The sequence below is a fragment of the Castor canadensis genome, chromosome 6 (genome assembly GCF_047511655.1).
Source record: "Castor canadensis chromosome 6, mCasCan1.hap1v2, whole genome shotgun sequence".
Classification (NCBI taxonomy): Eukaryota; Metazoa; Chordata; class Mammalia; order Rodentia; family Castoridae; genus Castor; species Castor canadensis.
Genome location: NC_133391.1, coordinates 176,610,228 through 176,728,203, shown reverse-complemented (window position 1 = coordinate 176,728,203; position 117,976 = coordinate 176,610,228). Strand labels below are relative to the sequence as shown.

The following is a 117,976-nucleotide window of genomic DNA, read 5'->3' as shown; positions in this document are numbered from 1 at the left end:
CTTGCCTAGCATGTGCATGGTCCTAAATCTGTCCCCAACACCACAAAGAGAAAAGAAAGTGAAAGAGAGAGAGAGAGAGAGAGAGAGAGAGAGAGAGAGAGAATAGCAAATATATTAAAGTGATATATCTTGTTAGTGAAAGTACAAGGACCATATCGTACTGGAGGGAGCATAACAACTTCTTATGTGGCAATTTGGTGACGTATGTCCACTCTACAGCACAGCTGTGACCAGGTCACCCCCTCATGGCAATGCACCCAATGCACATTCCTGGGATTGTGGATGGCGTCAGATGGTGCAGGCACAGAAATTAAAAACCCTAAATTGATTTGTGGTAAACTGAATCCATGGCATAAAAATTGTGCACCCTGCCCTAGAATATTCTAGGAACATAAGGTTGACTTAATATTTAAACATCGAGCTGTGTAATCACCACATTAAGAGAATAAAGGAAAACAGTCTCTAGTCATCTGCAGAATATCATAAAATTTTTCACAAGCTCAGAATGAAAAAAGAAACTCAATTTTGGGCTTAGGATGATGGCTAAAGGGTGGAGGGTTTTCTGGGGTAAAAATGTCCTAAAATTGCTTGCAGTGAGGGTTTGAGCAACTGAGTGAGGTCTTGATTATAGACCTCAAGACTCCTTACGGAGCCATGGGGAGAGCAAGGGTGTGAAGCAAACAGAAGACCAGTGGGCCAGAACAAAGTGAGGAACTGACCACCAGACAGAGCCGCACAGCAAGGGAAAGGGCCAGAGAACTCAGCCTGTGACCTTGAAGGACAAACTCATATAAGAGCCTCTGTTCATCAAAGAGAAGGCTGAGTGGGCAAAGAGGTGTGGAGATAGCCAGTTCCAGAAGATGTTAAACCACCCTGGGAACAGGTGTGGAAGGGTCAGCAGCCCACAGGAAGGGTAACAGGCAGCACCTGACGGGAGGAGAGCTGAGCTCCAAGCGCACAGACCAATGTTCCACATCACGGACCATCAGGGAAATGCAAACCAAACTCACAACTTTCTGTGGCAGGACACCAGGCATGCGAGGCATGAACAAGGGGACCCCGAGGACCGCCTGGGCTGGCCGGGGGGTGTGGAGGGGTGCCGGCTCGACTGTTCTTAGAAACTCTTCAGCAGCATCTTCTATGTTGGGCACCTGCTTGCCCTAGGAGGCAGGGACCCCCTCTGTGTGCAGAGGGGCGCAGCCAAAGAAACACAGACACGTGCCAGGAGATGATGGTGGCTTTTGGTATAATGGACGCTCACCGTGCAGCAATAGGACAGTGGACAACTCATGGCACATCCTCCCAGGGACACAGTAGCCATGACAGCACTCGCTGGGCCTCACCACCGCGGGAGCCAAAGGCAGAGACTGGATGTTCCAGAGTCTGCAAAGTGAAGCTATGGTCTCGGCAGGTGAGGGGTGTGCCTGGGAGGGGACAGGGGGTACCAGGATGAGGACTGAGCGAAGTTCCAGCCCAGGCAAAAAAGTTTGTGCAACCCTGTTTTGACAGCCAAAAGCTGGGTTTGGTGGTGCATGCCTGTCATCCCTGTGACAGTGGGAAACATAAAATGGGAGGAACTCAGTCCAGGCTGACCTGGGTAAAAAGGGAGACCCTATCTCCAAAATAAGCAAAGGGCTGGGGAGTGGCTCAAGCAGTAGGGCAGTTCAAACTCCTGTGCTGCCTAAATAAATAAACAAATCACACACAGACCTTGGGATGGAAGGAGGTAGTGTGTGTCTCACACATCTGTAAGCAGTGGTCAAATAGAAACTGTTGGGCGTCTTTCTTCGGCCACTGGCTGGAAATGCCACTCCTCTCTGGAGCACACATTGTGTGTAGTAAAAGCGTCATCGCGACCATGATGGAGCAAACTACGTCCTATTGTGGGCTTGGGGCATCCCAGACCATTGGGCAGACAGGTTGTACAGCTATGAATGCATCGGTGGGCACGGACCCTAGTGGAGACCCTTCCTGTGTGTTCATCACACACAATTGGGACCCTCACTGTTCCCCAGTCCCTCTCCTGCCTCAGGGAGGAGCTGCAACAGGCTCAGGGTTGGGGATGCCCAGTTTTTAAGGCCGTCAGGATTTGAAGATGGGGCTCAGATGAGGGGGTGACAGTTTTCTTTTGCAGGTATTAGTCTTCCTGATTATTCTCAAGTAAATTCTAGAAAGAGCAAAAGGCCAAGCCAGTAGTTCACCTGTTCCCTTGAGCTGCCCCACATTTGGGAAGGGAACTTGATTGTCCAGAAGGCCCCGTACGGCCAGCCCTGCTGAACTGGCCCAGAAGGGAGGAGCAGAGGCAGGACAGGTATGGCCACCTGGGAAGGTCTATGCTGAAAGTTGAGTTTGGGGGACAAGCAGAGAGGGGACACCATGGCACAGTTGCTCTGGCTAAGGACCCCTGCTGTAGTGGGACTGCTTTCACAGAAGGCCACCTCCAGGCGCCTAGGAACCAGTGATGCCATGAGACACTGTGAGGTGCCACTGAAGCAGACCTTGCCCGAGGTTTACTTCACACCTGGCTAAGAGGTCAGAACTGCAGATTGAGAATGGTTCTGCCCCAGTCAGCTGCCCCTTGTCCTTAGGCAAGCAGTGTCCAGGTTCTGGGGCAGCAGGGACAACCTGAAATCTCACCTGGACCCTCCACTCAGCATGCAATGGGTAGAGCCTGTCCAAGGTCATGGGGGCTTCAGAAAATGTGAGTGGTGTTGCTGACCCCACGGGGCTTGTGGGAAAGTTCCTATCTGAGTAGGGCCTGGCTCTGGTGGGGACTCCACCCTCCTGCCGGCCCACAGCACCAGTCTTTCTGCCAGAACCATCCCGGGATGTTCTGAGGATGCAACCTGGAGTTAGCATGTGCAGGGTGACAGCCTCTGCACGCTGAGGGCGGCAGGGCGGCTGCTCCAGGGGCTGTGGGTCCCGCCAAGCTCCACTGCCCCCTGCTTCTAGACAGTTTGAAGAGAGAAGAAAGCCCCAGAGGTCACTGACTGGGCCATGCAGTGGTACTTGCATGGGCAGAGGTCCTCACATTGTATGTCCAGAACCCCCACCCTCTTGCCCTCTTCACTGGTCCTACAGGTCAGTCAGGTCACATCTCCTCCCACCCCCACACTGCCCTGCCCTCCTGCCTCCAGGTCCCACCACCCAGCCTGGGTGTCCTGTCCTTTCTTCCTCTTTCTGTCTGTCTCTCTTGTTTCTGTCTGTCTCTGTGGGTGTCTATTTCTGTGACTGTCTCTGTCTTCCTCTGTTTCTGTCTGTGGCTTTCTCTCTATCTCTGTTTTCCCGTTTCTATCTCGTGTCTCTGTCTGCCTGTCTCCATCTCTGTCTGTCTGTCTTCTCTGTGTCTGTGTATCCTCTCTGTCTCTATCAGTATCTCTGTCCGAGGCAGCCTCTTCTTCAGGCCCCACCCTCCCCTCCACTCTCTGCTCCTCTCCCAAGCTAGATGTTCTAAATGCAAACCTCATCTTCCCTCTGGTCTCCACCCTTTCTGAGTTTCCCAGTATGGGGGGGGGGGCGAAGGTCAGGCTCCTGAACTTGCTCCTCCCCAAGCCTTTTCCCGCTTTAGCTGGTCATGGAGCCATATGGGATTGGTGTGAGCCAGCAAAGCGGGGGACAGACGGTTGAGCGATTGGGGCGTTGTCACACCATGGTGCCGAGCACTGATGAGATAAAATAAGTAGCGACTTAATTAAAAAGCAAAGGTCCCGTGTCAGTTCTGGGAAGGCCAGGGTGGTGGAACACAGTGTGGGGAGGGGGTGGGTCAGTTCAGTCCAGAGCTCCTAGAGAGCTGGCCCTGGCGGCTGGACCAAGGCAGGCGGGAAGGGCATGGGAAGTGGAGGGCAGTACGGTCCTCGCCCTCAGGAGGCTAGGTGGGGGTCTTGGAGATCAGGAGGATCCCACAGGGGAAAATACAGGGGAGGCTTGAAAGTCAGAGGGGCAGAGCCCAGCACAGAAGGCATGCCCCGTTCCTGCCCCTGTCATGAAGCCCTCACGTGAAATGGATGCCTATTTGCCTTAGGTCTTGGCTTAGACTTAACTCTGGGGGTGGGGTCCTCTCCTTGGACCCCAGCCTCAAATGCCAGGCCAGGCCCTCTGTCCCCCAGCCCCTCCTGGCACGCAGTGGTCATGATCATCTTCCCGTCTGAACACTCTGTGGTAGGGCACAGACCAGATCCCCGTCTCCATGCAATCCGGACAGCAATTTTAGTAGTACCCATCTCCCCCCCGTCCCCAGTGCACCCTGGAAGGACAGAAACCCTGCAGGGACCAGATGCTAGTGGGAGCCCCAAGCCCTCTGAGGAGTATTAGAGCCCAGAGCCTGGCCAGGAGGGACCCAGGTCGCACCGGGCTCCATGTGAATAGGCCACAGGCTGCTCTCAGGTGGTAGGGCTTCACCTGTCCCCCCTGGCCTGGTGGGCACGCTGCCTGTACTTGGAGAAAGCTAGGAGAGCGGTCCCATCCCAGCTTCCTGTTACAGGTGGGCATGTGTGCGACTGGATTCTGGGCACTCTGAGGGTCTGGGGAAAAGCAGTGTCCTGCTGGGCTGGGCAGAGTCAATAGATACCATCCATCTGCCTTGAGTCCCTCCTCCTTGGGGAGTGGACCTAGCCCTGGCCCTCTGTAGCTATAGGAGAACACACCCACACACCCACCAGGGGCTCACCTGTGCTGTGTCTGCATTTGTCCAGGGGGCGGGGTGGAGCAGCCCGCCCTGCAAAGGGACCTCCTGTCTGCAGCAGGGGGTGGCTCCACCGGCCCCAGGCAGGGCGCCTCTGTAGATAAGGCATTAACAGTGCTGCCTCAGAAGGACAGACGCGCCCTGAAGATCTGCTGACGCCTCACCTCCTTTCAGCCCAGGTGCACAGGGTGAAGTGCCAAAGGTTCTCTATAAAGCACTGGGGCTGCCGGCCACTGCCATTTGCCCTCCAACTCCTGTTCAGCCCGCACGTGCCAGGCTTGCCCAGTGACCACCATGGTGAGGCTCGTGCTGCCCAACCCTGACCTGGAGGACCGGATCCTGACCTTGGATGAGCTGGAAACCATTGAGGAAAAGGAGGCTAGTTCCCGGCCCAAGTGGGACAACAAGACCCAGTACATGCTCACCTGCGTGGGCTTCTGCGTGGGGCTTGGCAACGTGTGGCGCTTCCCCTACCTCTGCCAGAGCCACGGAGGAGGTAGGAGCTGAGTGGGACCTGTGGAGGGGCTCAGGATGAAGCTGAGGCTGAGGCCAGGAGTAAACAACTTGGACATGCAGAGGTCACAGAAAGATGTTCCCCTCTATGGGACTCTCACCATCCCGCTCACACAACAGGAGGAGGAAGAGGAGGAGGAGGAGGAGGAGGAGGAGGGAGATGGTCACCCACATCCAACCTCCACTCGTGGGTCTCAGGAGAGGGATATGTGCCCTGCTAGGGCTGGTGTGGAGCAGGTGCTTTGTCAGGGGTTCAAGGAAAATCTCCTCTGTTGGGGGGGGGAGAAGGGGAGAGGAACAGTCAGCTCCTCCAGGCCAGAGTCCTCCCCTAGGTCAAAGGCTCAGAAGGGTCCACCCTGCAGGCAGGTACCATACGACTCCCGCTGGACAGAGGAGGGACTGGGCTGGGGGACCCTCAGAGAAAAGAGGTAGGTGGAGCCTGTGCTGCTGGACTCCAGGCCTGGCTCTGGACCAACATGTACACAGGCCCATAGCGGAGCTGCCGCTCTCACCAACTCACAAGCCTCGACCTGTGCAGCCAGCTTCACAGAGGATGGTGGCTTTCATAACCCTCCCCAACCTCTCCCCAGCTGCAAATCCCCCCGCGAAGCTGAGCCCCTTCCCTGCTCCCACCTCCTGGTGGTCCATGGCTGCTGCACTTCTAGAGGCTCAGGTTGGCTCCACTGCGGGCATGGTGGTCACAGGCGAGACCCTGACCAGTAGCCTTCTGCATCTGTGTGGGTGGTTCCTGCTCCTCTCAGCCACAGACCCACAGAGACAGCTGCACCCCACTCTGGTCAGGGACAGCCTTGGGCTCCTGGGGAAACTTCCATGGCTATTTCTGAACCCCAGAACCCAGGCTCTCCTTCATCAATGTGCACTCTGTCAGAGGGAGGTTTGAGCAGACCCAGAACAGGCTCTGCGGGGCCCTGGGTGTGCCATGTGGGTGGGGTTGTGTAGGTTCCAAGTATGCTCCATGTCAATGCGATTCTCTCTGACTCAGTGTCCCCTAAGTAGGAGAAAGACCAGTCCCTCACTTGGGCATCGTGATATCAAAGTTCCCCAAGCAAAGTTGAGATGGTCGTCAGGGTCAGTTATGCCCTGGACATGGTTGGGAAGCTGTGCAGGTCAGTGGTTTTTGTCTCTGGTCCAGCCAGCAATTCCCATTGAGAATTGGTGGGGGGCCCTGGGGCTCAGGGGTCAGGTCTCACAGCAAGTGAAGGGTCTGATAGTCCCTAAATCCTGTTGCTCAGGTGGCCTTAGCAGAGCTGCGCTGAGGCCTCCCCAAGGACTCGCCAGCGGGGGGTTGCACTCAGCTAATGGGATCCCAAGCCTGCAGTGAGTAGACCTGGGATCTTCTTCCCTACGTCTAGATAGAAGGGGAGAAGAGGCCGCGGAGCTCCCCTGCATTCAGGACCATGGCCACTCTGGGTGCCACATAGGGTAGACCATCATGCAGATGGACACATGGACTCTCGTGTGTCTGGAGAGAAGGAGGCTAGCCTGAGCCTGCCTCACACACAGTTATTCAACCTTTCCACAAAAGAGTCATCTGTAAGAGTCAGGCTTTGGTAGCATCTAATGAGGGCTCCCACATCCCATAGTCTCTGCTCCAAGCCCGTGATGCATGAAGCCTGGGGACTGTAGGACCCAGCACATGGGAGCTGTGGAGTGGGCAGCATGGCAGGCTTTTGCAGACCCTCAGAGGACAGGTGGGGAAGGAGCCATGCAAGCTCCAGATACAGGCTTGGTTCATTGGGCAGAGTGTTCTGGGCCCTGACTCCCTGAGTGGACCTGGAAAGGCCTGGGCCTGAGTTCCAGGCAGGCGGGCTGGGGTGAGGCAGGCAGAGAAGGGTCCTGGGATGCCCAGGGTCTCAGAATAGCCCTGCTTGTCAGGTGGACATCAGCAGGCCACTCTCCCCTAATACCTGGACAATTGCTCTTGCCTCTCATGGGGATACCAGGTCACTTACTAGGCTTTGGAGACCCCTCCTCTCTTAGGTCCCCATCAGCTTCAATGGAACACAGGGATCTGGTTCTCCCTTCGGGAGCCACATGTCTTTTGATCACTCTGCTCTGGACTGGCTTTGTCCCTCACAAACCAACAACGAGCCTAAAGGAAGTGAAGCCCAGATTTCAACTGGATGGACTCAGGATAGCAGGACCTCATGGCTCTTTCTCCCTGAAGAGGGCTTCTTGTGATGTGTTATCATCACAAGCTTCATGGCAAATTTATTCTGGGCTGTGGCACTGGGCTGGCAGAGAAGACCTGCTGTCCAGGCTGCTCTCCTCATTTGGTCTTCAGAGAAACAGTTAGATGGACTTTGGTGACACAGCTCCCCCAGGCTCCTAGGGAACATGAGACTATGGCAGGCACAGACAAGGGGACAGTGGAGTTGGGCACCGGGGACCCAGGGGAGGCAGCGCCCAGACTGCACACTCTGCTCTCCACGTCTCTTGAGCACTCTGCAGACAAACCCACGTCAGCCAAGCTTCCCGAGCAATGTGGTTCCTGGTGTCACCCCGATAGGGAGACACGGGCAGCCAAGCTCCCAGATGGCTTCAGTTCCGGAAGCTCAGACTGTCCACCCCAATCTGAGAATTTCACACTTGGCGTCTAATGAGTACTTGCTTCTGAGGTGAACGTGTCAGATGGGCAGGTTCTGAGGCCCTTTCTTGGGGACAGGAGCTCAAAAAGGCAGCCTGGATACAAGCAGCCCTGGGTCAAGTCCACCGACTTACCTGGGCAACCCCAAGCAAGCTGCTGTGTCTGCATCCTGGTGTTCTCACCTGTGAAATGTATGACAAATGTGATGGGGGAGAGGGTCAGCAGAGTGGGTCCACACCATGCTTTGCACAAGGGAGAAGGGGGAGCAGGTGCCCACAGCTCCTGCCTCCTCCTTGCCCCGCCTCATCCTTCCCCTGCTCTTCCTCCCCCCTCTGCCTCTCCTCTTCCTCTTCTTCCCCTCCCCCCTTGTGTCTCAAAGTCATACAGGAGAACTGTGTCTCTGTGTCTGTGTATTCCCTGTGACCCTTTCTTTTTCCTCACATTCCCCACTCTGCCTTGACTCCTCGATCTCTGCTGTGCACTTCCATCTGTGTCAGGAGCAAATACCAATGACTCCTGGCAGCCCAAGGAAGTTCCGGTCTCTGGGGACCTTTGGACGTCTGTGCTGCCCCATCCTGCAGGAGGAACTCCAGCATCCCCATGGCTGAGGCCCCCTCCTTCCTCTGCATATTTCCTCTCACCCCTGAGCCTGGGTTTCAAGAACACTTGGTTCTGGAGTCTCTGAGAGACCCTCCTAGCCTCCCACAGGTGCCCAGGGCAGCTCCAAGCTGGTGCCCAGAGCTGAGGGTCACCCCAGGATCCCCCAGCCAAGTCAGCAGGAAGGCCTCCCCACATGGAGTGTATGGAGGCCAGGGATGGGCTCACCACCCCAGCTCACTCGCTCAGCCTGGCCCGGTGGAGGGTCCTAAGGGCCTCTGTGCAAGGAAGGTGCCTCTCTGTCTCTCCTTGTCTGTCTTTCTGACTCTCCGTATCGCTCTGTCTCTGTCTCTCTGTCTCTCCTCGTCCCTTTCTGTCTCTTCAGTCTGAGGATAGAGCCCCTCCCTGGCAGAGTCCTGCTTGTGCCCAGAGGTCCATTGCTGAGAGACTGCAAAGAGTCCTAGAGGACAGAGTCCCAGGTCAGAAGCTGGTGGCCTCCCCGTGTCCAGGGAAGCCACCACCCAGCCCTTTTTGCTTTAGTTATTTTTTTCAAGTAGGGTTTTGTGTTTTGCCCAGGCTAGCCTCAGACCTCAATCCTTTCACCTACGCCTCAGTATAGCTGGGATTATAGCCACACACCACCATGGCCTCAGGCTGAGCACACCAGGTCCCTGGCAACCCTTGAGTGTGGATTGATTCTTATTTTGTGGCTTCAGCCATGAGCTTTGTCCTCACTGAGTGGTTGGTAGACACAGCAGTGCTAATCTCTGCCCATTTGTCCTGCAGGATGGCTGACCCATGCCTGGATGCACAGGCACCACCCTCTGTACTAAGGACAGAGGACCCTAGGGTGGGGAGCGTCCCATACACCCGGCCTGGGGGAGTGGGGTACCATGGTGCACATCTGTATTTTTCATCTGCGTGGAGGTGGTTTGTACAAGGAAAATAGCTTTCCCATTCACTCGGGAGCTGGCTCTGACCGCACAGTGCCCACTTCTCCACTGGCTGGTGTTCATGAAGATCCTTCTTGGTTAGTCCTGGGCTGGGCCTACAGGACTGCAAGAAGCACCCAGAGCCACCTGCTCCCCCATACCCCACACAGGGTCCCTGAGTCTTGAGCTGAAGACCCCACTATTCATACCACCCAAGCATCTCTGAAGCCTGGGCCCTGTGGCCTACGGCTGCTCTCACCGTCCCCTCTGACCCTTTTCCCGCTATACCTTTGACTGAGGGCACTGCATGCTGTCTGTGCCTTCCAGGTCAGACTGGGGACCCACTTGGGACACCTTCACTGACTCCCAATTGCGGCTGTGAGCTTACCTGTTGTGCAGGTCAGCAGAGGGGGCATGACAGGGACACCTGCTGTCAAGCAAGGTAGCCTTCCTTATCTTCCCAGTGCAGACACTCCTTCAGGCACTGAGCTAAAAACCATGGCCTTTTTGGAGCTTCTCACTGCAGGTGTTGGGACTATAGGCCTGGGAGTGTGAGGCCTGCACTTCTCAGTTTGGGTTTTTCTAAAGGGACTGAGAACTAGAGCAAGCTGGGAGTAAATGTGAGTTCAGACTTCTAAATGCTGTCACCTCCCCAAATCTCTTGCCTCCTCTCACCAGAGTCAGCAGCACCCTGGCACTGTCTTCCCATGGGAAGACCTCCACAGACACAGCATTTTTCCTCTGGCTAGCACAACTCTTATTTGTTTTATTTATCTTTTTGGTTGGGGCTGGGGTTTGAACACAGGGTTTGGCACTTGCAAAGCAGGTACTCTACTGCTTGAGCCATACCTGCAGTCCATTTTGCTCTGGTTAATATGGAGATGGGGGTCTTGCGAACTATATACTCAGGCTGGCCTCAAACCTTGATCCTTCTGATCTCAGCCTCCCAAGTAGCTGGGATTACAGTGTGGGCCTCAGTGTCTTGCCTCTGTTGGAGTCTGGTTGGGGACGCAGTGGTGTCATATTTTGTAGTTCTGACAAAGCTCTGGGGAAGTCTCTGTCCGTGCCTGTCCCTAAGGCAGAACGGTGACATTCTAATTCTCCCCATCCCAGGGGCCTTTATGATCCCGTTTCTCATCCTGCTGGTCCTGGAAGGCATCCCTTTGCTGTACCTGGAGTTCGCCATCGGCCAACGGTTGCGGAAGGGCAGCGTGGGTGTGTGGAGTACCATTCACCCGGCCCTGAAGGGCGTAGGTACGTGTCAGCTGGGCTCCCCCCCTGGGCCTGGGGTTTGCAACACAGCCTAGCCCTTTGTCTGCTTTCCCCAACAGTTCTGGGCAGAGGAAATGGCAGGCTTGTCCCTCCCTCCCTGGGGTCTTGGGAAACACTTGGTTAGAATCTATGGGAGTATAGGTTGCAGTGTTCAGGCCAGAACACTCCTGGTCATCAGGAACCAGCCAGGACAGCAGAGGCCACTTGAGTCCCCACAGCCCAGGACAGTGGATGGTTGAGACACTGGAGGAGAGCAGAATGACTCCCACCTGCCCAGATCAGGATCTGAAAGGGCCCAAGGAGCCAGGAGAAGCTGCTGGCCACCTGCACTCACAGCCTCTGTCCTCGAGGAGGCCCTCTGCACCCACTCAGACCCGGGTGTGGTCACTCATTTACAAACTCTGACCAGGGTTGGCCCCCATACCAGGGAACACGGCTCACTGTGACCTCAGAATATGGGTAGATGCTGAAGGAGCTGGAGGGAGGGGAGGAGAGGGCAAGGTCCATGGCAGAAAGGGATTCTGAGTCCAGAGGTATCTGAGCCTGGAACCCAAGGGCCAGAAGTCCACACCCACATGGATGCCTCTCCCTGCCCTCTCCCATTCCCTCTTCTCCCATTTCTCTCTTTTCTGTCTCCTCCCTCTTCTGTCTCTCCTCTCTTTCTTCTTCTCTTCCTATCTCTCCCTTTTTCCTCTCCATCTTGCATTCGCACACACACACACACACACACACACACACACACACACTTGGGTTTTGTGTTAACTTTCAGAGAAGCATGTACACGAAATGCCTTCACAGTCCTGTCTAGCTGCTCCCGAACATTGAGACCATTGCATTGCCACTGTGACTTCTGTTCCTACCTCCCCTCGTGAGTTCTCAGTAGAGAAAGCTTTCCTGAGCACACCCATCTGTCCCTGGTTGGGGCTGGCCAGGTGGGCAGCCCCACAGGCAGGGCCAACCTACTTAGCTCCTCAAAGGCTCTTTGCAAGGGCCCAGTGGCCACCTGCTTGGACATAGGATGCTGGGGGCTATAGGTGGAGAGCAAAGGGACCATGACCGCACTCTGGGTGAGCCAGGTGACGTGTGCAAGTGGGACCACACTTCCGGATTTCAGCCCAGGCTGCCCTTGCTCCTGAGGCTGGGGTACAGCCTCCACCAGGAAGGCCCCTTCCCTGGTATCCAGCTGCCCCTTCCTGATCACTTGCTTCCGGGAGTGGGTGGGCAACACAGACGGCAGGCTCACCTGCCCTGCTGGTGGGATGCGCCCTCCACAGTGACACGGCCCCCTCCCCGGCCACAGGCGTTGCCTCCATGTTCGTGTCCTTCATGGTCAGCCTGTACTACAACACCATCATCGCCTGGGTCATGTGGTACTTCTTCAACTCCTTCCAGGACCCTCTGCCGTGGAATGAGTGTCCGATCAATGAGAACCACACAGGTAAGCCCTCGGCCAGAGCCAACAGGCTGGAACAAGCCATCCCCAACGTTCGTCCTGTCTCGTGATGCAGCTGTGCAGGGCGCTGCCAGCACCTTCTTAGGCAGATGGTCACTTCATGAACAGTCTCCCTCTAGTTTTCTAAGATTTGGGTGCTCATAGATAGATGAGCGTTGTGGAAAAGTAGAGCACCTTTGAGGCAATGGGACATTAAAAAAATCCACTGTGTAGGAAGAAAGCCTTCCTATGTCATGGTGGACGAGGCCATTAGAAGAGGAGCCATGGGCACTTGCAGGGGGTCCTTGTCACCTTCTGGTCTTTGAGGGACTTTCTGGAGAACGTCGCTCCTGGCATCCTCTTACTCTGTGACATCAGGACCCCTGTCCCCTCCCCACCACGTTTCCCTGGGTCTCTGCACAGAGGGGCCACTCTGCTGCAAGTGTCCCATTCCCCCCCACCCCGGCCCTTCCAGGCCTCTTCCTGTGTCCTGTGGGGACGTGTGCTCAACTCATAGGGATTCACACAGCTACAGAGGGGTGTGAGTGGCCTGTCTGGTAACCTCTGGTCCATCCAGCACAGAATGGCTGTGAGGGTTACACGAGTCCTTCACACACACAGGGCCATCAGGATGGGCCCACTGGAGTCAGAGAAGGACAGGTTCTTCCCCACAGTATCCCTGCTCTCCCTGGGGTTTCAGTCTTCCTCTTAGTTGGGCTCGGGGTAAAGCTATAAGCTCAGAGAGTTCCAGTGCCTGCACATAAATGTGGGCATGTGCGTACATGATGTGTGTACACAGGTGTGCTCACAGGCGTGAACCTCGTACATGCGTGCATGCACATGGCTGTGTTTGTTGTCATGAGCGTGTCTGTCCCTGCTGTGGATGCCTGGGGGGTCTCTGCAGCTCAGGACCCCATGTTGCCGGTTCTCCCTGTGTTTCTTTTGTGATGACCCACACCCTGAAATGTAGGTGTGGCTGTCTCCCTCAGGCTACGTGGAAGAGTGTGCCAAGAGCTCCCCTGTGGACTACTTCTGGTACCGAGAGACCCTCAACATCTCCACCTCCATCAACGACTCAGGCTCCATCCAGTGGTGGATTCTGCTCTGCCTGACTTGCGCCTGGAGTGTGCTGTATGTTTGCATCATCCGTGGCATTGAGACCACAGGGAAGGTGTGATGTGGTCGGAGGGGAGGGGGGCTCATGGGTGGGGCTGGAGGGCAGAGGAACCCCGCTCTTGAGCCAGCTGCCCTACTACACCAGGTTCTGAAGGACCTCTGCCCTGGGGCTTGCACACACCACTATTGGAGGGGCCTCTGCTCACCCAGGTTTTCAGATGGTTTAATTTTTTAATTAAAAAAATTTTTTTGCACTTCTGAGGTTTGAACTCAGGGCCACACACTTACTTACTAGGCAGGCAGTCTGCCACTTGAGCCACACCCTCAGTGATCAAAGACTTTAAAAGCTGCATGCAAGAGCTATCCAAAACTTCTCTCTAGTTGAGTCACTTAATCACAATGAGGGAGACTGGAGGAGTGGTGTTGTTCGTGGTAGAGAAGGAATGGCTGACTCCTTCTGCTCTCCTGAGCCCGGGCCCCATCCCCACGGCGTCCCTGCTCCACACGATGTCCCATGTCCATGCAAGTGTTCCCCACAGGCTGTGTACATCACCTCCACACTACCCTACATCGTGCTGACCATCTTCCTCATCCGCGGCTTGACGCTGAAGGGTGCCACCAATGGCATTGTGTTCCTTTTCACACCAAATGTGAGTCTCTGTGGTCACCTGTTGTCCACCCGAGGGCTCCAGACCCTATGGGAGAGGCCCATGCTGGGGACAGGGCCTCGTTAGCTCAGTGCCCTGCTAGTCTCAAAACAAGCTCCCATCTATAGGGTGGCAGCCAGCTGGCTGCTGCCCAGGACAGTCCCATGGAACCCGATGAGGGGGTGGCCCTTGACACATGCATGCCTGTGTGGGGACTGCTGATACCAGTCACAGCCAAGGTCTCTGTCTGGAGCAGATCACGGAGCTGGCCAACCCCAACACCTGGCTGGATGCAGGCGCACAGGTCTTCTACTCCTTCTCACTGGCCTTTGGGGGCCTCATCTCCTTCTCCAGCTACAACTCTGTGCAGTGAGTATGGGGTAGGAGGGTCCCTTCCTGATTCTACCTAGAAGGGCCCAGGCCTTGAAGAGCCCCCAGTGGTCTGCAGAAAGGATGCAGGCGGACCCAGTTCCTTCCACAAATGGAGCATCTAGTGGTGGGTCAAGCAAAGGAATCAGCAAAGGATCTACAGGTGAAAAACACTAGGGAGGGAAATGTCTGGACCAAGCCCACTAGCACAGGTTCAGCCAGGGAAGGCCTTCTGTGCAGGGAGAGGCCTGCAGACAGCAGGGGGCAGAGCTGGAGGAGAGGGCGGGGCCAAAGCAGGGGCGGAGCCAATGTGACAGTGAGGGTGGGGCTGTTCCTGAAGGGTGAGTCTTTGGTGGGCCCGGGTGGGGAGGGCAGGCACTCCAGAGGAGTGCTGGCTTTCCGTGGGTGGGGGTCGTAGCAGGGATTGGGGATAAAGTGGACATCGAATGGAATCAAGGTCCTTGCTGTCACTGAGCTGGATCCTAGGCTTCAGACAGAAGGCCTCCTTTGCCCCTCAGGGAGAAGGTGCTGGAAATTATTTTTATAACAGCTTTATTCAAACACTATATATGCTATGCCGTTCATCCACGTGGAGCTGCAGTCAGTGGCTTTGGCAGAGTGGCTTCCATCTCTGTGATCTGTGCACTGGACTGTCCTGGAAGCAAGCCTGCAGCATGTAGCCTTCTGTGTTTGGCTGTGGCATGTGTCAGTGCTTCCTTCCTCTGTGGACACCTGTAATGTGCTTAACCCCCGACCTACTGGTGGACACTGGTCACTTCCACTTTTTACCGTCGTGAACAGTGCTGCGTGAACATTCTTGCACGGCTGCATTTTCATTTTCCCTGGGTGTCCACCTGGGTGAGGACAGGCAGGTCGTGCACTCTGAGGACCCGCCAGGCTACAGTGCTGCACCACTCCCAGCTTCCACTGGAAGGTGCGAGGGCCTAGGTTTCCCCACATCCTCACTAACTCTTGTGATTGCCTGCATTGGTGTGTAGTGGTCCTCCACGGGGACAGGGTGGCGTCCCCGTTGCATTTCCCCGATGGCTCTCACATCTGGAGAGCAGGTGGAAGAGAGCTGGGTTGGTGTGTTCAGGGTGCACATCCAGGTGGAGTCGGTGTCCTCCACCCAAGCAGATGGAACCCCCAAGGGTTGTGGAGTTGGTGGAGGGTTACCCCAGGCTGAATATGGAGAGGGGAGGGACCACAACCCTGAGAGACCCTGAGCTGAGGCCCAGAGGGGACCACGTCTTCTTGACCCCCTTGAGGGTCAGGAGCACATGTGCGTTTGACAGCAGGAAAGCTACCTGAGGTGGCACAAACCCTGGATCCCTGAGCTGGTTGGGAATCCACCCTGTGGCTGAGCGTCTGTCCTGCTCAGGAGGCCCAGGAGCTCAAAGGGCAACACTGAATGCACAGCCCTGCCTGCCTGCCAGGATGAGCAGGCTCAGTGAGAACATTCCAGGCCTATTTTCCTCCTTTTTACCCTGGGGAGGTGGCTCTCCCAACCCCAGGGTAAGTCCCGAGGACATTCAGGGCTTCTCCTAAGTAAGCACCTATAACAGAAACAAAGAAAGTCCCATTTGTCAGAGAGATGGGTAGGAGAGAGGGGCGTGGGCAGAGGAGGGCCTGGCCTGGCCTCCTTAAGCCTCTGGGGGCCTCTGAGGTTGGTGGCTAGGAGGCCCAGGCCTGACCTTTACCTATAAGGCCCAGGTTGGGAGTTGAGCACATGGCTCTTCGCCCCAGTCCTGGTAACACTGGACTTTTAGAGGGTCTTCACCTGTGGCAGGTGACGAGGGGGATTGTAAAGGTAAGAAGGGTAGTAGCAAGGTCACTGGCAGTCAACTCAGGGTTTCTACATGGCCATCCGGTTGCCTTGAGTCCTCAGTGCCCACATGTGGACAATGGCCTCTGGCCCTCTTCCCACACCACAGCAGAGGCTCAGTCTCTTGTTCATTGCTGGGCTGGGGTTAGGGACACAGCACTGGTCCTGGACTCTGTGGTGTTGCCATGTCCCGACTCTGGGCCGGGGACACAGCGTCCTTGCCTGTGAAAGCAGTCACATGGGCCAGTTTTGGTGCCTTCTCATCCACAGCAACAACTGTGAGATGGACTCTTTGATTGTGTCCATCATCAATGGCTTCACCTCTGTGTACGCGGCCACCGTGGTCTACTCCATCATCGGCTTCCGTGCTACCGAGAGCTACGATGACTGCTTCAATACGTGAGTGGCTGTCCTGGCACCTTGGGCTATGACCCTGCAGGTGGGGTCCAGGCAAGCGTCAGCCCCCTCTCACTGCTTCTAGGAACATCCTGACCCTCATCAACGGGTTTGACCTGCCCGAGGGCAATGTGACCCAGGAGAACTTCGAGGCCATGCAACAGTGGTGCAATGCCACTGACCCTGTGGCCTACTCACAGCTCCAGTTCCAGACCTGCGACATAAACACTTTCCTTTCCCAGGTAGGTCCTGTGGGGCAGTGCAGTCCAACGCCAAGAGTCAGGGCAAAAGAGGGCGGACACCCTTTGCCAGCCCCTGGGAGTCATGCACCTGGGTTTGCATGATCAGTGTCTTGGCCTCCAGAGGAGGAGGACGCCAGGCATCAGCCAAGAGACCAGTTTGCTGTCCACCCATCTGTGACCCTTCTGCCCCTCGCTCTCAACCCCGGGGCCTGGCCCTACCAGTCTCTTATATCAAATACAGGAACATAACCCCTGTGTTCCATTTTTAACATAATTCCTTGTATAAAAATGGAAAAAAATTTACAACTTTGTTTTTGTACTTACTGGGCAATCAGCACCAGGCTCGCTTAAGGACTGGCTAATTTTCTCATTCCACAGTGCCAAGAAAACCTATGAATTTTGTCTCAGAAATGAACAATTTTCAACCCTGCTCTCATGAATAATGAGGTTGACATACTGTTACGTTTTACAGGCCAACATTTAGTCTAATTGCACAGTTTCTTCAGTTGGAAGCCAGCCCATATTTTGGAGGACGTTGGCCATTTTCAGGATATCTGAAAATATATAGACACTCTCTGTGTCTATCTGTAGTGGTCGCCTGTAAAATAGTGGTGAGAGATTCCCAGAGCAGTTGGAGGCAGCAGAGCAGAGAGCTCCTGAGTGTCTCTCGCACTGGTTTTCCCACTGACTTCCAGAGGATAGCTCCTCATGGAGTCTAGGTTTCTCTCTTGAGAGTCTACCACCGGGACCACCAGCCACTGGGATCAGGCGTTACTGCTTCAGTGCATGTGCACGGGCAACACACCTGGCCCACTGCCACCCGAATTTGGACATCTTTAGGGCATGTATCATGGTGTCTTGCTCAAAGAATTCCTTGGCATCCCTGAGCTACTCTGAGCCCAACTGTGTGGGAAGAACTCACCCATGGGCTGGACGCCCATCTGTGGCCATGGCTATGTCTGTCCAACAACACAGGGCTCTCTGACTGCTGCTGGTCAGAACACATAGTTTAGCTTTGAGCTTGACAGACAAACTCTAGTTACTTCACCCTTGTTCAGGGTGGGCTTAGTGAGGCAAGAGCTCTTAGGTGACCAGTGTGGCACGTGTGTGTGGGAGGGGACAAAGGGCTTAGGTGACTGTGTGCCTCTGGTACAGGGTGTGGAGGGCACTGGCCTGGCTTTCATCGTCTTCACCGAAGCCATCACCAAGATGCCTGTGTCCCCGCTGTGGTCCGTGCTCTTCTTCATCATGCTGTTCTGCCTGGGCCTTTCGTCCATGTTTGGAAACACAGAGGGTGTGGTTGTGCCCCTTCAGGACCTCAGGATCTTACCCCAGAATTGGCCCAAAGAGCTGATCACAGGTGTGTGTGTAGCCGGGTGGGCTAGGGTCGCCCTCCAGAGGAGACCCGGCTTGGATTCTCACGGCGACAGCGCAGTGTGGGGCAGGTTCAGCCCTGTAACCACAGCTCTGCTCCCTCTCTGAGCACAGGTATCATCTGCTTTGGGACATATCTCATCGCCTTCATTTTCACACTGAACTCCGGCCAGTACTGGCTGTCCCTGCTGGACCAATACGCTGGTTCCATCCCCTTGCTCATCATTGCCTTCTGTGAGATGTTTGCCGTCGTCTATGTATATGGTGTGGACAGGTAGGAGGGCAGGCAGTGCGGTGGTGACAGGCCACCTCCAACACACAACACTTACCTCAATTACGTAACTGCTGCTAAGGATGAGCTGCGCCCCATTCAGGGCATAGGGGGAAGTTCTGTGTATAGGCTTGACCTTCAGGGGAGCAGGCTGGCATTGGCTTCATCCTGGCCCGTTCTCACTGTCCACTGGGGTCCCAGAGCCCTGGGTGGGCTCACATTTATATTCTGATTGTTCCATCCTGATTTCAATAGCTGTTAATCCCTTCATGCAGAACAGAGTTTGGCACAGGATGGGATTCAAGTTGTAGGACAGGGAATGGTGGGCACGGCCACCTGCTGCCCATGGCTGTCCAGCCTTAGACAGGCTGTGAGGCTGAGAGGAGGTGAGTCTGGTGGCCCTGTGTCTTTATGACCCGCTTGACATGCACCGGGATGTGGGAGAGGATACAAGGCTCTGACAAGGATGAGCTCACATGTCAAGGTGCTGGGTGGATGTGGCAGGCAGCCAGGCTGACCTGGGGCACCTCTGAGAGGAGGCACACTTTTGTAAGGATGGGAGACTTTGCGGAGGCAAGGCCAGGCTGCAGCATCCTAGGATAACACACGATCCAAGTGCAGAAGGACTGGACAGCCCTTGGCCACGGTGAGCCTAGAGTTCTTCTGGAGTCGCCATGATGTCTCTGCTGGTCTCTGCTTGCAGGTTCAACAGGGACATTGAGTTCATGATAGGGCACAAGCCCAACATCTTCTGGCAGGTCATGTGGAGAGTGGTCAGCCCACTGATCATGCTTGTCATTGTCATCTTCTACCTCGTGATCGAGGTCAACAAAGATCTCACCTACAGCATCTGGGACCCTGGCCATGTGAGCACCCAGTCAGTGGCCGGGTGGGGGAACATCCACCAGATTTTCTGAGAGAAAGGAGAGGGGAGGAGAAGTGGGGTAGGTGGACGGGGGGGACATGGGGGAGCGAGGGGAGTCTCAGGTCTTTTCCCCACCCCCATGAAGATCAGGAGGTAGCCGGGGGTTCAGAGGACCTTCTGTCCTCGAGTGTCTGCTTACCCCATATGACTCTCTCCCCAGGAGGACTTCCCCCAATCCCAGAAGATCTCGTACCCAAATTGGGTGTATGCCGTGGTGGTCATCGTGGTTGGGGTGCCCTGCCTCACCATCCCTGGCTTTGCCCTCTACAAGGTCATCAGGAACTGTTGCCAGAAGTCAGGGGACCACCAGGGGCTGGTCAGCACGCAGTCCACAGCCTCCATAAACGGGGACCTGAAGTACTGAATGGGTTCTGGGCCCTAGTGGACAGCAGATGGTGTGGGGAAGAAGAGACCGGCAAGACCCTTGGGAAGTGGCCGGGCTGCAGTGTGTGTGTGAGTGCGCTGTATGTGCACACACATATGGGGATTGTGCAAACACGAACATGCATGTGTGTGCAGGTTGTGCACGTGTGTACATGTGTGGGTGGGTGGACGTCATAATGTGTGTGTGTGGACTTTATGCGTGCACCTGTATGTACATAAGTGTGCACGTGTGTCTGTTGTTTGTGTCTACACACATGTGCATTTGTCTGTGTGTATATTTACAGTGGTGCATGCCTGTGTCATGTGTGTATACACATGTGTGTTGTCCATATGTGTGCGTGCATGAATTTGTGTACACGTGTACATGCATGTATATATGTGCATGTGTGTATGTGTGCACACAAACCTGTACGCAGACCTCTGTGTATTATGCATGTATGAGTGTGTAGACATATCTTGTGCATATAAACGTACATGTGTCCATATGTGTGATTGTATGTTGTACAGAGTGTGCACATACATGTGTGTGCACGCATGCTGCACGCTGTGTGAATATGTGTGCTTACATGTTCGGGGCACATACGCCTGCCAGCTGCCTTCTGCAGCTGTCCTCATTGTGGGTGTGGTGAGGCATGGACTGTGACCCCTGGGGCACCTGGCTCAGGGCTCACCCTTCCCCCCACCCCAAATAGAGTCAAAGTTAAGTCATGGAGTCACCTGACTGTGCTTCATCTGCCATGAGAGGCAGGAGATGGGGCGTGCATGGCTTGCTTGGCTCCTTGTCCACCTCCCACCCCATCCCTGTCCCCTTGCTGTTGATCCTTGGATGTGAGGTCCTGGGTTGTAGGTTTGGATCCTTTTCTTCTCCATAAGAAGGCCTGGAGGCCAGTGGGCCAGCAAGGCTGAGAAGCCTGGGCCTCAGGCTGCCCTGGATGAGTATCTGACCCCGCTAGACGGGGCTTGAGGAATGCTGCTCTGCTTAATCATTGCTGTGGCTACACAGGTTGGTGGGCAGCCAGGCGGACCTCGCCTCAGCCCAACTGAAGGCAGACGCCACCTCGGCGCTTCTGAGAGGACACCAGCTCTGTGAATGTTTAGCCAGATCTTGGAAAAGGAGGGTTATAAGGTAACTTGGACTTGGCCACCATTGCGGAGGACACTCTGTGAGCCCTGGGCACCTTAGTGACCATGAAGTCCGGAAGTCCTCAGCCCCTGTGCTGCTCAGTGAGGTCGGGCTGCACCTGCCCTCTCCCATCGCAGGAGAGTGGTTTATAGATTCGACATCCAGCTTCAGCCAACGGCACTTCATACTCAGAGTGTTTGCACCAACAAAGTGGTGACGTCCTCTTTTCATGGAAAAACTGAAATTTAAGCTGATCTGTATTCTGAGAATTCTCACAGGCAAGGGTGGGACATTCTAGTGAGTCCTGGAGCCATGTTCCTCCCACTCTGAGACACCCGGCCACACTGCAGCTCCCACTGTCAGACTCTCCACATATAAGTCCTTCCCAGACTCTCTTCCATGCACACCACCTCCACCTGGGCACCATGACCTACAAAACCCTACAGAGACAGAGGTGGGCGATTGGTCCCATAGATGGAGGGCCCCATCCCTGGTGGCCTCAGGGGGGTCCCACCTCCCTTTCCCCTCAGGGAAAATGTTGATCAGTGTCCATCAATACATATGCTTCCCTGTGGGGAGGCCTTGCCCAGTGTTCACCTTGAAGAGGCCCTGAGGGCTCCCCATGTGACATCCACTTGTGGTCTCCTGATCAGTGAGCTGTTCTATAGGCCTCGTGTCTGTGATAGAAGTGCAGGTTTGTGGGTGTAAATGTACCTATCGAAATAAATCACTCCTATTTAACACTCTTGGCCTGTGTGTTGTGTAGACACAGAACCGAGTGGGGCCCAAGGCAGACACGATGAACTTGGCGGGGCAGTGAGGTTGAAGGGCCTGGCCCCCATGTGTTGGCCAGGGTCTGGTTTGGGGAGATTTCTCTAAAGAAGCCCGGACACTGTGGTCTGCAGTGAGCTGTCCACTGTGAGCTGGACTAAGAATAGGATGTGGCAGGTGATAGGTGTCACCTTCCGTTGCCCACTGGCAGGTGCGTGTGGAGGACCTTTGCCCTCAGGATGTAGGGGCTGCAGGTGAGGTCAGCTGGGAGCAGGAGTGGCCGGGCCAGGGAAGCAGGAAAAGCAGAATTGTTTGAGACATGCCAGGGCACAGGTGACTTTGGAAGAGATGCCACCCTTGCACGGGACTCTCGTCTGCCTCCTCTCCCTGCCTCCTTTCCCTCAATACTTTCCTTGCTTTTTCCTCTTGCTCGTAGAAGGGTCTTCTGCCAGGCATGGTGGTACACACCTGTAGTTCTAGCTACTTGGGAGGCAGAGGAAGGAAAATGGCAGTTCAAGGTCAGCCTGAGCCATTTTCAGATGGAGTGTGAGATCCTATCTGAAAAACAAATTACAAAAGCTAAACGACTGGGACGTGACTCAGGTATGAAACATCTGCTTAACCTGAGTTCCATCTCCAAGACAGAAAAAAAAAAGAAGAAAAGAATCTTCTAAAAACATGTTCACTGTGGCCTTGGCTTCTGGAACTCACATATTTGGAGTCGCAGCTTCACAGTTGAGAGACTGGCGCCCAGCGGAATGTGAGAATTACAGATGCAGGGGCCCTCGGCCTGCTCATGGGAGAAGCGTCAGGAGGAAGGAAATCCAGAAGCCAGGGTGCCCCTTTAAACTGGACCCAGCAGGCAGACGTGGTGTCACCCTGTCCTGTCAGATGCCCGGGGCAGCAATGGAGACGTTAGCCCTGCTTGCCCACCCTCCAAGCTCCTGGAGCTGGGGTCCTCAGCTCCGTGACAAGGCCTGGAGCAGGTGCAGCCTGAGTGGGGGTGGAAGGGGGTTTCTGGACAGGTTCACAACAGGAACATTTGGAACTAGCCACAAAGGTTATAGTCAGACAACCTGAGAAGCTCGAAAATAAGTATGGGTTCAACTAAATGTGGCACAGTCAAACAGGCAGCGGTGCCCTTGCCGGCACCCATGCTGTAGGTGTGAAGACCACGTCCAAGCAGGGCCAGAGCTCAGTCCTTACGGCAGTGGCACCTGCAAAAGCCCAAATGGGACTGGCATGGTGTCCTCAGCAGGCCCTGGTTTGGACCAGTGATAAGTGTGTCCACAAGAACAGAGCACTGGTAGTGACAAGCAGAAGACCTCCTGGATGTGCTGAGCGACAGCATGGGCCCCATACCATGACTCCATTTATAGAACCTCTGTGAACCAGCGCGGTTGCAGACGGCTTCCCGGTGCCAGGGGCTCTGTGAGACCAGCAGCCAAGAAAGGGTGGTATGCAGCCTCCAGGTGATGGAGTGCTTGTATGTGGGAGCTATGAGAGATGTCACCACTACCAACTGGGACCAGGTACAGGGGTCTTCTTTCCTGTCCCTTATGGAATGTGAACCTACAAATACCTCAGAACTGCCAGCTGAGTTTCAAAGTAAATTGCTTTAAAGAGCCACAGAATGGTTCACCCTGGAGTCCTTTGAGTCCCTGGAGAGCAGGCAGCCATGCCTGAGCTGTGTGATGGCAGCAGGCCCAGGTGTTTGCATGGGACATGAAGCCTGGGAGAGGGGATGGGGCTGTGGAGACAGGCAGGAACCTGGCACCAGTTACCAATTAACTGGCTCCTTTAAATAAACGAAGCAATAGCTCTGAGGATGGACTGACTGCCCGTGGCTCCCATGTTCCAGCCTACGTTCCAGAGGACTGTCCAGGGCTGTGTGCAGTGAGGTGTCCACCTTACACCTACACCCAGGGTGACTGCTCAGCATGGCCCAGGCTGTGGGGCCAGGTCCGCTTGTGGACGACAGTGAGGATGAGAGGCCCAAGTGGAACAACAAGTTTCAGTACCTCCTCAGCTGCATTGGGTTTGCCGTGGGGCTGGGGAACATATGGAGATTTCCATACCTGTGCCAGACCTACGGAGGAGGTAAGCCCCGTCCCGGCCTGGGCTGCATCCTTGGTGGGGAGAACTGAACCTGTGTGGCTTGTCGTGTCCATAGCTCATCCCCAGTCCTTAGGTGGGAGCTAACCCTCCCTAGAAATTGTAATTCAACCATTGCCCAAGGAAGAGTCCAGTGCCTCTGAGACCCGTCCAGCCTTCCAGGATCTCCGGGAACTTCCATACTGGGGTCAGGGCACAACGTCCCCACTCCAGTCCTGAGTGTAGCTCTTTTAAGAAACCAGTGTCCAGCTGGACTTGGGGCTGATTTCCTCCAGGCTCTGTGCACATCCTGGAGTTTGTCAACATGCCACCCCCACGGCAGCTTCCCAAGAGCCCAGGGGCAGTGCAGGACATCCAGGACTTTGGTGGTAGTTTTGTTTATTTGTTTGTTTGTTTTTCGGTGATGGGGATTGAACTCAGGGTCTGGTGCTTTCTAGGCAAGCTCTCTACTATTGAACTAAAGCCCTAGCCCTTTTATTTTTTGTTTGATATAGGATCTCATTAACTTTGCCCAGGCTGGCCTTAAACTCATGGTCCGCCTACCTCTGCCTCCCAAGTAGCTAAGATTATAGGCATGAGCCACCATGCCCAGCTTGTTGGCATTGTTTTATTGGTCATTAACTCCCCGTCCACAAAGGCCCAGTAATGAAAGGACTGAGCACCCCCACCAGCAAAGCCACTCCTTGCTCTAGGCACCTGCTTCTCTTTATGTGGCCACAAACACACAGCAATCACATTGCTGTATCCAGGGAGGGGACGGACAGGTGCTGCTGCACTTGGGAGCTGATGTGGACAACCCCCAATGTTGTCCCCAGGTGCCATGGGAGAGTTGTACCTTTCTGGGGCCATGCTAAGATGCCAGATCAACCTGTCCCCAGATGACTCAGCTCCTATAAGACCCATGGTCCCCCAGGGCCACAGAACTGTCTTACTGCTCCGTCAGTTGGAATCATGGGAGTGTGTCTTCAAGGGGCCACGGTGGCCTCCACCTGGGAGACAGGCAGGGATGAGAACCTGTGGGCTCAGTTTGTCTGACTGGGGAGTATAACCCCTCCAAAGGCAAATCAGTCACCCTAGTGGCCATGAGGTAGACAGAGACCTTCATGGGTGGCAGAAAAAGAGCAGCTAATACCACTTCCCTTGTAATAAGGAACAACTGCTTTTCTGATTTAAGAAATCACGCGTAGAGCATTTGCAAACGCAGAAAGAGGGAGAGGGATTGCGTGGTTGCCACCCAGGGTGTGGGGTCCGGATGGGGTTGGGGTAGGAGGACACCCTGGCCTCTGATCTCCTCCCCACCAGGGAGGCCCTTGAGGGCATTTCGGAAAGCACCCAAGGCATGGAGTGTGGTGGTCATGTCTGTAATCCCATCATGAGTTCAAGGCCAGCCTGAGCTATACAAGACCCTGAAGAGAGAGGGAGGAAGGGAGAGGGAGGGAGAGAGAGAGAGAGAGAGAGAGAGAGAGAGAGAGAGAGAGAGAGAGAGAGAGAGAGAAGAGAGAAAAAAGGAAGAAGGGAAGGAGGGAGGGAGGGAGGAAGAGGGAGAAAAAGGAAGGAAGGAAGGAAGAAGAAAAGAATGAAAGAAAGAAAGAAAAGAAAGAGAAAGATCTGAAGCCCTAAAGTCCAAGTTAGACGTCCTGCGTCTCCCCTGGGCTTCTGCTGCCCCTGCTGTCTGTGTGGCCTTGCCCAGGAGCATGGCCACTCAAAATGTCAGGTGCACTACCAAGATGTCTGTCCATATTTCAATAACCACAGCAGAGGCCCTGACTGCTCAGGTCTGCCAAGTGCAGTCCGTGGCTGTCCACTGACCCCTTGTCCTTCCAGGGGCCTTCCTCATCCCCTACCTCATTGCCCTGGTCTTCGAGGGGATTCCACTATTCCACCTGGAGCTCGCCGTCGGCCAGCGCCTGCGGAGGGGCAGCATTGGGGTGTGGAAGACCATCTCCCCTTACCTCGGTGGAGTAGGTGTGCACACCCGACAAACTGCTCCAGGGCGGGTCGTCCTGGGTGGGCGGGGGCGCAGAAGCGTGCCTGTGAAGGCCACTCTGGAAGGACACGGAAGCTGCCATTTCAGTCGGCCTGTGTGTGGAGGATTTTATTTTATTTATTGTTTTATTCTATTCTCACTGGCTCTGGGCACGCCACCCATATCCACAGGCCTAGGCTGCTTCACAATATCCTTCCTGGTCAGCCTGTACTACAACACCGTCCTCACGTGGGTTCTGTGGTTCTTCCTCAACTCCTTCCAGCATCCACTGCCCTGGAGCACCTGCCCGATGAACCTCAACAGGACAGGTGAGGGCTGTGCGGATCTTGGTGACCCTGGTGCCCAGATGCTAGGACAAATGCTGATGAGCGCTGGGTGTCCTCCACAGTCTCCCTGGGAAGCACATCTGAAATCCAGCCCTTTACCTTCTTTGTTGATCTCTGGTTATCTGCTGGGCGCAGGGGCTACCAGGACCCCCAGTCCATTCATTAGAAGGCACTTAGCTTCTCGCAGATGCTTCTCCATCCCAGCCTCAGGCAAAGAGAAGCAAAAAGGGGCTCCTGGGCCCTAAAGGGAAGCAGTGTGGATGTCCTGAGCAGTGGCTCGGGAGCAGCTCAAGTGCAAGGCCAGCTGCAGTGGAGCCCGTGGTTCTCGGGCAGTGCTTGGGGCAGCGGGCCAGATAGCCCCAGCCTGAGGCCAGACCATGATAGTCCTCCTGGCTCCAGGGTTCGTGCAAGAGTGCCAGGGCAGCAGCACCGTGAACTACTTCTGGTACCGGAAGACGCTAAACATCACGGCTGACATCAGTGACAGTGGTAATATCCAGTGGTGGCTGCTCCTCTGCCTGGCCACCTGTTGGGCGGTTGTGTACCTGTGCGTCATCAGAGGCATTGAGAGCACAGGCAAGGTGAGCCGCAGGACCAGGACCCCTCCCCGTCCTCGGCTCTGAGGACTCTCCCCACACTGCCTCTGAGCTCTGGTGTAAGGGACCTGCTTTCATGAGGTCGCTGTGTCTTCCTGGAGAATGCTTCCTTTACCTGGTGACACTCAACTCTGGACCTGACCGCTGACCGCCAACCCAGCTTTCCTGTAACGCATTAGCATAGCATGCCTACCCTTCTCTCTGTCTTCAGATTGAAAGTGGGTCTTTTTCACCCAATCTCTGCCTCTTTCTTGGGCGTTTAGACCATTTACATTTCATGTGATTACCAGCATGGTTGGGTTTTGTTCTATCATTAGTTTGCTTTCTGTTTGTCCATCTGTTCCTTGTTCCCATTTCTCTCTTTTTCTGAGTATATTTTGTGATTCCTTGCCGTCCCCTTTGTTGGCATGGGAGCTCTGTGTGCTGGTGTGGGGCTCTGTGGGGTCATGGTGTGCACTGCTCACTTGCCTGTCTTCAAGTGATAGCTGAGCTTTTTGTGGATTTTAAGACGCTCATTATATTTTGCATTCACCTACAAATAATTTGCCAGTGTACACCCAGTGAGCAGAACCTGCCCACACCCAGCTGATGACTACCCTGCCCTGGAGGAAAGGGGTGTGGGCAGGTGCAGCCCAGGACCCTGCCCTGCGGCCAGCTGGGGGTGTCAGGGTGAAGAGAGTGGGAGAAAGAGGGTGCTGGCCACACAGCAAGGGTAAGAGAGCCCGGAGTGTGAACAGAAGCGAGTCTGGAGGTGGGGAAAGGACACAAGGTGAGAAATGAGGGTGCCCAGGAGAGATGGGCATGGAGGCCAGAGCCACTCGGGAGGGGGAGACTGCAGAAAGGGAAGCTAGAGTAGAGTGCAGGAAGGGGGAGAGGGAGGTTCAGAAAGAGGAGGACAGGGAGGGGAAGAGGAAGCTGTAGGGTTAGGGGAAGCCTGGAATAGAGGCTGCAGAAGGGGAGAAGGAGGAGGTGCACAGCCCAGGGCTCAGGCCCTCTCCTAGACAGAGGCTTGCCTCTCCGGAGGTCAATGCCTACCTTGGCTGACCCCACAGGGGCACAAATGTGAAAACAAAGTCAGGTGTGATGTTCCTGATGAGTCCAAACCAGGACCCTGACCCCAGCTTGACCCCAGCCTGCACCCCACCGCTAAAGTGCCTACAGTCCTGTCCACCTGCTTCTCCAAAGGCTTTTCTGATGACATCTGTAGTATTCCAAGCCTAACGCCCAAGTGTCCTTCCAGGTGATCTACTTCACAGCTTTGTTCCCTTACCTGGTCCTGACCATCTTCCTCATCCGAGGCCTGACCTTGCCAGGGGCAGCAGATGGCTTGGTCTACCTGTTCACTCCCAATGTAAGTGGGCCGGAGGGAACACAGCCAGGACAATGGCCCAGTGGCTCATCCCCTCCCTGGTGGTGGGAGCAGCCAGGAGGCAGGCGACAGGAAGTTGGGCTGTCCAGTGGTCAGAGTAAGCTCAGTCAGGATTGTACAGGTGAGGTGGGAGGGGTGTAGGGTCTTAGGAGGGGTTTGGAGCAAGAGGCAGCCTGCAGAGGACTTTGGCTTGGGACATGTGGGCTTTAGCAACTTTGGATGTCTGAGTGGAGATCAACATGAGGGAGGTTAGGGGAGCGGCACCTGACACAGGGGAGAGGCTGGCTGGTGACCCAAGTGTCTTATGCCTTGAGTAGGTGCTGGACTCCAGCCCTGGCTCCTGTAACAGGGAGCCACAGGACCAAGAGGGCTTGAGACCCTTTCTAGACCACCCCATACTGTCCAGGATCCTGGCGGCTGCACAGCATGCCCTCCCTAAGTGTTAGGGTATCACCCAGACACAGTGCGTATGCCCAAGGAACCAGCAGAAGCCAGAGGAGGTGTGCGAGTCTGCCCAGGACCCTGGCAGCTATCATACTAACAGTGTGCACAGATGGTCCCTACCCTAGATCCCCCCCGATGGCCTGAACCACCAGGCCTGGGATGGTTGAGTAAATAGTGCCAAAGCCCTGTGCGTGCATGCTCTCACGTGGACCCAGCGGAACCACAGGTTTGTCAGCCTCATCAAAGGATAGATGGCACTGCCCCTCTAGGCCCACTCCCTCCTGAAGTGCTAGCTAGCAAGGTTCTAGAACAGTTGAAGTGGCCGGGGGTGTGACTTGCTGCTGTGTGACAAGGCCTCCCTCATTCCAGATGCACATTCTTCAAGATCCCCGGGTGTGGCTGGATGCAGCCACCCAGATTTTCTTCTCTCTGTCCCTGGCCTTTGGCGGACACATTGCTTTTGCAAGTTACAACCCGCCCAGGTAGGCAGCCGGCTCCAGGTGTGGACTCCTTTACAGCCGTGGTGCTGAGCCAGTGAACCTGAGGGAGACACAGCAAGCACGTCTTTATCTTGGGACTAATACCCTGTGGGACGAGGACAACCTTGTGTGAACCTGGGGTGGGAGCCTTGTGCCGGGCCACGACCCCCACAGATCTCCTTGAGTCATCCCTGGAACTGACAGGTTAGGCCTCCATGCAGCTTTTAGCACCTCCCAGGGGACTCATCACTCATCATACCAGGAGCAAAGCTCCAGCCATGTCAGTCTGAAAAGGCAACCCGAGATGCTCCAGAGGGCAGTGGTGTCGGTTTGGAAATAGGAGAGCCTGAGAGTCCACGTGCCATGGTAAATGATGGGGTATTCAAAGACAGTGAGGCAAGGGGAAGTTATTAAGGCAAAAAATGAAGAGGATTACACAAGGTATTTTGACAATTACCTTTGGCCACAGTGACTAATAACCAGGGTGGCGACAGTTTGAGGTTGACCAGACAGTTGTTTGGCAGATGTCCTTGTAGAAGTGCTTCTCGTGTGAGGTTTTGGTGGCCTCCATGCAAAGTTGTGGTCAGCACACCCGCTGTGATAGTTAACACCAGGCAACCGCATGTGAATTCCCCTTGTTCACAGCCTCCTGGTGTTGGTTTTTGTTGCAGCTGACACAAGTGATTCATTTTGATTCAGACAGCGTCACAGTTCCTTCAGACTGAGCCAAAATGTGTCTGATGCAAGGGCCATAAAAGCCTAAGTACAGTGTGTTGACCTTGGTCACCTTGGTGCAGAAGTGTAGAGGCTGCTTCTTGAGGTCTGCTTGTGCACACAGCACTTCAGAGGGCCAAGGCGAGGCCACATGTGATGGACTTCAAACAAACTTCCTGTAATCAGCAGCCTTTCTGCCCACTCAGGGCTGGGTGGATGAGGTGGGGGCTGAGGCCTCTGGGTGGCTGTGCTCTCCAGCCATCTTTAAGACTTACAAGCCGGGACCCTAGGTGGCTCTGAGTACCTGTGTTTGACACACTGAACTCACTCAGAGTGCACTTGTGTGTACATCTTCTTAGAGACAGACTCCCAAGGATGCCTTGGGAGGGGTCCGGGCCTTCCACTAACTCCAGCCCTGGACTCCCTACTGTCCTGAGGCATCTTGTGTTTCAGACCCTCAGTGGCCTTGAACTGGGTTGGGTGCAGAGGGCACAAGGAGGAGCTAAGTCCCTGAGAGCACAGGAATAGCTATGAGGCTCTGGGTTCAGAGTGGGCATCATGGGATGGGGAGGGACTGAGAAGGGAAACCCATTTCCTCCTGAGCTAAGCTCAGTTGTGAACCACAAAGCCTGTGATGGGCCTGTGCTTATTTCTAGAAACAACTGTGAGAAGGACGCTGTGATCATCAGCCTGGTCAACAGCATGACCTCCCTATATGCGTCCATCACCATCTTCTCCATCATGGGGTTCAAGGCAAACAATGACTATGGGCAGTGCCTGGACAGGTGAGCACAGGTGTCATCCGAGCTTCACAGATCATGGCCCACAGGTGCACGCCAACTGGCACCCACACATGCAAAAAGAGTAGGTACCTGTCCTACCTCCTCAGGGGAATGGGTTGAACTGTGTCCCCAAAAAGTTCCTGTCTAGGGCTGGTGGAGTGGCTCAAGTGGTAGCATGCCTGCCTAACAAGCATGAAGCCCTGAGTTCAAATCCCAGTACCACCACCAAAAAAAAAAAAAGTTCCCATTTGCTGGAAACCTCAAAATGTGACCTGATTGGAAAAGGGTCTTTGCAGATGGAACTAAGGTAAAAACTGAGCTGAGGTCATCTGGGAGTAGGGCAGTCCTAAATCCAATGGCAGGTGTCCTTAGAAGAGACAGTGAAAAACACAGAAGAGACAGAGACTATGATGTGGCCATGAGCTGAGGAACATTTACTAGCTGATGCTTAAGAGGCAGGAAGACTCCTTGAACATGGGTCATTCTGCCCCCAGTGGGGACACTGGAAAGGTCTGGAGACAGTTTTGGTTGGCACACTGGCTGGGAAGGAGGGAGAGCGCTCCGGGCATCCAGTGGGTGGAGGCCAGGGATGCTGCTTTATGTGCGGTGCCCAGGCCAACCCACCCAGGCATCCATAGCACTGAGGGGGATGACTTGCTCTAACCCCATCTGCACAGAGGGGGATGCAGAAGACAGAGCTGCCACACCAGCTGAGCCTGAACCCCAAGCTCCAAAAGCTGCAAGCAGTTTGTGCAGCTTGTGGAAAGTTCCAGAGAGGGCACAGTGCCCAGACCCCCGCAAACAGCATGACTCCTGAAGGGCAGAGGACTGTTCCCTGCCTCTGTGACTGTGGGAAACATCAAGACTGAATCCAGCTAGTGCAATCTTTGCTTTCTCCATGACATAATTAAAAAGAACATCAGATGCCTGGTTGTGTTCTACCAGGGCCTTGGCTCTACCAAAGTCAGCCAGAGACTGCCACACTGGACTACAACCCAGCAGACTCTCACTAGTCACAGCGCTGTGCCCTGAAAAATCTTGCAAAGTGAATCTTGCAAACTCTGAGTCAGGGAATGCTGGGCTGCTGCTCTGGGGACATTCATGATCAGGTTCTTGCAAGCTTCTGCCACATCTTCATCACCTGCTTCTTGTGTCTCTGTTTAAGGACCCCTTACTTAACATGCAGTACTGGTGCATTGGAGCTGGACTCCAGTACCTGGAGAAGCTCAGTGACATTTGCATCTTGTCCATGAAGCTGATGACAGTTGTCTTGTGCCCAGCACACAAGGCAGCAGTTCTGCACTGGGGTTTGAACTCAGGCCCTGCTTGCTGAACTCAGGCCCGGCTTGCTAGGCACCTTCTGTACCGGGGCCTCTTTTGCTTTCGTTACTTTTCAGAAAGGGTCTTGTGTTTTTTCTGGGAGCTGACTTTGGAGCTTCCTACTTACAGCCTCCCATGTACCTGGAATGACAGGTCTGTGCCACCATACCTGACTTGTTTAGGACCATTTGAAACAGCAAGATCACCAGCAAAAACGTGAAAAACATGGCATTCAATAGGCCATTGAAAGGACATGTGTTTGCAGAATGGACTGAAACAAGGAGGTTGAGCATGGCTCACTCCACCTTGGTGGAGCCTGCATGTCAGTGACTCAAAATGTTGTCACTCTTTGAATGTCTGAATATAGCCACAAAAGTGCACAATGCGTGGCCTGGGGAGTGGCCCAGCGGCAGAGGCTTCCTATCATTCGTGAGGCTCTGGGTTTCATCCCCAGCACTGGTGTGCGTGGGGGAGGAGCATGGGGATTGCTTTGGGATACCCAGTGAACTTCGGTGAGAAGGTGGACAGTGAGATCAGGCTGCACAGTGGATGGCCACTTGGTGGAACAGCCAAGCTGACCCTGAGGTGCACATAAGCACCTCTCTGGGGAGCAGAGTCACCCCGAAAAGATGTTTGCCACGGAGATGTGTGTGACCCTTGAGGGCCAGTCCATGGTGTTGTGTTTGAACCTCCAGTTCTGAAGCCATAGGACCCTTCTAAGGGAGCGGAAGTGGGCATGGAAGCCCCCCACCCCAGCAAACCTTGAGAAGCTGATGCCCTTGCCTGAAGCTGCCCTGTCCTGAGGCAGGAAGCAGCCTCTCCTCATTTGCACCCACAGAAAACAGCCGCCTCCATGTGTGTGGCATGGACAAGTGTCTACCAAGTGCTGGCCTGACACAGGTGTCCAGGGGACCCCAAAGGGAACCAGGAGGGACTGAGCCTCACTGGGGATGCTGCATTCACTCCTGTCTTTCCCTGAACCTTTGCTGGTCGATGCCAGCACCCACATCACACCCACCAGCCTCTCTCCATCCCCACAGCAACATCCTCAGCCTCATCAATGGGTTCGACCTCCCCGAGGAGAGCATCCCCAGGGACAACTACTCAGCTGTCCTCATGCTCCTGAATGTCACCCAGCCGGAAAGGGTGGCCCAGCTGTCTCTGAAGGCTTGCCAGCTGCAAGACTTTCTGGATAAGGTACCTCAGACCAGGTGGGCCATGTACAGGACCGTGGAGGACCCCTTACTTCACTGCACATGACTGAGACCCTTTCCCACACATCTAGGCCCAGCCAGGCCTAGGGGCCATGAACCCCAGTCAAGGTTGATCCAAGGGAGCAGGCATTGCTGTGCATAGAGCCCAGGAGGGAACATTCACAGCTTGGGTCTCAGAGGCCAGTGGATGGCCGGGATCCAGGAACGCTAGGCTGGGAACGGCAGTCGGGAGGAGGCAGTCAGGTTCTGGGGGAGTGACTCATGGTGCCTGCCCTGCTCACCTGGATGCTGTCCCTTAGTCAAGGAGAAAAGTTCCCTTTCCTTCAGAGGAGCACCTGTGGCTTGTATTCCCAGAAGGGCAAGGGTCATGTCTCAGTTCCTGACGTCAAGAGAAATGTGTGTATACCTGTGTCATGGGCAGGTGTGCATGCTTGTCGTGGGTGGGTGCACACATGTATTGCAGGAGAGGTGCATGTGTGTCGATGGTGGGCGCCATGCGTGTCACGGGTGGGTGTGTTCATGTGTGCAGACATGCACATGTGTTACAGGCAAGTGTGTGCCTGTGTTGCAGATGTCACGTGGCACGGTGGGTGTACACATGTGCAGGCATGCACGTGTGTTGCAGGCAGATGTGCACACCCGTGTCCCACAGCACAGCCCTGTATTACAGAGTGCCTCAGGCCCAGGCCTGGCCTTCATCGTCTTCACAGAAGCCGTCCTGCACATGCCCGGGGCTCCGGGGTGGGCTGTGCTCTTCTTTGGGATGCTGTTCACCTTGGGCCTGTCCTCCATGTTTGGGAACATGGAGGCAGTCATCACACCACTCCTGGACATGAAGCTCTTGCCCAGAGGCACACCGAAGGAGGCCCTGACTGGTGAGTGGCTAGCTCGGACAGTTGGAAGGTTTGTCCTCCTGGTCTAGCCTCCCAGCCTGCTGTCTAAATGGCCCCTCCGAGCTCTAGGGATTGTGCCTGAGTCCCATGGGAAGCTGGGTCAGGCTGCCGCTCTCAGGGTCGGAAGTCCCAGTGGCAACGTGGGAGCCCTGGGGCAAGGGAAGCCTCCCCTCCCCCATGCCCATTGAGGCCAAAACCCCATTCTGAGCAGGTCCTTCCTTGGACACCTCATAGGGAGAGATGGAGGAGAAAGGAGCTAGGGGCTGGAAGGCAGGGAGACCTGAGCAGTGTCCTGCAGAAGCTGGGAGCCCCTTCCCCTGGATGCCCCATTCACCCCCCCCTGCTGTCCCAGGGATGGCCTGCCTAGTCTGCTTCCTCTCGTCCACCTACTTCACACTGCAGTCTGGAAGCTACTGGCTGGAGATCTTTGACAATTTTGCAGCTTCTCTGAACCTGCTGATCTTTGCCTTCTTTGAGGTGGTTGGGGTCATCTACGTCTACGGAATAAAAAGGTGAGCTGTCTTCCCCATGGAGGGGTCCTCTGGGGCCCCACCAGCGCAGAATAGGGATAGGGATGGGACTGGTGGTGCAGATCCCAGCTGCTCAGACCCCAGGAGCACTCTGATGAGGCTCCCCAGGGTCCAGGCTGAGGCTGGCTTCCCACTGCTCCTGGCCTTGAGGATGGACCACCCATGGGCCTCGCCATGAGCTGGTGTCTCACGCAGGTTCTGTGACGACATTGAGTGGATGACAGGGCGACGGCCCAACCTCTACTGGCGGCTGACATGGCGGGTAGTGAGTCCCCTGCTGCTCCTCAGCATCTTCCTGTCCTACATCGCCCTCCTGGCCCAGAGGCCGCCCAGCTACAAGGCCTGGAATCCCCAATATGTAGGTTCTTTGTATGGGAGTGTGGGATCCCTGGGCCCCTGCGCTCTGCTTACCCTCAGAGAGACACTTGGGGCTCAGATGACCCACACATGGACTTTCATGCCTTACACAGCAGCGTGCCTTGGCCAGCTGGGGATGTAAACAGATGGCTCTTCTGAAGTTTGAGGCCACTGGCACGCCAGTGTCCCTAGTGGGATCAGAGCCAACTCTGTAACCCCAGGCAACCTGGAGCAGTGGCCTCAGTGAGTGGACTGTGGAGTGAGCCCAGCGGTGTCCAGACTCTGGGGCCCTCACATGTCCCACAAACCCCCCACTTAGGGATATGGACTTCATCCCATCCTTCTTGTGTGCTGGGGTGAGGTGAGGGGGCAACAAGCAGCCCCCAATCCTCATTCTGTGACTGTGGCAGACAAGTGGCGTGAAGATGGGTCTCCTGCCAGCAGTGTGGCCCCAGGCTTTCTGCACAGCTCCAGACCCTCCCGCCGTCGGGCTGTGCTCTCAATGGCGCTGGTCCCTTCCAGCCCCATCTGCTCCAAATGCACAGCTCAAAACTTCATCTTCAAGGGTGCAACTCCTCTCCAATTCTGGCCTAGAAACAGAGCCCTGGCAGGACAGAAGGGATGGGGGAAGAGGATAATTTCCCTCTGGAGAGTTTCGTGGGCACTGTCCCTGTTAGAGCCACATGCTCCTTACCCAGCCGGCCTCTCAGGAGGCCCTTGAAGTGGGAAAGTGGTGTGATCATGTCAGAGAGGAGAAATCTGAGGACCCAGAGTGGGTCCCACGGGAGGCCCTGGACACACCTCTTCCACTTTCATCTACCTTGGAACCTGTGTGCTCTCGCTCCTGTCTCAGGAAGAGGGGGAGGTGTAGCTGCCACTCAGCTCAAGTTTGCAGTGGGCGAGGGTCAGCCTACCTCCACTTAGGCTGGAGGGACGTGACCACGGCCCAGGGCACCCATCTGAGTGTGCTCTCCTCCCTCCAGGAGCAGTTCCCCTTGCGGGAAGAGAAGTTCTACCCGGCCTGGGTGCAGGTTGTCTGCATTCTTCTGTCCTTTCTGCCCATGCTGTGGATCCCAATGACTGCACTGACTCGGCTGCTGGCCCGGCACAGACAGGGGCAGAGGGATGCACAACCAGATGCTGGTCCAAAGCTGCAGGACCACAGAGGCTGCTGAGGGACCAAGCGGGGGCAGACGGGGTGGGATGGGAGCCCCTGGCCTGTTGCCACTCAGACCCAACCTCATTACACACTGTCCACTGCTGGGACCACATGACTGTTGTTTCTGGGCTCTTTCCAGAGTTCATGCTGTCCTCCAAATGGGCGAGAGATGTCTCCACAAAATTGGGCTCCAGGCAGCCATGCAGTGTCCCATCCTTGAGTTCTGGATGTCCCCCTGATGCCATGTCCCCAAATCAGTTCCCACGGGGCATGGTCTGTTTGGCCATTTGTTAACCTGGGAATCCGTACTGACTGGGGCAGCCTTGAGCAGGCTCAGTCAGCACAGTGGTAGGTGCATCCCAACTGCCATGTAGGGGTCTACAAGCCCTTTACATGTGGGGCCTCCACGACAGCCATTATCGGCACCCACCGCAAGGCTGATCTTCCAGGAGGGGCTGAGCTCAGGAAGGGAAGCCCCCCAGCAAGCAGAGAGTCCCTGTTCTTCATTCAAATCAGCCCAGGTCACCAGATCTGTGGGAACACCTACACATGCAGATACACTGAGGACCAAGGAGTTCTCCCCACCAGTGCCAACAGGAGGTACAGGCTAAGGAAGTCCTGGTGTTATTTCTGACAAATGCCGTGTGTTGCCATTTTTATTTTCCTAGTGTCTAATTTTTGTCTAGAAGTTCCAAAAAGGTTAATCATTCAATGTTTCAGCTCTCTCTGGGGTCAGAAGCAACACTCACTCAATCATCCACTCACTCAATCCTGGTCACTTCCCTTTCCTGCTAGCCCTCTGCAGTCCTTACCCACAGCCAGATGACTCCCCAGTCCTCAACGGCTCAGACACCCAACTGCCCCCTCCCTTCCTCCCTCCCCCCAAAAGCAATGTGGAGCCAGGGTCAGCTCTAAAGTGTGCAGCTTGGACACAGAGGCTCACTTTTGACTTGGGACACAGAGAAGCACAACCATGGCTTCTGGTTGAAAGAACAGCCTGGGGGCGGGGGGAGGGGTCCCTGGTGTTTTGTTAAGTACCAATAAGATGGTGCTGTCCGTGGTGCTGAAACTCCAACCCACGCTGTATCACTAGGGATTAGGGATGTCCAGCCTGCCGGGAGCCACCTTGCCATGTCCAGCTCAGACCCCAGAGTAAACAAAGGCACATGCAGGGCTGCCCACCTGCAGAACAGATGAGTATTAAACACGGAGTTGACTCCAGGGCATACCCACCTGAAGCTCCCTGAGACCACAGATTTTGACACCTTTCCTTACCTCTCATGAGGCGGGAGGGGTGTGAAAATGAACAAAAGGAGGCTACCGTGTGAGGTGAGGCTACTTCAGAGGACAGCCCTACAGCCCTGCCCTGTGCGACCTTCCCTAAAACTTGGGGCATTGTTGCTTACTAGTCAGTCCTCTTTCTGTCATAACCAACACAAAATGAACCCAAACCACATGGCAGTCACTGGATCTGAGAACTGGCTAAGACCAAGGGTGGGTTTCAGGCCCCACCAGATCTAGAAGCCCAGAGGATTCTCTCCCCATTCTGCTCTCGGGCAACTTTCTTAGATGGGGCCTCTTCATGGATTTGCAAGGTCCTTTTGGCTTGTGATTGGGTGAGTTGCTACCTTCTCTAGAGTGTGACATCAGATGCAGGGAAGCTGATGGGGGAGCCCTGGGGAGGGCTCGGAAGTCAGCTGGCTGTGGCCAAGGACTGCAGAGAGCTGGCAGGGAAGGGAAGCAACTAGATTCTCTAGAATCTGACATCAGATGGCAGGGAGGCTGACTTGCTAAGCCTGGAGATGAGAGGGACGGAGGACAGGGGTGCCATACCTGACCTCAGGGGGGTGGGAGTCACAGGAAGATAGGGATGGTTCCCCAAAAAAAGGTGAGGAAGAAGCACTGCTAGTCAAATCCACAGCCACTGTCCAAGGCGCTGTCATCACCAACTGGCAGAAGCCAACACCCAGCCAGACACAGTGGCTCACACTAGTAATCCCCTGTTGAGATCAGGAGGATCTTGGTTAAGGCCAGCTGGGACAAAGAGTTTGCTTTGCCATCATGGAAAAAAAAAAAAAAAGCCAACACGCAAAGGGGTGTGTGGCACACAGGGCCTGTGTATCCCACCATCCACCTTCAGCAAGGACAGTGACTGCTGGCATCAGGGATGTGACAAGCAACCCAACTGCATCCGAGGTTGCATTTCACTCCTATATCATTTTGTGGGTTTTTTTTGACAGCATTGGGGTTTGAACTCGGAGCCTCACAGGCGTGACTCTTACCACTTGAGTCACTCCAGTCCTTTTTTGTGATGAGTTTTTTCGAGATAGGGTCTTGTGACCTATTTGCCCTGGGGCTGGATTTGAACCATGATCCTCCTGATCTCTGCCTCTTGAGTAGCTAGTTCTACAGGCATGAGCCACCAGGATTTGGCTCAACTATATCATTTTAAAAACGCCTAGGGTGCTGAATGGAGCCCCTGTTCCCCAGCCTGTGTGTACAGGACATCACAAAAGTGGTACTGGCTTTGCCTGGAACCTCAGGAGGGGGCACCTTCTGGGAGATGCCCCCAGCAAGCATTTGTCCCCTACCCTGGAGTCTGGTCAGCCACTGCGGGGTGGGTCAGAGCAGACGCAAGGATGCTCATCTCTCCAGAACATTCCATATTGCCCATGAGCTCAGTGCAACTGTAGAAATAACTGGACAGAAGGGAAGATGGCCAGGAGGTGGTCCAACAGGCGGATGACAGACAGATGCACAGATGGCAAAACACGGCAGAGGCACGCCCACCTCCACCACACATGCTGAGGTTCAGGGCCTCGGGAGGTGGGGGGACACCGCCCAAGCACTGTCCAGGGAAGGGGTGGACAAGGCAGAGGCTGCAGAGAGCACAGGTGAATGGACCTCAGCTGCGTGGCCACACCCACCTCAACCTGCCCCTCCCCACCCTTGTGGAAAGCATTTTGTCCCTCAGGCTAGCCGGGCTGGATCTGGGACCCCATAGGAACACCCCCTTCTCATGGGGCAGCTGTGGGGGATTGGAAGCAACATAGCTGCAACAGGCCTGTCAATTCAGAGATGGACATGGCCCTGCCACCCACATGACCTTCTCCTTCCCTCTCCCTCCCCCACCCAGCCACTTCCCTTCAAGCCAGCTCCATCCGTGGACTAAGGCCCTGATTAGTTCTGGGATGTGAACCTCTAATGTCCGGGGTCAAGGGTAACCCTATAACCTAGCCGCTCCTCTGAGCTCCCACAGCTTTAAGAAGGTAGCCTCCTCCATGAAGGGGAGACCTAGGACCCACACAGGAAAGAACCCACTTGCTGTGGCCAGGGAGTGTGAGCCTCCAGTCCAGGCTGAGCTAGGGACACTGACTGTGGATAGTAATCCAAGGACTTGGTGACTCTCAGAGAGAAGAAAGCCAGCCCCACCCAGGCCCTGCCCCATCACAGGCCGCAGCAGGGCAGACCACTGAAGCTATCATCTGATGCCATCAGGGAGGTGTGTCGTTCCTTTCCAGGACTGACACCACGCTCCACATACCTGGGAGTGCCCCACTGGCCTGGGCCCCAATCAAACTGAGTCCAGCCTGAGGGGCTCCACCCTGCCTCTCAGCATGAGGACCCCACCCAGCAGCCTCAGTCCATCTGGGAGCTTAAAGCTTCAGAAGCCCACTGCCCCCCACCTCTGAGTCAGCATCTGCGTCCCAGCGAGTCAGGTGACCGTCCCATAGGAAGGTGAGAGGTCCTGTTGAGGCACACAGTCCCCCCAGGGCAGGCCATGGGTCTCACGTGAGAGCACTGAAACTCAGCTGCTCCTCACAAACACAGTTCTGCAGGCAAAAGTCAGAAACAGGTCTCACTGGCCAGCATCACTCCCAGCAGGCTGGGCAGATTGCTCTTCTGGCCCGCGGAGTCCCCTGGTCCTGGCCCCTTCCTCCCTCTGTCAGGCAGCAGTGGATGGTGGAGTGTTTCTCGCATCCCAGCTCTCTCTTCATCCTCCCTCTTCTATTTTTAGGGACCTTGTGATGACATGGGACCCTCCCAGGTAATTCAAGATAAACTCCCTATCTTAAGGTCAGTGGATTGGCACCTTTCATTACATTTGCCACCTTGACACCCTTTGCCACGTCAGGTAGCATATTCACAGGTCCTGGGGACCGGAATGTGGGCATCTTGTGTGTGTGTGGGGGGGTTATTGTTCTGCACACCACAAGCTTCTGGGGTGATTCTGAACCCCACCGAGGTTTGGGAACCCCTCCAGCTCTAACAGCTTCCCTCCCAGGTGAGCATGCAAGTGGCCAGACAGAGCCAACACCAAGGGTGACGGCACACACAGGAAGGACAGCAATGAGAGCCTGTCAGAAGGAAATGACCCCTTTTGTTGGAGCTCCTGCTGCTTCTTCTATGTCACGCTTTTACCTCGAACCCCTTCCCCTCCTTTCCTACTGTGAATTCCTCTCACCTATGGGGCTCACACGTGAGCAAGCTTAATGAGGCTGAGATCTAGCAGAACACACACACAAAAAATAATACTTTTTCTTCCCTTTTTAAATACTGCTATTTCTGTTTGGCTCTGAGAAGATCGGAGGGCCTCCACAGTGGTTTTAAAAATCAAGAACTCAGCGCTTCTTGAGTTGAGCCCCATGAGAGCACGTCTTTTTAGGGTTTACTGCTCTGGTAGAAATTTAAGTGGTCCTGAGTAAAACTGAAGCAAAAGGCACCTAGTGAAGAGAAACAGGATCCCGGGGCCACTCAGAGATGCTTACTGGGGAATGACACGACCTGTTTTGTTATTGAAACCCCACAAACAGGTCAGGTGGTAGATTCTCTGTCCAGTGCCAACTCATGACCTCTGTTCCCAGGATCCCCACCCTGTTCTGCTCCCATCCCCCGGGTGTCCTCTGCCCTGGGGCTGGGTCAGCTCCAGCAGGCTGGCTGCCAAGACCCCCAAATGCTCATCTCTACACAGAGGCTTCAGGCACCCAGTGTGCATATGACATGTTCTCTGGACTTGGGCCTGCCATAAACACATCACATTAGTCACCCGGATCCCCTGAAGGCCACAGGGTAAACAAGGCCATACCAGCTGCCATAAATCCCTGGCACAAGGCTTACCAGGCTGCATTAGTGCAGGCCAAGGTGCACTTCTTGTGGCTCCATTGGGGACATCCCGGAAGGCTCTGGAATTGCTCACAGCTGTCTGGATGTCACTTAGGCGCCTCTACAGCCAGCTCAGCTGGTCTTGCCTAAGGTTCTTCCGGCTCTGCCTATCCAGCTCCCCTGTGAGCTGGCTTCTGCCCCAGGGAGCTGCCATGTTTGTCTACGGGGCACATGGCACCTCCTCAGCAGTGAACAAAGACAAAGGGGTCCCTGGCTGCTTGCTAGGCCTGGCGAACACCTGCACCCCAGTGGACACGTATGGGGGTGAAAGATCTAAGGACGGCCCTTTCAGCGTAGGGACCCTATAGGCTGAAGAAAGCTAGGATGGAGCCCAGGCCAGAATCTGACCAGCACAGCCCAGGGGCCTCCCTTGGGGCCACCATGGGAGGAAGCCCTCTGCTGTGGTAGGCCCAGCCTTGCTCTCTAGCAACACACAGCCTTCTTGTTCCTTGAGCTGTAAGCCCACAAATTTGACCTCCTGTGGCCCCCTACCCACGTCTAACTCCCATGTTGACCCTGGACAGAGCCAGCTGCTGCCTGATCTCTCTGGGGGGCCAGAGCACAGAAAAGCCAGCAGCCCAGGACCAAACTTACACCTGCAAGGAGGGTCACGGTGGCCCTGCTCACCCCATCAGTGGCACTGACATCACCTGGAACTTCAAGTACCGCGTCTGGCCCAGCCCAGACCTGCTCAACCTGAGGCCTGGGGCACCAACCCTCATGTGACCCAACATCTGGGATGCAGGCCTGAGACACCACCTCATCTCCCAGTTCACCCATCCTCCCCCACAAGCAGCAGCCACTGAGAGCTGGTCACTTACCTCGTCAGGAGAGGATCACATCTCACCACATCCACAAGTCCACCTCATCTCCTAGACCTCCAAAGCCCAAACCCCCAAACCCTAGCCTTTGTGGAGGGTGCCAAGCGCAGCCCCAACCTCCCTTCTGGTCCTTCCTCTCCTGCCCTATTGTTCCCCACCATGAATTTTAGGACCCCACCTGAGCCCCCATGGGTGACTCTCCTGACGCCATGTCCCTGAGGTCAGCATCCAGAGTAGGGCCTGGCACAGGCTGGACACGCCACACTGACCACTAGAAGGACAAACGAGTGCACACAGTGGTCAGCACTCAGGGCAGATGGCAGAGACAAAGGACCCCAATGGCTCACATGCCACCTGCCTAAGTTGTGTCAGAGACGTGGGATGGGGGACGGGAAGCCAGATGACAGTGGCGGGCATGGCACCAGGGCCCCATTCTCACCACCCACTGCCCACCTCACAGAACACTCTGGAAAGAGAACCACAGGGCCCACGTTGAAGATAATGAACGGCCAGAGAAAAGGGGCTTTAACCCGAGCAGGGAAAATCAACCAAAACACCAGACTTCTGCGAGGCAGCGCTGCAATGTAGCATGATGCCAGCCGCTCAGGGTCGGAACAGGGGCACAGAAACCTATTTGTACAGATGCTTCTACAGTGACACATAACGGAGTTTAAGGAGCAACCTGTAACACAAACGGGCATTTTATTTATCTTTTATTATCTATTTTTGAGACACAGTCTATGTAGCCTACGCTGGCCTCAAACTTGTGATCCTCCTGCCTCCCTGCCGGGATTACAGGCATGGTCACCATACCCAGCCAAGAGACATTTTTAAAACTGAGAATCCCAGAGGTTGTTTCCTCCCTGCAGCCAGTGTGGGCACAATGGGGACCACACGAGGAACACAGGCACCCTGGTTGCTTCTGTTCTCCAGCCCTGTGGACTTTTCAGTCTCCACTTTGATCCCGGGGGGTGAGCAGGGTATGAGGACACTCAGGCCCCAGGGAATGGGGCCCTTAGGACTGACCCAGCCATCTTTGCTCCAGAAGGTCATTAGGAGTAGGCACTGGATGTGGTCTAGGTGACAGTGGGGGATGCCCCCAGGGCAGGTAAGGGTCAACAGGAAGGAGCCCGTACCTTTGATGGCTCCCTGTCACTCCACACCAGTGTAACTGCGTGTGGAGCACGAAGACCCCGAGAGCCCTTGTGAGGCTGGGGGTGACAAGGCTTCTGACACTGTGGGCCAGGGCAGCCCCTCCTGCCACACAGATCCACATGTCACCAAATGTGGTGTCCAAACTGAGAGGCAAGTGTCAGTCCAAGATGGTCTTGAAGTCTGTGGTCAGGGCTGGGTCGGCCGCAGCCTCAAGGACAGCCAATGTTGCTTTAGGGAGCTTATGACACAGCTGTGTTTGGGCTGCAAAAGAAGAACAGACCTCAGACTCCCTCGGGAAGGGCCAGACTTCCTCAGCCCCGAGATGCGTGAGGCTTGTGGGCCAAGTACCCACGATGTGCCAGCCACGTAGGGGAAGACCCAGCTGGGAGACAGATGTCCCACACCACAGGGTCAGACATGGGTCCTCAAGAGCAGCAATGGTATAGCAGGGGAGGGGTTGGGGACAGGACAAAGCAGGCATTGGGGAGCAGCCAAGGTGGAGGCCGTGAGGGGCTGTAGGGCTGAGGTCAGGAGGCTCCTGAGCGTGGGAGGCATGGCCTTATCAGCCTCTCTCTCAACAGAAGGTGCTAAGTTGGGAAGGAATAGAAGTGGGGAGTTGTGGCCTGGACACCTGTTTCCACCCACCAGGGGCAGCCAGCATGGGTTCTTGCCCAGCCAGATGTAGGGCAGGTAGGGGGCTTGCCCAGGTACTGGGTATTGGAGAACAGAGTCTGAGGGTCATGGACAGGTAGCTCACTTTCTCCCATGCTTACCGGTTCTGAGCGGCACCAGGAGACACTTGTAGGTGGCACGGTGACAAGCCAGCTTGAGCAGGAAAGCATGGTAGCACAGCCACCGTGCAGCCTCAGAGGGAAATGGGCCGGAGGTGCTCTTAGCCCTCAGTGACACCCCTGCGGGGAGGGAATGGAGGCTGAGACCAGGGCTGGCACCTGGGCATCCCTCTCCTTCCATGTTCCTGACCTGCTAGGGGTACTTGACGGTCTGGGACCAGGAACGGGGTGGCCACACTAATTCCTGAGCATCCTTGCCCTTGCCAGCCCCACACCCCCTCCATGAGCAGGCCAGCTCAGGCCCACCTGGGCACCTGGGTTCTTGGCTCTCAGGATGGAGTAGCAGCGGGCTGCCGTGTCGGAAATGAGGCGCAGGAAGAATGAGGGGTTCCTCCGGACGTGCTGGTTAAAGGGGAGCTGCAGCACGCAGGCATGGAACCTGGCACAGAGACGTGGGAGGGAGGCCTCCGATCAGAGGTGTGCAGACGTGCGTGTCAGTGCACACAAGTGAGCTGTACACATGCGTGTGTGTGTACTGTGCGCTGTGTGTATTTAAGACACACGTGAACGCATCCATCGTGAGCACGTGTGTACATGTCCTCACACAGGCATACTGTGGTACAAGTCCTTTCCCAGGGCCTCATGCACCTGGTCTGACGGACTGCAGAGCTCCCTCTGGAACACGATGTTGTATGGAGCCAGCAATGCGGAGCCAGCCTCATCACAGCCCCGCTGAGGTGGCAAGTATCCCCTGTTTATTACTGAGAGAAGCCAGGCCCAGAAATGTTCTTATCCATACATACCCTAGCTCTCGGGCTAAGGGCCACACCACTGACCAGGGAGGTGACTGACTGAGGACCCTCTCCAAGGGGACACAGCCTTGCAATGCCATGGGTCCTGACCAAGAGCTGCCTGAAGCCCACCTGAGAAAAACACAGGCTACCTTCCTCTGGACAGGGTCTGTACAGAGCACCTTGGAGCAAGGGGTGTGAAGCACACGGCTGAGACTGAGCAGAATACGGGAGGCACAGGTGACAGGCTGCCACCAGTAGCTGCCCAGCCCCTGCCCAGGAAGAAGTGCCTGGCTGACCTCATCGCACCCCGGGAGCCCCAAGCAAGGCTGCTGACCTGGGGTTAAATTCACCAGTGCAACCTCCCCAACCTCTCTGTGTGCATCAGGGCCACAAAAGTACGCTCCTGGAAAGGCACAAGGTGGCTTACACACAAGCAACAAGGACTTGCCAGGAAGATGCAAACAACACAGGGGATCCCAACTGCAGAAGAAAGGAGTCCCAGTTGAGTCCAGGAGTGTGTCTGACTCCTGGACACAAAGGTATGATGTGGTTAGCAGCTCCGTGTTCCCCAAATACTCAGGCACAGGCACTCCACTTAAGACAGTTTCTGTGACATGATTCTATGACAAACTTCCTCCAGGAGCCCTGGCTGAATTCCTGCGACGAGCCGTGACCTTGTTTCACACCAACTGTAGGTAGCACGACACTGCCTGATACCAGTCTTTCTTGGTGCAGGCTGCCCCTCCCTGTACTTGGCCCTGTGACCGGGGAGGTTCTTAAGGAGGAAGTCAGGTCAGTGGTGGAGCCTGTGGCAAGACGCCGGTCATGGCCTCCACATAGCAAGCCTCACTCTGTGATACCCGTGGGAAGTCACTCCTGTCCCTGAGCTGCACAGGGCCACCCCTGCAGGAAATGTCAGACAGCAAGGTCTTACTGTGCCCCTGGAGAGTGACCAGGTAATAAATGACACAAAGCTATCTTGGCCTCTGGAGGGAAGAGACCCAATCTAAGCTGAAGGCATTTTCCCACCGCAGACCTGGAGATGCACGAACACAGACTCCACTAATCAGCCATCCATCCTGTTCTCAGGACCAGCCAAGGACAGGAATGTTCCAGAAGTTCTTGTGAGCCTGAGCACCAGCCAGTGTGTGGGGCACTATGATGGCTGGGCTGCTGTGAACCCCATCCCTGCCATACCTTCCTGTGGTATGGGGCCAGTAATATCATCGCTTCGATCCTCTGCTCTGGGACCCCAAATCCTCTCATAGCACCTGCACTCCGAACGCCCTGACAGGTTAGGTGTCTCCCCCTGACCTATGCCTTCTCTTCAGCCTGCTCACTGGCTCCTTACCCGCCCCCCCCACCCCCGTCCTGGGCCAAGCCGCTGCCATCAGCACACAGGGAACCAGGACACTGGGCCACGTGTGGCCCCGCACTGCCTGGGGACCGGGCGGAGGGCCTTCCACCAGGAGAATGTGGAACTGTGCAGAGATCTCACCTGCTAGGGACACAGGAAGTGCCAGCTCCTCCTGACCTGAGTGTTACTGTGAGGCCCAGGACAAAGGAGAACAGCACAAATCTGCCATAGCCTGGAGACGGGATGAAGACGCGCTCCTGGCATTTTCAGCTCTGTGCCTCCCTCTTGTGGCGGCACAGCCCCATGACCCACCTGTAGGCCTGCAGCAGGAAGATCTTGTACACGTTTATGCAGACAGTCTGCAGGCTGTTCACCTGGAGTCGAGACAGAGAACCGTCAGCAGCATCCCCAGGGTGGCACATGGGCACTTTCTCCTTCACCATCAATCAGATGGGATAAGAAAGAAGGTCACTCGGACGAGAAACCACCTGAGTCCCTAGGGAAATCCAGCCAGGTCCTCACAGGAGCAGGATGGAGTAGAGGCCAAAGACCACCATGGAGGATGGGCCAGCACAGCATCCTCAGAGCCCATGGCTCAGCCAGGGCAGGGACCCAGGGTCACTCTGTGAGGACAGGTTCTGGTGTCAGGGGTGAGTTGGGTGTGAATCAGGGGCCTTCAAAACACACACGCTCTTCATACAGGTGTGCGTACACTGGCACTCACATACAGCCATACCACTCAGAATGCACACAGAAGCACAAACCAGGGATACACCTGTGTGCACTCATGTATGTACACACAGGTGCACACAGGACAGCAAGACCTGTAGGCCACGGAGGCGCCATGATGCAGAAGCCCCCACCTGTGAGCTCTGCTATGTGCTGCTGTCACCTCACCTGCAAGTCCAGGAACAGACTGTGACACTTCAGCCGCAGGACAGCTAGGAGCTTACGACGCATGTTCCTCCCAGCATTAAAGCCACGATGGAAGGTGAGGCTGGCCCTGATCGAGGTCCGGGCGTAACTGTGGTACAAAGGGGCGTCACCTGTGCACATCCCCGCATACACACACACCATCTCCTTTCTGTGGGGCTGGCTCCAGAGCCCTCTGATCTCGGGTCCCTCCCTGTCCCCACATCTGAGGCACAGCTGCTAGGCACCAAAGTCTCCGGTGGGGCTGGGTCTTCACGTGGTGGCTGCTATATATGTCTGGCCCCTGGGTGACCAAAACCTACCAGGATTTGGCTGACAGCGTTTGTGTTATCTGAGCCCTGGATGGCTATACTTATTTGCTCATCAGTGACAGACAGCCTAGAGCCGTCAGAAACATCAGCCACACCAGAAACCACACAGCCACTGGCCCTATGCTCCCCCAGGAGAACAAGTCTGACTCAGTGCCTTCCCAGGAGGTGCTGTGAGTCCAACACAAAATCACGCTGAGCCCACGTGAAGCTGAGGCAGCTGAGGGTGAGGGAGTTCCAGTCACACGGGGCACCTGCCAGTGGTGTCCAACGGCCCGGTAAGCCGAGGAGTGGTTCTACCATGATGTTGGAATTTTTGTATTTTTTCTCATCAAAAAAAAGAAAAAAAAAAAGGTCCAAGGCTGGTGGAGTGGCTCAAGTGTTGCGCACCTGTCCAGCAAGCACGAGGCCCTTGAACTCAACCCCTAGAACCACCAAAAAAGGAAGAGGAAAGGTTTTCTGGGAGGAAGAGGGTAAATGCAGAGGGTGAAGGAGGGTGAACATGGTCGATGTGTTTTCTACACACATGTGAACACAGAATATTGAAACCTGTCGGAGTCATTTTAAGAAGAGGGAGAAGAATGGAGGGAATGAACCAAACTGGGAATATCATAATGCAAACCCCTGTACACGGTTACATGCTCATAAAATGTTAAAACAATAAAACTAAAACAAGGAGGGAGAGAGAGGGAGGAAGGAAGGCAGGAAGGAAGAGAGGAGGGAAGAAGGAAGGAGGGAGGGAGGGAGGGAGGGAAGGAGGAAGGAAGGGAAGAAGGAAGGAGGAAGGAAGGAAGGAGGGAGGGAGGGAGGAAGGAAGGGAGGAAGGAAGGAAGGAGGAAGGAAGGAAGGAGGAAGGAAGGAAGGAAGGAAGGAGGGAGGGAGGGAGGGAGGGAAGGAGGAAGGAAGGAAGAGAGGAAGAAAGGAGGAAGGAAGGAGGGAGGGAGGGAGGGAGGAAGGAAGGGAGGAAGGAAGAGAGGAAGGAAGGAGGAAGGAAGGAGGAAGGAAGGAAGGAAGGAAGGAAGGAGGAAGGAGGGAAGGAAGGAAGGAAGGGAGGAAGGAAGGAGGAAGGAAGGAAGGAGGAAGGAAGGAGGGAAGGAAGAAAGGAGGAAAGAAGGAAGGAAGGAAAGAAGGAAGGAAGGAAGGAGGAAGGAAGGAAGGAAGGAAGGAAGGAAGGAAGGAGGAAGGAAGGAAGGAAGGAAGGAGGGAAGGAAGGAAGGAGGAAGGAAAGAAGGAAGGAAGGAAGGAAGGAGGAAGGAAGGAAGGAAGGAAGGAAGGAAGGGGCCCAGCTATCTGCATCATCTCCCGTGTCCACATTGAGCCTGAGGCTGGGCTGTAAACTCCAGGGGAGGGGGGACCCCCATATCACAAGGGTCCTGATTCCCCTCAGGTTCAACCATGGCATCCAGAAAGCTGGAGACAAGGCTGAAGCGAGTCCCAGAGCTGCAGACGCGCCAGACGGTGCTAAGGCCTCAGTCCAGCCTGTGGGGACACACTGTGCTCCCCACATCCAAACGCAATGTCCTTCTGCCAAAACAGCCCAGAAGACAGCTCCCAATCAGTCTCCTCACGACATGGACCACTCATTTCCGCACACTGCTGAACAGGCACTGGTTTGGGGCCTCAAGGTCACCTATCATGCAGAAGCAGTACCAGGACTGGACCAGCCCACAGCACCGTCTGCTGCGGTGAGGCTCACAACTCCCCCACCCGTCCAGGTGTGCCTACCTGGAGTAGTCAGAGGACACTTCCAGGGTCTGGGTGTCTAGCAGCAATCCGCACCAGGGAAACAGGCAGTGAGCAGGCAGCTGGAGTGGGGCTGCGCCATCCAGGTCACCACCCTCCAAGGGGAAGTTCACCACTGTCTTCCGTGGGTTTATCACACAGCCGTACTCGGGGATGCCTTGGATCAGGGTGCTGAGGAAACAAGCAGCATTAACCACAGACAAGGACCCCAAAAGCACTTGGTACACGCCACAAAAACCACAGAGATGTCCTGGGACCAGGGAGAGGTGGGCCTACACAGGAATCCTGACCGAAGGCCAGACACAGTGTGGCGCTGGACTCCAGCACCGGTCCTATGTTACAGATGAGACGGGGAACACCACAGAACCGGAACCCAGCTCAGAAGAGTGGTCAGATGGGGAGGTAGGGTCCAAGTGACTCTCTGATGGCCATCTCAGCGTCCACATGGTGAGGCCTCTGCCCACCTCCCCCCCCGCCCAGTTGCCTGAAAAATCTAATCTGGGAGCTGCTTGGGGGCTCTGTAAATGTTCTCAGCGTCTGCCATGGGTCAGCTCTAAGTAAGATACTCTCCTCCATCCTGGTGGGCCTCCCCCAATCAGTTGAAAGAGCAGAATCATACATGGGGGCGGCATGTGACAGCCTAGCACTCAATCCAGCAGGAGCATGGCTACCCTCCTGCTGTCCACCTTCCTGTGCACTCCGGATCCATGTGATCACTCCTCACAGCTGCACCAGCCAACTCCTCGAGTCGTCCTCCTAAACATGTCCAGGTACAGCCCAGCCCAGCAGCCGACTCCTGGTAGGACCTGATTTCTGTCCAGAGCCACAGCCCTGAGGACAGTGCTGTCCTCTGAAACTGTCCACAACAGGAGCCAAGTCCCCTGTCCCCCAGTGGCCACTGGCCAAGTGACTCCTGAGCACTGCAGACACAGCAGGACTACCACAGGCCGAGGCCTGTCCTCTCACCTGATTCTAGTGCCCTTGACGTGTGTGGCCTGCTGGGCTGGAGGACACGCTGCACTGCATGGTGTAGCCCCTCTGCATGGAGCCTGGTGGGCAGACTCAGGCTGGGCAGTGTTCACTGGGTTTCCAGCAGACAGACCCGTGGCCACAAACACCCCCTCTTATGCATATCTTAGGGTTCAGTTGATCACTTTCAGGTTTCTCTTCCCTAAAACAAGCCCAGACTGCGTGTGGCCTAAGGGGCCTCGCTCTACCCTGCCCTTAGGCAGCACCCCAGGGCCTGATTCTAGTCTGAGCCACTAAAACCAAGTTTAAGATCAACCCTTGGGATGCAATGACCTTGACCTGACCCCTACACACTGCAGACACGCACTGAGATGCACACCACTCCCACTAATGTGTGACTATGTATCAGTGAAAAAGTCCCCCCCCCCAGCTGTCCCCATGCCTTGAAACACCATTCAGTAAGTCCAAATTTGCGGGTTTCTTCCCAGTAAAGAAAAGTGACTCCAGAGCCACAAACACACTTCCCCAGTGCGGCCCTATACGTAATGCAGGACGCAGCTTCAAGGCTGCCAGGCCTGGCTTTGCCCAGTGATGACACGTCTCCCAGAGGGGGCAGCGCCTCAGGTCTCTGCCAGCAGCCCTTCTGGGGCTCAGCTCATGGACACTTCCTGATCACCGGTGGTGAGTGGTCCTTACCGTGCAGGATGCTCCGTGGACCCAGCCCACGCTGCCTGTGGTGCTGGCCTCTGTCCCTCGATGCCACAAGCGTCCCAGACCTGACTGCGCAGGAGGGGTGCCCGAGCCACTCTGCGGCGATGAGGTGATGACACGAGTCCCAGGTGCACACAATTACTGATTATATGTGTGTCACAACAGAACACAGGCCCAGACACAGGGATCCTTACCTGAGGAAGGCTTTCGCCTGGGCCAGGTGAGGCGTAACCAACAGGAAGTCATCAACCAAACGTAAGAGCACCCTAGAACAAGGAGACAAGGTGAGGGTTCACCCTTAACGCTCCTTATGCAGAATCCAAGTGTTCTGCAAGGGATCCAAGGTCAAAATCTTGAACCATCTGAATTCACCTGGGGAAGAACAGTGACATTCCCGGGAGAGGTAAATGAAAATCTGGGTTTCTTTCTAACAGAAATGGCACACGCAGCTCCACGCGAGGCTGTATCATGATGCCTCTTGCAGCTTCCCGTGGAGCAGGGACAACGGCCGTGCCTGCTCTTCACCACAAAGCAACTGGGACAGCGGTGAGTCCAGGAACATCAAGGGCAAAGACACACATGGACCCACAGACTTGGCCTGGGAGTGGGGAGGAGAGACTTACCCGTCCTGCTGCACCCCAGGAAACAATTTGTTCTCCATGTCCCCATAGCACAAACTGCAGAGCAGGGGGGACAGGATGGAGCCCTGGGGGATCCCCTGGCACTGGACGTAGCACCTGGGGGGGCAGGGGACAAGGTTAGAGGCTAAGCAGGCCCCCCACATCCCCCACCCCCACACGGGAACAGTGAAAATACACTGCATTAGCGCTATCTTTACACAACACAGTCTGTTCTCCGCTCTCTCAATGTAAGCTGGGATGGTTGCGACTCCATCCGTTTCTGACACACCGTGACTCTCACTAACTTTAAAAATTTTAAGTAAGCCAGGCGCTGGTGGCTCACGCCTGTAATCCTAGCTACTCAGGAGGCTGAGATCAGGAGGACCACGGTTCGAAGCCAGTCCAGGCAAACAGTTTGCGAGACCCTACCTCAAAAAAACCCTTCACGGGAAAGGGCTGGTCAAGTAGCTCAAGATGTAAGCACTGAGTTCAAACCCCAGTACCAAAAAAAAAAAAGAAAAAAAAATTAAGCAAGAAGTGTATTCAAGCAACCAGACACTTGGACGTGTACCTGCAATTCCTTTCTTTTAGAGCAGTTTAACACACGGCCTCCAGGTGGTGGCCATGCACAAAAGACACAGAGCCACCTGCTCAGGGCACATGCCGGCACCTCGAGTCAAACAGGGTGAGGGTGCAGGGTGGGGTGGGTGTTTTCAGATGAGCAGTCATGCAAAATCACCCCTGGGGAACATGTGTGTGTGCAGAACCAGTGAGGTGCTTTGGAACCCTCTTGGCTCAGGTCCCCTCTGCAGAGGACTCTGCAGGGCATAGTATGAGGTGTTAGGAAGCTGTGTCAGGGTATGCTTTGCAAAAGAGGCTGGCTTTTAGGTGTATGTCAAACCGACCAACATGCAGTTTTCTGCCACGTAGACACAGATGCATAAATGGTAGGAAGCACTGGGCCAGCCCTGCATTGGTCAGAGCTCACTGATACACACTTAGAATTTGTGCTCTCCCACATATAGACTCTGTACTCTAATTACATTTCCAGAAACATTGTAAGTATTCATAATAAAATAGTATTAACGATTATCATGTAATGATAAGGTTACATTTTTAAATTCAAAAAGGCATCCAGGGCTGGTACAGTGGCTCAAGCAGTAGAGCACCTGCTTAGCAAGCGTGAAGTCCTGAGTTCAAACTCCAATACCACAAACAAAAGGGTGTTTAGAACCTAGTGCCCAGTGATCTATGTCTGTGGGGGATGATCCTGGAGGCACCCACATTCCAGCCTGTGGAGAGTGGATTACGAGCAGCCTAGGAGAGCTGGACATCAGCAAGGTGAGACGCAGCTCAGCTGCTTTTCCTAAGATGTTAATCTGTTGGCCGAGATTGGCACAGCCCCAGCCACAGAAGAGGAAAACGCAGCACAGCTGCTTTTCCTAAGTTGTTTACGTTCAGAGAGGCAGGACTGCAGGTTTCTCCTGTTACAACGTCTCACCCCTCCCCAAGAACCACTGCTCCACCCTGTTTACCACTGGGTAGAAGAGACTCAATGAAGGAGGATGCTTTTTTGACTTGGCTTTTTGAAGGAGAAGGTTTTTTTTTTTTTGGAGGGAAATTGCTGGAGGGAGATTGCTGAAGGGGGAAAATGAATTGCTGAAGGGAAAAGGATTGCTGAAAGGGAATTGCTAGCAAGTGTGAGGGCCGAAATTTTAAGAACACTAAAGAGAACATGAGACAATGAAAGTCTGCACCAAGAACTTCATACATAGGCTTTAGAAAAGCTAAGCTAAATAAAAGCTGAAGAGAACATGGGACAGTGCAAGTCTGAGCACCGAGACTTTAAGAAAGCTAAAGAGAGAACATGGGATGGTGCAGTTTGAAGGCAAAGACTTTAAGACAGATTATGCTAAAGAAAAGCTAAGAGAAAACATGAGACAGTGAGAGTCTAAGGAAAGAGGTTTTAAAGAATAGTGAAGCAAGTTTTTCAAGAAGACTTTAAAAGCAAGGTTTTGAGGAAAGACTTTAGAAGCAAGGTTTTAAAGAATTGTAAAGGAGTAAGTTCTTACTGGAGAACATCATTCTGAGTGAGGTTAGCCTGGCCCAAAAGACCAAAAATCGTATGTTCTCCCTCATATGTGGACATTAGATCAAGGGCAAACACAACAAGGGGACTGGACTTTGAGCACATGAAAAAAGCGAGAGCACACAAGGAAGGTATGAGGATAGGTAAGACACCTAAAAAACTAGCTAGCATTTGTTGCCCTTAACGCAGAGAAACTAAAGCAGATACCTTAAAAGCAACTGAGGCCAATAGGAGAAGGGGACCAGGAACTAGAGAAAAGGTTAGATCAAAAAGAATTAACCTAGAAGGTAACACCCACGCACAGGAAATCAATGTGAGTCAATGCCCTGTATAGCTATCCTTATCTCAACTAGCAAATACCCTTGTTCCTTCCTATTATTGCTTATACTCTCTCTACAACAAAATTAGAAATAAGGTCAAAATAGTTTCTGCTGGGTATTGAGAGGGTAGGGGGGAGAAGGAGGGGGCGGAGTGGGTGGTAAGGGAGGGGGTGGGGGCGGGGGGAGAAATGACCCAAGCCTTGTATGCACATATGAATAAAAAATAAATAAATAAATAAACAAATAAAAGGAGTAAGTCCTTAAAGAATAAAGATAGAGATAAGAAGCAGAGTAAAATGAATAATAGACAAAAGAAGCAATGAGGGTTGTGCATCTCCACCTGAGCACCCACACATCTGGCCCCAACTTTCTGTCTATCCTTTGTTCTTTCTGTATCTCCCGTCGCTGCCCAGTTAGGCCCCAGTTAGGTTCAGTAATAACAAGGGAGTGAGGAAAAAGCCTGCCTCACCAGCCTGACTACGTGGAGGTGAGCCCAGGGTTCTTCCCCATCAGTCGTTCTTATCTGGCTGCTCCCACCAGTGACCGAGCCATGGCAGTTTTCTGGGCCATCTTGGCTAGTCCCGGCCCCAGCTGTCCACCTGCCGCAGCACAGGCCTGGCGACAGGAGCCAAATGCACAGCTAGCACTTGTTTCTCCGGGTGGGAACTCCTGTGTGGCAGAGGCTGGAGCCAGAGGCCAGACTAGAGGTGACGCCACAGAGACCAGAGCGGAAGTTGGATAGAAATGCTAGTTCAGGAGTTACAAATGGAAGGAAGCCCGAGGTGCTCCACATTTGCAGCGATGTGGGCTTTATAAACTAAATGCCTGATCCCAACAGCACGTCGACAGACCCCACAACCTTGCAAGCTGGTTGCAACAAGGGAGCGCTGGCTGAGGTTAGCCTGGGCTCCCTTCTCCATGGCAGCACTTCAGAGATGCCTAGCAGTGCCAGGGCCATGCTCGGCCAGGGAACCCGGGGCCTGCTGGACAGGCAGCTCTGGAGCTTGGCCAGAAGACGGTGAGAGAAGGAGCCCCTGGTGGTTCCAAGAAGAGGGGCATGGAGAGGGCAGGGGCAGCTGGCTCCACTTACCTGCAGCCAATCCTTAGAACGCTGCTGCGCACAAAGCGCAGGAGGAAGTCGAACAGGCCGCTGCTGGCCTCGTTCAGGGAGGAGCTCTAGAAGAACAAGCAGACACGCCGGCAGACGCGTGAGGACGTGGGACGTGGAGCCGAGCCGTGACCAGACGTCACAGTAACATCAGGGCCCGTCTGCTGGCCACAGGCTGACAGCGCCTGCAGATGGCTGGATGCTAACATTGACCTATTTTGGCCACCACAGCACCAGGTCTGGGCCCCTCCAGCCCACAACACCAAGGAGCCAAAGGCAACTCTCCCATGGGGTCAGGCATCACTTAGCAAGCACAACCATCCCGACAGCGGAATTCACAGTAGAGGAAGAGACTGCAAAGAACCATGGGTCATGGGAGCAGACCCTCCCCAGTCTGAGGCTCTGGGGTCTCAGCCCCCAAGACGAATGGTCAAGCTTGTCCTCCAAAGGAAGATGACACTTTCCTGTGAACTCGAGGTCAAAACCGGGGGAGGACATCTCTACCACATCACTAATAAAGCAACTGGAGATGAGAAGACCCACAAGAAGACGTGGCTTGGAGCAGAAGTATCCAGCCTGGTGTGTCCAGCTAAGTGGCCATGGGGGACTCCCGCCAAGGAGTGCGGCCACACTTCCGCAATGCAACACTGGCTCAGTGAAGCGTCGAAGGAACCCTGCCAGGTGTGGATGGACTGCACTCGGAAGCCTGAGCCAGCACCCACTGGGCAGCACAGAGACCTGTTCAATGACAATCGCGTCCTTCAGTGCATTTGTGTCCTGCAGGTGCTCCACGAACTGACGCATGTACGGCTTGAGGTCCGAGAGGGTGGAAACCTGGAGCAGAGAGGAGAGGCGATGTGAGGGGACTTCCTGCCATGCAGTCTTCTAGCCAGGACCCAGGTAGCACGAGTCACGCCACCAAAACCTGACCTGATGACAGAACAAGGAGTGGCTGTCATGCTGAGAAGCCCCTGTCTGGGAAAGACGAGCACATGTGGCAGCACAGGAGTTGCAGAGATGGAGACTGCAGGTGGCTGCCTTAGACTGTGATTGATCACTACCAATAGCCACACACAATAAGCATCCCGACTTCTCCATGGGGGGATGGGAGACCACGTGCAGACAGGAGGGTCTAGAAGGTGCAAAGAGGGACTGGTTCCATCATCTACCTGAAGATTCTCCCATGATGCCTGCTTGCTGTCACAGCAGCCACCAGGACCCATGTCCCCAAGTCAGGACGTCGTCAAAGGGAACACAGTGCAATCTAACAATGACACAGGAACAACTCCAAGTGTGGAAGGTGTGTGGTATACCAGAGATGTGCTCACTGGCTCTGAAATGTAAAATATCCCATGGACCCTGTGGGTTTGCCCCAGTGCCATGGGTTAAAGACATATGGAGTGACTAAACAATAAAAAAAAAAAACAAAAAAAAAACTTGCATTTCTTATAATTAGGCAACAAGCAGTATGTTTCTAAATAACCCACAGGTTTACAAAAATAAGAAAATATTTTGATCTGAATGATAACAGAATGATGACGTATCAGAAAGTGTGAGTCGAAGCTGAAGTAGTCCTCAGAGGGAAATGTGTGACTTAACGTGTTATATTTGGAAAAGGAAAGTTCAAGTATGCAAAATCAAAGTCTGCACCTCAAACAGAACAAAATAAAACCAAAGGGAATAAATAATGACGAGCAGAAGCCAAACCGTGCAGGAAAATGTGCTCAAAGCCAGGTCTCAGGGAGATGGGGAACCCCCAGGCGGGTCTGACTGGAAAGAGAAACAGAGACCTCCAGCATCAAGGCTGAAAGGGACATCTCTATGGTCCATCCTATAGAAACAGAACACAAACCTTCAACTCACAGGGAGTTCCAAAACAGAACTCAGACAAGTGACATGAGGGATGACGACACCAGAGGACCAACAGGGCACAGGAAGGCTGCGCACCAGCCAACGCTTAGCATGACCTGTGGTGGAGGGGGGCACCCAGGGGAAACCCCTCACATGCCAATTTACCCCATGACGCCGTCTATTCAGTAGAGGGCGTGGTAGCAACCGTGTACCACGTCGGGGAAACGCTTATCCTGACCACGGTGTTGACCAGGACCAACAGGCACGGGGACGTCATCAGAATCAAAAGCTTCTATACACGAGGCCCCACTTTTGAGCGATACACCAGAGGCACGCTGACAAGGTGTCACGACCCAGGCGTCTGAGGACAGATCACATCCAGAACATAGAAAGCGCACCCACAGATCAAGAAAAGGCAGGCAGCCCCGTTACCAGCCACAGGGACTAACTGAACAGGCATTTCACCTAAGAAGGCAACAAACTGGAAGGTGCTCAGCCTCCCCGACACCCAGGAAGTCACCGATCACGGTGACACACGGTGGCTCTGGACACAGCGGATGGCCAGATCTGAGGAGCTGATGACTTAAGTTTGTGCAAGGCTCAGCCTCTGTGTGCAGGCACGAGTGTAAGCCACACAAGTACTTTGGAAAGTCCAGCGTTATCACTAAAACAAGGCAGTGCCAGCAATTCCACATCTGCAAGTCACCCCACAAACGCAGGCTTCTGTCCGGCAAGAAACTCCGCACCACACTCAGAACAGCCTAAAGCCAGAGCCACACAAACGTCCACCCACAGCAGAAAGGACGCACTGGGCACAGTATTAGTGCCACGCAGTCCTTCCTGCCCACGTGGGGCAGCTGTACAGCCAGGTCTCAGGACCGCTGGGATCTAGAGGCCAGACCTGACAAACCTGCCCTCTAATTTTGCGAACATGGAGACAGGTGAGTCCTGGGAGACAGAGGTCAGCACCGTGCTCACGACACGCTCGCAGCGTGGTCATCACCTGCTGTGGCCTTACGTGGCTCCTGAAGGACTTGTGGACGCGCCCCCGCGCAGCTCTCCGGACCACAGCGTACCGGCGCACACAGTATGTGTTCTTCAGGGGTCTGATGATGCCGGCCACCACCTCCATAAGCCTGTCCTGGGGGATGGCGTCGTATGCCCCAGTCACGTCTGCCTGTGGGACACACGTGAGCACCACGGAGCGTGGCCCCTTGGTCCTAGGAGCCAGGGTCCTGCTGGCTCTGCCCCCACCACTGGGCTCCAACCTGACTCTAGAATCATGCAGGGCGTGCAGGCTAGGGAGACCTGTGGCCCTGTCCACAGCCCCACCCGTCCCACTGTGGGAATCTGACAGGTCTGTGCCCCCCTCTCTGAACCTCACCACCCCAGAAGGACAAGCCTGAGGGCAGGGCAGGTCTGGGTCCCTCTCTCTGCCACTTCAGACCAAGGACCCTGAAGGTACGGCAGGCCGCTGTTCCCCTCTGCACCCTACCACCCCCAGACTGAGGCCTCTGTGTCCCTCTGAGACCCTAGACCAAGGGAAGGGCAGGCTGTGTGTGTCCCTTCTCTCTGCACCCCAGGACTTGGGGACCCAGATACTGGGGCACCACGGTCCTGCGGCTGAGCTGGGCTTGGCTCCTTCAGGGAAGGAACTATGTGCCATGGGATCCTCCCTGAGAACGGAAGCCCAAGAAGCCTGGGGTACACTGTCCAGGGAGCTCACACGAGCTCAAGGACTCTGCCCCAGGAGCTGGATGTCCCCCAGAAGTACTGGGGTCACCTGTGCACCCTGCTCCCAAGAGAATCAGGCCACAGCCTCCTTGGCCCCCATGTGGGGGGGTGGGGCAGCACCTGGCCCTGGCTGCTCGGTGGAGGCCCCCAGACCCCAATCGTGAGCAAGAGCTGATGTGGGGTGAGGCAGACGCCCACCTTGACAAAGTACAGCCTAGGCGCTGGACTCTGGGCACGCACACGCTGCACGAAGGCCCGCCAGGCTGTGTAGATGTCGTCCAAGCCCAGCACGGAGGCCCCCATGAGGCCGGGACGCTGTGCCCGCTCGTAGTTGAGCACACTGAACAGGGTCTTGACACGCAGGGTGAAGTGCTGGGCCTAGGGTCACGGGGAGGGTGGGGGGCAGTCAGAGCGCTGCCAGAAAGGGGCCCCCCCACCCAGCTTCCCCAGCACAGACCCCCACTGAGCCAGGGTCTCAGAGGGTCCATCGCAGCATCCCAGTAACTCACCTGGCTACGTGTGCCACCCTCACCTGTCCTTCTCCACCCACCAGGCCCCACCCCCATCACCTCGGTGGGGCCCCACCACCACCACCACCACCCACGAGAAAAGCACTTCCTCCCGGGGACACATCCACTGGGCTGGAGTCGGGCTTGTCACCTTCACTCACAAAGACCCAAGCGAGCTGAAGCAGCAATAGCTTCACTCTGTCCTTTGGGGCATCACTAATGACACTAGTCCACAAGCCACCCAGGTACTGGGAGGGGCAGAGCTGCCAGTGACATGCATCTGGAGGGAGCAGCCACAGGTGATGTCATGAACCTGGCAGGCTGGTGACAGCTGAGAGGCAGCTGCTCCCTACTTCTTTCTGCTTCCTACCTCTTCCCCTCCATGCAGAGCACACAGCACCTGCTACAGCACAGCAGGGTGTCACGGGTATCCTGAGCGCCTGGGTGTCCCATGCCCAAGGCAGTTGCCCCGTGGCTTCCATAGCCAGGAGCTTCCCATATGCTGGGCTGGACCCAGGAACCCCCAGGCCCCATGCTTTCTGCTCACACAGGACTCACGACGTGCCACAGACCTTCGCCTACATAGAGCACCAAGGAGCACGGTCACCTTCTTCTCTCTGCAGAAGGCTCTGGGGCCCACGATGTAATCCATATTCACGATGGGCCGGAGCCCACGAGGCTTGGGGATGAAGCGGAGTCGGGACGTCGGAAGGGCTGGCCGGGCCTCCTGGTGCTGCCGGACCTCGGCTTCTGACAGCTCCCGCAGCTGCACTCTCTGCAAGTGCTGCCTACAGTGGAAAACCTCGTGGAGCCACAGGAAGCACAGGTCCCCATCAGGGCAGCCAGGAGCTCGGGGCACATGATGCCTGGCCCGGCTGCAGGGCTGGGTCCAGGGCCAGAGTCACCCACACTGACCAGGCACCTCACAGAGCCCGTCCACTACAGGTGCCTAACACCTCGTCCAGGGCCTGAACACGGGATACCTGCCCCAAGTTAGTATGTGGGGTACCTGATCCACATCAGCACACAGACACCTGCCCCCACATTAATACTGGACACCTGTCCCCACATCAACACCTGGACACCTATCCCCACGTCAGCACCTGCATGCCTGTTCCCACATAAGCACCTGGGACCCTCGTTCCATAGTCAGCCCTCAGCAACCCCTCAGGGACCCCAGCGGCCATGACACCTTTGAAGCAACCTGCTGTTCTGATGACGCCAGGTTCAAGCACTGGGGTGGGAAGCCCATGGATCTGAAGCAAATATACTCAGGAAGCCTTGCTCTGGGCACTAACTGTCCCCAGGAGCGCTTTGAGGAAGCCTGGTGAACCACAGGCAGCAAGGGCTGACCTCAGAGAAACTAACACAGCAGTCTGTATCACGCAAGCCCCCCACTAGCCTCTCCCTCTGCCCCTCACTGGTGCAAGTCCTGCCATAACCCTTCGCAGGCAACAGCCCAGAATCTCAGAGCCCCCCACACCAGCCTGTAAGGAGAACGCCCCCACCATACCACACAGGGACCTCCTTCCTAGACACTTCCTACAGTGATGGGACGCAGAATCCTATCGTCTGACCCCAAGACAGATTCTTCACCTGTCCAGCATGATTCTTTCCACTAGAGGATTCCTGGGGATTGGTACAGCCTCAACCCTGACTTTACAGGCAAGAATGTAGGTCTCCAGGCAGTCAGCCCCCAACACACCCTTGTCCCCAGAGGTCAGGACTATGATGGGGGTCCCCACTCATAGGCGCAGGGTCCATGGACAGGCTAGCAGGTGCCGCACACACTGCTGGGGTCTGTACCTCCTTGCCTGGGGATGTGGAAAACCAGCAATGCAGCCATGTGTGATAGTACCTGACTCCAATGCTTTGCAACTTGCTCCACACACTCCGGCGGTAGAAGAAGAGCCTGTTCTTCTGGAATGTGGTCTCTGTGACGTAAAAGAAGGACCTCAGCAGCTCCACCACGTAGGTGTCCATCAGCCAGAACAGGAACTTGGCCAAGATCCTCTCCCGCAGACGGTGCTCTGCGGCCGGGACATAGCCACCCCCTGGAAGGAGAAAGACATGGAGAGCTCCGTAACTCACCCCACACCCGTGACCTCACCCAGACCCACGATGTCCAACAGAGCTGCCACAGGTCACCAGAAACATGGCAGGGCCGATCCGGGATGCGCCGTACACCTGACTCAGGTACCGAATCCCAGAGACACATCTACTGACAGCACCTAAAGAAATCCTACTTTGGATATGCCTGGCTCTAACAAAATGTATTCTTAAGCTAGTTTCACCTTTTCCTTTTTGCTTTCTAGCACGACATCCAGGTCACACTCCTGTTGAACGTGGCTGGTTTGCAAGCAGAAGGGAGAAGGCAGAAACATGTCACTCGAACCTCCCACAGTTGAGGCCGGTGCTCCACAACTGGTTTACAACAAACTCATCACCACTGAGCAGCAAGATCCAGACGCTGCCATCTTGTGCCACGTGAGAGACACCTGGCAGTGGGTTCCAGACATGATGCCAGGCCAAGGTGGCAATCCTCCTCTGGGGTTCTCTGACTTATATTCTGTGCGTCATGATGTCTAAGGCATTTCCAGACACCATGGAGGCCGGGGCCCAGATACAGCTGGATTTACCACCAATAATGAACACAAAAAAACCAGGTGCTGGTGGTTCAGGCCTGTAATCCCAGCTACTTGGGAGGCTGAGATCAGGACAATTCAAAGTCAGCCCAGGGAAACAGTTTGAGAGACCCCATCTCCAAAACAGGCAAAGCAAAACAGACTGGGAGTCCACTGAACTCAGGTGAAGCCCTGAGAAGGAAGTTCAAGGCCCGCCAACTTGGCAAGAGCCTGTCTCAAAAATCAATTAACTAAAAAAAATTTTAAAATAGCCAGGTGCAGTGGCTCACGACTATAATACCAGCTCACTAGGCAGAGGTCGGCAGGTGCAGAGAGGCAAGCCCTGCACACGGTCCTAAAAGTCGCCCCTGCTCACCTGTGCTGCTGCGCAGCCAGGTGCAGTCCTGCACTTTCATCTTCCATGTCAGCTCCAGCAGTGAGAGCTTGGAGTATTTCCCCAGCGAGAGGAACATCTTCGTGTTCCTCAGAAAGCGGCGCTGGTTGTGCCGGGAGCCCCAGAGCCCGGCGGGCACCAGCCTCTGGAGACAGGCGCGCAGGAAGGCGTACACCTGCCAGGGGCTGCTGTGCCTGCGGAGCAGCTGCACCAGGAGCCTCGAGTCTTCCTCCTCGTTGGGGGCCCCAGCTGGCGCTGCCCAAGTGGCCATGGCCCCCAGCGGGCAGTGTGTCCTGAGGAGTGCGCTGTACGGGCACTGCGCGTGGTTCGCAAGCAGCTCCTGGAATAGGGGCCGCATCCGCCAGTAGCGCGGGGACAGGCGACGCGGCCTGTGAGATGCCCCTGGACGCGCAGGAGGCAGGCCTAGAAAGATGGTCTCCACAAGCCGCCGGGCCCCAGTCAGGCTGGGGCGCAGGGCACTGAGCAGGAAAGAGGGACGCAGCCGCTCCTGGCCACTTGGGCAGGAGTAGAGGAAGCGCCTGGTCTCAGTGTAGACTTGGGTACACGGTGACCACGGTGAGGATGGTGGGCTGGCCTCATGCTTACAGCCCAGTATGGGGGAGCAGAGCTGCGTACCAGACGGCTGTCCGTTGGTGGCCATGGCTTCCACTGTAGCTCCCGTGGGACTCAACGCGCGGGACTCGCCAAGACTGGACCCCCACGCCTCGCTCGTCTGAGCCGTTGCCAACCGCTCTATGGATTCCTGCGCCAGCCTGAAGGGCACGTGGCACCTGGGCTTCTTGGCCAAAGGCGAACTTGCACCAACGCTGCCCAGGCGCCTCTTTACACCTCGGGCTGGCAAGCCCAGGGGTCCCTGGAATTCGCCACGGCTGCCGTTCCAGACCCGGCCTGTGGAGCCGAGACCCGTTCGGGTCCCGTCCGCGTGTCGCAAGAGCCAGTAGCTGGAGGGCACAGTGGGCCAGGGCTCCGAAGTGGCGCAGAGCTCATATAGGGGTGTCCCACACACTTGGTAGGCACAGCTGGGGGCCACCAGCAGGTAGAGCGCGCAGCGCGCCAACAGATGGGCCAGCACGTCGTCGCCCACGCGGTGCAGCAGCAGTCCCCACGCGCTGCTGCTACGCAGCGTCTCGGTCACGGTGTTGGGCAGGTAGCTGCGCACGCTGGTAGTAAAGGCCATGGGCGGCCCGCTGTGCGCCCCATCCAACAGGGCGAAGCCGAAGGCCAGCACGTTCCTCGCGCGGCGTTCGCAGAGTCTCTGCACGACCCTGGCCACCAGCTCCTTCAGGCTGGATACCTGGGGGCAGAGGGTCCGGTTTTGCGCGGTTCGGAGGAGGCCAGGCGCGCCGCCTGGAGTCCCAACCTCGCTTCCCGCCCCCACCCACGCGAATCCCTGGGGGCGCACACCTGGCGGAAGGAAGGGGTGGCGGGTGGTGGCTGCGCGTCCCAGGGCACGCACACCAGACAATGGGCCACCAGCGCGCGAAAGGCCTCGGGGTCCCCGGTCCGCAGGAGCCGCCGGTCCTTGGGCCCCAGGCGCTGCGCGAAGGTCGCCAGAGGCAGCACCTCGCGGTATCGGCTGTGCAGCAGGGCGCGCACGGCTGGGCACCCGGGCGCACGCTGCATGGCGTGGGAGGGTTCAGCCAGGCTCCCCACGTGCCGGCACCGTGCTGCCGGGCTCAGCGCGCGGACGCGGCTCACCTTCTCCGCCAGTGCGCGCGCGCCGCGGGGAAAGGGCCAAGCTGGGGCGGGGCGAGGGCCAAGTTGGGGCGGGGCAAGGGCCAAGAAGGGGCGGGGCTCGCGGAGGAAGGGGCGGGGTCCGCACGGGGGAGGTGGACTGGGAGAGGAAGGGGCGGGTCGCGCCCTTCCCCGTTCCCGCCCCCAGGGGGGTCCCCAGCTTTGGCAAACCCGAGGTGTCTCCGCCGCCCGGGCCCGGGAGTCTCTCAGCGCTTAGCGTACTCGGGTGACCGAGGGAGGGGCCGTAACGTTGGGTACGGGGGGAGCCAGGTGCATTCCATGCCCCCTTTGGTCCGTTTCCCAGATGGGCTGGAACCCCGGGAACGAGGACCGCCATGGAGTTCGGAAGGGACCAGATCAGCATGTCCCTGGTGCGGGGGACTTGCCGCCCCAGATCGCTGAAGGATATAGACGCAGGTCTGCCAGCGGAGCCCCAGAGCTCGGAGAGTCCCAGGGCGCAGGACGGTTCTGCACCGGCCGGACTGCTTGCCGAGCTCCTTGCAGGCATGGGCAACTGCAGTTCTTATGGCAGACATGGTCCCTCTGATCCTAGGCCAGAATTCTTTTTACTCCAAGTCAGTGCCCTAACACCCACCATCAAAGGAAGGGGGCAAGGTGGAACCATGAGTCCCAACAGACGCCATCGCTGGGCTCCTCACACCTGCCCAGCTCCTCTGATCACTGAACTGCTGGTCCCCTCTCCCTTGCACAGAGATGGACAGAAGAGAGTCCCAACCAAGAGACCTGAAAGGGCAGAAGGCCCAGTGGCCCACCACAGACCCCCCCAAACACAGCTGCCAACCCCTTCACCCCTAGGTTGGCAGCTGTGAAAGTGCTCAGCTCTGCAGACTTAGGGGTGACATCACTGACACCCATACTTGGGGCTGAAGTTTGAATGGTGGGGAAATGGGTCTCAGCAGTACCTGAGTTTGGCAAACACTAAAATGCTAACAAATGTAACCTTTCCTGCCTTAAGCTTGGTGAGGAAATTGCTTCTATTCACAGACTTAGCATTTGAACAGGCTTTGCACCCCTCCCTTGGCGGGCGATTTTTCATATTTATACCACCAGATGGGGTCTGTCTTGCCTTGTAACTGCTCAGGATTATGGGCTGCTGTGGTAGAAATCCCTCTAGTGAGTACTGTCAGCTTTAAGGCTTGTGTTTGAACGGTGCTCAATTCTGCTGGAGGGAATTTGGGACTGACTTGAGAAATTTGTTCCAACAATGTTTTGTTAGTCTGCTTCACCAGAGAAACCAACATAGAAAACACAACTAATTTCAAAAAATAAGAATAGAAGAGGGCTAGGAATATAGCTCAGAGATAGTTACCAAAAAAAAAAAAAAAAAAAGACTAGAAGAAACTGAGGCAGAAAATGACATACCCTAGTGAATACCATGTCACTGGTAAAAACTGTTAATATCCAGAATTCTCTCTCCAGAGTCACATGGACAACTGACCTGTCTCTGAAAAGGCAACAATAATATCAAACTATTGCATCATAAAATGTGAAAAATGTTCAGAGGAACAAATTTGTGTTCTTGGCTGAAAATAAAAAACATCACAATGGCATCTGGGCCTTCCCTCCCACCCAATTTCTAAGCAGGGAGGGTTCTGCAGCAAGAGCAAGCAATACTGCAACATGAGCAGGTGCTCAAGGAGCAAGAGGACCAGCTTGGTCCTGGGGAACTCCAGAGAAGCTACAAAAAGGTAAATTCTGAGTCACATGAACTAGAGACCAGTAAGCCTGCCTTGAACCCAGGGAAAGTTCTAAGTAAATGACGAGGTGTGAGTGGGGCCAGGGGTTCCTTTCTGTGCTCACACCACTGGGCTGCACACCTGGCCATCTGATCTCAGCAACCAGGCTGCCTCATGCACAGCTGAGCACCGCTCAGCACTGTAGCAGGGCTCAGGCCTCACCCACGTGAGCCTCATCCGTGGCCCCACGACGTGCTGGGCGAGCCTGGTGCTGTGAGACCTGCAGCAGACGCAGAGTCAGCACGGCGAGCCACCACCAACACCTGCTGCTTGACCGGATGCCCACGTGGTTGTCTTTGTGGAGCTAACCATAGGCGATGTGAAGCAGAACACGTGGCTCAACAGTGTGAGGTGCTGAAGAAAGCCCAACGTTCCCAGACCAGGCCTGTCCTCGTTCCTGTCCTGTCCCTCCTGTTTGGCACCTGGGCTTCAGTCCTGACCTGGGTGTGTTTTTTAAACTTCTGAAATAATGACAGGTTTCTACATGCTGGCTCGTCACAACTCCTGCAGCAAATTCCCACAAGTGACATGCCTTAAGACCTCACGTGTGCCCCCTCCCAGCGCTGGAGGCTGAAGTCCAAAGTGGCCCTATGGGCTGGCGGAGGTCTGGTCCCTCAGGAGACTCCAGGGAGAACCCCTCCTGTGTTTTCCAGCCCCTGGAAATGGCCTGGGTTCCGGCCATTCTCTGTTCTCTGGTCAGCAGCATCTTCCAGCCTCTGACTGTCACCTCTGGCTGCTTCATCATCACTGGCCTCCTCCCCTGACCTCCTGCCTTTGTTTAGGGCCCATCTGGGAAATTTCCAGATCCTTAGCACAGCCCTGTCTGCAGCAGTCCTGGTGCTGTGTCAGGTGACAGTCACAGGGTTGGGGATCAGGATGAGGCATCTTAGGCACTTTTTCTGCCAGGACAGTCAGGTGTGGCAAAGACAGTACAGCTAAGAAGGAAAGGCTCTGCCTCCAGCTCCGTAGCCATGTGCCTGGATGGCTCACGTATTGACGTCAGTACTGACCACCAGGTGCAGCCAGTCTGCAAAGCGTGCACACGGCTCCGTGTGTTCTTACCAGATTCATGTAAGCATTGATGCAGTCCAGATGTGAAAGGTGTCATAGTCACCCACCCTGCCCCCTCCCCACCAACTCAGACCACTCACTTGCTGTGGGGTTGAAATTTGGTCCACATGTGGCCTTTTGAGATTGGCAGTTTCCATGGGCGTGCGTCCTTCCAGAGGCCAGCCCGGGCTGTTGTGCACGTAAACAGCGCCTTGCTTTTTAATGCTGACTGGTGGCCCAGATGTGGATGGACCAATTTGCAAAGGACATCTGTGTTTTTCCACTTAGGAGCTATTCTCAATGGAGCTGCTTTGGACGTTCACGGACAGGACTTCTCGCACAATGTGCTCCAGGACATGAGTTTCCATGACTGGGATCAATAAAAGCCCAGGAGTGCAGTGACCCACCATATGGTACGAGTTTTGGCTGCTCTGGTGGGCAGAGGGCATGGCAGTTCTCCCCTCCCCTCCCCCGCAGTGGACGAGGGTTCCTGTCTCTGCCAGCATTCCGTGTCATGGCTCAGTGTTCACTGTGGCCACTCTGCCAGGTGAGAGGCTTCAAAACAGCTGGGCTTCCCGGAAGGGAGGCGATGACCAGATTTTAACTCAGAGCCGCACACAGCCTTCTCTGCAAGAAGCCCGCATGGGCACAGGTTTGGAGGAGCCCAACAGAGGTAGAATCTGTGAACGGTGGCAAAGATGAAGGATAAAAACCGTGTGGAGAATCGGTCATTCACTCACACCGTAACAGGCTGGGCTCAGGGAGTGAAGCTCAAGGCGAGGCAGGGGCTTCAGGGTGGGGGCAGCCCACCCTAGCAGGTCCCCCACCCCCTGGGGACAGCTGAATAACAGAAGTCAGCAGCTTCCTGTGGAAGGAGGTGGAGGAGAGGACCCAGAGCTAACCCCACAGCGCTGGAAGGGGAAGCAGCCTCTGTCCCTAGGCCATGGCAACCAAGAGGACCTTGCCTGCCAGGATAGCCTTGGGGTCCCGTCTCGGGTTCACCTGGGTTCTCCCCACCCAGAGTCAGGTGGCGCTCTGTGGCAGCGCCATTGTTGCGGTCTGTCATGCCTAAAAAGTCCCTGGGCCACTTGTTTAATCCTCAGCGGTAGAAATCACTGACGAACCCGGTCCTCATTTGTACAGCAATCTCGTGACATCACCTCATTGCACTGAACAACTGGGAAAGCAGGTGGGTTCTCACGTCACTGTGCGGTGACAATCCCTTGTGACCCACGAGGTCCTACACGGCAGCACAAGAGGGCGAGTCGGTTCAGGGATCAGGAGGTCTGGCCTCGCCCCACTTCACCTGTTTTCTTAGCGGCCAGGCCTTTAATCCCCGTCCTCCCCTGGAGCTTTGCCATCTTCATCCTCCCACCCCGTGTTTGCTTTCTCTCACACCTTAAACCACTTCAGGAAAACCAATAAAAAGTACTGCGGGCAGAAAATCCTCTGAGAAGGGTTATTTAATCCTCGGGGCTTGGCAAACACAGCTCAGTTCCTGTTTTACATCTTTGGATTTTGTACCTTTGAAAGTTGTTTGATGAAATTTACAGAAATAGTAAGATGCAATCGTCCACTCAGACGTGGAAAGGTTGAATTTGCTTGTGGACTTCAGTCTCGCCGCCGCTGGCTGTGAACACATACCACCCCGGGTCGGTGCGGAGCAAGATGGAGACTTTCTCCTGGGGATGGGTGTCCAGGAAGGCCTTCGCAGGAGGGGTCCTCTCTCCCAGCTGGGCAAGGCAGTGGACCTGGTATGAAGACAGGGAGGGGAGACAGAAATGACCGAAAGCCATCGGACTGTGGCTTCACCTGGGAAGCAAGCAGGGCGGGCGTTTACTTTTGCCTTTTGAACAAGTTACATAACTAACATGACCTTAAAGATGTCACCTGTCAGCCCGGCGCCACGGCTCACATCTGTAATCCTAGCTACTTGGAAGACTGAGATCGGGAGGATCGAGGTTTGAGGCCATCCTGGTCAAAAACAGTTTGTGAGACCCCATCTTCAAAACAACCACAGCAAAATGGACTGGGGGTGTGGCTCAAGCGGCAGGGCGCCTGCTTTGCAAGTGCAAAACGGAGTTCAAACCCTAGTCCTGCCAAAAAAAAAAAAAAAAAAAGATGCAACTTACCACTGCTCGGGGTGAAGGAAAGTCCTAAGTCACAGCCAGGTGACCTGAGCCCTCTTCTGGGAACTTCCAGAAGCTGTGTGTCTCTTGCTCAGCACAGCAACAGACTCTCAGGCTTTCTAGAGAGCGTCTAGAAGGGTCTGTGAGGCGCATCTCAGAGCACTTCACAGCCTGCTCCCCGCAGCCTGTCACTGGCTCTGGAGAGAAAGGCCAGCTTTTTCCTCTGGCTTTCTGCACCTTACACCCAGTCTTCTGTGTGTGTGTTAGGCCAGGATTCTGGAAGCAGCTCCCATCCACTGAGCCCCTGGGTCCCGCCAGGTACTCAAACCCTTCCTGCCAGTGTAAAGGTCCGGGGATTCATATGGGTTTAGTTTAATATGAACATAGAATGAAAAACCTCCAGACACAGAAGAAAAAAGTACCATGAATGTCAGAAGTAACAACCAACCCCCAGCACAACACAATCGGATATGCAAATTCTGTTCATTATAAAGCATGAGTACTACAACACGAAAGAAGGTAAAGTTTGAATAACATAAAAAGTACTTGTAATTCAAGTGAACAAAAAATTCAATGAGTGAATTAAGCATGAAACTGGATAAAATTAACTTAAAAGACCATTGTAACTGTGTAAAATAAATTTACTAAAGTTGGGCACAGTGGCTCGTGCCTGTAATCCTGGCTAGTCAAGAAGCAGAGATGGACAGATGGCAACTGGAGGCCAGCCTGGACAAAAGATAGCAAGACCCCTGTCTCAACAAATAAGCCAGGCAAGGTGGTGTGCACCTGTAATCCCAGCTATGTGAGGCCCGGGTAGGAGGATCACAGCCTAAAGCCAGTCCCTGAGGAAAAAAATGAGACCCTCCCTGAAAAAATAACCAAAAAGCACCAGAGCTGGAGGCATGGTTCAAGTAGTAGAGTCCAGTAAGGACAGGTCTTGAGCTCAAGCCCCAGTACTGCCAAAAAAAAAAAAAAAGAAAAGAAAAAAGGAAAGAAATTCGACCTCAGCCCGTGATTGGAAAGGTGACAGGTTCACTGTGAAGTTGCAGGTAGGAGCGGTGCGGACATGGCTGGCGTTTGCCATTCTGGGGGAAAGGCGTGGATGCACCATGAAGGCGAGTGCCTTACCCACCACAGAACCCAAAATGGACTACACAAAGACAGAACAAACCCTAACTGCGCAGGAAGAAAGCGGAGCGCTCCCTCCAGGAAGATGCCAGACTCACGGGGCTCCTCAGCGCTGGAAGTCATGCTGGTGGAAACGCCTCGCCCGCCTGCCCCCCGCGGGCCAGGACCTCCAGTCTGTGACCAGGCGGTCAGTGAAGGCTCTTGGTGTGAACAGAGTGCACAGAGTCTCTGAAGGATGGATCAAGAGGGGAGGGTTGCCTGGTGCTGTCCAGTCTGTGAGGTCAGCACAGAGATGGAGCTATGGGGATAGCATGGTCACTTGGAGGCTGGCCAGGGACAAGGCTGGGGCTTTTGTCAGTACTTTCCTTTCCTGTGGTATCTGGGTTTGACGGTGAGTAGCTGGCCTCAGAACAGGTGAGGCATTTCTGTTGTTCTAACCCACAGATTATTTCAAAGTATGGTATTTAAACTTAAATTGATTGACCACTTTACCCAGCATCTGAAAGGTATATATTGTTTTCAAGAGCACATGGAATATTTACCAAGGAAGACCATGTCTGGGCCTGCCTTGGACCATGGTCCTCCTACTTTCGCCTTTCAAGTAGCAGGGATTACAGGTGTGCACCACTAGTCCTGATTTCCTTTCTTTCTTTTTTTTTTTGGGTGGCACTGGGGTTTGAACTCAAGGTCTCATGCTTGCTAGGCAGGCACTCTTATCTCTTGAGTCACTCCGCTAGCCCAATTTTTGTGATGACTTTTTTCAAGATAGGGCCTCACAAACTATTTGCCCAGAACTGGCTTCAAATCGCAATCCTCCCGATCTCTGTCTCCTGAGTAGCCAGGATTACAGGTATGAGCCACTGGCGCCTGGCCTATTTTTGAGATAGGCTCTTGCTAACTGGGGCTTGGGCTGGCCTTGAACCATGCCCTATCTCTGCTTTCCCAGTGGCAGTCTCTGCCTTTTAATTGTGGTGTGCAAGCCCTTTGCACTTAGTGTAATTGTTGGCGTGACTGCGTGTAAGTTTGCTATGTTGTTGTTGGTTTCCTACTCGCCCCATCTGTTCCTTGTTCCTCTTTTCACATCTTTCTGCCTTCTCTTGGGTTGAGTTTTTTAATAACTCAATCTTATCTCCATGGCTGGCTTAATGTAAATAACTTCGTGTTTTGTTTTGGAAGTTGTTCTAGAGTTTATAAACACCCCCCTAACGTATCCCAGTCTGATTTGTACTTCATCACCCACATATCCGGTGACGTGTCCAATGCATTTCGTTTGCGAAATGTCAAAGGACATTTTGATCACCTCTGGACCCACACACGATGGTGGCCCCCTGAGATCGCATGACCTAGTGGTGCTATCGTGGGTCCACAACGTCTGCGCGGGGATGAAGTCTCCTGGTGGTCCACTCCTCAGAATGCATCCCTGTCCTGGAGTGACCACGACTCCACGGAACCTCGAACCGGAGTCCACTGCTCCTTCCCTGCTGGTGTGACCACGTTTTATTTCTATACAAGTTACAAACCTGTGACATTATTATCTAGCTTGAAGTGAGCTGCCTCTTCAAACGACTCCAGGAGGGAGAGAACGTGTTTTTACACGCCCCTGCGTGGTGGCTCCAATTTCTGGGTTCCCATCTGGGCTGTCCTGTGCCTTCTATATGTCTGCAAAAGTCCTTGTGTAGAACTACGTTCTGAACTGTTTACACTGCGTACAGAATCTTAACGTAGCAGAACTTTTTTGGTTCAGTATCTAAGGATGTCTTCTTGCTTGTTTTTCCTACAAGACACCTGCCAACTCATTTTCTTTGTCCCGTGTATGTCATCTGGCTACTGAAGGTTTTCTCTTGTTACTGTTTCAGCAATTTTTTTTTTTTTTGGTGGGACTGGGGTTTGAACCCAGGGCTTCATGCTTGCAAGGCAGGCGCTCTACCACTTGAGCCTTGCCTCCAGCCCCTTTCCATCTGGTTGTTTTTGGAGATGGGGTCTGGCTTGCTGCCCAGGCTGGCCTGGACGGTCCTCCTATTTTACACTTCCCGACACAGCTGGGATGACAGTTGCACACACCACCACTCCCAGCTTTTTCCCATTGAGATGGGGTCTCATGAACTTTTTTGCCCGGGCTGCCCAGAACCACAGTTCTCCCGAGCTCAGTCTCCTACATAGCTGGGATAACAGGCATATCACTCTGCTATTGGTTGATTCTGCGACCTGCACGAGCTCGTCCTAGAAACCTAGCTGGGAGCGATGGGAGAGCAGAAAGGACAAAAGACAAACGTGCAGAAAGCTGGGGTCAGGTGGGCTGGGTGCTCGGATGCAGACGCACAACAGCAGCATTTACTTTGTTTCTATTCCTTTACTTCTTTTCCAGTTCCTGTACAAAATCTAAAAACTGCATTAGCATCTTTGGTCTCTCCTAAAGTCTCGGTCCTTACTCCCTCTGACCCATGTTTTCTGTAGCATAGCTTTTAAAAGCCTATATACAGAGTTTCCAGTGCGCAAAGCTGGGATGGAGACACACAACAGCCGTCAGTAGCACCTGAAGCCTCGTCTGCCTCCAGTGAGTTTATTATATGGCGTGGCAAACGAGGAGGTGGAGCAACAGTTCTGGCGGGAGCCGACATTGCTGCTTCTCTGAACATAAACATTTTAGGAAAAGCAGCTGTGCTGCACTTTGCCTTCTCCCCCTTCTGCAGCTGGGGCCATGCCAAACTCAGCCTGAAGATTATTGGGCACAGCTGTGCTTATGTCAAGTTCTCATAGGCTTCTCATACTCAGCTCCCCACAGTCGAGATGGAGTCTTGAAAAATATTTGCCTGGCTGGCCTCAAACTGTAATCCTCCTGATCTCAGCCTTCCAAGTGGCTAGGATTATAGGTGTGAGCCTCCGCACCCGGCTCTGTTCCAGCAATTCAGGACGCACTGCGATGCACCTTTTGGTTTCTTCTGCAGTTTTATGTTTTTCATCATATTCCAGGCATTATTTCTTAAGTATTTCCTCTGCCTCTTCTCTTATTCAGGGTTTCCACTTATACATAGCACATAACTGGGCCATACTTGCTGGTCCTTTTTTTTTTTTTTTTTTTTAATGTGGTATTGGGCTTTGAACTCAGAGCCTACACCTTGAGCCAGTCTACCAGCCCTTTTTTGTGATAGTTTTTTTTTTTTTTGAGATAGGGTCTCTCAAACTATTTTGCCTGGGCTGGCTTTGAACCATGATCCCCCTGATCTCTAACTCCTGAGTAGCTAGGATTACAGGCGTGATCCACCAGTGCTCGGCTGGTGCTCTATTCTTGTGTTTTGAGATGAGGGTCTCATCGCGTTGCCCAGGCTGGCCTTGAACAATTGGGCTCAAGGAACCCTCCTGCCTCAGCCCTCCCAAGTGCTGGCGTTGTAGTGTACACAAAACCCAAGAATGGTACTAAAAATGTGTGCTTATGGGAAAAATGGGAAAAAAAATAGACATCACACAGAGGATATTCAAATGAGAAAGATACAAAAGGGTATTCACCAGTCACCAGGGAAACGTAAATTAAAATCTCAGCCCCCATCACACAGACTTTAAAATCACAAAGCTAGCTGGACCCAGCGTCCTGAGGCTGAGATGCAAACACAGCCCTCCGGTTTTTCTGCGAAGTGTGAATCATACAATGGATTACAGCGTTGAGGACTGAGCACATATCTTCATGGCAGTCTCTCTCCCAGGTCCATGCCCAAAAGACACACAGACATGTTCATGATGGCTCTGCTCGTAACAGCCCAAACGGAGAGAACGTTGTGTCCATCTGGGTCAGCCCTGGGGGACTCATGGCAGGGGTGCACCACACAGAAAAGGACAGCAAACCAGTGCCATGTGTGCAACTTGGATGTGCATCAGCTAGGACTTAAGAGCTGAGAAGCCAGGTCCCTGGGGCTGGCCAGTGTATTGGTGGAGATGGACATCACCCCAGGTCTCCAAGGAAGGCAGTCATGAGGAAGCTGGGAACTGCGTCATCTGCAGCAGGAGGGTGGTGCAGAGCTCAGATGTGTCCCTGAGCTGCACGCTTCTTGGCTGTCATGAGCCACGTGGAAACTGCACAGTACGGATTGCTCTATGCTCATCCGTCACCGTGCCCAACTGTAGGGCAGGAGCCTGCACCAGCCCCAGGACCCTCCCACAGTAGTGTCTCCTGGGGTTGGCATTTCTGCAGAAGCTGCCAGAGCCAGGCAGGGGCTGCACTATTGAGCCCCTAGGTTGTCCTTCAAGTTCCTGAATGTTCTTCAGGGAGGGGTACATCCCAGCATTGGCACAATCTAACCTGGCCACACCTCCCCTTGTGTGGCCACCTGTTCTTCCTGTAGGTGCTCTAAGTCCCCCATCCCCGGTTTCTGCTCTGCCTTCTGAGCCTTCAGGGACCCCTGCTCTGCATGGCTGTCCTCTGAAGACCCTTTGAGGACCTGTTCCACACTCAGAGGACTAGGGCACCATCTATTGCTTCAGCATTTTAATAGACAAAACTAAAGAGATGATTTGAAATGTCTTTCTTTCTAGTCACTAAGTGAAGCTTGTGATGTCTGTTGTATTTTGGAGTCCTTGCAGGCACCCAGATTTGGATTGCACTGGAATTGTCTCATACATGTCAGCATGGGCCAGTATGAACAACACATGTTCTACTTAGAGCAGACCCCAGGTGACCAATCTCAGAGAAGGGTTCCATGGCCATGACCTTGACGTGTGGGCACAGGGCATGTGTCAGCAAACAGCAAGCCCATGCTGACAGCCATGTCCCACACTTTCTGATGAGTCATGGACAGTTGTCCCAGACACTCCTGGTCACAACAGCGCCCTTTAAACAGTTCCTCAGAGGATAAACCACCGCGTGGGGCGTCACGTATCTGAACCTTGCCATTGTTCCCAGTCTTTGAAAGTCTACAGAGCATTATTCTAACCTGAGCATGCATCACTGCACAGTCTCTTAAACAGCAGAGATCAGGAGGATCAAGAGACCCTATCTTGAAAAACACCTATCACAAAAAAGGGCTGGTGGTGTGGCTCAAGAGGTAAGAGCACCTGCCTAGCAAGCATGAGGCCCTGAGTTCAAACCCCAGTACCACTAAAAATAAAAACCATGATTCAGAGACTAGGAAAGGCTAAGTTTGTCCTTTGAATGCATAAATAAGTCCATTGTATGTGTTAACTTCTGTGAAAAGTTAAACTTAAATATTTGAAACACTTTATTATTCCAGTTCAAGGAAAAAAAAAATCACAGCCAGAGAAATTTATTTTAAAATAGAAACACACACACATTAAGCTTAAAACAATCAATTTTAAACAAAAGGGAAAAAAGAGCCGTTTGATCCCAGAGTCCATATGGAAAGAATTTCCATATGCATTTGAAATTCACATAAGGAGCACTTAAAACAACTTGAAATGGAAACCCAACATCCTCCTGGAGGACTCCACAGCAGAGCAAACTCGTGTGTAGAGCCACACTTGGTTCCTTCCACATGGGAGGGCGCTCAGGAGGTGCTGAGGAATGTTCAGAGGGATTTGGCAATGCAGAAAGTGTGGTGTCTAGGAATTCCCAAAGCTTCCAGGAATACTCATTGTTGCCAGCTCTATTCTGTTCTGCTCTGCCTGGTGGCCAGAGCAGCCCAGGCCAAGCCATCAGTCTGCATGGGATTTCCGCTTGGGCTGCTCCTCGTAAGACTCCCCGAACTCGTTCACTCTGCTCTTATCCACAGGATAAAGCCTGCAATGACAGATAGTGACCACTAACAAGGCCAGCCTCACTGTCTTTCTGAGGGAGGACGCATATTCTGGATCATCCTCCACCAAGTGAGTGACCAGGAGGCTGGAGCACGGGCAAGTTGCTGCCTCTGTGTCAGGGGCTGCACAGGCACTTCTGGGGTTGCCTCCCCCTTTCCCTTGTGTTTGAAGGTAAGGAAATAAGAAACTGGCTAACCAAAGGACACCAGCCTCAGAGCAGGGTGTGCCCCGGCAGGTCCACTGTGGGGAACTGTGCAGGTGCCATCAAAACACCCTCTTTCTCCTCCTCAGTCCAGCTCAAAGCACTCTGTGAGCACTCACTTTCTCTGTCCTGAGACTGCTGGGGCTGTGCTGGGATTACCCTGCTTATCGCTGCTTGGAGCTGTATGCTGGAGCCCCACAGACTATGAGAGATTTCATCTGTAAAACGGACCCACCTCCCTCTACGAGCCCTGGGGCCCCAGCTGACTGGAGTCTAAAACACACAGTCTCAGGAGAATCATGAGCTTGTGGGGTTCCTGGGGCCGAGTATGAGTATTTGGGAGCCACTCCTTGCTGGACCAACACGGGACCCAATGAACAACAGTCCTGCACCACGCATGTCAGTGGTGAATTCACCATGAGCTCGTTTCCTTCCTCAGACAGTGGGGGAACCAGCTGTGGATCTGAGCACCAGTGAACTGATCTGAGCACTGTGTGGTCCACAACTGAGCTCCTATGCAAACGTGCTTCCTTCCCAGACATGCGTGGGCATGGATACACAGCCCCAGTTCTGAGAGTGCATACAGGATGTCTAGGAGGCTGTGGGAAGCACAGCTGTGTACCAGGGACAGTCCAAGAGGCGCTGTCTCCAGTGGGAGCTGGTGTACCCCAGTATGGCAGGAGGGAGATGGGAAGAAGGGATCCAGAGGAGAAAGGACACAGCCACGAAGTTCTGACCCAGCAGCATCCAAGGGGGGACTCTGGACCCAGGGTCGGCTCAAGTTTTCTCTGGTCCCTGCAGTTATCCAGGACACCTCAGACCCCAGCCCCTGCACCAGGCATATGGGCACTGTGCACGTGGCCCACTTACCACCGCTGATAAAGGTAGACCAGAAACACCACGTCATCCCTGAAGCAGGCCAGCCGGTGGGAGGTAGGCATGGTGATGATGAAGGCGAAGACATCGTCAATGAAGGTGTTGAAAGCCTGAAAAGCCAGATGGGAGGAAGCATAACTCTTGTCTGCTGGAACCCCACTCTTTGTGACAGTCAGTGAGTGGTATCACAGCAGACATGGGACGTGTGACTGTGAAGTTCAGTGACTGCACAGCAGAAAGCGAGCCAGGGGAGCAACACCCAAGAATGCAGTGACACATGGCCCCAGTCCTGGTGCACCAACTCTGTCACAAGGGTCCCCAGGCTTTCCACAGTGGGAACCCTAAGAGGACCATGAGAAACACAAGTAGAGAAAGGCCACTTGTCTGTGCTGACACTGCTGCCAAGGAGCATGGCCTTCTGTTCACAAAACCTGTCACTGTGGCTTCATGCCACTCCCTTGTGGGAGAGGCACTTACCTTGTAGGTGAAGGCCTTCCAGGGCAGGTGTGCCACCGACTTCATCTGACACAAGGAGAGACAACACAGGTCAGCTGTGGGCAGTTCAGAGAACACAGGGGCCACTGGTCAAACAGAGACAACTTGAGCCTTACCTTGTAGTTGACAAAGAGCTGGGGCAACATGAAGAGGAAGCCGAATGCATAGACTCCTGCAGAGAAGAGATGACACCCATGAAGAAGAGCCAAACATGCGGTCCTGCCGATCCATGTGCACTTGGCAGGACAGACACCTCACTTCCAAACTGGCTCAGCTGTCCTGCTGCAATGCAGTGTCCTGGATGGCAAACTCGCCAACATCCCAGAATGAGTTAGGAGAGCAAGATACTTTTTACTGGGCTGGGAGTGTGGCTCAAGTGGTAGAGCGCCTGCCTAGCAAACACAAGGCCCTGAGTATGAACCCCAGTGCTGCCAAAACAAAAACAAAAACCATAAAAAGGATACTTCTTATTGATTGCTGTTCACTTTCATCAGTGGGGACCAGGAAGTGTTGAGCACTGGGGCATTGTGGAAACTGTGAGAACCACATGGTCCTGCCTAGAAGCCCTTGCCAAACTTCATTGCTCATGGGTGTACCCTCAAGACAGCGTGAAGCTGTAACTAAGGCTAGCGTGGGAGAGGCAGAACCTCCTGCCCAACCAAGGCACACAGGGCGTGTCTCAGATGCTCAGCCATGAGACACCCAAGGCATACAGAGGCACTGGAGGTCTCTCTGGTATGTCCATATCAGATGGGGTGCCACACTCAGGGCCTGGCATTCTGGGTAATCCCAAGGAACCAGATACCCAGACAGCCTCTGAATGCTTAAGTTGCCTGTCTTTGAAGAGGACAAAAGACTATCTGCTAGAGGCTCCAAGTCCAGGGGACAAGTCTTGCTTGATTCTCAGCCACTGGGATGCTGGGCACTGCAGAGGTGCTGGAAGAGGGCAGGGGACTGGCCTCGCATCACAGGCACCTGTCATGCTGGGTCCAGAGCAGGAACAGGAAAAGCGGTCTCTGTTGTAAATACTATCACCAACAGTGAATGTGTGGACTCACCATTCACGAAGCTGTTGATAAGCCACGAATACCAACTGCAAAGGAAAGAAAGGTGTTGTAGTCGTCAAACAGCCTGACTTCCCCCATCACTGACGTTGCAAGTTGATGAAAAACTCTCCTGTAAACATCCCAGCAGTTGCAGGAAGCTGGGAAGCCAAGAGAGGCTCTGTGCCCAGCAGGGTCTCCCTGGGGCAGAATGGGGCCAGGCTGACCCAAGGAGGCCAAGCCCCTGCCCTAATTCCTTGGGATGCATGGCCTCTCCTAGGAGTCTGGTCAGACCACAGGCAATCTGGACAGGAACAGATTTCATTCCCTTAAGACTTCTGGTAAGGTGTAAAACCAACTGCCCATACCCAGCTCTCAACTTTCCATCCACCCATCCTGACCTGCAGCCTGACCAGGGCCACTCCATTAACTCAACCTGATGTCCAGACTGTCCCGCCCCACCTGACCCAAGCCCTGAGTCTTCCCAGCCCGACTGTTCCTGTTCAGCTGAAGATGTGGTTTGTATCAACCCTTTCCCTTTTCAAACTCTGTCCAACCTCTGTCTTCCAAGGCAGTAGCAGGGGAAAACCTGCACTTCTCAGATTGGAAGGTGAATCGATGCCCACTGTGTGGGGAGAAAAGCCAAGGGTAATGGGCATAATGGGACTTGGCCCTTGCAGCCCAACCTATGCCTTCAATTCCCAGATTGCTCCTCTTTGTAATGGGGCCCCTGAGGCAGAGGGGCCTGTCTTCTCCACACCCCAGAGGAGACTGTGGCCCAAGGCAAGCAGAATCTAGCCTGCAGCCTGGGCAGGTCCCTAATGCTTGGCCACTGGGTAAGCTGGTCCACCAGGCACACTTGCTCTGAGCTCAGTAACAAATCTGGGTTTTCAACTGGAGAGTGCAACGCACGGTCTGAAGCACTCACCTCTTGTACTTGATATTCAGGAGTGAGTAGACAGCACCCCCAATACAAAGAGGGTAGAGCAGGTAAGACAAGTACTTCATGGCCTGTGGGGGGAAGGGACAACTTCCAGTTAAAACACCTCAGCAGATGTGTGGCATGACAGTCTTGCAACAATGAGAATCAAGAAAAAAGCCAAGACACCTGTGACATTTAGGGCAGTGACATGGCTGTGTGCTGTAGCAACAGTGGACACACATCAGTGAACCTGCATGCAAACTGCAGACCCAACTGATCATGTATCACAGTGACCCTCAGCCATCTTAACAAGTTGGCTGCACAATCAACACAGCAGGCAAAAATTGGAAGACGCCTCAAGACTCACACTCAGGCTGCACAATGCAGCCATGTTCCTATGACTTGAGCTTTCTTAGAATCTCAGTAAGACTGAAATGCAAACTGACACACACTGAACTAAACACCAACCAGTCTGCAGAGGCACCCGGTCAGATCCAGCCAGCCCCCCAGTGGCAGTGAGGAGACCAATGCTGGCAGAGCCAGAGCCCTTCATGCAGACTGTGTATATGCTGGCTGGGACAATCACAATGAGCAGTCTGGAACTGAGCTGCCTGTCAGGTAAGATCTTATAAACAACAGAAACTGTCCCAGGTGTAGCAGTGACAGGACCTGGCTCTACTTGCAAGGGCCTCTGCGAGCCCCTCCTTCTTTGCAGGACATGTATGTCCTGTGTTCACTCTCAGGACCCTGCTCAGGCTGGCCCGCCCCCGCCCCCGCAACTGACAGGACACAAGCCTCCCGCAGCTCACCTGCGTGATACAACCCTCCTCCCTCACAGGACATGATCCTCCCCCGCCCAAGGACTCTCCCGCAGCTCACCTGAGCATCATACTCCTCGGTCTTCCTCTCAGATTCACTGCAGGTGCCAAACTGTTGTGAGATGACATGTGACAGTGTTAACAGACTCAGGAAGGAATCTCAGTGCAGCCAGGACTGGGGCAGTGAATGGTGCCACACCCACTACACAGTCAGTGTCACATCCAGCTGTTCTGCCCCAGACCCCAGCACTGCGCAAAACTTCTCGAAGATTCCTCCCAAGCTGTGCAGCACCATAGCAGGCCTTGCAGGATGGGCTCTGCTTTGCTCTGGCCCCAACCCATGCTGTTTAGAGGACACATGGCTACTGCAGTGTTTTCTCCTCACTGGGCGATTCCACTCCTCAGCTTTGAGACTCACATGGAAACACTTAGGCTGCTCTACAGTCAGCAGGTGGAGGAGCTAACACTACACACAAGTAAATGTTCCCATCTCAGCCTCAAGAGTGGGACTGCACACATACTTCTGAGGGCTAATGCAATCAAGGCCCATCACAAAAAACAAAATCTCAAATTCTGGGCCTTAACCCCCAACCCTACTCCGTCCATCAGCAGATATGGCTTGGGTCTGTTAACAGCCTGAGTGGCGCTGAACCCAGCATGAACACAGAGCCCCACAGCTCCTTCTCCCAGGTTTGAGAAGGCAGAGGTGCAGCCTCTGCTTCCAGAGAGGTCAACACTTGGTCTCCTGACTGAGGAATGCAGGTAAAGCAGCAGCCCTGCCAATGAGGCTCACAATCAGGAGCTGCAGAGCCATAGTCCATCTACCCGCATGCTGATGGTCACCTGCCTTCAGAGGGTCTGGAAGGGTCATTATACAGCTCACCTGGAACCAAGGCATCAGGCCCCTCCAGGCCACCGTCATTTTCAATGCTTTCTTCACTTTCCAAAGCTGAGGGAAAGAGAACATACCAAACATGCAAGATTCTGAGACTCACGGAGAACGAGCTGCACAGTGCGGTCAGCATCCTGTCCCCATCCACCGCCCCTCTTCCTCCACCTCTCAGTCCCTGCAAACTGTGCAGGCTCTGCATCTGTCCTCAGGGGCTGTCTACCATATAGAGTATGCAGCTTGCTATGTGTTCTAGCCAGCACTCAGGCCTGCTCCAGGTGGAGCCCATCCCATAGCCCTCTGGATCCATTCCTTCCTTGACCTCAGCCAGCATCACTTACTGAGGTCAGGCCTACCACACTGCCTCTGAGGTGGGTTATCATACAGTCACTGTAACACAGTCACTGCCTATGGTGCTTCAGTGCCATCAAAGCCCATGCCGCCACAGGCCTCAACAGTCACATGGACCAGTGCCTGTAGTGGGTCTTCACAAAGCAAGAAGGGTTGGGCTCTGAGAATAGGACCTCTAAGCTCCTCCCACGAGGCTTCCTCTGCTGAGTACCCATAGGATTGGGATGTAAAGTAGTGAGTGACTTTAGTCACTGACCAAGTGGCTGTCCTGTCTCAAATCCCACCCAAACCAGGAGCTCCTCTAAGGCCACACTGCTCAAGACACCTTACAGAGACATCAACATGGCTCTGCTGATGGGTGTAAGCTCACAAGTCTATGCAACAGAGACCACCTTCCCTAGCACTTCCCAGCCACTGCCTCCCTGTGCACCTGTGTCTCTAGAACATCAAGACTGCTCAGGTGAGCCCTCCAGTCCTCAGCACATGTGTGTAAGTCCTCACACAATCCCCAATCCACCCAGACCCAGCATAGTGCCCAGGACCCACCTCGATGGCAGCCCCAACACCTGCTGGGACCAGTACCAGCAGGCTCGTCTGCTCATCCAGCAGGAACAGGAAGATGACCACAGTGCTGAAGCAGCGCCAGAGTACTGAGGACATAAGGTGGCACAGTGAGTGATGGTGGCACTACAACATAGTCACCTGTGCATGTTTGCCTCCACTCATCTGCACACCACCCACTGCCTGTGCACATAAAGCTTCCACTATCCCTCCAGCCCATGACATCCCATTTGAAAAAGGATGGTTGGGCTGGAGGTGGTGTACAGTGGTACAGTACTTGCTTAGGGTGGGTGAGGCCCTGGGCTCCATCCTCAGCACCATGGGGGAAAGCAATCAACAATTATGTAGCTCTGCAAAATGTTTTTAGATTACTAAAGGCCACAGAACAATACAGATGGCAAAGTGCCAGCCAGGTAGCGTGTGCCTGATCGATACTGGCAAGCATACAAAGAGCACAACCAAGGTGCTGAGACTGGCCACCTGCGGACTAGGATCATCCTTACTTTGTACTCTGCTGTTCTGTACTTTCTGTGTTAACAGTTTCTTTTTTATAAAGCTGTAATTTTTTTCTTCTCAATTTGTACTTTGAAACCCATCCAGCTTGTCCTGCCTTCTGTGAGGGCCTGGTGATCCGGGGAGAAGGGAGGAGAGGCCTGCAGATGCACCGTTAGTGCCACAGCACCCAGCTCAGCAGGAGGCCCCTCCCTCCCAGGAGACTGGTGGACTGCCCAGGATTTGTCTTTATGATGTGAGACCACCTTCTGTTTGAGACTGGCTCGGGTCAAACCCAGGCAGCCAGACTCCTACCAGACATAGGGAGAACAAGGGAGGTCCCTCCCAATGGCCCCTCAGCACCCACACTGGTCCGGCCACTGCCCCTTCTGGAAGGTCAGAAGGAGCTGCTACTCTGACTTTGTATAGTCAAACTGTCCCACTGAACTTCAGTGAATCAACTATCCTGCAGAGTGACTAACTAACCTCACTGATGTGGACACTGCTTAAAGTACTGTGGAATTTCTTCTGACAACTGCCTCAAAACCAGTGGCCACAGTCCAGAACTCATCGGGCTATGGACAGCATCCTGTAGCTCCCTTTCTGGAGCTGGGAAGTAGGCAGGGGATGGGGGTTCTGGCCCTACACCTGTGCCCAAGAGCTGCCAGGCACCCTCTGCCCCCCAAGTCCGGGCCCATACTCCACACACACCCATTGAAGGGCCTGGACTAGGCCTTGGGTCCTGAAGCCTCCAGCCTCAATGGCCACAAGCTCCAGAGATATTCACACAATTGCTGAGATGGTGTCAGGTTCAAGCTGCCTGATCTAAGATGTGCCTCCCTCCTCAGCTGAGCTCAGACCCAGAGCTGCAGCAACAAGCACTATCATAGGCATAAGCTGCAGACTTCCCAAGGACCCTCAGAGAACATGAGGGCAGGCTGAACCACTCCTGGATCCCACCTGCTTTGGTGGACATTCCAATCATGCTCTTCTTCTTCTTCCAGAAACTGATGTCATTTTTAAATGCCAGGAAATCAAAAAGAAGCTGCAAAGAACAGACAGGACAGCAGTTTGCACAACCTGTCACTGGTGCCCACGGGGCGAGCCCGCAGGTGAGCACAAACCTTGGGCAAGACAGGTCCACACCCTACTCCTTAAGCCAGAGCCGTGGAACTCGGAGGGAGGCTTTGACAGGGTACTCCCCAAACATACACCCGTGACTCAAATGTTGGGGAGAGAACCCCAGGCACTGCCATGCTGCCTTTTCCACTCTGAGTGTCCACAGCACCCTGGAGTACATAGCTGGCCAGATGCCCCTGCATCACTCAGGAAAGCAGCCCCAACTCTCACTGTGCAAATACTGAATGGACTGAACCTTAGAGAAACCAACCTTCTAACAAAAGGTGACACTGGCTTTCTAACCTGGTTTAGGGAAGTTTTGGCAGGACTGGCCCCCAGCATCTCTCCATCCTCCACCCCAACCACACCCAGCACACTGCCATGCAGACAGCTCTGTAGCAGCTCTGGACTTGTGCTCATGTGACATACACAGGAATGACTTCTCAAATTTAAAATTATCACAACATTTTAAACTGCAAAATGAGTATGTTGCAAAACCATTTGCCAATCTCATTGATGTGGACACTGCTCCAAGTTGTGGAATTTCTTCTGAAAACGATCTCCAAAGACAGTGGCCAGAACCCAGAGCCCCTTGGGCTGTGGACAGAACCTTGTGGTCACCTTTTCTGAACTGGGAGAGTTCCCTGGACAGCAGCAGTCACAGGAGTGCTGTGGCTGAACAAAAGGCATTGAGGGGCCGCAGGACTGGGCAATGACCATGAACCCTGAATGCAACTGACCCCAGCTGGAGATGCTGGTGTCCAAGGAGCCACCCCAGTGCCTGTGCCTATTACCTGTCCCCCCAAGAACACAAGTGACAACTCACATGAAATGCAGCAACAAAGAAGGTCAATGCCAGGAAATACAGGTTGGTGTCTACAAAAATCCCCTTCACCTCATCCGCATCTTTTTCTGAGAAGCCTGCAAGGAAAAACATGCATCATAAAGCAGCAAGGTAAGCAGTTTCAGCCTCACCTAATAGTATAAAGGTATTTTTGGGGAATGTAGAAAACTTGAGTCTTGTCAGAAGCAGAAGTTCATTCCATGGAAGCTGTGGCATTTAAAATATTACTTCCAAGTGAAGCAAATTTTCAGGTCACTTTCAAAGAGGCAGATGAAGACAAGACACTAGTGAGCCTTCTGACTGGTAGAATGTGGATGGTCCCCACCAGGAGAGGAGGGGCTGCCGGGGTCTGTGGATAGTGGTGGGGTGCTGGCAAGTTCTCAGAAAGAGGCAGAGCACAGCATGGCTCTCATTCACCAAACCATACATCCAGCCCAGCAAAGCCCGGGGCTACTCACCGAACTGCTGCAGGGAGTACACAGCGTCCTGCATGTGGATCCAGAAGCGCAACCGCCCCAGTGAGATCTTGTCGTAGGACACGGTGAGCGGCAGCTCAGTGGTGGAGCGGTTTATGACCTGCCACCAAGAGAACCACAGATAAGGGAGGGCCTGCCACTGCATGGGGTTGAGGGCCCAGCCGTGAGGCTCCTGGGAGCCTCAATAGCCCTTGACACCCTAGTGGATCCCTGCCTGCCTCCTTATGGCCATGCCCAGGACACTGTACCACCTACTATGGCCCTATACCAGTCACAGTGGGCTCTTCAGGGGCTGGTGTCTGCTTCAGGGCTCATTCCTCATCCTGGGCCCTCATGCTCAGTCTGTAGCCTTTTCCAAGGACTGTGAGCTCTACCAGCTACCATGCCAGGGAAGTGTGGGTGCTCCCTGTACCGTCTGCTCACCATTCTCCTGAGTGAGGCGCTCCTGTCCTCTCCACCTACTCAAGTCCCATATATCCCTCCTGATCTGTGCCATCTGAGACCATCCACATGTGGAGCACTGTGCCCATTTCATGTGTGTCCCATGTTGGTCCAAGCTCGTGAGCTCCAATGCTCCAAAAGATGGGCTCACCACCAGCATTTGCTAGGAACCCACTTAGGTCTCACTAAGCTGAGGGTTAAGCAGGTGTGAGCACCTGCCGAGGTGCTGCAGCCTTGTCCTCAGAGAGCCAGAGACCGGGCTAAGGATATGACAGGCTAAGTGCCTGCAGCTGACCCTCAAAGCACAGCTGTGGAGACAGCAATTGCTTTAGGAAGTGGAGCACCTGAGCCATATCCTGCAGCACGAGGGGCCACAAGCACCCCAGTGGTACAGACACACACCTGACTGTCACATTCCACGAGCCCAGAGCACCATCGGATCCACCTGCCCAGACGCACACCCCTGAGCCCTGTGAGAAATACTGCTGGTGTCAAGGACGTGGTGGACAAGGGGCTGCTGACAAACTAGCCAAGGCATCAGGCCTGAGTGTCCTGAGCTCAGAAGCCACATGCTGGGCCCCACACAGTGCAGAGGCTAGTGCACGGAGGCACAGACCTCAGGGCCACCCTTGGTTGTCCATGCCAATCCCTACAGATGGCGTTCTTCTGAGAAATGGCTCCAGTGGCACACAGCAGGCGCTGCAGGGAAGCCAGCTGCCTCCAGACCTCCACAGATTTGAACATGACTTTTCCTAAACCACACAGCCTGTGATCACTTGAATTTAGGAAGCTGCAGACGCTTCCCTGGGGCCTTTATCTAAACAGCCTGTGGACAGACACATGGACACCCACACCACTTCACACATGAAGTTGCCAGGCACTGTTCTCAAGTGTTGTGAGGAGCCAGTATGGTCAGGCCTTGCACATGGCAGCCCCTGTACGCTTCAGCAGAGCCTGGTGTGTGCTACGTTTTCCATGTGCATTACAGCACACCCAGAAAAGGAGCAAAGGGAAACTGAGTGACAAAAAGGTGGGCTGGGAGCTGCTCATCAGCACAACTGTCATGCCCACCCTACCACATCATGGAAGCACAGACAGCACCCCAGGATGTTAGCCACTCTGGGGTTCCAGCAAAGAGCTGTCCAGAGGGCCTGTTATCCTAAGCCACAGGCAGCAGCAGAATTCAAGAGAGGGCTGAGGCAGAGACCAGCTGTGCACTTCTCCAAGCCTCAGTTTCACATCTGTATGATGGGGAAAAAGTCCAATCCAGAGTGACTGAAGTCTCAGGTGAAGAATCTAGGCTGGCTCCCAGGGAGCACTCCAAACAACAGCCACGGCCTCAGGAACTTGCTCACATACTTGGCTCACACACGACCCCAGCCAGAATTCATTTTCTGGCCCCAAGTAACTTCAGCTGGGAAACAAAGAGTGACATAGCTCTTGGTGGCAACTGTTACGACATGGAGTTCTTGGCATAGCATGTGGCACAGAGTGGGTAGCACTGAATATTAATCGTTACCATTCTCTTTAACAGCCAAAGGTCAGCGCTTGCTTCCACCCTCAAAGAAGCCCTGGTCTTTTTGGGAGACTAGCACCTCACTGCCCGTAACGATGAGGGCACTGGAGCCCAAACAACAGCTACTTCTTTTCCTCCACAGGCCCAGCAACCTTAGGCTGGGTCCTAATATTCATCTGGCTGTGCTGCAGGACCAGCCCTGGGCTACAAGGCTGCTCAGGTACTTCTGCAGTGACACAGGCCTATGCTAGGAGCAGACATGTAGCTGTCTCAGATGGAGCTAAGCATGAAATAAACGACCTCCAGTACCTTCACCAGGACAAGGGGGTATGAGGATTCTGCAGCCAGCCATTAGCAACGCCAGGTTCAGAGATCCCCATTTGGCCCTCATACACTTGAGGGGTACATCCAACCATGTGTGAAAGCTGGGCTGTGTGCAGAGACAAGCCCATTGAGTACTGCCAGAACCGACCAGACAGCCATTCCCAGGCCCTGCCTCATGGTGCACCAGACTGCTGAGGTCTAGAGCAGGTTGAGAAGAGAGCACGGCTCACCATCAAATCCTTCACGCGGTTGCTCAGCTGGTCAATGAACAGGATGGGAAGGTAGTGCACAGTCTCCCCTAGCTGGATCCTGGGGAGGGAAGCACAACATCTCAAAGTCAGGGTCAGACCTGTATCCCCGGGACACTAAATAACTCCAGAAACCAGATTTCCCCAGAGGACCTCCCGCCAGCACCACCTTGACTGCATCAGCCCCTGAAATCCCAGGACACAGCTTTCCCAAGCAGAAGCAGAACACTGTATGACCACAGTCAAAGCTACAGGCAGGAAAACCCACGTGGCCTCCATGGGTGGTGGAAGCCAAGGACCCATGTACATACTCAGATCCCAAGATACAGAAGGAAAGGGATAAAACCCTGTGCCACTGGCCCCTAGGATGAGAGGCCATCCATTGCCGAGGACAGAGACAGGGCCGAGCTCTTTACCAGATGCCTCTTTCTGTACCTCTTACACTTTGGATCATGTGCAGAAATCACGTACTTAAAAATAAGACTTAGGACTAGGGACACAGCTCAGTGGTGGAGCCTTTGTTTAGCATGTTCCAAGTCCTGAGTTTGATCCCCAGCATGGAGAAAAAATAAGATTTAGGGGGTTGAGGATATAGCTCAGTAGTGTACTTGCTAGAACTACACTCTAGGATCTATTCTTGGTATCACAAAAAAAAAAAAAAAAAAGACTTAGGTCTTAAGAAAGAAAACACCTATGGACAAGGCCTGATGCAGTGATTCATGCCTGTAATCCCAGCTACTCAGGAGGCAGAGATTGAGAGGACTGTGGTTTGTGGCAAGCCCAGACAAAGAGTTAGTAAGACCTGATCTCAACCTACAAGCCAGGTATGGTGGCACACATCTGTCATCCAAGCTACTAGGAAGGTATAGATAGGAGGACCACGGTTTGAGGCTGGCCCTGACAAAAACACAAGACTCCACCTGAAAAAAATAACCTAAAAGTAAAAAGGGTTGGGGGCACAGCTCAAGGCTCAACTGGTAGAGTACATTCCTAGAAAGTACAAGGCCCTGAGTTCAAGCCCCAATTTCTGGTGATGATGAGAGGGAAGAAAGTCACCTATGATGACATCCCAGGACTCTTACCTCAGCCACTTCCAGAAGCCATATACTGTACATCACTAGGATCCCCAAGCACTGAGACAGGATTGACCATGTAATAGTTACACTCAACTGAGGATGGCAAGCAAGACTGAAGTACTAAAGCTATCTAAAGAGGAATTTTTAATTTCAGTGAGGCAATTCATGGCTGAGGTGGCAGAGGACAGAGTAAAGTCACAGGGTGCAGAGCAGTCAGACCTAATTGCTGTTTCCATTTTTGCCCAGTGGGCACCACTGCCAAGATGATAGAAGGGTGAGAGAATCCAGCTGGAATTCCTCCCTTCTTACAGTCCTTTCAGGAAGCCTTAATCAGCACGATCTCCATGAGTGGGCAAGGAGTTGGGAGCCTGAAGGTGGCACCTGACACAGACAGGGCCCAGGAACAGGTGTGGCCCACCGTGTTAGGGTTGTAGTTGGCCACAGTTCCAGTCAGCTCCCCAACATGTGGGGTCCCCCTCTGCTCAGTTTCAGGAGCAGTGTCCCTCTCAGTTCTCATTTGACACTTACATCTTCATGTATCGGTGCACGTCAGCAGGCAGGGAGGACCCGTCGAAGACAAAGTTGTCCACCATCACGTTCAGGGTCAGCCTGGGTCTCCAGTGAGAGACAGGCTCATCCAGGGCATTTGACGGCTTCTTCTCTGCTTCAATTTGCTGCTATAAATGATAAGCAGAAGCCACACTGGAGTGGAGACCTGCGCCTGGGACAGGTCTGGGGCAGTAGGGCAATCAGTCCTCTACCTGCGAACAGACCAGTGGCCCAGATGGGCACAATGGGAAAGGAAAGCCCAGTGGAGGGGCCATGGGGACCCTGGATTGCCGGTTTCTGACCACACTCTCCCTCTTTCCCAACAATCATGTGTGTGGTCAGGGGTTCCACCAACTCTACCTTTGGGGCTCTCAGCTAAGCCCCCAAAGGGCCCACTCCTGGGATCCTGAAGGGCAGAGCCCAGGCACCTGGGGAGCAGACTGAGCAGATCTACAGCTAACAGCCCTGTGGGTTGGGAGGAGACTGCCAAGAGACACTGCTAAGCCAGAGAGAAGAGCGAAGTCTGAATGGAGATATGCCAAGATCAGGCATAATTCTAGATAAACCTAAAAACTCAGAATGAAACTGAGCAACAGGACACGGTTACTCTATCATTAAGTGCAGTAGTGCCATCTTTCTTCCTTCCTAAAATAGTTCACCCACAACAATTGTCATAGAAAGGGTCTTCCAAGTAACAGCAGTGTGCCTTTTTCTCCTACACACCAGAGGCCACACCATACTCTACACAACCATCGCTTGCCACTCCTCAAGACACCAGGAGGGAGGGCCACTGCCTCTGTGAGGGCCTCCCAAGGAGACACAATAGGAGAGAACAAACTGGAAGAGGGTTTTAAAACTGCTCTGAGCCCCAAGACCATGGCTATTTCTTGCAAAGTTGCCATCTTCCTTGTTTTGTAGTTTATTTCACCTTCTACTCAACAGAGACACAGATATCACATTCCCTTGCTTTACCCAGGGCCCCATCAATGATCACTTTTTTGATTTGCAGGGTTCCTTTGCACACGCAGTAGTACCTATACCTTTTCTGTAATTTTGAATTATAAGCTTGGAGTAAATGTCCACTTTGCAGCATCCTGTACACAATGCACCATAAGCACAACCTTAAGGATGGTCCCAGATGAGAAGGCACAGGTGAGTTCTGCAGGACAAGCTGCACCACCAGGAAGGGACATATGATCCCTGTGGAATGCAAAGGGCCCCAGGGGGAATCTGGGTAGAATGCAAAGGAATCACTACTACACCCCTGATTTTATATTTACCTGAAATTACTCAGATGAAAGGTACTTACGAATACCAGTAATACTTAAATTGCTTTACTTTCCAACAAAGACAGTACGGCCCTCCATGTGAGCTTCCATTAGAGACGTGCATGCAAACGCTGAGTGTGAGGCAAGAGCTTGCTTTGTCAGTCACCTGTGCAGACCCTCACCTGAGAAGCAGACTCCCCAGTGAGCAGGTTGATTTCTTCTGGCTTGGGGATCATGTAGGTAGTCAGAGGACTGACCAGGTGCACCTGCTTCCCATCGTGCCATGGCGGAATCCCAGCGTGATGCAGGAAAATGTATGCGTACAGCGTCCCATTGTTTCTTGTTTTCTTAGGAACCGAAACATTAACTGTCCTAAAACAAGTTATTCCAGAACATGCACATTTCATTCTGTGTTTACACACATGTAGAGCTTAGTCAAATCTCTTCAGATAGTGCTGTTTCTCTTACCTAATTTTAGCCTAGAACTACTGAAAATGAAACCCACCTGCCTATGACTCTACTGACCCCCAAACAGAGGTGCCTTGAGCATTCTGAAAACTAAGGCAGCTATAACCGATGGTGAATAAGCCAGCACTCCCCGCCTCCATATTAAGAGGTTCAGAGAGGCCAATAACTCGCTCAAGAGGCCAGATAGAAATTGGCACTGGGTCTGGTAAGAGACAGTTGGTTTCTACAGCATACTGAATAATCCAACTCACAGTCCTAGCATCAGAGGTCAGACCCTACTCTCACAAACTTTATGCAACCAACCTATACTACAAGCGCTTCTTCGGCACTACAAAGAAGTTCAGAAATATACAATGTGGGTAGATGTTTGGATTTTGCTGTATTTATTAATAAAAAGATGGCAGATTACTGGTCATGAAAGATTGGCTTTCAGCCCTACCAGAGTGGCTCAAGGGGAAGAGTGCCTGCCTAGCAAGCAAGAGGCTCTGAGTTCAAACTCCAGTACCAAAAAAAAAAATCTAAGATTGTTTTTCAGGCCTTTGGTCAGCCCTGACTGTCCACTAGGTGGAGGCCCCACTGACTGGCTCTTTGTCTGCACTTCCCAGTTGAGTTCCACATGAGATTCCTGTGAAAAACCACAAACTGCACCTGCCGATGACTAGAGAAGCGCTTCCTCCTCCTTTTCTGTAACTCTCATGGCCACAGTTCTACACAGGGACCCCTCACCATTATAGAAGTGTCTCTATTAGGATATCAAGTGGCTTGCCTTATGCCTGTGGTGTTGGGCTTTACACCAACGCTCCATGGCAGTTTCTGGAGAGTACAACACTGGTATGGAGAACTGTAGGAGTGCACTAGCACTCCTTTTTCCAGGCTCAGAAATGAAGGCCCTACTATCTGTTCTCTATAACAGTGAGAGAGCCAGCACTTCCCACCTCCATTTCACAAGGCTCAGAGGGGTCAACAACTCACCCAAAGTCATAGGCCTACATAGCTGGTGAAACTGGCACGTGAGCTAGTCAATGATGTGCTTCCCCATGGGGAGGGGCTGGCTACCTAGAGGGCCTGATTGATGCCTCTGGGGCAGTGCAGATGGGAAAAGGTAGAATCTTGACAAGAAAATCACTTTAAAAATTATACCTGAACTTTTAAATGTTAGAACCATATGTTAGGTACTAAACTATGTTAATTTAAAATAACTACTCTACATAGGTGGATACTGTCTGATCTGTTCTGATGTCAGATAATCATAACTTTCTATACACCTGTTCCTTCATCCCGTTTTTTCCCTTTACAAGTAACTTAGGCAAACTATGACATCTTTCCTTTGGAGTCTCTACTGGCTGCCGTGCACCACACTGCCGTCGGACATGAGTGTTAAGTTACTTTCTAAGTAACAAATTCATCACCTGCTACTGCTAGCTTGAATGTTTACACGTGACCTGTCACTTTCAAGACATTAGACAGACGTGTTCCTCTGCTAACCTCATTATGAAGCACACAATGCTAACACTGAAACCATGGACGCCATCACTGGCACTCTGTCCTACAGTCACACCTTTCAAATTTGGACTCCACATCAAAGTCTTCCACATTCAACACCAGGTCCACGTTGTTCTCGGCACCGAGGCTGGACCGTGTGGTGGTGTACACACTCAGCTGGAAAGGCACAGCAAGAAAGTTATTTCAAAAGGCCCCTGGCAGAAAAGGCACATCCCGGCAGCACAGGCAGGCATTCTGAGCTCTACCTCCCGGGGCAGAACTCCAGCCTGGTGAGGGTGGCGGTGCATGACACGTCAAGACTGGAAGCCCCACCAGGACAGCAGGCAGCCACGCTGCTGACAAGGGGACCTTGCCTGCAGCTTGCAGTACACAGCACGGAGGAGCCCCACCCAAGCACTGGACTACGACACCAGTGAAGACAGTACTGGAGCCGGTGTCCCCATCCCAGTTCTCCCGATGGCCAGGCAGGAAACCAGAAAGTGGCAGTGGTGACAAGTGGGCAGCATGCATACTGTCAGGGAGGAGCCCCTGCTCCAGCTCTCGCTGAGGCTCCGCTAAAACAAGAACTGGCGACAGCAGCGACACCGGGGCAACGCCTGGAGCTTGCCCTCAGCATACGGACCGCGAGATCTCACCGGCTCCGGGCACGGGGCACTGACACCGGCGACCGCGGGCAGCACGCCGGGGGGAGGAGCCCCAGCCCCGCCCGGACCCGCGGCTCTCACCTGTAGCTTGGGCCGCCGCGCTAGGTAGGGCTGGATGCAGTTGCTATCGCCGGCGCACGGGCGGGTGTAGACGATGCCGTACATGACCCAGCAGGTGTGCACCACGTACACCACGAACACGCCCACCACCAGGCTGGTGAAGGAGCTGCGGCCGCTCCACATGGCGCCGCCGCCCGCGGGCCGAGCGCGCCCCGCCCGCCCCCCCGCAGCCGGCTGCCCCGCCCTCCGCTCACGCGAGAGCCGCCGCGCGCCGCCGCCGCCACCGCTGCGGTGAAACAAACGCGCCGCGCGGGGGCCGCCGGCCGCCCCGCATACTCCCGCCGCCCACACCTGGCGCCGCGGGATTCGCCGGCCGCCGCTTCCGGACCCCCCGCGCCGCCGCCGGAAGTGGACGCGCACGCGCAGCCCCCTGGGAGCGGGACTCGGCCGCTGCTGCGCACGCGCGTCCGCGCGACGGGGGCGCGTTGCTGTCGTCATCCTCCTGTGACGTCCTTCCGGCGTGCCCCGCGGAGAGTCGGTGCTGAATCGCGGAGCGGGGCGCGGCTGGTCCAGGTTAAGGGGGGGACCTGGCGGTCCCGGGATGCAGTGACGGTCGCTGGGCCGAGCGGAGTACGTCCGGGCAGTAGACCGGGAGGTGTCCCCTGGCCGCCCGGCCTCTGGAGCCGCCCGCACCCAGGAGCGCGTTCGGGAGGGAGATCTGCGGGCGCCTGGGGCAGGGGGATCGAGGCGGGGAATGGTAGCTGGTCTCGTAGCTCTTCTGAGTCTGGGATTGTGTCAAAACATTTAAAAAGGCAGCGGACAGACCCACACCTGACGTCCTGGTGTGTATTTTGTTACAATACGTAAGCTTCATATATACGACATATCAACTGTTAACAATCTAGCAAAACAGACTAGCCGCAGCGTGTTCACCCAAGAAGGAAGGCCTGTCCCGTCCCCACGCAGGCGCGGTGTCCAGGACAGGGTCGCCAGAGGGAAGGGTTTTCCTGGGTATAAGAATCCTTAGTAACTCCATCGGAACGCTCAGGCCAGTGTGCCCCGACCTGCACGTTCTGATGGACTTGCAGATCGTCCACCACCCTGATTTGCCTGTTTCGGACCGTCCAGTTTAACTCAGTCTCGCTGGTCTTGTCCAAAGAACGCCTGTGGGTGAAAACACCTGGCTCCTGCCTAACCTCGGCAGAGGCGAGTTCTGTCTCCAGCTGATCTGTTTTCCCAATTTGCACATTTCTTCTGCATCCGACTGAAACTATCCTTTATGATTTCTTGGTTTACAGTAGAAACCCAATGTGGGGACAGGCGCTTTTTGACGAAAAAGAATACAAAATCCTTACAGTGAAAACAGCTGTGCCTAGCTAGAGCCCAGAACAGTGGTCAGCCGAGGTTCCCTCTGGGAGAGAGGCTGTTGCTCCCATTTCCCAGGACTGCTGGCACTTGATGACTTTCCATGGAGGGCGTCGGTTAGTCCATGGGCATGCAACTTCCCATCTCCTAAGGCAGGACCCTTGATTTATCAGAGCTACTGTGCCCTTTGACTGGTGTTCTTCCCTGTGTCTTTCTCTGACACATGGTCACTTTTGACACAATCAAAAGTCACCAGGCATTTGTAGAAATGGCAGGTGCTGTTAAGTTGCAGAGGGTTTTCATTTGCTTTAAGCTGAAGGACACAGGCAAGAACAGAGAGCAGTTGGCTTTCTCTGAGCAGGTGGGAGCAGGGTCTGTGGGTGCACAGACTTGCCAGGGAAGGAAAGTGAGGCAGAGACAGGACTGGGAAAGGAGCACAGGGCCACTTGAGACCCCCTGCCACTTATACCCCCACCCCACAAGTTCTCCCCACAGGGTCTACTCACTACCAGCCTTATAATGGTGTTTGATTAGACCCAAGCTTCTCACCTTTTCTCCAGTCTTCTCCCACTGCTTGTCCAAAAACCCTGTGCAGAAACCTGCTACACTGACATACATCCAGCTTCCTTAGTCTGCAGGGCTGTCTTGCCTGCCCTGCTCTCCAGCCACACTTGGAAGACCTACAGGGTGAGACTGTTCCACATCCTACAGCAGTTTCTGTTCCTGTCAGCCTGTGGATGATGCTGTGGCCTTGTGGTCTGCAAGTGACCAAGACCAACTCTAGCTGCTAGGCATGAGGGATCAGCAGGCTGTTGGAGTGGGGGTCTTGTGGCATCCAAAGGCCAGGATGCAGCCAGGTCTCAGCAAGGGGCTGGTCCGGGAGCTGTGGGGTATGGCTTCATCCCTGTCCCTCCCTTTGTTCGGCAAATGCCTCATTTTCCTCTCAGATTACAAGCCCATTCTCTGAGCTAGAATTGGATTGGTTGCCGCCATGGTCAGTGTCCACCCTGGTGTCATTAGTGGTGGCCTGTGGAGCAGGATGTTTTGCCGGGGGTGGGGGTGCTCATGGAGAGAGGAGGAGTCTGGGTGAGTGGACGTCCTGGAATCTGCTGCAATGGCAATGGCAGCAGAGTGCTCTGCACTCTTGGCCAATGTTTTCACCCCACTCCTTCCTTGTTCGGGTTCCACACAAAGCATCCTCTCGATTCCAACCCTTGAGGCTGTGCTATGCTGGGTCATATCAGCGTGTGGGAGCATTTGGAAGAAAAGTAGTTGGAAAGAATGTTAATCTCAGAAATCCCTTGAAAGTGGCAGAGCTGTCCAGCCCCCAGCAGAAGTCTATTGATTCTCCTGTCACCCTTCAGCACTCCAGGCATGGCAGTGGCTTCTGGCTCACTCCCCAGAGGCCTGTCTAGATGTAGCTCTGCCCCCATCCCACATGGCCCACTCAGGCTTGCACTTGATACCTGGGTACAATTAATGGTAGCTTTGACTGCTCAGGTGGTGGAAATTGTTTGTCCCTGTCCCCTGCACTGGTTTCACTCCCGCTGCCCAAAGAGGTAAGGACTGCTGTGTGTCTGACGTAGCTGCCACAAATCTTGCTAGGCCTAGGGGCTTCTCACGTTCATGCTCAGGGAGCCTCATGCCAGCAGGTGATATATTAACTTTTAAATGCCTTACCAGCTCCATCATTTGAGGGTCCTTAGGCTAAGGAGGCTATCTGTATGTGGAATGCTCAGAATGTTCCAGAAAACAGGTGAAATAGCCAGACCTAGCTGTCCTTGTTCTCTGTGAACTCTGACAATAATTCAGCTGGCAATTGAGGGTAACTGGGAAGTGCAGGTCCCTTTGTGAGGTCAGCGGACCATGATCAGAACATGAGGGGAGCAGGACACCTGCCCCTGCTGCCAGCCTGTCCTTGCAGCTATGGGAAGGGAAGAAACAGCAGGAGAAGAGGTAGCAGGTAGGTAGGGCCTTCCCTGGCCCAGCTAGCTGGGGACGGCTTGCCACTCTATCCAGGGGAGGAAGGTGTGGGACTCCTGCTTCCTGTTCACTCAGGTTCTAAAGACAGTCCTTGCACACCCAGCAGCATACATTTGGTTGTGTTTAGCCATAGGCTTCTCCTGCTTAGGGCACAGGCTGCTTCTATTTCTCTGACCTGTTCTGCATGGACCTGGGCATTCCCACCCAGCCACTGCTGGGAGGCAACCATTCTCATCCTAGCCAGGGAGCTGCTGTCATAGTGGGGGTGGAGGTGGTGGGCGCTGAGCAGGGGGTGGGCTCCTCAGACACCCTGATTTGGACTTCTTGATTCCACTGGTACAAACTGAGTGCAGTGTGGATGTTGCTGGTTCACCAGGGCCATTGTCCTCATCAATGGTCCAATTCTGCAGAAGGAAAAATCAATGAGATTGCAGGTTTCAGCAGTAGAACACAACCCTGTTATTATCTTTAAAAAGCCAGGCCAGCCTCCCACAGAGCTTGCATATGACTTAGTACTGGGGGTTTTGTAGTTACCTCAAGAAACCTATTTTTTTTAAAACAAATAATAGATTATATTCTCTGAAACACATAGGGAGCTAAATGGCTTTTGACAGCCAACAAGCTCATGAAAATAGCTTTCTGTGGCAGGCAGGCAGAAGCCATCTGATGGGGCTGTGTCTGCTGCCTTCCAGAGCTCCAACTCTGCTCTGGCTGTCACTGTAATTGCCCCTTTGATGAGTGTGATAATGACAGCTCTGGATCTGCCACCTCAAGACCCAGCACAAGGGCACAGAGCCCTCCTTGAGCTGGAAGAAGCCTCCATGGGCTGGGAGGGCCTGGGCCATGGGGAGGGGCTCTGTGACCTGCTCAGATGCAGGCTGCAGGTGCAGCCAAGAACACCTGCCTGCCAAGTGCATACAGGTAGCAGAGGCCTGAGTCACAGAGAGGCTGCTTAGCAAAGTACATCCCAAGAGACAGGGTGAGATGTGATGTCAGGTGGTCCAGGAAGAATAACCACCACATTGCGGCCCCTTCCTGACATGAGTTTTCAGAGTTCAGTCATTGCTCACAATCATGGTCCCCAGGGTAGGAGTGAAGGTCATGCCATTGTACAAATGAGGAAACTGGGGCAAGAAGAGCTTTCCCCAGACACGTGGGGCTGGGGTCAGGCTTAAGACCCCACTGAGCTGTCCACTTGGACAGCTGCAAGTGTGTACAAGGGCTGGACTGTAGTCCTGGGAAGGGGATCTGCTCTGTGCCTCTGGCCATTTAAAGGATGCAGGACCCAAGCCTTACTGTGCCCAAACCACCAAGAAGGTGGTGCAGTTGATTCACAGGAAGGGGTCATGAGCCCCTTTACCCCCAAGCACCAGCGGATCAGGGACACAGGAGGACCCAACAGGTGTGATTAAGATCCTGGCTGCCAGGGCAGGGAGACCCACTGTCGAAGCTGGGTTGGACCCCCATGTTCCATAGAACAGAGGGAAAAGCAGGAAGCTTTGGTACTGCCTCCTCTCCCTTGAAAACCTGGGACATGGTCATCCAAGACAAGTGGCCTAGTTGTGATCGTGTGGACCTGACTGCACCATAATTATGAGGTTGCTCTTGGTGACAAGCTCAAATAAGGGCTGGCCCATGGTGTGATGGAGAGGATCACAACTGCCATTTCTGGTCGGAGGTCAGTCAGTGTCTGCAGGGATGTGGCAGCTGAGAGGAGGCTGAGGAGGTAGGACAGCCAGGAGGTGTTTGGACAGAGGGAATAGCATGTGCAAGTGAGGCACAAGGGTGCAGCCAGCTACTAGTGCCTTGCTCCCAGTTGCCCAGGCTGGGCCCTTCCCATCTCAGAACTCACGGCGTACTCACCCTAGGCCTGGTGGGTCATGGGAGGGGCCTGGGGTTCAGACCATGCACACTTAGACTTACCAGAAGAAGGATTTCATTTTAAATCAGATTTGGGTAAACATCCCTGGATGAATTTAGCCATGGGTCCACAGAGACAAGTTGTTTACTGCCTTGATTCCATTCAAGCTAATGCCTAATCACTTAACAGCAATACAAATAAGGGAGGTAAAAAGAAAGCACCTTCAGAGAGCCTGGTTTGCTGTGGCTGTGGACCTGCAGAAGGGGTTCATGTCTCCCTGAGGTCATGTGGACAGAGCATGGACCTTGCACCACATGTAGGGATGTATCTTGGACTAGTGGAGGAGGTGCTGAGCTGGGAAGTTCTCAGGAAGGGGCTTCCTGAATGGGGAAAGATTGTGTCCTCCTCCTAGGAATTGCTCCCAGGGACCCCTGCTCTGGCAGGACAACATGGAGGTCCAGTCTGGGCCTGGTGCTGTTTACCCGGGGATTGAGCCAGGACATCCCAGACTGCTGGGAGGAGGAGCCCTAGGACAGACCTGCCTGCTCCTGGCACCCTATTGTGTCAGGAAGGGTGGGCAGCTTCCAGTGTAAGGCTAAGATGCTGCTATTTAACATCCTTTGAGCTTGAATTTTGCCAGTGAGATCTCAGGGCTGTGGAGTATGTGTGCAGAGGAGAGAGGCACAGACCTTGTGCCCACTGTGGTTTCCTGCCGCCCACTCCATGGAGCCTTCATGATGCCATATTGATAAGAGAAAATTTCTGGGCCTGAGGGCTGGGAATGGAGGGAAGGAAAGGTAAGGGAAGTTAATCAGCTAACAACTTTGAGTCAAACCAACAAGACATGGTCCAGCTTCCCAAATTTGGGTTGAAACGTAGATCAGACCCTAGGGAGTGACCACAGTCATGGCACACCTGCTTACAATCCCATCAACCTGAAGCTGTGGACTCAGCTTCTTGGGACTGCCCTCCCGTCCCAAAGCTGTCCTGCAGCAGGTGATCCTGCTACAGCCAGTGCAGAGTCACTGTAAACAGTTACGCGTTCCTTCCACGTATTTTCATTACAAAAACGCTCCTTGGTCCAGTGGACATATTTCCATCTAGCACCTAACCTGCAACTGGAGGTACAAGAACTTGTCTCAGGGCCGTCCTCTGTGCTGCTTTGTCAGGGCATTTATTTCAGAGATCCCTTGGTCTCCAACACACAGAAGCCAGGGACCCACAGTGTGTGAGACCCAAGTCAAAAAGAAGGGTAATGTCACAGCTGCAACTGGGTGATGGGGGTTTGGTGGGACCTTTCTGCACCTTGCCCTATGTCATGGTTTGGATCTTACATGTCCCCCAAAGGCCTATATGCTAAAGGCTTAGTCACCATCCTGTGGTGGTACTGGGAGGTGGTAGAATCTTTAGGAAGAGGGGTCTACAGGAAAGAAGTGAGGTCATTGGGAACGTGCCCTTCAAAGGCATGGAACCCCCGGTATTTCCTCTCTCTTTGCTTCCTGGCTGCCATGAGGGAGCAGCTTTGCTCCACCATGATGTCTGCCTTACCACGGCCCAGAGTGATGGGTCCAAGTGACCATGAACTGAAACCTCCAAAATCATGAGCCAAAATAAACCTTTCCTCCTTTTTAAATTTCCTTTAAAATTTTTTATTTTAGCGTTTTTACATTTACTTACATGTAAATATATCGTTTGGGACCCCGCCCCCACACACACTTGCGGGGAGAACCTGTTCCATCCTCTTCTCTAATTTTGTTGAAGGGAAAACATAAGTGATAATAAGAAAGACATAACATTTTGCTAGTTTGAGATAAAGATAGCTATACAGAGGTTCCTAGCATTGCTTCCATGCACATCTGTGTTACAACCCACATTGGTTCATCTCTACCAGACCTCTTCACTACTTCCTAGTCTCCTTCCTGTAGTGGCCTCTGCTATCTTAAGATTACTATATTCGCTCCTCTACAGTGGGCACATCAACCTCATTTAAGTTTTAGGTTTCCTTCCCTTTCTATATCCCTCCCATGCACAGCCTCCTCTTAGTGTGTGATCTACCAATAATATTACTGCATTTGTTTTAGGTCTATAATCCTCAAGTGAGGGAGAACATGCAATTTTTGGCCTTCTGAGCCTGGCTAGCTTCACTTATGATGACATTCTCCAGTTCCATCCATTTACTTGCGAATGACAAAATTTCATTCGTCTTTGTAGCTGAATAAAATTCCATTTTGTATAAATACCACATTTTGAAAATTCATTTGTTAGTAGTGGAGCATCTTGGCTATTTCCAAATCTTTCCTTCTTATAAGCTGGTTATCTCAGGTATTTTGTCACAGCAACAGAAAGCTGACTTAACCCTATGTACCTCTGCACCTGGATGTCCATGGTACTCATGGTGAGCTTTATAATCCAGAAAATGTAAGCAAACTATTTCTCTGAGTTCTTTGACCCAATCTAGCAAATGATTGAACTTGAGGAGGGGAGGGGGGACCACCAAGTTATAGCCAAGCTTGGCAGAAGTGTGAGTACTTGAGGACTCACCACTTGTGACTGGCATCTGAAGTGGGGGAGTCTTGCAGGACTGAGCCCTCAACCTGTGAGGTGTGCGTGGATCCCAGGTCACTGGTGTCAGAACTGAATTGAATTGTTGGATGCCCAGTTGGTGTCCACAGAGAACTGGAGGATCGCTTAAGGGAAAAGCACACATTTGGAGTGACATGCTTTGTGCAAAGAGGGTCAGTTTCATTTATGAAAGAAATTGGTTTCCATTCGTGAGCCCTGAATGAGTCATCCCAGTTTTCTCACCTAGTTCAGCCCTTGTTATCATGGCGAGGAGGTGGACATGGCTCTGGGGAAGGTCTCTCCCCCTCAGTCTTCTCTTTGTCTCTATTTCAGTTACAAAAGCCCATGTTGGTTCTGCAACCCAGGCTCTTATGGAAGCAGCGCTGTGAAATGGAAGTAGACCCAATTTGGGCATTGCAAAGAGAGCCTTTTGGAGCAATGGGCTTCTTCAGGTCTACCACCTGTTGGTGAAGATGGCTGGCAAGCTGTTCAGTCTAGGCACCATGACGGGCTGCTGGGAAACGAGGTTTGTGGGGGCTTTGACTGGTTGTCTGACACCTGGGGTGGACTGCTAGTGTTTTGGCTGCTGGAAGGCCTGAATGCTCATACACAGGGGTTTCTTATCCTCACAAGGTCTTGCCAGAGAAGAGCCTGAGTGGAGCCCTAACCTTGCCTATACACGCACAAATAGGCACGATTTTTACCACACTTTGACTTCTCTGGGAATTTGACAATAATGTATACTGAGGTGGCTGGTACTTCACTTTGCTCAGAATGTCCCTGTAGCTGGTCACCATTCCCTAGATGGCCTTGTGCTCACTTGTGGGTCATCTGCATGAGCTATTGCAAGGCCACAGGACTTCCGGGTCATGGAGAGGACTGATGCCACCTTGTCCAGTGAAGGCATATTTCAATATAAGAAGCAGTAGGTGCCCATCCATTTTGATATCAAAATTCATGTTATGTACTAGTAAAACTAATTGCCACCATTTTTTTTTCTGTTTGGCAGCCCTGGGGTTTGAGCTCAGGACCTTGTGATTGCTTAGGCAGGTGCTCTACCATGTAAGTCATGCCCTAGCCCTATCTCCACCCTTTTATGACAGGCCATTACATTAATTTTTAAAAACTGATTTGTACAAGTAGATGATATGCCTGTTAAGAGGATGTTATAAAAGTTTGTAATAAAAGGCAGGACATCACATTTCACAGAATGAGAATCATGACACCCAAGATTTGTTTTCTGACTGAAAGGATGAAATGCACCTTTCCCCAAGCCCAGGCACTGACCTCTGAGCAGAACCAGCTGTGCCCAGGTTGCCCTGAGGGCAGCACCAGGTGCCTCTGCATTCTTTACTCAAGGAGAACAGAGAAGGCAGCAGCTAAGGGCAGCTGGGTGCCCAGAGTGGCAGTGGGATGTGGCATTAGAATTCTTAGCTCTAGGATGATGGAGTGGTGCATGTGGTAAGAGCGCCTGTCTAGCAAGTGTGGAGTCCTGAGTTCAAACTCCAGTGCCTCAAAAAACTCTCTCTTCCAAGCAGCTGGTTGTGCTTCTTCCCTAGAATTAGGGGGCAGTAAACTCCAGGGGAGCCTGAGCCCCGGCTGGAGGTGGAGTACATGAGATAGATGGTCTTTGAGGATGGCTGTTGAAGGAGACATGCTCTAGCCCTGGAGACCCTTCACAAAGTAAATCAGAAAGAATAATTTCAGAGAGAAGCCTGTGGCTGTTAATGTCAAATCCTTGACTACAGATGCAGCCACCCAGGTGCATGCAGGTAGTAGAGACCTGAGTCACGGAGAGACTTGCAGTATGGTAAAACTGGGGAAAGATGAATTTTTGATGACTTTCTTGGAATAATTAGATAGGCAATTAGAGAAAGATACAACTGAATTTTTAGTTTCTCTAGGTGCCAGATTAACCCCGAAGGGTCAGAGATCTAAGTGTGAAAAGGAAGCATGTAGGTTCTGGCTGAGAACATGGGGGTGTATACCTGATCTCATGCAGCTAATAATTCAGAAGAACAAATAAAATACCAAGACATCTCACTGTTAGTCCTCAACTTGACATAATGTATGCCATCTTAAACTCTACTTGACCCTAGAGTTGTCTGGCTCCAGTAGAGATGGGCCCTCCAAGTTCCCAGCACCTGTGCCAGAACACAAGCCCTAGTTCCTTGATTACCCCCAGCAGCGTCCTGTTCTTGCTATTGGTCTGTGACTGAAATGTCCTGTTTCTCATCACCTTTACCAGAACACAAGACCTACTTCCTTGACTACCCCCAGCAATGGACAATAGACAAGCCGCAATGAAAGAAATCCCCCTACCCTTTACCAGGTCCTTCCTCTCCTGTAAATTCCCCATTCTACAAGAGGCAATGGGCTCTAGCATCTGCTGAAGACCCCATCCACACGTTTCTTCTCCTGAATAAACCTGTGCTGACATCGAGCTATCTCATTTATCTCTCTGTTTCAGTCTAACCCTCACCACTTAAAATGAGCACAACCAGCCAAACCCCAGCAAGTTATCCCATAGGTACCCACAAACTGATTCCCAAGTTGTGCAGGGAGAAAAAGAACCCGGAACAGCCAAGACAAACCTGAAGAGCAACATAGGAGGGTTGACATGGCTGACTTGAAGACTGTGAACAAAATTCCTGAGAACAACTTAAAGGGAAGAATTGTTATTTTGGCTTATGGCTTCAGAGGTGTCAGTCCATTATGGCAGGGAGGGTGGGACAGAGCAGAGAAGCTCACGTCATGGTAGGGAAGAAGCACAGAAGAAGAAGGAAAGTTCAGGGCAAAATATCATCTTCAAGGACATGCCCCCAGTGGCCTTCTTCCTCCAATTAGGCTCCACCCCCTACCTTTCACCATCTCCCTACAAAGTCACCATGTATGAATCCATCAAGGGGTTTATCCATTGGTTAGGTAGGAGTCCTCATGATCTGATCATCTCTGGAAACACCCTCACAGACACACCCACACACAGTAATCTAAGTGATTCTCAATCCAATCAGGCTGACAAGATTAACCTTCACAGAGACCTGTAATGAAGCTGCTATAGTCAAGACACTGGGTGCTGGTGAAGGAGCAGGCAAATGGGTCAGTGGTGATGGACAAGGGCCCTGGAATAGACCTGGATCTATGTGGTCCACTGGCCTTTGACACTGGAGTGAAGGCTAAGCTTTCCACAAAGGGGGTGGAAAAACCAGACATCCATATGCAAAAAATCCAAACAAATTTTGACACAGACCATATACTCTTCACAAAAACTAACTCAAAATATATTTGAGACCTAATGTGAAAAGCTACAAAACTGATGGAAGATAACATGAAAGAAAACCTAAGCCCCCTTAGGTATGGAGGTGACTTTCTAAATCCAACATCAAAGGCACAGTACAGGAAAGTTGGTAAGTTGGACTTCATTAGAATTATGCATTTCTGTAGAAGACACTGTCAAGAGAATCAGAAGACAAGCCAGAGGCTGGAAGAAAATATTTGCAAAGACCTATCTGGTAGAGGACTTTATCCACAAACACATAAAGAACACTTAAAATTCGACATGAAAACAAACAGCTTGATTAAGTATGGGCAAAAGACATGAACAGGTGCCTCACCACAGAAGACACACAGAAGACAAACAGGCCTATGAGCCGATGTTTTTCGTCATATGTCATCAGAGAACTGCAAACAGGGCAATGAAGCGATACCACCACATATCTACAAGAATGGCCAAAACCCAATGCCCTCGCAGCCCCTCCCTGGGCCCAGGGACAGGAGCTAAGCTCTGCTAGAGCATGCAAAACGTGAAAGCACCGCTCACATTAATGACAAGCCTTTATCGTTAGCACCCTTGTAATGGTTACTTTTCCTAAGTGCGCTGAGATGTTGGAGCTGGGACAATTTGCTCCCTCATTGACAGCTCTTAGACCCTTCCCTGGGGCCCTGGCTGCCTTGAGCGAAGGACCATCAGTCAAGCAGTCATCCAGATGCCCTTCTGCCAGCGCCAGCTGCTTGAACTCTCCACAGACACACTGAGGAGGCTATACCCCAAAGCACAGCTCCGGCTCCTGAAGGCGCTGTCCCAGCAAACAGCTTGCATAGGACGTTTATTGCCATTGCAAATCTCAGAGCACACTGGATGACCCTGTGTCCATTTCTACCCTGGCCAGTGAGCAAGCACTTCCCCTGGTGGTCCAGCAGAAGACTTGTGATTGGTGTAAACACAGTCCTTCATTTGCATAAGCAGCTGTGCCATGATTGGTGCAAACACAGTCCTTCATTTGCATAGGGGACCGTGCCATGATTGGTGCAAACACAGTGCTTCATTTGCATGAAGGACCTGCTGTGATTGATGTACACATCTTTGTGTCTGTCCCCTTCTGACTATACAAGCAGGCTGCTCAATTTAGTTTGTGAGCTGCTGGGGCATTTCTTCCTGTGTTGCTGTTTACCCCCGATGTTGCAGTGTTGTTGACTTTTCTTTCAAGCTGTGTTGTCTACTTTTGCTAGAATGGTAACATGAAGAAAAACAGAAGAAGCAGCAGTAGGAGGAATAGCTTGGGGCTGCCTTGGTAGCAGGGTAGCATTGATGCTATCCTGTGGTTCTTGCTGGAGCCCAGCAGCCCCTGGCAGGAGTGGCCTGTGGCCAGTCACAGCTGATTGGACTGGGGGACACTAACAGGAGAGTGTGTGTGTGTGTGGGGCACAAGTAGCCCTGGTGGCAGCAGAGTGTGTGTATGGAGGGCAGCAATGAAAGTGACAGCAGCAAAAAGTAAGCTGACATCAGTGGCAAAAGTGGAACTGACAGTGGCCAGTAGGATCGGCCAACAGAGACTGCCCCTGCTGCAGCCAGGGAACAAAAGAGCTGTAACACTTAAGGCCTCAGCCCAACCCAGAGGTCCTGAACCCTGTACCACCCCTGTCTGTTAAAGGCCCAGGGATGCCTGCTGCTGTCTGCTGCCATTCACTCTACTGCCTGCAAATATTTGCTGAGGGCCCAGAATAACTGGAGGAGCCCATTTTTCTAGTTGGATGGAGCAAATGGACCCCACCAGCTGGTTTGTAGCACACTGACTACACCAAGTACCAGTGAGGATGTGGAGCAATAAGGATTTTTATTATTGCTGGTTGGGAGGGCAGTGTGCAGCAACTTTGGAAGACAGCTTGGTTGGGTTTTTTAAACCAAACTAAACATACCTTTTCTGATTGCTGTAATCCAGCAATCACACTGAAGGGTATTTACACAAAGAAGCTGAAAACTGTCCACACAGAAAACCTGCATACAGATTTTATAGTATTTTATTCATAATTGCCAAAACTTGTAAGCAGGATGCCCTTCAGTAGGTACATGGAGAAGGTGGCCAAGGGCATCACATGGTGAGAGGCGGTGTGTATGTGTGTGTGTGTGTTTTATAAAGAGGGATCCATGTCACTGTGCATCTGTCCTCATCCACAGAATGTGCAGCTCTAAGAGTGAACCCTGATGTGGTCTTATGGAGCTCAGGTAATTACGATGTAATTAAGATGTCACAAATGCACTGCTCTGGTGAGGAGGCCAACAGTGGGGGAGCTGGACCTGTGTGGGTACAGGGTTATGTGAGAAATTTGGTCATGAATCTAAGTTTGCTCTGAAACAAAGTACATTTGCAAAAAAATAAATGTAAATTTTTGCATGAACAAAGTCATCAAGGCAAATAGCGCCCCAGGTTCAGCAGTTACTGAACAACCCAGAGAGTCCATGCGGAAGAGAAATGGCTTTTCATGGTGGCTGGGAGGTAGGGCAGGGACTGTGGACACCAGCACTGGAGGAATCCTGCTTTGTGGCTTTCTTTGTAGAGCTGTGTGTCTCCCTCAGAAGCAGAGTATAATTACAGGGGGGAGAGGCAAACACTGTGGGGACAAGGGTGGGTTCTGTACAGAAGACAGCACCTGCAGGTTGAACACAACAGGAAGTGTCTGAGGTCAAGGTGTTGTAGGGCTGTCTCCTTCCAGAGGCCCTGGGGAAGCCTCCGTTACCGACTCTCTCTGGCATTGCCAAGTATGCTGTTCCTTGGCGCATGGATGCATCACCAAATGCCTGCCACCCTACATGTAGCCTTTTCCTTTGGGAACTCTTCTCTTCTAAGGACACTTTGCATTTAGGGTCAACCCCCAACCCAGTGTGACCTTTTACCTAACACATCTGCAAAGACCTCATTTTCAAGCAAGGTGTCCTCCAAGGTTCTGGGAGGGCTTGCATTTGGGGGACACCATTCATCCAGTACAGTGGGTATCAAAGTGGTGGTAATGTGGTCACCAAGGGAAGAAATCTCTTGAATAACTTTGAAACAGCACTCATGCTGCAGATCTCCATTGCATCTAATCTAAGGACAAATAAATCTTTCGTTTATTTTACTTTGGTTTCAATATTACACAAAACATTGCAGTATAGTGCAAAGAATTCCAGCACATCTGACATCCAGTTTCCCTCAAAGTCATCATTTTTATAACCATAGTGCAGTGCTCAAAGTTAGGACATTGACACCAATATGGCACTGCCAACTGTTCTGCAGGCCTCATGTGAGTATCCCCTAGTCCAGCATCCAGTCCAGGGCCTCACATTGTATTTCATCATTACTTCCCCTGGCAGCCTCCACAGCGTACAGTGCCTCCTTCCCAACCCGTGGGAGGACAGCTAGCTATTCCCAGCATACTTCTGCACAGCTGGGGTTTTCTTGCTGCTTCCTTGTAACCAGATTGAAGCCACACCCTAGGAACAGGAACCCACAGAGTGCACTCTGAGTCCTTGTGGGGCATCCTGCTGGACAGGTTAGCTTGTGCATTATCCACCATTGAGCCGTCTGACATGGTAACGGGAGTCTCCCAGGCCTCTCACTGCATGGTCACCCTGTTCCTTCAATTGTCTTTTGCTGAGATATGTTGAGACTAACTAAGCAATGTCCTACTTCTCACCATATTTTTACCTACTAATTTTAATGTCCCTTGGTGATTCTGGCCCCAAACTGTTATTACTGTGCTGTTTGTCAAATGGTCATTCTTGGTTCCCATCACCTCTTTGACATTTGTAACAAATTCTGAAAGGATGAGTGTCCACCTTCTCCTCCCACTTTTCTTCTTTTCCTATCTATCATCTATCTATCTATCTATCTATCTATCTATCTATCTATCTATCTATCTATCATCTATTAATCTATCATCTACCTATCTATTAATCTATCTATTATCATCTATACATTAATCTATCATCTATCTATTTATCTATCATCTCTCTCTCTCTCTCCATCCATCCATCTACATACCTACCTACCTAAGTATGGACTTGAGGACATTGGCTTAAATAGATGTGTTATATTTTGTTGTTATAGTTATTTGTTCTTTTTTGGTCTCAAGCCTAGCTTCCTGTGTCCTTGGGTTGACTGTGTCCTTTAGGCATGCCCCCCCCCCACTTGAAGCTCTGCCTTACCTATGGAACATGAATTGCTTCAAGGCCACTGGCAGCTTCTCTGCCTCAGCTCTGTCCAGGAAGCCCCAATGCGTCGGGGGGAACAGGGGTGTTAGAAGCCATGATCTGGGTTCTGGGTGTGCTCGAATCCTTTAGGGGATGGGGCAAGAAATCTTCTGTAATACAAAAGTCTGCCTCCTTCCTCCTCTATTCACTCAGACATCCATACATGTGTTCCATCCCCACACAATGCCAAAGCTGGTTCTGGGGTCTCCTGTCCTGCTCACACTCCTCATTCACAGCCTATCTCTTCAGCATGAGACTTTGTCCTCAGGGTGGGCTCCAGACATGTGGGACCTCAAGCTCGGAAGGGTTTGTTACTGCTGCTATCTTGTTCTGACACTTTTGATGAGTTTTGAGCAAGGGCCACAAGTTCTCATTTTGTACTGGGCCCCACAAATTATGTAGCTGGTTCTGATTACCCATAATGTATTTGTTTGCTTGCTCAGTTCTGGAACACACACAAAGTGAGTTTGGAATTGCTAATTCATGTCTCTGTGCAAAACAGATTTAACTAACCAAGGCAGAAACCGTCCAGTCCTCTGCTTTCGTCTATGAAGCACTGTCTCCTAAATCTGCTGCAGGTCTCCTTCCCCACCCTTAGGGGAGTTAATTTGTTACTGCTTCAATTCCATTTTGGGACCCCCTCACCTGGTTGATTTTAATCATATTTACTTTGGGGATGTGATACATTTCTGTGGTCCATCAGGAGGAGCAAGGCAAGGACCAGGAAGTGAACCCCTTTGGAATGGTGAGCAGTGGGCTCTGTGCCAGTCACCAGTCTCAGGAGTCTGGTGACAGCAGTATGCTGTCACACACTTTGTGTGTGAGTGCACACTCCACCTTCCTCCTGTTAGAGACACAATGTGCACTGTGTGTGGGAGCCTGGGGTGGGGAGTGCAAAAGCCAAGCAGCTTTGAGCCATTTCAGGACTGGTGTCCTCCTGTGCTCCACGGCGGCTCACTGTGTTCAGCTTCCAGCCATCTGTGGGCTTGTCCCCTTGTTGCTAACCCCTCTGGCTGGGTGACCATGTGGTCTCTGCCTCCTCCAGACTCATATGCAAGCACAGTTACATTTACTTTTCTCCCTGGGTGTTTTATCCTCTCCATCCACTTGTTCAGATGAGAATGGGTGCTAGTCAGGTATTCTGGGCTCCTGTGAGCATCACAGCAGACCATGTGCACACACATGCACACACACTGATATGCACGTGCACACCCACACTCACCTGTGCACCCACTTATGCACTCCCACACACATGCACACACACACACATGCACACACCCTGAATCACTCACTGGATTGCATAACCAGATCTCAGCCGCAGTGCTGCTGACACTGGGGATGTGTGACACTCTGCTGGTGTGTGCTGTGGTACACTGTGTATCCACCCTGCCCACCAGATGGAGTAGCTCTCCTCCTACAATGACAAGCAACCCGCTTCAGGTGTCCCTGGTTAGGGCTCCCTGCTGAGAGACTGGGGACAGATGGTAGGTGAAGGGTACCACTGCGTGGTATATGGGCCAAAGTCTCTCTTCACCTCTGCAATTAGGGAGCTGGTGGGACCAGAATCAGGGTCATGCCAAGACTTAGGAGTGAAACACCATTGGGGTATGTACGTGGGATGCAAGGATGTGAGGAAGCTGCTTTCCTCATCCTTCTCTGGGGCCTTACATAAGAGTGTCCCTGCCCTCGGCCCTGGGCAGCACTGGACATGTGTGGGCTGACCCAGCAGCATCTCAGGAGAGGTGTTTGTACAAGGGTGCTGGCCCCTGAGCTCAGCGATTGCTCTCTTCGAACATGTCTTCTGCCTTCAGCTCAGGAATGTGGACATCCTGGTGGGAGGCCTTGACCTAGGAAAATACAGAGGAGCTGCCAGGCTGCACTTAGGGGTGTCTGCCAGGGATTCCCAGCCAAACTCATCAGTGGACTTGCGTCATTCCAGAGAACAACCCATGGACTTACTCTCTTCTCTGTGTACCAGGCCTGGGCCCCTTGGTGGCACTGAAGCCATCAGTGGCAGCACCAGTTCTCTTCCCAATCCACAACGCATTCTCTGTAGCTCTGAGCTGCCCTCGGGAGCCCTCTTTGGCTGTCTCTCTGAGCTCCTGAAACAAGAACCACAGTGACTCTGAGGTCCACATGGTGACCTCAAGAAATGGGAAAAGGGAAAAGGAAGTGAGCACAGTTGGCTTTGGGCAGGCGCCTTGCTACCAGCTCAGACATGACAGGTGTGTCCTCACGTAGAGGTCAAGCTTGTAGCTCCCTGCCCTTCCTACCTCACTTCCCCTTATGCCCTTGCACACAAGGGTGTCACTTCTCTTGTCACTTCTGCAGTTGCATTTGCTCTTCTCCACACTCTGGGAGCACAGGATTGGCTCCTGGCAGCCCCGTGTGTCTGTGCCAGGCATGGTACATAGTCTGCCCTGACCAGACTATGATTGTGTTTGTGAGGTGGACAGGTCTCCCAGGGCCCCCGTCAGAGCTCTGCCTGGAGTGTGAGTCAGTCGTCACCTCTCCTCGGAGCCCCAGGAGCCTGCTGTTTCTCTAGTGAACATACACGGAAAGCCAACAGGCCAATGGTGGACCAGAGGTCGGGCATGCTGATGTAGGACATCGCTTCACTAGCTCCCTCCTAAGCAGTCACCGCATCTAATTCAATCCTTTTTACCCCATCTGAGCTGGGCACAAGGTCCCTGGGAACAGATGAGTAAACTGAGGCTCAGCAGTCAGGAACCTGGACCAGGAAGGGAAGAGCAGGCCCAAGTCCTGTCGTTACCCTCTTTTGTCTGCTTTCTTCCTTCACACCCCAAACACCTGCTCAGGGTGGATAAAGAAAGGGCAGAGCCACCGAGAGAGAAAACCCAGGTATCAGGAAGACATGGAAGTCAGTCCAGACGTCCGGTGCCTTGCGTCTTGGATCTATATAGGTGATTAATTTTTTTCCCTGTTCCTTCTAAGCCTCTAAATTAGCACTTCTGTTATGATAGAACTTTTTAGAATTTTAGATATAGGTCCTTTGTGTGAAAAAGGCTTACAGGATACCAGCATTTTAATGACTGAGCGCATTATTCAAATATTAACCTTTGGTTCAGAGCCAGCAATGGGCTTAGTTGGTGCAGGGACCTCAGGGTGTGTCCGGCTGCAGCATACAGCTGAGGGGCCAAGGGCATGGCTTAAAAAGAGCATTTCTGTCCAACAGATGCTGTGTAAATATGTACAACATCCAAGTATAGTCAAATCAAATGTTCTGTCTGGCAGAACCCTCCATTGGTGCAGCAAATAACTTCAAGGAAAAACGGACCTAGTTCCCAGAATAAGTAAAATCATTTAAATTCTAGATAAATATGTTCAGTGTTTGATACATTCAATACTGGCTTGGTTTATGAAGTTCAGTTATATAAATGGAATTTTTTGCATTAACTTAGAAGACTGATGCTTTTAAGCAAATATTGTGGATTTTTTTTTGTCTACCTTCTGCCTGTGGGCATATGACACCTGCATGGGGGGTTCTGTGGACAGGTAGTCCCGATGGCAACCTCTCCAGGGCATGCTGTACCCTCCTAGGGTGGGAGCATGACCTGGGATGGGTGCTTCTGCTCCACAAGGGATTCTCTTTATTAATTTAAGCCCTTTGAGGTCAGGCAGAGAAAGAGCAGAAGCACATCTGTTGCTTTCGTCTGACGTGGGGTGGGTATTTTGTGGCCTGAACTTGAGAGCCATGTTTAGTTGTCACCTCTCTGGACTCCCTGAATCTCAGAGTCAAATCTGAGTGGCAGACTGTCCTGTTTCCAGGGAGGGCCTCTTTGCCAAGTGAGGACAGGAGAAAGTGACACAGAACGGCCCAGCCCCTGACTGTCACCCAGTTCAGTGCCTTCCACACAGTGCCCCTCAAAAGGTGGTCAGAGCCTCCAAGTCACAGGAAGCAGGCTCTCTGGGACAGCACTGTGCCATAAAATGGCCCTCAGGCGACAGGTGGCAGCAGTGGCATTTGCCTAAGTTTCAAGCTGGCTGGATTCAGCCCTATTGTACTCATGACTTTGGTCCTGTTTCTCCCGGATGTGGACAGGGCTCCACAGTGGCTGGGGGAAAGGGTTCTGGTCTTCTGGTGTGTGGTCAGTGTAGGAAGGATGCATAGCTGCCCTCCCAGACAGCTCCCTCTTGTCCCCTGCTCACCTCGCCGCCACTCTCTGGAGGCCTCCATAACCATGCCTAACTTAGCCAGGGAGACTGACTATCACTGTTACCCCAAGAATCCTGGTAAATACAGTGGTCAGTGCTTAAAACGGAGTAGTTTACACAAACATAAGTCTACATTTCTGGCTCCTAAAGAAAAGAGAACAAAAAAGAAAAGGAAAAATCAGATGTACCACCCAACACTGGGCTTGAATCCCACGAGGTTTAGCAGCTTAAGTTAATAACACCTGCTCCGGCTGCAGTCTTTCGCCTATCCATGCCTCTGTGGTCCTTCAGTTCTGTTCCTGACCATACCTGGCTGCTCTGTGCTAGTTTCCCAGCCCCGAGTCCTTATTCTCCTTGCAGAAACATGGTGCACATTAGCACCGAGGGTGTGAGGCATCCTGGATGGGAGACAGGGTAACTCAGTGTGCTCCCTCAGCCCACTTGCCCTGCCCTTCTGTGGTTTATCTTCTGCAGCTGGGACACCAGGAGAAGGGCAGCCTCCCCATCTTCTGGGCCCCCTGGCTCTTCCAAAGACTTCCCTGCACTGGGCCTCCCCTTTCCGAACTCAGGCAGAACAAGCCCAGTGGATCTAACGACCAGGGTGGCCAGCTGTCCCCAGAAGTCCTGGGTTCCAGGAAACCCCTCAGTTCTGGGCTGACTAGGACAGCTGGTCATTCCACCTGGGGAGGGGGCACCCAAGATTGACCCTGACCTAGTTTTCATCTCTTCAAAGTTCTCTATCTCTGCTTTTGTCTGCATCTCCCCTCCCTCATACCCATCCCTACTGCACAAGCGTCACAGGAGAACATGCCTCTCTCAGTCACACAGCTTGCTGGCATTTTCTACCCTGTGTCATGACACTAATAGCTGCTATGTGGCCTGGTTCAGGGTTCTCACCCTTGGCTGCACAGACCACCTGAAAGCTTGAGGTCAGGCCTGGTCCAGCTCTGGACAGTGAAGGAACAGGTTGCTGGGAGGGCAGTGGCCAGGGTGTGGCTGTCAGTTCTGTCTGCTTCACCAGGTTCCCTAAGTTGGGCCCCTTGTACTGGCAGGTTGGTGTGTGGGACCTGGGTCTGTTGGGAGAGTGAGAGGTTCCTTAGCCTCTGTCCCAGGAAATTGAGGGTCATGGTGGCAATGTTGGGCAGCTGTGTTTGAGACCTACTCATCCTGGGAGAAGAGGAGCAGGTAGGTCCAAACAAGGGCAACTGTGCGACATTTTCCACGGGGTCCAGAAACAAAGGACTTGCTCATTATCTATGTTTCAGAAGAAAGGACCTTTTCTCTACAGTTGGTAATCAGGAAACAGGTAGAGGCCATGACCTTTGGGCCAGGCAGATGACTCTACAGAGATTAAAGGAGGATTGTGGAGTAAAAAATCAAAAAAAGTCAAACAGAGGAATCCGTTTACCCTTTAAGCCAGGTAATCACTGTTGCTGAGCCTTTATTAAAATAGGTCTCTCGAGGAACCACGTGGCTTTTCTGAGTTTTAACAGCCAGACTTTGTGTCTAAAGGTCACTTGGTGAAGAGCACAAATCCAAGGGTAAAGAGCAGAGTTGGCATTGTGAGCAAGGCCCCCATGAGCAGAAAAAAGTGGGCATGGTGGCCCTCCTTTGTGAGGGCTCAGCTCCAGCACCAAAGTAGTGTGAGAAGAGAATTTTGCTTCAGATGTTTCAAAATTAACATGAATTCCCAACTTCTCTATGGAGAATACACATCTAATCCCATAGGGGAATTTGAGATCTGAGCAGAATGGCAGGCTCGTGCATGTAATACAAGACCATCCATCTACCCACTGGCCTTATCCTCTCATCTGTCCACCCATCTATCCATCTACCCATCCATCCACCCATCCATCCATCCATCCATCCATCCATTTACCCAACCATCCATCCATCCATCCACCCACCCACGCATTCATCTATCCATCCATCCATCTATTCACCCGCCCATCCATCTATCCATCCATCCATTCACCTACTCACCCATCCACTCATCCATCTATTCATTCACCTGCCCATCCACGCACTCATCCACTTACCCATTCATCTATCCATCCATCCATTCACCCACCCATCTATCCATCCATCCCACCCATCCAGCCACCCTGCTATCCAACCTCCTGCCTACCTATCCACCCACTCACCTATTCATCTATCCATCAATTCACCCACCCATCTACCCACCTATCTATTCTCCATCTACCCATCCATCCATCCATCCACTCACTCATCCACTTCACTATCCATTCATTCATCCATCCATCCACCTGCTCACCCACTCATTCATCCACTGCAAATATGTAAACATATTAAAGGACACTGGAATGTGCTAAGCCTATTCAAGACACTATCAGAGTATGAGAACAAGTCCTTGTTCCCAGCCAAACTTGGAAGACAACTTCAACATGACAGCTGCTGAAAACTAGGAAGAAGGAAGGATTCAAGAAGCATAGACCAGGGGCCAGAACCAAGAAGCTAGGGTCAACCTGGCTTCCAGGGATGATGTCCAAGGAAGTTGAGTCTGCAGGTAGAGGTTGGAAAGTGATGGATGGCATTGAAAGAAGATTGTTCCCAGACAGAGGAAATTAGTGAGTGACACAGGATGGCAAAGACAGTATGAAGGGGTCCTTGGAGCCTGGAATGTAGTCTCAGGTCTCAGATTCCCTCTCCAGGTGGGCCTGATCTCTGACACTGGTAAGCCCACCACCTGTGACTTCCTGTGGCTTCTGAGACATAGCACGGATGGTCCTCGAGTAGTATGTGCATGAACTGTTGCATGAGTCCACCTAACATATATATTTTTTGAGATTTGCACAATTTGGAAAAGCTCCCAAAAGAACCATACAGCCTAGAAATATTTTAAAAAATTAAGAAAAGTCAAGTCTGCCATGAATGCATAAAACGTGTATAGATAACTTATCAAAACGTTCACACACAGCACTTAACAGATTGTACTCAGCACCATTTGAAGTTAAGAGAAAGATACAGGGACGTAACGATGCAGAATTAAACTGCCGGTGTGGGACACACAGTGTGCTGCTGTCCCAATCCCAGCCACCGTGTGTAGCCATGGTGGAGAGCTTGTGCACCCACCCAGGACCCCTTGTGATACTTGACACACTGCGAGAGTTCGTGTGGCCACCCGAAAGCCCTTGTGATGCTTATCATCCGGGTGGGGTCGTGTGCCTACCTGAGACCCTGTGTGATACTCATTACCCCTCCTGAGGTCATTTGAATATCTGAAGCCCCTGTGACACCGGTCATCCCACAAGAGTAGGTCACATCTCTAGCAGATTGCACAAGAAGGGAAAAGTAATCTCTTGTGGCTCCCATGTTTTTCCGCACGTGTAATCTGTATAATGTGCAAAATGTGCGGATCCCCTGCAGGTGCTATCAAGTCTGCTGGCTGTCCCAGTTATGTTCTGAGGAGCCAAAAGTTAAGCAAGGGATGCAATTAATAGTGGGAGTGGAGAGTGGATGCCGAGAAGCCCCCAGCAGCCCCATGACTGCTGATCAAATCACCTTTGCAGGAGGAGATGCCCCGCCCTGCAGCCAGCCAGGTCAAGAGCAGGCTGGTTTAGGCAGTGGGGGATGCTTAGGACACTCAGATCACTCATGTTTGGCCATAGGTCAGGACTGGGACAGGCTGCAAGTGCCTGGGGCAAGCCACAGGGTGAGCTGGTGGAATCCCACATGTGGGTGGGACTCCAGCAGACCTGCCACAGTAAGTTCAACTTTCACGGAACGTGACAAGCACTTCCTGCAAACTGCTCTGCTAACTTACCATGCTACCCAAGATGCACCAGCATTCTTGTTGCATAGTCTCACCCACAGCAGTGTGAGGCACTTCCAAGTTCAGCAGTTATGGTGGATGTGAGCGTTACTTTCCATTTTCTTGACACCTGGTGAGGTTGAGCATCTTTCCCTAGGTTTGGTGACCCTGTGGTGCTCCTCTTTTGCATTGTATATGCCATAGTTTGGATCTGTACTGTTCCCAAAGGCCCATGGGTTAAAGGCTTGGTCCTCAGCTTGGCACAATTGGGAGGTGGTGGTAGGAGGTGGGGCTCGGGGAGGTCTTGAGAGAATGGAAGATAGGCTCTTTCCTCTTCCTCTCTTCCTGTCTCGGCCATGAGGTGAATGGTTTTGCCACCGTGGTTGCCATGATGGCCCCCAAACAATAGGGCCAAACTATCACAGACTGAACCTGAAAGGGGACACTGGGCACCGGCCTACTTAACTGCATTCTGTCCTTCTGCCCATTAACCTTTTCTTCTCTGAGTCTCTTCTGCAGTCGCCTTTGATTCCAGGAAGAACAGGACTGATAGATAACATCTTTCTGACAAGGGACTGCTGAAACTACCCCTGAGGAACAGTGGAACATCGTAGGACAGACTGCCCCCCCCGCCCCCCCCGCCCCCCCCCCCCCCCCCCCCCCCCGTCCCCTGAGTGAGGACAATTACGTCTCAGTCGGAACCGCTTGCCCCCTCAGGCGAGAACAGTGATGACTTCTTGGAACTCAGAACTGAGATAATGACCAATCAGAGCACCAGCTTGAGCTGTGCATACTGCAAGCTCCTCTTTGGACTCCCTTTTCTATAAAACTTCAGTGTTTCTGTAAGCCCCTTGAAGACAATCTTGGGGTCACTGAATCCCTTTGGTCTTCCCGGCATGGCCGTGTTCAATTAAATCTCCTTTCTCAGCCATTCACCAGGGCTTGTCTCTTTAATGGGGATATAGGGATGGGTGGTTGAACCTAGGCCATTTGGGACTCCTGGGGCCCTAAAACCATGAGCCAAAATGAACTCTTTCTCTTTCTAAGCTGATTATCCCGGCTGTTTGCTGCAGTATTGGAAAGCTGGCACATAGTATCCACTCAAGTAATCTGTCCATGTGGACACAAATCCGCTGAGTCTGTGCAGGCACAGTAAAGTGTTGCTTCCTTGCCTCAGAGTCCCCGTGTCTCTGTTCGAGTTCCCCGTAACACATTTTCCTACTGGGTTTGTGATTTTCTTACTGATTTGCAGGGGCTCTTTCTATATTCAGGGTATAAACCTCACCCTAACCCCTTCCAATCACCCCCCACTTCTTTGGGTATTTCCTGAAAATCTCTTGGAATGAAGACCAGGCGTGTATCAGGCACATGGGTATTACACATTTCCTATTTTTAGTTGCCTGTAGAGCTCAAGGCTGGAATGGTTCTTGGGGGAGGGGGGTTCTAGTGGCCTTTGGGTTGTGCAGTGGCTGCCTTGGTCCCCGGATCATCATCATCCTGTGTTTTTTCATCCATCTCTCTCACCTCTGAGAGGTTTGTCTCCCATTCAGCTCCCTCTCCCTCCCCGACCTCTCTTCCCCCAGCACCCAGCATTGTGGTTTTGTTGCAGACCAGGGGGGAGGCATCTCAGAGTTCCAGCCCATGTGTGGCCCATTTGTGAAGCCATGGTTGTACCAAAGGCATAGGGCAGACAACATCCCACCGATCCCAGCCATCTTTGTGGTGGCCATGCTGCCATGGAGTGGCTTGGACTGCAAGCTAGGGAGCCACTGCAAAGTCAGTCTCCCAGTCATTGTGACCAGTGCACTGGAGGTGGCAGGCAGCAGGCCCTGGACTGCGAGGTCCTTGCTCCACACATAGGCCTGGGCTTGAGGAGGATCTATGGTAAGTCACTGTGTGGGCCGAGGCCTGAAGGAACAGAGGCTGTTCTTTTGGGAGCTGGGCAGTGGTCATCTGTATTTTGGTCCTATCACAGGTCAGGCCTGGAGGAGACCACTGTATTATCAGGTGTCAGCATGATGTCGGTGATAAAGTGACCTATCATGGGTGTTATATAGGATGATTGTGTTTAATCCAGCATAAGGACAACCATGGAGGATGAAAACTCATGGACATGGTTTCCTCTGGGTGTGACCGGATCTACCCTTGTCCTGAAGTATTCCTTTGGCCACAGAGTAGACAAGAAAGTCTTGTAGGCCAGAGCCAGGAGCCACTCAGGAGATTCTGAGACATGTCCCTGAAAGGGTA

The 117,976-nt window shown here is 53.3% G+C and overlaps 4 protein-coding genes and 1 long non-coding RNA gene across 11 annotated transcripts; 3 read left to right on the top strand and 2 right to left on the bottom strand.

Annotated features, from left to right (window-relative positions):
• The first annotated feature begins 4,772 nt into the window (after positions 1–4,772).
• Positions 4,773–21,448, top strand: Slc6a19 (solute carrier family 6 member 19). Its single transcript, XM_020182343.2, has 12 exons — positions 4,773–5,177; positions 10,445–10,585; positions 11,904–12,041; positions 13,025–13,206; positions 13,691–13,801; positions 14,055–14,167; positions 16,263–16,391; positions 16,474–16,630; positions 17,786–17,990; positions 18,119–18,278; positions 18,979–19,141; positions 19,361–21,448. Exons 1-12 carry the CDS (start codon positions 4,976–4,978, stop codon positions 19,562–19,564), a joined length of 1,905 nt encoding a protein of 634 aa, XP_020037932.1. The 5' UTR covers positions 4,773–4,975; the 3' UTR covers positions 19,565–21,448.
• Positions 21,449–23,294: 1,846 nt separating this feature from the next.
• Positions 23,295–35,870, top strand: Slc6a18 (solute carrier family 6 member 18). 5 transcript variants are annotated; one of them, XM_074077768.1, is made up of 12 exons: positions 23,295–23,578; positions 25,418–25,558; positions 25,751–25,888; positions 26,291–26,487; positions 27,743–27,853; positions 28,685–28,797; positions 30,165–30,293; positions 32,651–32,807; positions 33,396–33,699; positions 34,070–34,229; positions 34,443–34,605; positions 35,588–35,870. In XM_074077768.1, exons 1-12 carry the CDS (start codon positions 23,419–23,421, stop codon positions 35,777–35,779), a joined length of 1,965 nt encoding a protein of 654 aa, XP_073933869.1. In that variant the 5' UTR covers positions 23,295–23,418; the 3' UTR covers positions 35,780–35,870. The 5 variants fall into 5 exon arrangements, with proteins under 5 accessions (XP_073933869.1, XP_073933872.1, XP_073933870.1 ...); XM_074077769.1 differs by having other exon boundaries at positions 23,296–23,578; positions 26,306–26,487; XM_074077770.1 differs by having other exon boundaries at positions 23,296–23,578; positions 33,495–33,699.
• A 6,582-nt stretch (positions 35,871–42,452) lies between these two features.
• Positions 42,453–63,448, bottom strand: Tert (telomerase reverse transcriptase). Its single transcript, XM_020182347.2, has 16 exons — positions 63,183–63,448; positions 61,740–63,072; positions 60,598–60,793; positions 59,347–59,527; positions 58,429–58,608; positions 57,515–57,673; positions 55,384–55,479; positions 54,628–54,713; positions 51,132–51,245; positions 50,703–50,774; positions 48,811–48,999; positions 46,742–46,868; positions 46,157–46,218; positions 44,008–44,132; positions 43,676–43,813; positions 42,453–43,163 (listed from the first exon to the last, which is right to left on the bottom strand). The coding sequence occupies exons 1-16, from the start codon at positions 63,399–63,401 to the stop codon at positions 43,060–43,062; spliced, it is 3,381 nt and encodes a 1,126-aa protein (XP_020037936.2). The 5' UTR covers positions 63,402–63,448; the 3' UTR covers positions 42,453–43,059.
• Positions 63,449–74,812: 11,364 nt separating this feature from the next.
• On the bottom strand, positions 74,813–92,732 carry Clptm1l (CLPTM1 like). 2 transcript variants are annotated; one of them, XM_020182344.2, is made up of 17 exons: positions 92,525–92,732; positions 91,855–91,955; positions 90,011–90,200; positions 88,540–88,688; positions 86,918–86,996; positions 84,389–84,506; positions 83,913–84,007; positions 82,928–83,012; positions 81,461–81,564; positions 80,558–80,623; positions 79,736–79,786; positions 78,863–78,945; positions 77,950–77,984; positions 77,008–77,063; positions 76,874–76,918; positions 76,391–76,506; positions 74,813–75,301 (listed from the first exon to the last, which is right to left on the bottom strand). In XM_020182344.2, the coding sequence occupies exons 1-17, from the start codon at positions 92,684–92,686 to the stop codon at positions 75,217–75,219; spliced, it is 1,620 nt and encodes a 539-aa protein (XP_020037933.1). In that variant the 5' UTR covers positions 92,687–92,732; the 3' UTR covers positions 74,813–75,216. The 2 variants fall into 2 exon arrangements, with proteins under 2 accessions (XP_020037933.1, XP_020037934.1); XM_020182345.2 differs by having other exon boundaries at positions 88,540–88,685.
• Positions 92,733–92,974: 242 nt separating this feature from the next.
• On the top strand, positions 92,975–105,909 carry LOC141424241 (uncharacterized). Of its 2 annotated transcripts, XR_012449256.1 has the most exons (4): positions 92,975–93,133; positions 100,608–100,800; positions 101,284–101,336; positions 102,523–105,909. It is a non-coding gene; the product is annotated as an uncharacterized lncRNA (long non-coding RNA). The 2 variants fall into 2 exon arrangements; XR_012449257.1 differs by lacking the exon at positions 101,284–101,336 and having other exon boundaries at positions 92,984–93,133.
• Positions 105,910–117,976: the final 12,067 nt, after the last annotated feature.

Bases quoted from the DNA above. Each gene is read 5' to 3' on its own strand.
- Slc6a18 (XM_074077768.1), top strand. From the start codon at position 23,419: ATGGCCCAGGCTGTGGGGCCAGGTCCGCTTGTGGACGACAGTGAGGAT. The intron at 26,488-27,742 runs GTGAGCCGCAGG...GTGTCCTTCCAG, and splicing joins GCATTGAGAGCACAGGCAAG to GTGATCTACTTCACAGCTTT. The intron at 34,606-35,587 runs GTAGGTTCTTTG...TCCTCCCTCCAG, and splicing joins AGGCCTGGAATCCCCAATAT to GAGCAGTTCCCCTTGCGGGA.
- Slc6a19 (XM_020182343.2), top strand. From the start codon at position 4,976: ATGGTGAGGCTCGTGCTGCCCAACCCTGACCTGGAGGACCGGATCCTG. The intron at 10,586-11,903 runs GTACGTGTCAGC...CCCCGGCCACAG, and splicing joins CCCGGCCCTGAAGGGCGTAG to GCGTTGCCTCCATGTTCGTG. The intron at 17,991-18,118 runs GTGTGTGTGTAG...CTCTGAGCACAG, and splicing joins GCCCAAAGAGCTGATCACAG to GTATCATCTGCTTTGGGACA.
- Clptm1l (XM_020182344.2), bottom strand. From the start codon at position 92,686: ATGTGGAGCGGCCGCAGCTCCTTCACCAGCCTGGTGGTGGGCGTGTTC. The intron at 86,997-88,539 runs GTAAGTGTCAAA...TTCCCTCCCCAG, and splicing joins GTGCACCGATACATGAAGAT to GATCCAGCTAGGGGAGACTG. The intron at 76,507-76,873 runs GTAAGTGCCTCT...CTGGCTTTTCAG, and splicing joins GGAAGGCCTTCACCTACAAG to GCTTTCAACACCTTCATTGA.
- Tert (XM_020182347.2), bottom strand. From the start codon at position 63,401: ATGCAGCGTGCGCCCGGGTGCCCAGCCGTGCGCGCCCTGCTGCACAGC. The intron at 50,775-51,131 runs GTAAGTCTCTCC...TCCTTGTTCTAG, and splicing joins CCTGGGGTGCAGCAGGACGG to GGTGCTCTTACGTTTGGTTG. The intron at 44,133-46,156 runs GTGGGTCATGGG...TCTCTGTGCCAG, and splicing joins TTCCTGCTGCAGGCCTACAG to GTTCCATGCCTGCGTGCTGC.